Source organism: Ostrinia furnacalis, unplaced genomic scaffold, assembly GCF_004193835.3.
Source record: "Ostrinia furnacalis isolate ACB-3 unplaced genomic scaffold, ASM419383v2 OfSCF1803, whole genome shotgun sequence".
NCBI classification, from domain to species: domain Eukaryota; kingdom Metazoa; phylum Arthropoda; class Insecta; order Lepidoptera; family Crambidae; genus Ostrinia; species Ostrinia furnacalis.
Window position 1 is genome coordinate 159569 of NW_021132042.1, and position 144179 is coordinate 303747.

Consider the following 144179-nt stretch of genomic DNA (forward strand, 5'->3'; position numbering starts at 1 on the left):
CAGTCAGTCGTCAAATAGTTCGTGGCACCCATAGAGTCCAAAATTTGACAACACAATATTTTCAATAGGCTAGTTTCCTAAAAAAAAATTTTTAGTCCGTCAATTTTAATATAAAAAAATATTGGACACGTATATTTTTAATTGTCAATCAAACAAATAATTACAAAGTTATAAGTGCGTTGAAGTTCCGCGCGACGTCACAAAGTGCAGCACTTTTACGCACTCACTGACGTCCCGGCCTTTTCTGTAGAACTTTGGCACGCTTTATCCCTTTACATTTTCATTAGTTTTAAAAAGTGAAAAATAGGTGTCGAGTATTTTTTGATAAGCTAACTGACGGACTAATTAAAACTCTTGCTTTTTTACCCAGGAAAGATCCCTATTGTATCACAGACGCGTTGCAAACTTATTGGCTACTTTCGGTGTCGCGAACTATTTGACGCTAACTGTACAGACGTAGACGTGCTAAAGGCCTCTCAAACGAAACGTTTCTTTTTCGGACAAATAACGAAATTTATATTCCAGTAGAACTCGAACTTGCGATCGAATATGATCGAATATCTTATCTATATCGATCGTCGATCTAATCTACATTCTACATTTTTTACCATCGTTAGTTCGTTCGTTTCAGCCGAAAGGCGTCCACTGCTGGACAAAGGCCTCCCCCAAGGATTTCCACAAAGACCGGTCCTGCGCCGCTTGCATCCAGGTACCTCCCGCGACCTTCACCAGATCATCGGTCCATCCGGTCGGTCCGGTCGGTCCGGTTTTTACCATAAAGTTTTAATGTTTCGCTGTTGGTTAGCGCGACGTCAGGTAACGCTCTAGTACGCGTTCTGTTTGGAGAAGCATTTATATCGATAGATCGATGTTCTTTATCATATTCGCATCGCCTGTCCCTTGTCCCAGAGCCGGAACGTCCCGATCGATCCCGGGACAGGCCCTTATCGCGGCGCGTACCGTCTGCTCTGCAGTCGGTATAAATCATTGCGGTGTGTAAACAAACTCCGTTCAATTAACATCGTATTGCATTTGAGGCTCATTAATTAAAGATAAGTTATTGAATAAGGAACGAGTGAGACACTTGAATAATTTGGTAAACGGGCTGGAAGACGTAGCGTGGGCAGGCCTCCTACTAGGTCGACCGACGATCTGATAAAGGTCGCGGGAAGAGCCTGGATGCGGGCAGCGCTGGACCGTGCATTGTGGAAAACCTTGAAGGAGGCCTTTGTCCAGCAGTGGACGTCATTTGGCTGAAACGAACGAAACGTTGATGATTGGGATTGTAACTTGATACTTGAACTTGTTTTAATACTTAAGACAGTGTTGCTTTACAGTCCATCTTAATCTAGAGTCTAAGGCCCAAAGCCCTAAGGGTTAATAGATCTAAGGCCCCCTTATGAATAAAAAGTTATACGCTTGTTAAACATTGCTTAAATTTAAAGTGACCTTTTTAAACATCACTTTAAAACACTGTTCATCGAGCAAGTAATTAATATTATTAGTATGTAAAGGGGTTACTGAATAAATATACCTACTATAGGCACGTTCCATTGAAGTTATAAGTCTTGGTATCAAATCAGTTGTTTGAAAATTCCCCAATTGTTAAGTAAGAAAATTAAATAAATATCCAACAAAGTGAAATTGTTAACTGTCCTGAAAAAAATAACCCGTACAAGCCCACTATATTGTAAGTCAATCTTCCGTAAAGCTAAAATACCCTGAAAGTATCTTTGCCTTTACCCCAAAACCTAAATCGTTCTTACGTTAAAAGGTTGCTATACCACCCACTTTAGGAGTAGGTTAAACCGTTTGGAAAAAACGAATATGTCTCAGCAATGAATCTTGGTTGAGTGCTCTCATGTCTAAATTACCCTTATATTTACTTTGGGAGATATTAAAATTAAGGTACATTCATATTGCATGTCAGGTTTTTTCGCGCTCTACAATATTGCAAGCGTATGTAAATATACCTTTATAATAGCCTCAAGCAAGAACACCTCAAATAAGAAAGAATTTTATGAAGACTTTAAGAGACTTATGTGTATTATAATTCAAGATGTCTGCGATTTTATTAGTATTCCAAGTTCGATACGAAACGATACTCAAATCTTGATTAAGCTCAAGCATATTCAATTGATTGGTTGAATTCCAATTTAATGCCAATCACAGGCTTGAGGAATTTACATTTGAGTGACATATAGTATTAGCGCAAGAATGTAGATTGGAATACACGCGTAGTAGGTTTTCTAACTTATCATGTATGCAAATTTAACTATGTTTCGTGAACCGATGTCAACAGCTGCTAGTCTTTCTTGCGTCATGTTTAGTTATACTCAGAGGCAACAAGGTGAACCGACGATCTCATAAAGGTAGTAGGAAGGCGCTAGATGCAGGCCGCTACCAACCGGGCGATGTGGAAGTCATTGGGGTAGCCTATGTTCAGCAGTGGACGTCCTGTGGCTGAAATGATGATAATGAAGTGATGTCACTGCTGTCAGACACTACGACCCGTAACATGGCAGGCATGTTAAATTGTGCCGATTAACATGACATAATTATCATTAGACAGATTAATTACCTAAGGTGTCATATTGCCTTCCAAACACTATAATAGCTATGTCTCCTGAATTCAAATTGAACATAGGACTTTCCGATCAGGAAATTCATTCCATAATCTCATCATTGATCACAAATCGCTAGCTATGATGTCACAACTGTATGAACTTGATTTCATAATGATTTTTGTGTAAAAAATCTCCAGCAAATTAAATTGAGATCTTCATTTACTCGTCCCTGAAAATACTTGGACGGTGTAAATGTTTGAAACGTGATATGTTTAGCATGTTTATTTTCACCGTTTTCAGAAGCAATCGCTTTTAAATTTGGTTCTGACATTTAATATTTTGTTTCGCAGAATCGACCCGAGTCTTAAGATACGGCGGTTTTAGATTTCTAAATTATTTAGAATCAGTAATTTATTATACCTACATATTTCTTCCATCGTGTGGGTAGTAGAATAACCGGGGGATTATAGTTTAAGGCTAAGTTGCACCATTGTTAGCGACGTCAAGAATAGTCAGAATTAATGTTAGCAACATCATGTCAAGTAGTTGAAATTAAGTAATTAATCTGTTTCGTAGTTAAGAAAATGAACATGAAATTTTCGCCAAAAAGGCAATACCGTAGCGAAAACCATCAGGCTCTCTCGCTTACTCACTCGGTAGGCCTCTTTCTTGCATTGTCTGATCTCTCACTTCCACAAAATAGCTTCTCTTTCACACTTTTCTGGAAAATCTAGAATGTTCAGGAAAAAATAGAGAAGAAACGAGACGGAAATATCGGACCTCTCGCTTCGAACATTCTAGAACGTGAGATAGCAATATGTTTTGTCCTTGTCTTGCACGGATGGTCCGTTGCGCGAGGCAATACCGTAAAGAGAGCCGTTTTAGGTTTTTTGTCAATAACTTAGCCAATTTTGGGAATTTAAATTAAGTAATTAATCTGTTTCGTAGTTAAGAAAATGAACATGAAATTTTCGCCAAAAAGGCAATACCGTAGCGAAAACCATCAGGCTCTCTCGCTTACTCACTCGGTAGGCCTCTTTCTTGCATTGTCTGATCTCTCACTTCCACAAAATAGCTTCTCTTTCACACTTTTCTGGAAAATCTAGAATGTTCAGGAAAAAATAGAGAAGAAACGAGACGGAAATATCGGACCTCTCGCTTCGAACATTCTAGAACGTGAGATAGCAATATGTTTTGTCCTTGTCTTGCACGGATGGTCCGTTGCGCGAGGCAATACCGTAAAGAGAGCCGTTTTAGGTTTTTTGTCAATAACTTAGCCAATTTTGGGAATTTTGAGATGAAACTTTTTGTATAATGTAGATAATTTAATCACGCATCTGTAGAAAATAAGAAACCATTGTAAAACTACCTGCCAGTTGGAGAAAATTAGCAAAATCTGTGGATTTCCCGAAGACAGGGATAGCAATAGCGTGTGAAAGCGGGACGGAGATAGCCGCTCCCCATAAATACGGAATGAACCGCTCCAGCTGGCATGTATTGTTTTGTTCAGTTCAGAGAACAAGTGCTCCAAGCAACAAGTGATCTGAAGAAGCAAGAACTGAGAAAAGGAAGCGAATAATAAACGCGAGAAGTCTCAGCAAGTGAAATAGTGGTTTTATTCCTGCAAGTAGCACCTACTACGCCTGACATAGCAAGGGCAAGCTCTCAACGGCAGTCATCATCGTCCGGTCAGCGCTCTCGAACACACACAAACGCATACAGTCCACTGCAGTCCACCACAACCATCTTACTTTAACTTTAACAAATGTCAAAAATTTGTCAAACTCCATACAAAAAACACCGGTTATCGTCAAAGTTAAGTGATTCAAGCCAGCCTGAGACTTAATAAACTACCATAGGCCATTGACATTGTGATAACGGCACAGACCACGGCTGTATCACGCTCTTGGAAGTAAAATCATATTTCTTGATACATGCGATTATTCAAGTTCAGTTAAAAGATATAAGAGTAGGTACCTACTTAAATGAATAACGTTTTAATTTAATGCCTCAGTACGACTAGCAAAGTCTAGCAACTGTAACCGCAGCTAATTGTAATCTCATTCGTACGCTTACTAAGCAGTTTATGAGGGATTACTAATGTTTGGCCAAAAAACGTTTCCCAAATTATCACATCGCAAACAACGTTTCGCAAATTTTCATTTAGCAAATTCTCATTTGGCAAAACAACTTATTGCAAACTTTTAGTTCGCAAATGTCGTTTTTGGCATATTATTGTTTAGCAAATTATTGTTTGGCAAAGTATTTTTTGCCAAATGTTTCATTTGGCAAAAATATTTCACGATAAACTATTTACAAAATAATTTGATTGGTGCATAGAATGAAATACAAATTAGCTTGTGGCTATTATTTTGTTTAGTGGATAGTTAATATAAAATTTGTTCAAAATTAATTTTCTTATTTCATTCTTTTTATCGAAATTTCCAAATGATTCATTAACAATAGAGGTGATTCTAGCGCTCGGCGGCCGCTGCCGCGGCACGCTTCGCTCGCCTTCGCGCATTAAGGGTCACTGTTCTAACCTAACCTAACCTACATTTTTCTGCAATACCTACTTTTGCAACCATACTATTTTCTGCAATCTCTTTGTTTTACATAAAATTCTTGTGAAAACCATGATACATGATCATCAGCTATAGCCTTATGCTTTGATTTGTGGGTAACGGTGGGTAAGTAGGTATGTGAAGTGTCAATTTGACCAAACAAATTATTTGGGATATAATATTTGGCAAAATAAAACATTTGCTATATAAACATTTGCCAAGTAAAATTTTACCAAATGATAATTTGGCCAAATGAATTAGTTGCAAAAAGTACAGTTGCTAAAAGTTCATTTGGGAAATGAAACTTTGGCGATAAGTTGTTTGCGAAGTGAAATTTGGCGAAAAGTAATTTGGCCAAACGGAAGGATACCGTTTATGAGACACTAAATAAATTCTTTAGACACAAAATCTCACTTATCGTTTCGTGCAATTAAAGATAAATATGCGTATTGCATATAGCTGCAATCACACCTGAGGGCTTAGTGTAAGTTTACATCAAATGTCGTCACTAGCGAGCCCGTTAAAAATATATGAAGATTTTAGTTCTTGAAAGTTTCCGCCAGAGGCGCTGTACAATCCATCATACATTTAATGTCACTTTTTTACGCAGTCGACATCGAATGCGTTTGACGTAAACTCACACTACGCCCCCAGATGTTATGGGTAAGGTAAGGTGTAAGTAAAAAAAAAAAAGATTAATGCCCGTTTTCACCATCAATCTCTAATTTTTACGTGACACCTATGGTAATACATAACAAGATTTATGTTTTCTAGGGGTCACTTAAAAATTATGGATTGATGGTGAAAACGGCCATAAGTCCCGCTATCTTTTATGACCTACGGTCCCTAGACTAGGCAGTCGGGACTGACTCGCTCCAAGTTTCGTAATTAAAAATTTCGTGCTCCCCTCTCCTAATTGGTTTATGCATATCACGCTTTTTTCCTTATCTCCAGCGCGATTTTAAGGCTGTCCCTCGGTATTCGCTACGTGAATTATTTTAACTGTGTTGGGACTCTTGAAATGCTACATTAACTGTGGATTTATACGTAGGCCAAAGCGAGGTACTCTGGTTATTTCCCAGCGTGGAAATGATATTTAAAAAGGTTAGTTTCATAGGTATGTAAAGATTAACTTTAAAACATGGATTTGAATACAAAATGTAACTTGACCCGAAAAAGTCTCTTAATTTTTCGACATTTAATTTTGATATGCCGGTACTACATTTTTGTCAAGTCTCGTCCGAGAGCACTCCCCCAGCCTCGCCCGAATGTCTCGTGAGACAGCCCCATGTGTGAACAGGGGACCGAGAGCGCGCGAGCGACAGCGAGACACCCCGAGAAGTTCCTTACACTCTCGCACTCGGTCTGTTTCGTGTCTTTAACCACAACTCTCGACGAGGTGATTGCCGGAATTAGTTGTAAAAATTACTCACCTTTTCCAGCATGTAACAAGCTCTCCTCCCTGATGCTCCAAAGTCAAACCGCTCCAGTGCTCCAAATTTCCACTCACACACACACAACACACCAAAATCACAACACTAATGTCTTAAAAAAAACAATACTGTGCATAAAATAGTCTCGAATTATCACAATAAGATCGCATAATTTGTAAATCATGCGCGCGAACCCACGACCGACGCACAACTGAAGTTGTAGCGAGTGGGTGCAGATAAAAATATTTTTCTGACTACCCGCCTTAAGGCTAGGATTTACCGCCTCGATGCCGTGCATTCGTTACCTCAGCCCCCGCTCACCTCGCACTGACACTCGCGCTGACACTCGCGCTTCGCGATGACGCCACAGTGTAAAAACAAGCCGTAAGTTGGATTAAACCGTAACCTTCAAATAGTGAATAAATAAATAATAAAATTAAATATCCTTCGACATAATATTTTAACACTGCGCCTCTAGTCTCAAACTAAGCAAAGCTTGTACTATAGGATATGAACATATTACTTAAATAACATAACATAAATAAATACATTCATATTATGGTTAGAAAACACCCAGCCCGAAACAAACATTATTATAATGTTCATGCACACAAATGTTTGTCAATCAATAATGTCAAATAAAGATGATAATATTAAGTCAAACAAATACTTTTTACCGACAAAAATAGTAAGCAAATGATCACAAAAATGTAAACTTCATTTTAATATGAAATACTAATGTTCTTTTACGTATTGCTATTCTATTTAAGCAAATGACTCTAAATTAATCATTGTAAACCCAGAAATAGTAAACAATCCTCAAAACAACTTGCCTAGAGGTCCTCTTCTGCCCTTTTATAATTTTTAACTCAGATTCAAGCAGTAAACTTCTAAAATAATTATTTATGGTATCAATTAAATAACTGTATCGCCATCTAGTTATATAATTCAGCATCTTTAAAAAATTGTGAAACATCGGAATTGATGACTCGCCTTATATTCTTTCATCATCAAAAAGTACCTAATATTATCATCTAATTGTAAATTACGGCAACTATTTCCTCATAATTATTTGAAAATATAAGGCAAAAATGTTTAAGTTTTACAAAACTATGAAGAGCAGATATCTCGAAAACCATACAAGATATTATCGAAAAACTTGACTGAAAAAAGTAGTAAATGAAATGAGATTTCATTTTGTTGCAATAGTCATATCGCCAGGACGCATAGTTATTTATTTAGACAGTTTCTGAGATATAAGCGAAAAACCCAAAAATGGGACCTTCAAAGGCTGCGATCGAGAACTTTTGTCATTCACTTAAGTTACACGTGTTTTATAAGTTAGGCGATTTTTGTTTGTTAGGAAAAATGGATCAAAAAATCAAAATCAAAAATATTTATTCAGTTTAGACCACAAGTGGCACTTATGAACGTCAAAATATAGTAAATAATAAAAAAAAAGGTAGCCCCTATGGGGCACTTTACATGTCTCCTTACCTTTTGGGCCCTACCAGCACTTCGAGACAAACATATGGCAAGTGCTGAGAAGAAACGCCGGAACAAACTCCTTACGATCAAAGAATTTAAATCAAGTTTTACTTATAAAATGAAATGAAAAGTGTTTGAAATGTTAAAAATGGTCTTTGGTGAGTCTGCGGTGAGTGAATCAAGGGTTTACGAGTGGTAAAATCGTATCTAAGAAGACCATGAATGCATAGAAGATGACGAGCGCTCTGGACGCACCAGCATATCAACAACCGATGAAAATGTGAAAAAAACAGAAAGAAGTGGTTATGAAACACCGTCGAATCACAATTAGGGAAGATGCTGATGATGTTAGCATATCGTTTGACTCATGCTATGAATATTTTTTGGATTTTTGTCGGTATGAAAAATTAATTTGTTAGAAAATTGCTGAATTTTGAGCGAAAGTGGCGGCGAATTTTTGCTAAAACAAAACTGTAACAATGTTCCAATCTCCAAATTTACCGGAAATGGCTGTGTATGACTAGTTTCTATTTCCGTGAATAAAAATAACTTTAAAGGGTCATCGTTTTACAGACATAAGTGACATTAAACACGCGTCGCCGATCGATGTAAAGGCTATCTCAAAGATCGACTTTGAGAAGTATTTTGAGAATTGGAAGAAGCGCTAACACACGTGTATAATGTATAATAGGGACTATTTTAAAAGTTTAAATACTAATGTAGATCAATAAATAAATACTTTTCTGAAAAAACGAAAATTCCCGTTATTTTTTAACAGACTATGTATACATACATAGGGTTGCCAGGTCCAGAAACACAAAAGCCGGACTCTGTGCTTCATTTGGCCGGACATTTTACTTTAAAATTAGTGTCATAGCTCACGAAGTACTATCATCATCGGTTGCCCAGCGCTTGATATTATTCCGTAGCTCGGCTTTCTTTCGCATAAAAAGCCTAACAAAAGCCAGACAGGCTGGACAAGACAATATTTGGCCAGACAAGACCGTAAAAAGCCAAACATGTCCGGATAAAACCGGACACCTGGCAACCCGATACATATATGTATAAATGATCTCATATTAATCACATTTACCAAATCATAATTATTTCATAATAACCGGTAATTATTCATAATTTTTATCACATTTACCGTAACATATAAATCAGGAGGACAAGTCATAATAAATATTGTTCTTTATAATTTGACGCTTTCTTTGGAATAGTTAGGTGGCATTTAAAAGAAGGCGAATTAGTATATTAGAACTTTAGAAGCCTCTTAATATTCCCGTGGCTTAGTTTTAAAATCAAAGGTTGGATACCGTGGAAAAATAATAATAATAAACTTTATTTCTGTATAAAAACAGCCTAAAATATTATTATAAATTATCTGCGGCTTGACTCATAATTTCCCATAAATAAATTAATTTTAACTCATTGGTTTTATCTGATATTTGGAAAATGTACTATGTATCATGCATGATTGAAAATTCTTAGCTTTCTCCAGTAATACTGATATTATTATACTGTGACTCGCCACCCGCCAGACAGAGGCGATTTTGTCAAAAATATTGACAAATCGCGAACTGTCACAGGAATAAAACTGACACGCGTCCGTCCTCCGTAAGCGCCACCGCGCGACTGATTGAGATTGTTCAAGCCGTCATGGCCGATTTTTTCACATTTTTTCATCATAGTAACTAAATAAGACGCAATAACAAAATTTTGAAAAGTTGTCGACCTAGAAAATACAAAGTCCTATCTATTAGTATATATTTTAAGTGTAAAATGTTAAAAATGAATATATGAGAGTAAAACAAAAAAGCCGTCGACGTACTTCTTTGGAATTTTTTTTTATCGGACAAACTATGCAATATCGTGTTTTGGAAAAGTTGTCGCCCTAGTTAAAGACATTAACTTACTCCTACAATTTTTTGTTTGCTAAAATATCTTTTCATTTAGAAACTATCTGCAAACAAAATCGGTCAAATATCGACAATTTGGGAAATCATGGCCTTAAAAAAATGTTGGTGATTTACTTTACACATTCTAAAATTGAATTTGTATTGCGGCATAGATTTAGATGTCACATTAATGTAATTGAATTATTTTCCGCGTCAATAGATTTGGCAGATGTTTTTTACAAAAGATAAACATTTTCACTTTGTAATCAAAGGTAATGTAAAAAAAACGAAAACAGGTTGTGCAACCTATTCTTTTTTAAATTTTCTTTTTTTTTACTTGCGGGTTAACGTGAAATGAGACGGTGGAATGGAGAAACAATCGAATGATTTTCGTACATGTTATTTTTGTATCAAATGATATTAAAATACACGTCATCATAATTATTATAATGGGAATAATTGAAACGTAACACGTATTTTTGTAACGATTATTTCTGTGTTTAATTTAATGCGTTTATTAGCAGTGCNTGCCTATCGAATATAATTCCCCAGAAGCAGTCATATTCTGCAAACTATAAATCAAACATTTTACATCTCCATGTATGTACCTAAAAGAATAATAAGTGTGGATATGTACAAACTTTCATTAAAATTTTTGTTTTATCTTAATTATTTTGAATAATAAAATATACCTATGTATAAATGTATTTCGTATTTAAAATAATTATTAAGACTACCTCTAATTATCATTACTTTCAGAGGGGCACAGTAATAGAAATATGTAGTAAAGAAATTAAACAAATAAAACTGTAGTAATATTTTATCTTTAATCCATTTATTAGCTTCTACTAAAGCTTCCAATCCTTTTCCCAGTTCAGTCAGGGCTTCAGTCAGTGTCTCTTCTCTTTCCGCTTTGCGTTCCACACAATGTCTGCAAGTTCTGCTGTTCTACCACCCTCAGGAATCTCTCAGTAAATGTCGCATATTCCGATCGCTGTTGAGACGGCGGTTGGAGTAACAGTACGTGGAGGAGTTGTGGAATGTTATGCTGAAAAAGACAGTATGAAAAATAATGTATTAAGTTTTAATGGCATTTGTGACATACCTAAGTATATGCATGGCATAACATCCATACAAGATAAAGTTTTCTATATCCGAAACAATCTATATATAATAATTATACAGTGTGTCCGAGCATGTAGTGATCAAACTTTAAGGGCCAAATCTAGGGACAATTTTATCGATAAAAATACTTCAAATTTGGGGCTTGACCCATTTATCTCAAAATTACAAGGATTTAAGTTTTTAATTTTTAGTTTTCACCTCTTCCTTCAAAAACAAGTGAAAGCGTGGGTAGCTTAACATTAATAAGCAAATATTTTATATCATGCGATAGCCAATAAAATTATCTATTAGTAGAAGTAGAAAACAGACACAAGTTTCATACATTTTAAGGGAGTAAGAATGAATTTAATTAGAAAAAAACATGACTTTTTTCACTTCTTTTTCAGTTATTTTCCAACACAAGAAAAACCAGGTCGTTAAGGTATGTTTTATTTGCATTGTATTATTAGTATTTGAACTATTCTACAAAACGAATGTAAATTTATTAGTCTACGTATATTAGTTTTGACGTAAATGTTGAACAAAGATACCCCTTCCCAGCGGTTTCCATAGTAATCGGAATAAGTTGTGTGATTCTTTCAGGCAGTGCATTTTCGCATGTCGCGTGCGCTATGGAAACCGCTGGGAAGGGGTATCTTTGTTTAGCAATTATGTCAAAACTAATAGACGTAGACTAATAAATTTACATTCGTTTTGTAGAATAGCTCAAATACTAATAATACAATGCAAATAAAACATACCTTAACGACCTGGTTTTTCTTGTGTTGGAAAATAACTGAAAAAGAAGTGAAAAAAGTCATGTTTTTTTCTAATTAAATCCATTCTTACTCCCTTAAAATGTATGAAACTTGTATCTGTTTTCTACTTCTGATAATAGATAATTTTATTGGCTATTGCATGATATAAAATTTTTGCTTATTAGTGTTAAGCTACCCACGCTATCACTTGTTTTTGAAAGAAGAGGTGAAAACTTAAAATTCAAAACTTAAATCCTTGTAATTTTGCGAGAAATGGGTCAAGCCCCAAATTTGAAGTATTTTCATCGATAAAATTGTCCATAGATTACGCCCTTAAAGTTTGATCACTACATGCCCGGACACACTGTATATATGACTGGTCTTTACAATATAAAAAAAAATTAGAACAAAATCATGCATTACTCTTTTAATTTCGATTTCGGTGGGGTTAATGAATCCAAAGAGCACACTTAAAAAACCAACATTCGTTGCACATCTTGTGGTTTGCTTTTAAAGAATGTTAAGTGGGTCAACCATGTTGATAAGCGGATACTAACCTTGGCCTTTGTTCATTGTTTGTAATGTTAATAGTGTTTAGCGCACGGCTTGTTCCTCCTACTGAAGCTGCCAACCTCGTTATGTGGTATTTTTATTTTGTTTAATGGTTTCAATGGTGTGTATCTCAAGAAACCCTTTGCTAAGCCAGGGTTTCTTTTTTTTTACATAAATTCGAACAGTTTCAACTTGGACTGACGATGGGTGAGAGGATCGTGCCTCATTTGACTGAAACATTTTAAATTAATTAGATTATTACTTAAGTAACTTAAAAATATCGCATAAAACTTTCACAAACACAAATGTATACTTACTTTAAGATTTTCTCAATCTCAAACATCAATAACATCAAACGTAAACAATCAACCACAGATTAGAGNTAGGTGTACCAGAATCTCATGGCAAATGGGGAAAATAAACTTTGTTGAGTGCAATACTGGGGAAATTGGATTAAACGATCTTGAAACTGTTTCTGTATTTTTTTTTTACTAATATTAATGAACATGAAGTACGAATGCCTACCTATACATTTTAGGTATGTGTATGAAGAATATTGTTATACATCGGGTTTTTAACATAGAAACATGTCTTGAAAAATAAGTAAACCGTATATTACTGTAAATAATTTTATTATGTATCATACTTATAACTTTTCACTTCATTCAGAACTAGAACGATTCTAAGAACTCCACTTGCAATTCTTGTTCTTCAATAGATGATCAAGTTAAAGAGGTATTTATACAGGGTGGAATTTTGTAATGCCACCTGGAGGGAAAGTACTCTTAAGTTAATACTGTAGATAGAAAATTTTGCTGAAAGAAAATATTCCTTTATTTTTGAAAAAAAAAAAGAAAGGGAACTGCATTCAAAGATATTCGAATTTTTTTCGAAAATTCACTACTATACCATACAATTTTCTGTAACATTATTAAAATAATTTAAGATTTCATGGTTTTCGGTTCATTTGATTTATCAAGTTTGTTAGAGAGATTTCATCCTTATACTATTAACCCTAACGATCGATGTAATAAAAATACAGTATGTAATTTTTAACAGAATTTGTTGGTTCGATTCCCGGGCGTGGCAAGCAAATTTTTGGAAATGTTTGAATGCAGCTCTATTTTTTTTTCAAATAAAGGAATGTTTTCTTGAGAAAAAAATTCTATCTACAATATAAGAGTACTTTCCCTCCAGGTGGCATTACAAAATTCCATCCTGTATAATATAAATCGCTCTTTCAGCATTTCAATTACTCAAACTTGCTTATTGAAATCTTTTTCAATTTTCTTTACATAGTCATAACTTTTTCACTATTCCTCTGCACCAATGTATGAAATACACCTGCCCCCCTAGACAAAACGCACTTTTGATCGAATCGAAAATCGAATCCGTCAAAACTCCATACAAAAAAGGGGCTTTTCGACCACTTTTCGACTGGTTTGCGATTTTATTTTGCACTTTGTCTAGACCTACTGAAAACCCCATAAAGCAGCTATTAGGTAAGAATAATATTAGTTCAAAATAAACTGCTGTGTATACAGAATAATATAAAAATAAACAACCCTCTTTCTGACGCAGTTAGGTAATAAACTAAATGTATCAAAACATTTCACTCCAACTGACTGTCAACTCAACGACGCGCTTTAAAATCAAAGATTGACTTTGAATTATGCCATATTTTACCATACACATTGAAAACAATATGATTTGCTTGAGCTTTTTCGATTTTTTCACAAAAATAACAAATAGGCATGAAGAGATTACAAAATTTCTGCAGCGGCTGACAGATCTCTTGATTTACTTTGACAGGTGACAATAGAGCCATAGACAATGGCCATATGAAAAACACACTTTTCCAATATTTTTGTTTGCCATGAGATTCTGGTACACCTATACCTCTAATTATCATTACTTTCTGAGGGGCACAGTAATAGAAATATGTAGTAAAGAAATTAAACAAATAAAGCTGTAGTAATATTTTATCTTTAATCCATTTATTAGCTTCTGCTAAAGCTTCCAATCCTTTTCCCAGTTCAGTCAGGGCTTCAGTCAGTGTCTCTTCTCTTTCCGCTTTGCGTTCCACACAATGTCTGCAAGTTCTGCTGTTCTACCACCCTCAGGAATCTCTCAGTAAATGTCGCATATTCCGATCGCTGTTGAGACGGCGGTTGGAGTAACAGTACGTGGAGGAGTTGTGGAATGTTATGCTGAAAAAGACAGTATGAAAAATAATGTATTAAGTTTTAATGGCATTTGTGACATAAGTATGTGCATGGCATAACATCCATACAAGATAAAGTTTTCTATATCCGAAACAATCTATATATAATAATTATATATATGACTGAATCATGCATTACTCTTTTAATTTCGATTTCGGTGGGGTTAATGAATCCAACGAGCACACTTAAAAAACCAACATTCGTTGCACATCTTGTGGTTTGCTTTTAAAGAATGTTAAGTGGGTCAACCATGTTGATAAGCGGATACTAACCTTGGCCTTTGTTCATTGTTTGTAATGTTTATAGTGTTTAGCGCACGGCTTGTTCCTCCTACTGAAGCTGCCAACCTCGTTATGTGGTATTTTTATTCTGTTAAATGGCTTCAATGGTGTGTATCTCAAGAAACCCTTTGCTAAGCCAGGGTTTCTTTTTTTTTACATAAATTCGAACAGTTTCAACTTGGACTGACGATGGGTGAGAGGATCGTGCCTCATTTGACTGAAACATTTTAAATTAATTAGATTATTACTTAAGTAACTTAAAAATATCGTATAAAACTTTCACAAACACAAATGTATACTTACTTTAAGATTTTCTCAATCTCAAACATCATTAACATCAAACGTAAACAATCAACAAGTAAATTTGACATTTTGTTTCGTTCGTAACAGCACAGATTATGTAGGTATATGCTATGAATTAGAGATTTCTAGTTTTTAACGTAAAATCTGCCTTAATTTGTTCAGATTATGACATTTAAGTTAAAGAAATAAATAATGACTTCAAGTTTTGTGCCAAAATCCCAATATTTTAAATAAAAAACTTGAATCGAAAAACTCGACTAACATTTTTGTTGCGTGTGTCAATCCCTAGGCCGCCTCACTGTCCACTTCTCATCACTCGCGCTGAGAAATGTTTACAGAATGCCGAATCAAGGTCATTTTGTAACTTAAGTGAAGGGACTCTGGACATCGTTGGGTGAAGGGAGTTTTTGTTAGAATTTTATAGAATCGACATGAAGCTCAATATGAGTTAACAAGATGTTATTAAAACTGGACGGGCGTCCATTCGGCACACATAGTGTTTAGTTTCCAGTTGAATTTATTGTATGAACTTGATACATTACTATGTGTCGATACATTTCCCCCCTTACCTACTAATAAAAAGTTACACACTTCTTGAATACTGTTTTAAAATGTCATTTCCATACTAAACGTCACTTTATAACACTGTTCAACGAGTGTATAATTTTTATTATGGGTAACTTTATATTTTTAACTAGCGGCCGCCCGCGACTTCGTACTCATGGATCTCGTTTTACCCCCTTCATCTATCTAACGCGGTTTAGATTTTTTCATACAAATGTTTTTTCCCGCTAACTCCCGTTCCCGTGGGAATTTTGCAATATCCTGTTGTAACTAAGCTTTAAGTTTACTAAGGTACCTGCATGCCAAATTTCAAGCGTCTAACTTAAGCGGTTTAGATTTTTTATACAAAAGAATTTTCCCGCTAATTCCCGTTCCCGTGGGAATTCCTAAGTATCCTATAACCTGCCCAATAGTATGAAGAATAACTGTACCAAGTTTTGTTTAAATCCGTCGAGTAGATTTTGTTTCTTTAAGGAACATACAGACAGACAGACAGACAGACAAACAAAAGTTTTACTGATTGCATTTTTGGCATCAGTATCGATCACTAATCACCCCCTGATAATTATTTTGAAAATATATTTCATGTACAGAATTGACCTCTCTACAGATTTATTATAAGTATAGATAGATTAGAGCCATTGTCAATTTCACTTGGTCTTATTGGTTTACAAGATTGCCAACATCTATTGCTACAGACTATAAATGTAACTACGGCATATAGGGACCTGTTAAATGGTTTTTAGATTGGTTCAAGCCTTCGTATGTATTTGTCAGCCGAATTGCACTCGAGGGAAATTGATCCTTCGAAACCTCTACTTTCAAATTAGACTTCGAATTTAAGACTTAAATTTTCCCTCAGAACTAGCTTAGCTTTAGCTTCGTTGGGTTTTATTGGCGGTCAAATTGTAAAGACATTACGAATTTTTATAAGCTTTTGTGCAAAGCGAACTTTATGTATTTATGATAAGGTCTAACATCGATTGACAAAAATACAGTTTGTGGTGACTTGATGTGCTATTGTCTGAATGAAATTTTTAACAGTATTCTACCTTCTAATAAGTCTACCACTCATTGCCATAGAGATACATAGAATACTTACCCAAGGTCTCCGTAGCGTAGACGTTAGTGAAGTCTGCTGGCAACCGCAAGATCGTGGGTTCAACTCCCACCTGATTCTTCAACCACACCAAACACGTGCAGATTGGCATCGCCGGCGCGATCACCAATGACAGGTCGCGCGGACTGTCATGGGTCACACGACCTGTCATTGGCCTATGATCGTGCTGGCGATGGCGATCTGCACGCGTTGATGTGGTTGAAGCTTGAGGCAGTCTGTTCGCGCTGCTACATCAGCGCCACCAGCGACGCTAGCGCCCCCTATCATAATCAAGCATGCTCCATAGAAAGAGGTCTATGGAGCCGAGAGAATTTTGTCTATGCGACGACCGCCAACCGAAGCGTCGCTTCCATTTTTTACCGCCAACAAGAAAGGCTTTATTTTTGTAATGTACCTATAATATTGTTTAAACCTAAGTAAACTCCAATGTTCACCGAAGAATGGCTTCTTATTGAAAAGGCCCCTATTTCGAGAATCTACAAACTATAATCCTAAGCTCCAACACAGTCTATTAGTGTATGTAGCTCCATTATTTATTAAAATTTAAGTAAGAAAGACAAGTCTACAAGTTTAAGAAATGTCGAACGACGCAGTAAAGAGCAGGGTGATGTTTTTCCAACAAAACTCCTCCACAGATTGACGCGCAATTTTGTATCGAACACGTTCTTTGTAACAACTTGTGTGTGACATTTCAACTTTTACGAAAACAAGTCGATTTAAGTTAAATTGACAAAGTTAGAAATTATATAATTATGTTTCGAACATTTGGTAATATTTATAATCTTGATAATTGCATCTTAGAAACTTGAGATTCGAGGAAAATTTTTGGCTTTCATTTACATATCTTTTTAGTTCATTTCAATAGCAATTTAATGAGGCATCTTAGAGCTTAAAACGGTCTACCTGAAAACGGTGGAATTTTAAAGAGTACTTAGTGACTTTATTAGCAATTTGTGCACTAGAAATTACTCATAGTCAAGATGTACTACTAATTACAAGCAAAAAAGGATTTAATAAAGTAGATCTGTTATTTTTTTAAAACAAGACTCTCTCTTCGAGTCCATTAGAGACTGCAGCTCTATCAGAAGGGGAGTATAATTAAAACTGATTCATTTACGCAAAGCAAATAAAACGTGGATATCTTCACAGACAAAATCGTATCCTCTCGAACGTAAACAAGGCCAAATGAAAATAAATCAGCTCCCTTAACAATTTCCCTTTAAATTAAAGACAAAATAAGGAGCTTACTTTATCAATGTTTTTCTCTGAAGTCGCATCTCTTCATTTTGCTTGATTTATTTGAACGTTAAAAAAGATTCGGGGGAAGTGAAGTTCGAATTAATACGAGCCAAGACGAGCTAGGATAGTCATTTGTTTCTGTTTTTGTTTTTCATAGCTCATTAATTTGACAGGATTTATTTGCCAGCTTTGATTTTCGGACACTGATTTATAACGTTCCAATTATAATACGAAAGTTGCGTTCGGAGCGATAAATGGAATGGGCTGAGTGTGAAAGCATAAGTTAGGCAGGTACTCTCTCGTTCTTACCATTACAACTGTCTCTACGAATCAGAGGCGGCGTAAGGCGTAGGCGACGTGGGCCACCGCCTACGGCCTCGCGGTACAAGGGGCCTCGCGCATCAAAAATTTTGAAAAAATGTATACAAGGTGGAGATGACAATATCACAATACGAACATTGACTATTAAATATAAATTCTTGATAGCTAAACAATGTAGTTAAAAATAAAAATATATTTTTTTCCAAACAAATTCAGCCATAATCAGACACAAAATTAAGCAACAACACGGTTTTAAGTGACGAACATTATTCTTTGGCGCAATATTCCTTTAAAAATAATCACTGAATCAAGAAATCAGAAACTGTCAATGTATAGACCTTTGACCCTTTTTTTTATTATTTCATAAAATCCGTCTTCAGGTCGCCACAGAACAAGGCCTCGCGAAATCTGTCTTGCCCACATCAAATTTAGGTCTTGCCCCGCCTCTGCTACGAATTATAAAATAGATTGGGTAAACATGCTTTCGAATCAACGGTTACGTTTTACAGCTCTTATCTATTTTCAATCACAGTTTATTCAAGCCAGCATTTCGTTACAAGTAACCAAAATAACATAACATAATACCTAACCTAGTAAGTAATTTTTACCTAACCTAGTAAGTAATTTTTTCATGAACTTCAAATCGAGAATTCACGAGTAGGTAATTCTCGAATCATTTGATTTCCAAAATTGACTGAAAACCAGAAATGTAGCTATAGAAGCCAATTTAATGAAGCTGTCGACCGCTGGGTTAATGATCCGAATTCGATTTCGTTTTGGGGTTGTATTCCGAACGTGTTGAAATAAGAAAGAAGATAAATTAAGTATGGAGTTTGGCTATATCGTTGTACACTCAATAATTAAATAGCTGGCTCTTACGTAGTACCTATAAACGTAAAGAGTTTACGTATTTTTAGTATCCTTATTCTTTGACTTTTTAAAAATCGTATTTCACTTCCAGAAAATTCACCTTTTCCGTGATTTTCCAACATAATGATAAATCGACTTAAAAGGTAGGCATGTCTATAATTAGGTCGCAGAGTAGACCCCACATCGTGATGATTAGCGTAATCAATTTGTACCAATGGTTATTAGCCTACATCAAATAGGTTAATTTGGTACAATCCCAACTGAACTACGATTTAGTGACAACTTTGATGTATTGCTGTTAATGATTGGGGATAAATCATTCACCGATACCATTGCTAAATGCATAGGTAATCTATACTAATATTATAAATGCGAAAGTAACTCAGCAGACAAAATTCCACAGGGGCGAAGACGCGGGCGGAAAGCTAGTACCTACAAAATAAAAAAATCAATAAGTGATCGCCGCATGTCGTGGTTGTTACGATATAAATAACATATTATTATGAAAGACTGAATTAAGTAGATGCCAAACAGTGAAATAAGTTACAAATAGTGAAATTTTGCAAAGATAAAAACAAAAAGTTAAATACTATGAGAGCCTACACATGTCTTGAAATAATTTGCCCTACCTGGGCTCCGAGAAAAATTAGACAAGCGCTGAGAAGAAGCGCTGCAACAAACTCTGTCACTTTGCCTAAAAATTCCCCATAGATCCTCTGAAAAAGTCCCTCCCACTGAATTTTAAGCGGCTCTAAATCGATAAGCCTTGCCCCAACTTACCCCCAACAATATTTAAATATTCTCAAACATTAATACAGTTTGCGACAAGATCAAAAAACGTTTTTCAATTTCAACCAAAGTTTAGCTCAAAGGACGAATTTGAGTTTCGCGTAAACACTCTATCTTGAAAAATATTTGACTTCTGAGAAATGCTCATAACTTTGACTTTACATTTCTATTTCTGGGTCTCTTTCTCTTGGGTCAATCACATTAAGGCAGAACACGTGTTCACGTGAGGTTCGGGAGAAAGTTAAATTGGATTCTCTCGATGTGATGGCCGTGCGCGTGATTGTCGCGGAACATTAAGTAAATCGGGAAAAATCAGTTGCGAATTCTTCGTAAGTCCGTTTCCAAGACAATGCTAACAGCATTGATGTGTTTAGATATAGAAGGTAAGATAGCTAATTCCTCTGTGGTTAAAGATACCGGGTGAAGGTCGTGGGGAGGCGCGGCAATTTTTTTCAAATAAATAAAACGCTAAAAGACAAAACGTTAAAAATATCTGCTTAATTTTTTTTTGAAGCGCAGATGTTCCGGAAGATGCCCCAAAATGCTCTTTTATTTTGTTTAAATTGATAATTTCATTTTTCTTCTGTCCCGTTTCTAATTTTCGAGTAAAAGCGGTAATTGACTTCGCTTGTGAACAGCGATCGTTGACATCAAACGTTCCCCCATCGACACTGAAGAAGAAAAAATGTCGTCATTATTAAAAACGAAGAAGAAGACAAAGTGTGTTCTTTGGTAACTTTAAATCACAAATTGCGAAGGTATCTTCGTCAATTTGTACGTTTCTACGCCTTTATTTTGATGGGCATCGTTTTGCCTACTCACCTTGAACTGAAATAAGTGAATTTCAATGTATACCTAATCAAAATGCCAGAAAATGCTATCAGACAAACATTTTAAAACCCACAGTACAGGATGGGCCAAACGTTTTTGCAAATAACAACGCTTGATATCTAGAAGACGGTTCGTGGTAAGAACGCGTGAGTGATGGAAAACTGTGCATAATTTCATAAATTTTAGCCATTAAGGAGCGTTTCACGGGACAACAACATGTACTTCAATATAATATATTATTTGCTAGGAAAATATCTAATCTGCCTAAAGTTAGCTATTAAAAGTAGTTTTCGCGATTTCTTTTGTCAAGATCGCGTTTTCTTGACAGTCAACGTTTTTGCAAGGGGCGGAAATTAAAAGAGCATATTAAGGGACCACATTGTGTGGTCTCGGAATTGTGGCCCCACAGACTTCCTGGAAGTTGATGGCTCGGAGCGAAGTGACGTGACTTTGTTGATATATTTTTCTTAGTTAGTATTGCGCTCTTGAAGAAAATGCAACCGACATTGTTGCGTTGGAAACGTATTTAGTTAAATATTCTTTGTGAGCTATAAAAGTATAGTGCCGGCAGCAGTCCTAATGAAGAAGCTCGCACATTAGTTAATTACAAAGGAAATTGTGATAAAAGAGAATAGTTGAACAAGTTTTTAATGTAAGCAGTCTTTTTCAGTTTTATCTAAGGGTAAGGAGATATCATCCTTATCATCTTAGATTACATACAAAGTTCGGGTTCCACTTGAATAATGAAGACGGGTACATATAACTTTTACGCATCAAAACTAAGGCATGTTTCTGGGATTTAAGTGTTTGAAAAAAAATCATTAAAGTGGTGTTTTTTTTAGGGTTTCATAAAAGGAAAATGGAACCTTTTAAGCTCACTGTCAATTGAAAAGTTAAAGCTTGAAGAAGGCCACTCGCGTGAAACTGCTCAAGACCGAGGCCAATGATGACATCTTTTAACGGAGGCCAAGACACCCTGGATCACTGAGCCGTAGTGCTACGGCTCAACGAGAGAGCCAAGTGAATTACATAACCATCTTACTAATATTATAAATGCGAAACTTTGTATGGATGTCTGGATGTCAACATGTTTGTTACTCTTTCACGCAACTACTGAACGGATTTTGATGAAACTTTACAGTATTGTTTTTTATAACCCATAATAACATATAGGCTATAATTTATGACGATCTGTGACAAGATAAATTTCACGCGGGTGAAGCCGCGGGCAAAAGCCAGTACACAATAAATTAATCACAAGTAGATTGAAGTAGAAAGTAATTTAAAAACATATTAAGAAAGTACAGGTGATTTGTTTTCTAAGCGAAGTAAGTAGTAGGTAAGGATTAATGGAAGATGTGGAAGATGAATTTGGTTAATAGGATCAGTAGAAAGATTTAGGGAGACGGATGAAAATAAGGAACCCATAATACGCGACTTCGACTCACACTTAGCCAGTTTTTTATTTAAAAGTTCGGAAAGAAATAATAATTCTAATTCGAATATACCCACGGTTCCCAGAAGATACGCTCATTAGAGAAGGTAAAAAATGCGGGCTTTTGGGATTTCTTCTAAATAATTCTAAGAAATTATAAGACATTTAAGGCAATTTCCATTTGTTATAACTTTTGTCTGAAAAAAATATTCACATATTAATATTTTCTATTAAAAATCTGTCATTCTGCTGACCCACAATTTATTACGAGTACGTAGGTTGAAAACCGACAAGTAAAAGGTAGGTTCAAGCAGTTCAAGTCGCACTTGAGGAAATAGTTTTTCAAGTGAGGATTCTTGTGTGGTAACAAACAAAAAGAGTACAAACTGGAAAACCTGATTGAATGCTGGGGTGCACCATCTTACTTTAACTATTTCAAACGTTACAAATCTGTCAATCTCTTACGCCCGTATTCACAAACGATGCTTGCTTAAGTGATCACAGACAGAGTTGAATTACAGCTCTGTGATTGGTTCGTGTGTCATCTTGTGCGTCCACGCGCACTGTGAGACCTCATAGTAATGTTTGCGAATACGGGCATTACAGTTAAAGTTAGGTGATACAACTCAGCCTTTATTAGCAAGTTAATTTCTAACGCGGTTTCGATAACATTCATTCTCAAATACTTTCCATAGTAAACGTTGTGTTAATAAGCACTGCGTTTAGTGTTGTTATAAGAGTAGCAGCACTAAAAGACGTTCTCTTTACTGGATTTACTTAAACCTAAGCCTCGCAAGCGACCACAGACACTTTTATCGACGAGGGAAGCGAAGTGCTCTCAACAACTATTGCATGGCGCGAACTCGCTCGATGCAACTAAAAGAGTTTCCGTGAAAGCATTTAACTTTTTAAACACATTGCTGGAGTTTGAATTGGTGTCTTGTATATATATTGGACTTATTCTAGTAACGTTGGATAGTGTGGCAATTTTAAATTAACTCGAGAGTATAATTAGAAATACAAATAATATAGGTATACACTAGAATTTTCAATTGAATTTTGATTGATATTAACAAAGTTGTAGGTAAAAACTATGTAGAGTCAGCATTAAATAGTTCGTGACACCTAAAGTAGCCAAAAAGGTCGCAACACTTTTTGGCTACTTTGGGTGTCACGAATTATTTGACGCTGACTGTACCTATGTATAAAACGGTCGAATTTGTTAGCTTTTTTTGACACTGATTCACAAGAAGAAAGAAAATTAATTGGGGATAAAATAAGGAGAACAAAGTCAGAATATATTTAAACAGTATTTCATAATATCTGAGGTAATTATGCGCAATTAAAATTAAATAATAACAAAAATCAATGAAATAGGTATTTTAGTTAACTTGTTTAATGAGATAGTAAACATCATTATTTCATACTGTCATACAATCGTCATGCTGACCAACCAACGTCTTAGCCTACATTATTATTATTATTGCAACTTATGGTAACCTGACTTGAAGCAATAATCTTATATACATACAAATCCGTAATTTACAATAAATATCTTAGTCTAATATTTAATGTCAACAATTTTATTTACAATAGAACAACCAAGGTTTTATTAAACCTTCTAGTAACGAAGCCTTTAGAGCCAATATTTAAAATTCAAGAACTGAATGAATCCATGATAAAATGCTTTGCAATTTTGTTTAAAAATATTTTGAAATAACTTGTTGAAAAATGGAAATGTATTTTCTCACAAATTGATTACCTACAAACTTTTATAAAGTCTGAACTGCAGATTATTTATTTTACTTCAGCTTAATAACCTGAAATTATATAATACATATATTTCAAGTCTCATTACTAATATTTTACTCTTAACTTATCAGTTACGTAGACTTCCCGTAACTTCAAAATAATGTATGACTCAAATCAACAACTTATCATAGCGCTTTACAACAGTTTAAAGTTTAACCGAACGCAAACTATGCGGTGCAGCGATGATTTATCTTTGCAACTAAAAACTTGTGTGTTTTGAGGGAGACATTCCAGCCGCCGCCGAAAGTTTGCGGCAAAAACTTTTACCGCGAATGGTTTTAGAGTATAGGAATAGCGCGTTCGCGTAAAGCATTTGATTTAAAATCCTCAAAATAATGATCGTAAATCTTAAACTTTTAACTAGAACTTGGACTGTATAAATGTTCAGAATGAAATTATTAACTGCGTGGGCGGATGTCAATTAGGCACAGTCAGGGTCAAATATTTCGTGACACCCAAGATGGCCAAACAGTTGACAACTCTACCTTATTCTAATGGATAATTTGACACAATTCTCCAATCTTCTTAAAAACTTAATTAATTTTAAATAACTTGTAAATTACGATTTTTGGTCGCATTGTAATTGAAAAAAGTAGTTTATTTGAGTTCACAAAATAGTGACTTCACTTGCTTGTAGTGCCATACAAAATCTATGGGAGAGATTCGTTTTGACAGTTTTAAAAAGTACATCAATTGATTGGTGGTGTCAACATGTCTATTGCAATGTAACAATGACGTGTTGCGGACTTTTTGGCAACTCTGTCACGAATTATTTTACTCTAACTGTACCTATTATAACTTCAAATCTCGTTAACAAAATGGCCACGTAATGACATCGTTTTGCTATCTCATTAGCGTTTGTTTCTCGACTGTAACCTTCGATTTCACAGTACATCTGCTCTTCTCGCTTGTAATAGACTGAATGAGTTGTTGTTACTTATCAACAACTTGGTGAACAATGTCTTAGTTCAGCACAGTCTGCCTAATTGTACTCACGTAGAAGTCTCTAAAACAAAAGAGCTTTTGTCTTTTGTATTAAGCTTTGTGAGTACCATTTATGAGTTAATAATAATAGTTATTTCAACTGAATTCGCTTGCAAAACCTCTGAAACAAGATGACATAGTTTAATAAATAAAAATGCAATAACAGTGTAACATGTTAAATAAAACATTACTCAAATACAATGAATAGTCTCAAAGGGAGTTTGATTGTTTTTTTTTTGTGAATTCTGTACGAATTGTAAATTGTATCAATTGTACTGGTAAATGGTTTTTGAGTGCAGTTATTTTATTGGTAGCGGTGGTTGAATTGGTTCCATCATATTTTGAACTTTATTGAAATGAAAAAAGCTTCAAAATGATATAGAATAGTATTCGTACTGTAAAATAATATTTTCGGTGCTCTTTTATTCCGAAAAACAATTGTAACAGTTATTTGCCGCGTTTTGAAACAAACTGACAAATAGCACCTTTAAATTTTATCATAAAAGTTTTACTACATACAATCAATTATCGTGTTCAGCATGAAAAACAAGACAAGCTTGTGCGTAAAAATAAATACAAAAATTAAAAAACAAATAATACTTTCAGTAAAAGCTCACCGTCAGTCAAAGTTAAAGTCCGGTTTTTGTTTAATTTTCACCAAACTGTAACTTTCAGCTGTTCAATCATTAACACATACACAATTACTAGTAACGTTGGATACAATCCTTTTGCATTTTAATTGCATCAACCACCGTGAAGCCGTAAAAACTAATTACAAATAACATTATAAATAAAGCTAGCATATTTACATTATTATTGTTACGTCATATTAATCGTAATTTATATTTATTATTTACAAAAATATAATCACTAGTTGTCTTTCATCGTGGCTGGAATGTACATCTAGTTAAAATATTTACACACACTACGGTCTACCCATAGTGTTACATACATTCACTTTGGCATAATTCCTTGGATAAAACAACTAGAATTTTAAATTATTTAAAACAATCACACAACAGCACATATAAATATAAATTTAAAACATTTATATCGTTTCATGATGTTCACTTTAAAGCTTCAATCCTTAAGATCCAAGAAAAATACTTCATGATAAGCCTTTGAGGTAATTTTAAACTATAATAATTCATTAAAACAATGCTTAAAATTACTTACTGATTAGTTGATGTTTCAAGAACCTTCCGAAAAATTTCAAGCTATGGACATTTTGTGCCGCATTTAATACAATTCAGATTCAAAAATGTGTTTAAGTTACATCTAGGTTATGATTCGAATTCAGTATTAAAATCTTACTATATTTCAGAAATTTTTAAAACTTAAATATTTCTATGGATACAATCTGTTTACACTTCTCTAACTTATTTTAAAGCACGAATTTTTAATGTAAAGGTAAACTCGTCTACGGCAGTGCATCCTTAAGATTTAACTCAAACAATTTCATCTTAACTCTCGCCAGCTATTTAAAAATGAAAACAAAGACTTGGTCTCTTTATAACATTTTTAATAAAATCTTAATACCATAAAACTTCAGAGCTTTTAATAAAAACATAAGTTGATACTGTGTTTTTATTTACAACGTATTAATGAAATTCTTAAGCGTGCAAACTGCTCCACTTTAGTAACTGTCTATCGAGCTATGGAGAAAATGTCTTCCAGCAAATATTCCCCATTTCCGAAGGAAATCATAAAAGTTTAGCACTTACTACAATTTATACGAAGGAAGTTAGATTTGATATGCATTTTCGTAACTATGAAACTTTTACTTCGATTTTACATATACTCCATTAAACTATGAATCACAGTAAAGACTAGCATTTATATTATACAAAACTATCTATCAGATTTGAAATCTGACACGCGTGATGTTTTTTGCGCGGTTCGGATAGAACTTTTTAAATCGGAAGACACTATCGCGCTGCAAAATACATTACCCGTGCGAGCAAAGGGACGAAATCTAACAAGAATGTAAGTACAGTCTTTGAAATTATATTAAACAGTGACTTCTTCTGTAAAGCGGCTCTTATCGTCTAGGTTAATGACTATCGCGTGAGTCCTCGCGTGGCCGGAGCGCACTCCCCGCACGGTCTCAGCACTGCCCGGGCTCGTCTTCAGTTCACTAGTTTTCTCACTTTTATTATTAAAACCGTTATGGCTGGCCACCTCGGGCGGCCGTATATCACTACAGTTCGGTTCACCCGATATTTTGAACACACCGTTTTGTTTATCGTCTTTGGTTTCTTCGTTTAACTCCGCGCGTTTTTTAGGGGAATCGGTTGTGACGTCTGTTTGGCTTTGCTCTGTGTTGCTGGCTTCGACGCTTTTGGTGGGGCTGAAGGTTTTGTGCCTGTAGGCTGGGGGGGCTTCGAAGGGCATGTCTCGGCCGCTGCTGCTTGATTCTTCTGCTGGGGTCACAGTGCACATGAGACGGTCTGCCACTGCACTGAAGACTGTGTTAAGTTTTAAGGGAGCGGAGTGGTCTGATGTAGGAGGCTTACGGTCGTGGATAGCGGCGGCGTCTTGCATGGCCGTGATTCTTTTGGCCACCGCCACGCCGGTGCCACACCGTTCTCGAAGCTTCTCTAGCTGGTTGCAGATTTTTCTGAACTCCTCCTATTATAGAAAATAAGTGTTAGTAAATACCAGACTAACTACTGAAGGAGCTACGAGTATCTAATGTAAGAAAATATCGTCATCGTAAGTACAGCCAAGTTTAAAAACTTTCAGGGTTATTTTTTAATGTTGTTACGAGTATGGATCATGAATGCTATGCTTACAAGTTACCTGAAAAGGTATACTAAAACTTTTGCAGATGCCATTTAAAACTGTTCCAAGCAAACTTAAGCTCCGTTTACTACCTCCTTTTTACTGCTTGACATTACGGGGAAACCATTTCAGCAAATGTTCAGTTTGCAACAAGGCAAACATAAACGTGAGAATTTTTAATATTGCAATTTCTGACGAAAGCGCTCAATAATGCTTTAAGAGAAAACATTACTGTAGAAACTTTTCTTTTACAAACTTAATATTGCATAGTAAATTTTAGTTTTTATAATAGTGAAGAACCGAAGTTTAATCCATAGAATTTCTGAGCTTCTTTCTAAGCAATCTTTGGAGAAAAAACAAATAGTTGAACTGCTCGAGAAAATGCAGTGCCGTTAAAATGTGCTTCAGGTTAACACTTCGAAATTCTTTAACGGTGGAGAACTAGATCGTGGCAATCTCTTCAGCAAATAGTTGTGGTTATAGCCTTACTGTGGAAGTGTTATAATAGAACTGCTTGTGGCGAACTTTAGTCAGCAATATTTAATAAAAACTTAAACTAAACTTGGCAAATCTTTAAGTTTTCTTTTTTCTTGGCATTGGAAAAAGTCTCTTATTACTCACTAAGCGGTATTTGACTATAATGACATTTAGCTGGCGGCTACGACGTAGTTCATCCATCATTTTAGGGACCTCCCTTTACTATTTCCTCCTTTTCACTATTTGACATTAAGGGGGAAGAATTTATCTAATGTAATTTTGCTTGGACAAAAGCTTTTGTTTTCTTTGTTCTAATAAGTACCAAAGGTATCCTCATGAGATGTACCTAGGTAGTAATTCATGGATCTAAAATGTTATCTAGTGCTTCAATAATACATAATACATGTTGTAATGTAACAATGTTGGTAGACCTAATAAATAAATAAAATAAAAATAAATAATCATAATCATGTCCTAGGGAAGTTATTGCGAGGGATAACATTATATTGTTACAATTAATACGGGTTGTAACACAATATTTATTAAGCTTCAAATGAAACACGGAGACTCAGTAAAGCAATTAAATTGAAATACCCATCCGATTTAATTAAGAATTATTTATCTAGGGTTTTGTATAAATCAAAATCAAATCGTTCCATATAGATTACATTCATATCATTGTTGACTTATCCTCTTTAGCTAATTGGGATATCTTTGTAAAAGATTAACTGTACAATATTGAGTTACCTCCAGTTCCCTTTCAGTCATGTTGTCGCAAAACCGGGTGCTCCGGTTGGTCGTCATGGTGTAGGTAGATTCAGCCGGTCGGGACCGGAATTTTCCGGTTTTCTCCCGGTCGTCCTTGCCGTGGCCTTTGTAGACCATGTACGCCTGTAGAAAATGTTATAGAATTAGATAGAGGTAGATAAATAGATATATAGATACGGGACTATTCCCACCTCTCGTTCCCACTGCCGCAAGTCCTGTGTAGCCAGGATCTACAGCTTGACCAATATAAACCTAACCAGTTAAGGTCAAGTTTGTCCCGGGGAAACAGCAGACGCGCAACGAAATTAATCAGAAGAATAGAAAGATATACCTATGTACACTTTATTGAACATCCAACACACTTAAAAGAAATCTAAATATTACATAAAACATTTACACCTACTCACACCTACTCGTATATAATTGTTTATGAAAAGAACCAACCAAATAACTAGAGAGAATATTGTTCGAAGTTGGCAGTTTTTACTAGGATACTGTGCTATAACCTCTTAAATTGTCCCCTCAAATATGATAAATTATTCTGAGGTGACTTTGGTTTATTTTAAAACGAAAATATTTTTATCAAAATCGTATTCGTATCAGAAATTTAATTTGAACTTTAAATTAGATTTCGATACCTACGGCAGCACAGATGTAACTTATGAAAACTTTTTATGAAACACAAAATGTCTCAGAATTTATCACAAATAATTATGTACCTACTATAGGTATGTTTTATTAAAATAATAACGAGTATAACTAAAATTGTTAAATACATTCTGCTAAGCACTCAAATTTTTATTGTACATTAATTTTATTTTGATGCTAAAATTGTAATCATTATACCTACTCGTAATATTGAGGTTCTTAATATTGAGTCAATCTCAAGTATGTAATTGTGCTACTAACAAGCTGTAAGCTATACTTTTTAAATATGGATCATATTTAAGACATTTTAAGAGTCATTCTCGAAATACAAAGTCTCGAAAATAAGAAACGAATAAAAAATCTTTTAGCCTTTATGTTTCGTTTCTGAGGAAAGATTAATAATATCAATTTGGAGTAGGTCTGAAATTCTGAATTCGTCGTTTAATTTTCTCAACCAGGCCATTTAAACCTTTAATAATTTGGTATTGATACCATTTGGTTGAGCTTTTATTCGTTTTAGAATTCTTTATTGCTTGTAAATGGAGTAAACTGGAAATACATCAAAGGCTTTGCCACTTAAACTTAATAATAGATTCTGACTAGTTATTCATTGACAGCAACTTGTGAAAGGAGACCTGATCGAATGCTCTCTTACGACTGATTTATTCGATATTTTGCAGGAAATTGCATGCACTGGAAAACTTGAATATATTAGTTACCACTTATACCATTTATTGTTCCACTAGCGATCCGCCCCAGCTTTACACGGGTGCTAAGTATGCGTATAAACCTTACTCTTGAATCACTCTATCTATTAAAAAAACATCGCATCAAAATCCGTTGCGTTAGTTTTAAAGATACATAGGGACCGACAGACAGGAGGCGACGTTGTTTTATACAGTGTGAGTCACGTTAAAGTGCACATATGAAAATAGATGAAACTAGACCTATTTTTATCGACAAAAAAGAGGTCAAAAAATGTTTGAGATTTTTTTTAAATTTTTTATAGAATTTTTTTTCTTCCAATTACTTATTGTAAAGAAAACGTAATAACTTTTAAACTAAGCGGTATATCCTGATAAAATAAAAACAGTAATAATGCTAAATAACAGGAAATACTAAAAAAATACATAAAATACACAAAAAAAGACCAACAAATAATAAAAAAATGATACTTTTTGAAAAAAATCTGCTTAAAAATTCGTGTTTTTTTGGTTATTTGATAAATTTCTCCAAAAAATGCTCCTATAACCGGTGGTTTTTATTACTTTGTATTATTCTCTATCGTATAACCTTCGTAAAACCAAAAATCGCATGTCTCTATCCCTATCACAACGTTTGCAATGATCGTTTGAACTAAGCCCCACCGGGCGCGCCATTCAACGCTTCGTTAACAACAAAACTGAAAAAATCTCTAGATTTGTAATTTTGATAAAGACAAGTTGGATTTCAAATAAAAACAAAAGATTTCGAAGTAAAATAAGCATTTTAGTTAAAATTAAAATTGTCTCTACCTGTAGCGGAGAATAATGTTGTGGCAGGCCTTTGTTCAAACGATCATAGCAAATGTTGTGATAGGGATAGAGACATGCGATTTTTGGTTTTACGAAGGTAATACGATAGAGAATAATACAAAGTAATAAAAACGACCGGTTATAGGGGCATTTTTTGGAGAAAGGATGATGGGCACAAATGTATGGAAAGTGGTACCCGCTCCAATAGCCATAACCAATATATATTTTAAAAGGCCTTTAGATATAGGAAAATGTCTGCTATGGGGCCAGTTCTAATTCACGTTTTGAAAGCAGTAATTCCACTAAGTATTATAATGAAAGTATAACACAATCATCCATGTATACGAGTATGTATTATGACTACAATCTATTAATATAACTAAAAGAAGCATTGAAAAGGAAAGGATTATACCTACGATGAACTACCCAAGCTATTAGCCCTTTATTCGCTTTCATCATCATCATCATGATCATTTTAGCCATAGGACGTCCAGTTGAACATAGGCCTCCCCCAATGATTTCCACAATGGCCGGTTGGTGGCGGCCTGCATCCAGCGCCTTTCCGCTACCTTTATGAGGTCGTCGGTCCATCTTGTGGGTGGACTAATTGGGTCTTGTGGGTTTATTCGCTTTAGCAACTCATAATAAAACCCTTAAGAAGTAATAAAACTTTAACCCCTTTATTAATAAAAGTTACACCCTAGTTGAACTCTGGCTTAAATTGTCATTTGGTATGGAAATGTCATTTTAATCCAAGGTTCTTCCTATGTGTAACTTTTTATTAATAAGGGGGTAGTACTTCTTTAAATAAAAATATTTATTTAACAATTATCCTCATCAATAATTATAGAGTAGAGGAAGGATGCTGGAGCAGTAAACCCTTCCTGCCTCGCATAACCTAAGTACCATACGATGGACACGTATGATACTTCTTCTTCTTCTTCCTCGGTCCCTCACTGATGAGGATCGCGACCACAGATAGTGTTCCTCCACAGACTGCGGTCATAAGCTGTGTGGACCGCACGATGCAAACTCCCGCCCACCGTCTTCCTCACCGCGTCCGACCATCTCGTCGGTGCCCTGCCCCGAGCGCGTCCCTCTTCATACTGTATGATACTTAGGTTACACAAAAAGTATCTTTATCTTCGTACACAACCAGATCTGAGGCTGGTGGTCATAGTAAAAGTTGTTCATCTTGGTGAGACCTTTCAAACGATACTAGACACATATCTATTGGAGCCGGGTACCATTTTGCCCATTGTCCTTTAATAACCAAAAAAACACGAATTTAAAAGCAGATTTTTTTCAAAAACTATCTTTTTTTATTATTTATTGGCCTTTTTTGTGTATTTTATGTATTTTTTTAGTATCGCCTGTTATTTAGCATTATTACAATTTTTATTTTATACCGCTTAGTTTAAAAGTTATTACGTTTTCTTTACAATAAGTAATTGGAAGAAAAAAAATTCTATAAAAAATTTAAAAAAAATCTCAAACATTTTTTGACCTCTTTTTTGTCGATAAAAATAGGTCTAGTTTCATCTATTTTCATATGTGCACTTTAACGTGACTCACACTGTATTATGCAGTGATTATGACAGTCACCAATATAAAACCTATTGAGCTTATCACACTGAAACCTATATAACCTTCAGTTATTACACAAAAAAGTAACATGTGAGCTGAAAGTTTTACTTCCTCATAATCAAAGTTGAGTTATTAAAATGGCAAATAATTTGTAGTTAAGATGAATAACTTCAAAAAACTAATATACCTAATATCCTCTATGATACCAAAGAGATAGAGCCTACTTAGTCACAAAATTATGGTCGATGGTCTTTCCAAGCACAATTATTTTTGTGGAGCATAATTTCACAAAAAGTTGTTCCTCAACGAAAATAAACATTTGTCATTCACAACCCAAGCACAGAAACCCAAAATACAACTACGCATACAGACCACAAACCCGTATTCGGGAATCCAGCAAATAATTTATGCATCGTTGTAAGTGAATCTTCCGTGACGCAAAGCACTCAACCTTTTAGCCGCGTTTTTTGCATTTCTCGACCGAGCCGAGTCTCCACTCTACAACTGTACGAGTGAAACGTTTAGCCAGATGCCTTTTTGTGGCCTAAAAAGTCGCATTTATATACGGTTTCACGGAACTTTGTCACGTTCTTCCAATTTATAAAGTATTTTTGTAATGTTTTTTGGCTCCCACACCAGCGTTATAGACACGTTTCTGAATATTTTATTATAATGCTTGCGCTACTTAGTTTCACAACTAATGTATTTAAAAAGTATTAAGTAACCTTTTCCATCTTCTATATCTATAACAGGAAAAGGTCACTGATTGACTGACTCACTGACTCATCACGAAATCGAAACTACAAGTGCTATGAGTTTCAAAATTTGCATGGGGGTTTCTTTTAGAACGTAGGTGCTTACCAAGACGGGATTTTGCAAAATTAAACCCCTAAGGGGGTAAAACAGGATCCACGAGTACGAAGTCGCGGGCGGCCGCTAGTAAAATATAAGTGCTTAAAACTACCATCAAGTCGTACGCCTTATTCATCATGGTTATAAAAATATTCGCGTAATTTGCTTTCTGTACCAACTTGAAACTATAGCTCAAATGGATTGTCCAGCCATTAAACCTAGGGCAAGAGCACCAGAAATTCCAGAGCAGTGTTGATTACTTTACATTCCACATTGTTCTGAAACCTAATTCAAACCAAACTCCAGAACTAATTGGAACTAAACTTCATACCGGTTATCTTGTCGGTTCTGTTGTCACCTATATTACACTTTGAACTTAACATAACTAGGACTGTAAGGACTTCTGTATTACGGAACTTACGAGTATGTTTATATGTATTAATCTTCGTATTTACTTATATGGTTTGTATAGCCACATTTTTTCTGCATACAGGGTGTCCTAAATTAGCACGTCACACTGATACGGTAGGTAGCTTCGAACAAGCCTATAATTATGTCCGTAGATTATCTTATTTTAGTTATTTATGTCCATAAAAACGTTTGATGAGTTTTGAAATAATGATACAAGTATTATTTATTTTTAAAAATGGATTTAATAGACTTGTTCGATGCGCCTTAGGCTCATATTTTATAGAGGGGTACTTAGACTGTAAAGTATTTTTATTTTAAATAAGAATCCGGGTTATTAATGCAATTATAAGCCCTAGCAACCGTAAAACTGGTTCACGAAGACTATAAACCGGCTAAGATATTAGGGGCGTAAAAATCTTAAAGTCTTTATTGGGGGCTCTCTCAAATAGCAGCGTTAAATTTAGTTTTGTAGATCCTTCTTTACTAGCTTCTTTTATGTGCATTGATCACCAAGTTGCCTCATTTTTCAGTTGGAGAGATAGCAATGGTTGATAATTTTTCAATACTATGTTTGTCGCCATTTTTTTAAGACTTTCTTTAAAGTACAACCGATTTTTCTCATTAAACTTTGTTGCAAAATCTAAAATAAACAATAATAAATGCACTCAGAAAGCATTATTTAGTTTAGATACTGGCCATAAAGTTAATATACATAGCGGAATAGAGCAACAAAGGACTGAGCGAGCGAGATGTCACTAGCAGCAACACTGTGAGATAAAAAGAGATGTGTGATGTGACGTAACAAAACCGTTTTTTTTGCAACTATTTGACTGTTCGTTAGCACTCATTGGCACGCTGAAAGTTTGAGCTCAGAGAGTTTTTAGTGAGAAATGTGAAATAATTCTGACAACTGACACAAAACAATCCAGTGAATATCCTAAAATCGGTTTAGTTTGACAGCTCGCGTGGTTGTCGCTCTATTCCAAAGGAATATTAACTTTAAGATACTGGCGCTATTTTGTGTAAGTCCTGATTGAAAGTTAAAACATTCGTTTTTAATGTAAGATCTATCAAACTTGACCCTAAACGTAAACATAACGATTTAACTTCTCAGTTTCTCTACGATCTGATAAAACCTGCCGGCTAGTCGCTAAAAAAACCTTTCTTCTTAAATTTATCAAACCACGAAATACCTCGCTTCATTGATAACAAAACCCGTGGAAGCTGTATATTTATTCTATCCCCTTTCATTTATAAGGAAAAAAAGAGACCTCCATTAATAACGATTTCATGGTCTGTGCCTCAAAAACTTCGGTTCCCCGTTCCCCTTTTTCATTCATTTGTAACACTTCCTATGACAGATAAAGTAACACTAAAAGGTCTTTTGCATAAAGCTTTGGATTTGTATCTCCATTTATCCTTACAAACAACCCACGAAATTTTAAACCTTACTACATTGAGTTAAAAACATTGACATAACTTCTGAGCATTTCGGTTTGGGGACAGAAAAATTGAAACGCCTCCCTTTTCCTTATTGTAAAATAATGAATGTGGGTGTTGGTTTAGTTTTTTTTCTGAGGGCTTTTACTTTCAATCGTCTGTGAAATTGTACCGAAGTGGGTTTCAGTAACAAAGTTTGTCAAAATTGTGCTATCCAAAAATAGTAAAAATTACGGTACCATGCAAGAGGGCAAGCTTGCAGAAGATTGCAGAGGGAAACCTATATTAGGAGGAGTATAATAATGCCCGTTTTCACCATCAATCCCTAGTTTTTAAGTCACCCCTATGAAAACAAAATTCCTATTATTGTGTTACCAGCATTATACATAGGGGTCATTTAAAAAGTTTGTAACTTCTTCACATAAGAATTCCAACTTAAACAGTATCGCCCGTATTTACAAACATTACTAATGAGGTCTCAAAGTAAGCTTGGACTCTCGGTGCTCTCAATCACAGAGCTCTATTCAACGCTGTGCGTTCGGTTTGCTCCTTCACATAAGCCAGTATCGTTGATAAATACGGGCAGTATACACCATCTTGGGAGAGGGTTGTTTGTCTTACCACCTCGCTTCGACACCCTTACCGTGCCTACCTTACTGCCGAAGATAAAGCAGAGCAGAAGCGTGACCGTCAGCTGAGTATGGCAGAAGAATATGATGTACAGGAGATCCGGGTTCGCAGGGGACTGGAGGAACAACCTGTGGAGAGAAACCAGTGTTAAAGATAGTTTAAACATTATGGACCTTGATTCAAGGCAATAAAGTTGGAAAAATGTGGCAACTTTAGAAGCTTAGATGCAGCACATGTCCTGCCTGGTGGTCGAATGCGAAATAGTTACTATACTTCGCATGGAAAGTGTCAAATGCCGAGCAACGCGGACGAAAGCTTCTGGCAATCTACCGTATATGGATTTTTGAGGGTACCGCCAGGTTTAGGCTCTATCCTTCTGGCAGGGCACCTGACCTATAACGCTAACGGTGTGTATGTAATTGTATGTATTTTTCTGACGTATTTTTAGATAAGTAACAGTCATCAGTTTCTGATGCTCATTGCTCTATAGTGTAGTACATACATACCTAAAATTATATTCTCTGAAAAGGTACATTGATCTGGTCAACGTCATCAGAAAAGCCGCAAAAAAGTATACAAATTTTGAGTGACAGAACAAACATTTGCGATGCGGCTACGGCGCGGCTAAAAAATTTGATCTCGAAGCGTCGACGGTAACAAATGGTTCCCGTAATATTTATGGGCATTGACAATTTGATTTATTTTATGTAGAGCAAATACAGATTTAAAATGGGAAATAAAAATGGAAGGATATACTGGTGATATTTGACTTTGCTTCACGAATGTAGGTGCCGTATTGTTTGCTTAAATTCAAGGTAGCAAGTGCTTATAAAAGTTAGTCTGTTAAATCAGAAGGGAAAATACATACCACTTTGGGTATTAGTATTACTTCATCAAGCCGAAGACTAGGGTTTTATTTGACTGACTCTTAGAGACAATCTGACTGCCGACTGACCGAGTGGTATTTCGTTTCGTATCAGCCAAATTATGTCGTCCACTGCTGGATAAAGGCCTCCCCCAAAGATTTCCACAACAACCGACCGGTCCTCCGCTCCCCGTACATCCCGCGATCTTCACCAGATCATCGGTCCACCTAGTGGAGGCTTGCCCAAATTGCCCATACTAGCTCTTCTGGCCTGAGGTTGCCACTTGAGAACTGTTCCAACTGCCCCAACGGCCATCAGCTCTACAAGCTTTGTGCCGCTAGGCACTGCTATACTGCCACTTGAGTTTAGTAATTCTGCGGGCTAAGTAGATCCATTTGGTTTTCTTTCGCGCATACTTAATGGGTGACTGCGTGGTATGTTCGTTCATTGCTAAGCACTGCCGGATCATTGTCATCATAATTATTGTTGTTATTAAAATGATATGTCCATTTGATCTAAACCGCTATCGCAGGTTAAATGGATGGTTATTAATGAACATCAGACTAATGAAGCAAATTAGCGTGAATCAAAGCAATTTAGTGGACACTAATTTGGCAACTAACAAGCCTTTGGTATCATTATAATACTATCGTAATTAAATTATGAACTGATTGAGCTATTACTGGCAATTATGCTCTATGATATTTTCGATATGGTATGATATTGACCGGTAGCGATGGACATACCTAACACATTGTTATGAAATAATAATATTAAAGAATTTCATAACTTGTCGTCAAAACTGCATCAAAATATAAAGTAAGCTGTACTGAATTTGGTGCTAGTATCATAGGCAATATTTTCATTTAAATTAGTTTTCTTCTACAAATTGGTTTCGTTAGTTACAAATTAATATTGTGTGACATTACTTAAATAACTAACCCAACTTCAGCCTTTTAGTTCAGGAGGCTCATTATTTAAGTCTTGAAGTTATTCAACTTGAGGAATTTAAATAAGTTTTTAGTATCATAAGCAAACTCTTTTCTGACGACGAAGTTGCGCTGTTTAAATGCTCCAGGAATTTTAAAATTAAGGCACTGCGCCAACCTAAACTTTTGTCGCACGCGAGGCGGACTAAAAGAGCTTTTTCGGAAATTATTTTCATATGTTTGTTTAAACATAATATATTGTTCCCGGAGCTGGTCTCACAAGTTGAAGAGTGCTCTCGTGTTTTTGGTACTAAAATACTTTGGTGTGCTCGAAAAGTAAATTCATAGTTCATAGCTACATAAATACCTACAAGGAATTTATCTTTTCTTACATTTTATCCGGGTTTTGTTACCTGTATCATATCAATAAAAAATGTGCATAACAAGCAGCCTGTGACTATAGTATTGTAAATTTAGAATGCCTGATTTTTACAGATTAAGCCGTAAAAAAAGTTCTTAAGCAAATAAAACAATGCCGCCATCGGCACTAAACAAAAAGCTGGTACAAACCTTTTAAAAAAGTATTGATTTGAAAAATAAGTTGTTAAATACCTATACTACCATTATAAGTTCCATTTACCGTGTGGCCCCAGCTTTATGATGAAGAATTTTAAAACAAAGCGTTTTCACAGTATAAAGTCTTGCCAAAGTATGCGCCTCGCGCGACATAGTTCAGGGAACTATGCTGCCTTTTGCAGGTAGCCCGGGGATGGTAATTCCTGTAGTATGACGTCTAATGAGAATGAGCCTTAAAATTATAAAGCCGTACCAGCGCGTGGAGTGGCAGAATTTAAAGAGGTTTTGTAGTATAAACCTAATGTACCTAATACAAATTTGGATATCGCAAGGTACATGATAAGTAATTCGTCGGCCGTTTGGTGTAGGTAGTGCTTGGAAACATGCTACTATTCCGGAGGTAGCGGGTTCGATTCCCGCACAGTACAAACATTTGTGTGCATGAACATATTTGTTTGTATTGGACTGGGTGTTTTCTATGTATAATATGTATGTATTTACAAAAAAAAAAGTATTTAAGTATGTTTATATCCGCTGTCTAGTACCCATAGTACAAGCTTTGCTTAGTTTAGGACTAGAAGCGCAGTGTAAAATGTCCAAGGATATTTATTTTTATTACTTAATTCAGGAAGCGATCGTAAAAGTATATTTTGATAATGTCCAAAAGGAAAGTATTAGTGAATACTCCCGGGAAATAGAGTATCCAAGGATACAAAGTTTTTCCTGATTGCCCAAGAAAAACTATCAATTTTTTGCCGTCTCAAATGTATCGTACCCTACGATTACTTTTCGATAACTAATCAGCTGGTGCTGTAATAGACAAAGACGTAGTCAGTGTTTTGTTAATCATCATCATCATCTCAGCCATAGGACGTCCACTGCCGAACATATCCCTCCCCCAATGCTTTCCATGTTACCCGGTTGGTAGCGGCTTGCGTCCAGCGCTTTCCTGCTACCTTTATGATGTCGTCAGTCCACCTTGTGGGTGGGCTGCGTTTTCCGGTACGCGGCCTCCACTCCGTTTTGTTAATTACAGGAAATAATTATAAATAATTGAATACCTAACTGATTACGCAACAAAATTATTTGTGTTATCAATAATAATTTAAGATTGTTGCTCGGTAAATGATTAGTAAACTAGACTAGAATACTAACTTACCACAAATTATTATTTGGACCGGCTGCATGTGTTGCATTAGTTACCGGCTATCCGGGTTTACCGAATTTAACAACGGGTTAACTTGTTTGAATATATTGCAGTTGGTGACAGTATAGAACTGGTGTAACCATGTTGTAATTTGGTAGTGTTTAGTATCAGGTTAGGGTAACAAAATCTCTAGCTTCCTTGGTACAGGGCTCTTTCAAATAAGACGTATGCCGAACGTCAGTTCTAAGATTGCCAACAAACTGCACTGAAATAAAAATGACAATTTATTCATTTATTGCACATAAATAAGTACATCGTACCTATATTGTTAGGTGATATGTAAACATACAAATTATCCAAAGTTAGAGCCTTTTCAAATTAAGCGTTTTGAACAGGACGTCAGTTTTGCATTTACAAACACAGACAGGCAATAGCTTATTAAATCTATTTTTAATAGTTTATTGCCCGTTTTCACCATCAATCCCAACTTTTTAAGCGACCCCTATGGTAAAACATAACAGGAATGTTGTTAAATTTGCATAGGGGTCACTTAAAAAATTATGGATTGATAGTGAAAACGGGCATAAGTCAGCTTGAGGCTTCAGCGGCGATGCAACTACGTTCGCGTTGCTGCAATTTGCGGTTGCCCTAATTGCAGGGCAATAACGTAGGCTAGGGAGAACAGGCACACCACATAGTGTGACATAGTTTTCACCTTAAAATGTGACAACGTCCCTACGTACGAAATAGTTATTCTATACAAAATATCTATAAACCTAATGTAGAGACAGTACGTTTCTATAAAACAGAGCTTGAGTATAGGAATATTAGAATAAACAATAGGTATACATAATATCATGGGTTTAGAAACCTCATTCTGCCCGGTCGACAAAGGTAAATCACTTTGGTAAGTCAAAGTCTAGGATCTTTACCGACTCTCGGGAGCAGGCAGAATAACTACTGACCCCATGGTGTCGCTATACTACCCACAGCTTGCTATAAAACTAACCTATTACTACCTGTATGTTTCAAATCACACGATGAAAGCAGACTGGCCTGGCTGTTCCCTGCAAGCCTGTGGCTGCATGTTTCAACCATTGTTTCGCGGCTGGCGTACTAAATCACAAACTTGGGGAAGTTTAGTGGCCTGCAAGATTTATGCCCGCCACCAGATATGGTACAATTGAAATATTTCACTATAGAAGTGTGGACGAGTGGAAGGACTTGATGATTTATATCGAACGGAGTAAATAAGTTATTGTTTTGGTACCCTCGATATATTTTCACTTGTTCGGAAACACATTTTGTATTGTTTTACTGCAGAACTGTTGATTATAGTATGTTTTGAAAATGTGTGTTACAAGTTTGGTACTGTTGAGAAATATCAAAAATCTTAGTTTAATTGTATGTATTAGATAGAGACGAACTATTATTTATTATACAAAAAACGCGATGACTTTCATTGATGATGATGATGATGATGATGATGTTGACTTTCATTATCAGTATAGTCATCAAAATATATTTTATGTTCTAAATAACTTTGTGAACTTTATTGGATATTTCCCAAAATATACATGGTAAGTTAATTTTGAACAAAGTCTTGACTAGAAATCATACCTCAGACTCAATATTCGGCCTACGCAGAATAGTTGCGTTCAATAATTCTAACCAGAATAGAATTTCGGACCTTTCGGACGAACTAATCAAACTTTTAACACCGCCCTCATAAGGCTTGACGTGCTGGGGACGTGATACTCGTAAATAATTTACGTTAAATCAATGAATAATAAATGAACGAAAGAGGCAGACACTAAATAAATAAACAACTACCTTTTCCTGCGACTTAGACTTACCCTGTACTTTTCGGGAACACATTTCCGGGTATACACCTTGACAATACGAGTAATTAAACATTGTTAAAATAAAATATTATTAAACAAGTACCTAATTAAAGTTATTTCACATGTCTTATATCATGTGGATTGCTATTATTAACTCCACAATCGGGAATTTGACACCACTAACCGATAATTTCAAAACATAAACTATTTAACAGCACTTCAATCTAGCTCTAAATATAGAGTTGGTTTTCATTTAGCTATCTAATTTCATAATGTTGTATTACATAATAAATTTACTGTGAGCCTAGATAATAATATACTTCAGAGCCTTTCAAGTCAAAGTCAAAGTCAAAGTCAAAGTCAAAGTCAAAATTTCTTTATTTGTTTGGACTAATAAATAGTTCTTACAAATCGTCATTTTGCTCTTAAGGAGCCTCTACATGTCTCATAATCTTTTTACCCTACCAGCGCTTCGAGACCAACATTTGGCAAGTGCTGAGAAGAAGCGCCGCAACAAACTCAGCAAGCATCAATCTTCTCATATTCAACTTTAAATTAGGAATAAACTTCATCATGACCCGACACCTGTATTATGATCAAACAAACCGACGCTGTCAAATGAAAGCAATTTCAGCCTTGGTTTCGTAAATTTCGTTTATCGCTCGCATTTCAATGGTTTCATAATACCAGCCGGTCGGGCCCTCTTCATTTTGTTTGTAACGTCAAAACAAAGTCCGGGCATAATTATATCAATCTCCAGGCAATCTCTAATCCGGGTTATCCTATTAGGCAAATTGAAATTGGGCCCGCGGTTTGTAGCATTTTCGAATTTTCTGGAACCTCAAGGTTTTTACAAACTTTGATGGAGAGATAGTTCGGTTGTAAATGAAGAGGGTCGTGTATTTTTAAGGGCTCAGAATTAGGGATGTTTTGATGGGTATATGATACGTTTGGGCCAAGAGATAGTAGATTTAAATGCTGGGTGGGTAAAGACCGGCTGACCGTAAAATTTAATTCCCCACAAATTTTCTCGTGGAAAATTTTAAAGTGAAACGCAATAATGAACGATATTGAATCGTCTCAAGTTCTATTTTACATTTCTGTTAATTAATAAAATTGTTCTTTGAGCGGGGCAGTAAAATGTGTATTTTAACAATGAATACTAGAAGAATCGAGTATTTGCGGAATTTCCCTGTATGAGTAGACGACTTCTTGAAAAAAGCTCCAGTGATGGTGTGTAGGTGGCAAAAGGAGGTTTTCCTTTTGCCCATATCTTATTTAAAATCAAAATGACACTGGTCACACTGATATTCTTGGCGTCACTACGTCCTAATTACCCATTTTAAAGCATTTATTGGATCCAATTTGGCTCCATTTCTCTAGTTTGTAGACAACAATATTTTCTTTTACATCTTGAATAAGATGTTAGGCTACTTTTGCAAAACGTGAAATCTTTACTTAGAGTGAGAGCGGAAAATATTAAAAGGGATATATTTGCTTAGCAGCCTAACGATCTAATATTATAAATTGTTTATTTCTGTTTTTCTGAGAATCGTTTTCAGGAAATAAGGGAGAGTCCGCTAATTTGGACCAGTTTTTTTCAATCCCATTTTACTCATAGTTTTCTTTTGTTATTGCTAATGTCCATGGTATATAATAAAAGATACGTTATTCAACTTACTATTTCATAAGTATTAATTAACATGATTGTTGTATATTTAGCACAAATCAACAAAGTACGAGTTCAGAGCTTCGGTCCAATTTAGCCAACCGGTTCGATAATTTGTACCACAGGGTTACTAAATTGGATTTCAATAAATTTCAAGCCTATAAAAAAACTATGGCAAAATATTATACGATACATTCTTAACAAATTAGGAAACGAAAAGGAACAGTAGTTAATAACATAGACAATCGATATTGTTTTACACGTTATCACGATTTTGAGTACAAGTTTTGTAATTCCAATTATCGTAACGCACACTTGTACCTAATCTACTTTGCCAGTCTTTTGCTTTCATTTATTGTTAGTCAAACATAACTACGCTATTAAAACTTCAAAATATGATTTACTAAAAAAAAATTCAAAATCCTTTGGTACAGTTCCATACAACTTGATGTGGTACAATTTAGCCGACTAGGTGATAGTGCTTTTAAAAAATCGGTAAAAAATATAGCTTATAAATACCGAAAAATGTTTCAAATAATTGTAATCCACACTAATTTACGCTTCTAAATAATATATTAGAAACACCCTGTGATTAAATTTAACAAAATTACAAACTAAACATGTATTGTCAAAAGTTACTTGAAAACAATGAAAAAATACTTTTCAAAATAAAACACACGTGTTTGTTGTCACGGCAAAAACCACATGGCCGATATTAATTGATTTTAGTTGTGTATCGCTGAGTGTTGCAATTACAGACATTCAATAAATACTTTACGAAATATGAGGGTGGTACAATTTACCCGGCGGTACAATATACCGAACTCTCCCCTAATAATTTATTATTATTTTTTAGAAATACAGTACTACTACGCTTTTTTATCCTGTCAATTAAGAATAGGGTTAGGTAGTCTGATTGTGCGAGATAATATGTTTAGTTCAATTTCAGCTAACTATGACCAATTTGTATGAGTATAGATTTAAGGCACCACTTTAGGCGCTACGTTAACTATTTGTGTTTCAAACCAATCTATTAACTTAACTCTTATAGATAGTAATAGTTAACATCAGGTTCAGTAAATAAGAAAATACAACCCGGTCGAGTTAAGCGCGCACCTAGCAGCCGTGACGTCACATCGACGCTTTGATACGGACGGGGCGAACGCGAGGAGGTGTGCAAGTGGGAAAGTCAAAAGTCAAAGTCAAAATTTCTTTATTTGTTTGGACTAATAAATAGTTCTTACAAATCGTCATTTTGCTCTTAAGGAGCCTCTACATGTCTCATAATCTTTTTACCCTACCAGCGCTTCGAGACCAACATTTGGCAAGTGCTGAGAAGAAGCGCCGCAACAAACTCAGTCACCACTGTCTGCCGGTTAATATAAATAAATAGAAATAGTAGTAGTAGGTACATTCGATTCAGGAGCAGTTCACTGAATTTACCATGCATTCTTGTATGGTGTATCTTATAAGAATGGGTATACAAGATTGCGTGGTATATTAAACAAGGTAGTGACGTGCTAATATCTAGACTTACATATTAAGATACTAGTAGAAATGACTCGCATACATAAATTTGAATAACTTGGATTGACCAGTCCCCGAAAGCAGCGCCTGTTCACAGACATGACGAGTGAACCAGCCATCGCTTCACTCGACCATATTAGAGGGAATGTAACGACCCGCCTCACGGGAGGGAGAGTCGCATTCCAGCGAGGTGCGCAGTTGGCTCAATTGGGTTGTCATATACGCACTTGTCGGCCATTTGGTGTAGTGGTTCGAAACGGACTACTATGCCGAGAGGTCCCGGGTTCGATGTTGATGTTGGTTCGAGGTTCCCGGTCGATGATGTCCCGGGTATGATTCACTTTGGCTCTAATAAACTATTTCATAGTGAACAATATGGTTTTACCAAGGGTCGTTCCACCACCGATGCCGGGGTTGCACTACTTAAACATATCTTCGAGGCTTGGGAGAATTCTCAAAATGCACTAGGGGTCTTCTGTGATCTCTCAAAAGCTTTTGACTGCGTAGAACATCAAACGCTAATTCGCAAACTGCACTATCCTAGCGTGTGACGGAAATTCGTCTAAGGTGTCGGTATAAACTGCTGTATCTTTTGATCGCGTTAACTTAGAAGTTTGATGCTTTATGCCAAATTTCAAGATTCTGAGTTTACGGGAAGTATCCTGTAGGTTTTGATTCCTTTGCGAGTGTCGAAAATTTGTAGAAAATATCGACATAATCGGCTGTATCTTTTGATTGGCTGGGCTTAGAAGTTTGATATTTTCACAGCTTAAAGGGACAATAGACCTGAGTATTTTATGTGAATTTCAGCTTGATACGTTCACGCGTTCTTGAGATAAAAGGTCTTGACAGACGGACGGACGGACAACAAAGTGATCCTATAAGGGTTCCGTTTTTTCCTTTTGAGGTACGGAACCCTAAAAAGTATATAAGCAGTTAGATATCATGTTGATAGATGGCGTTTCATGGCAAGAATATTTACGAATATCAAAACAGTAGTTTGTCCAGCGCTGTAGATTTAACCAACCAACGACGATAGATGGCGCTATATAGACGTTTAATTTATTTATTGACATTTATTTGTCACATATCGTCATAATTATAGCCTATTGTTAATCTGGATTATAAACAATAATACTGTAAAGTTTCAACAAAATTCGTTCAGTAAGTAGTTTTTGCGTGAAAGAGTAACAAACATCCAGACATCATGATATCCAGACATCCAAGCTTTCGCCTTTAAAATAATAGTAGGATTATGTACTTACATAGATATATTGAGGAAGACAGAGAGTAGGAACTCGTTGTAAATGGCCATGGAGATGAACCGGCTCTCGTTGAACTCGGAAGGCGCTTTCCTCACCATGATGCAGAGCCGGATGCCCCACATTAGGAATATCACCTCCACTGTTAAAAGAAAGATTATACGTGAATGTATTGCATAATTAAAACCTAAGTTTACTCTCGCGACAACGTTTTCTACGTTTGTCTTATATTATGTCCAAAAAGTAAGTCATGTATTAATGTCATACACATTATTTTGCATCTTCATTCGCGGTCAATATTACCGTCTATGTAGGTATGGGTGTAATAGCTGAATGGTGATCAACTTTAGAAATCATAATCACTTCTGTAGCTGGACAAAAAATAGGCGCAGACCATCGATTTTTCGTCGGCCGATAGTTTAGTCGGGCAGTTGATCAGTATGGGCATGTATGGAAGTGCGCACATTACACCGATTTGATTTGGCCGATTCTTCATACAATTTAAAATCGGGCACAACTATCGTCCAACTAAAAATCGGTGGTCTGCGCCTAGTCAAATAGTCAATGGTCTGCGCATTGAAAGCTCAAAATAAGCACAGCTATTATTAATATTTATGTGGAGAGTGAGACCTATTCTATAGGTATTCCAAAATGACTCCATTTTTACATTATAATGAAAGAAATACCTGTTTAATTATCTACATTAGTTTATATTAGTTTTAAAAGAATATACTTTACACGATCTCATGATGGCCGTCTCTAAGTCTAACGACTGGAGCCAGTTCAGAACTCTCTAAAGAGTTTATTAGAATAAATTAATTTGATTAGCAATTTTGTTCTACTTGTTCCGTCATTACGGCAGAAGTTCCAAATAAACTTGCCTTGATTTCCAAGATCGTCAATCATCAAGATAAATACTTTTGACAATTAAATTTATTTGGCAAAAATCCCGCTTTTGGCGAATTTCTTAATTCCAAATCGTTCTTTGATTCATCATTAATTGTTACTGCGAGACTGTCTTTGTAATTTGTGGAATTTGACTTACGTTCCCCTAATTACTTCGTTTTCGGATTTGCTTGGCCGACATAAAGGTTACCTACCGCAGATTACCGAGTTAATATTTGAATTGTAAAAGATTTCAGATTTTATAAATACTCTGCCGTGATTCGATCGAATTGCGGAGCACATTATTTAGACAGTTGCAAGCCATTGTTTAAAGATCTTAACATATTGCCACTTCCATGCTTATACATCTTTGAGATGACAATGTTTGTCAAGAGATATACCCATTTATTTGAGACAAATAAAACTTATGGCTATAGAGGTAGGAAGGCAGACAACTTATCAATCCCACCTCAAAGATTGACACTGTATTCTAAAAACTGTTATTGTATGGCTATACGAATATTTAATAAATTACCAAACAATGTAAAAATGTTAACTTTTACCAAATTTAAAAGTGCAGTTTTTGACTTTCTGTAAATAAAATTAAAATGTATTAAACAGTGAATGACTTTTTAAATGATAGAATGATGTGACATCGGTAATGTAACTTAATTTGACATCTACAATAATTTAAATTTCTTTGACATTTGCAATTCAAATTTTGTTCCCTGACATGTATTTATTGTATTGTTACTTGTTACTGTCATGGTATATGAAAAACAACTATGAGTAAAATAAGTCTTTTGAGTTATAAAAATATGTAAAATCTAAGACTAAATGTAGCAATAATAATTTATTAACATAACTTTAAGAACAAGAACTTTTGCACGTCGCATGCGACAGAATATGCTGGAATTAACTAAATTAACACCAATCTGTAACCATGTTCTTGCAAATAATATTATTATGTTTGTACGCTTTGGAGCTCACGGGTCAAAAGTGGCCCGGTCCTTTATAAGGCTTGCGTGGGGATACAGATCCAATTATTATTATTATTTTCATTTTTGTCTTTTGGACTCTCGGAACTTGTTCCGGTGTTGAAAAAGAAGACCTCACGGGTTGTTAACCAAGTGATGGTCCTCTTGTAGGAATTATTATTATTATTATTAGAACTTAAGGTCATAGCAGACTTATGAACTCAGAAAGGGATCAAGTCCGTCAACAAGGAGGCGATACGTTTCCGTTACGGTGCGGATAAGTGTGCGATGCAGTATGGAGTTTCATACAAAGAATGCTGACCGCGTCGAGTTGATATGGTTACGATCCCTCTCTGGGTTGATAATTACTGTGCTACGTCCTTAAATTGCCATCTGCGGCTCTAGGATTGAATCGAGACTATATTGATGACAAGGATGCGTGGTCAGTTCAGTCTGCACATATTTGATGTACTTAAATTTGACTATTCTTACCGTTAGATAATTCCTGGCAATAAGTGGTGACTGAGTTTGTTCCGCTGGTAGGGCCCAAAAAATAAGGAGACATGTAAAGTGCCCCATAAGGGCTAACTTTTCTTTTTTTATTATTTTCTATTGACGTTCATAAGTGCCACTTGTGGTCTAAACTGAATAAATATTTTTGATTTTTGATTTTTTTTTTAATCCCTAAAAGTGTCATGCACTAAACACTCGTGCGACTATTATTATTATTGGTTTTTGGGCCTTTATTTGCGCCAGCTCGACCAGGTTTGATCTATTGTGGCAGCCCTTGTGTTTAGAGTTCACTGCTTAGTCCCGTTGAGTCTATAAATTTCCAGATTCTTTGGAGCGTGATATCTGCTATCTCATCCGGGTGCATGATGTGTCTCCCGAGATGGATACTTCTTTTGCTCATAAGCGGGCCGCATGACCAGACAACATGCATGGCCGTTTCTTCTTCTGTATGGCAGAATCTGCACAGAGATTCATCGGTCATGTTTCACACGTGCGATGGTGGATATAGTAAATTTACGTTTAGCTGTGTTTATTACTTAAAATGTGTTTCTATTTATCTATTCTACATTAGCTAGTTGCCTTAGTCTATGCCTGGTACCTAAATATCAGCTGTATTGTTTAATTAAATAGTAAATACGTTTAACAAGTCTCACATTTACCAAGAAGTAGACTCCTGTAAATATTCCCCGAAGCATGTAAGCTGATAAACGGGGATAAACAAAAGTTTTAATGAACTGTAGCTAGAACATAAGCACACCAAACACTAAGCACTGCCGCACACTAGTTGGTGCTAAAAGTTGTTGGTGCTTAGGCTGGGTTGCACCATCTTACTTTAACTTTTACAAACGTCAAAAATATGTCAAACTCCATACAAAATACGCCGGTTATCGTTATAGTTACCGTCAAAGTTAGGTGGCGCAACACAGCCTTAGTATTTTTTGTTTGTGAACGGAATCAAAAAGATGGAGATGCAGCCTGCAAGTATGAGACGAAATTAATTGTCATATAGATTACGCGCCGTGATTAAATCTTACCTTATTGATAATGATTTTAGACAATAAATCGTATAAAATCGACAAAATGGCTATATAAAAGCTTATCGCGGCACGCATCCTAGGCTAGGTTTTTAAATAGTTAAGTTCAAGTCAAAAGCGCAAAGATAAATGAAAAGTCACAATAGCAAATCGTCCAATCGTGATAATATTTAAAAATAAAAAAATGTTTCTTTTTAAGTATGACGTTTGAATAATTTAATATTTTATTTTATAATCTAGTTACCAGTTTCAATCGCCTTTTAAAAACGAGTTCTACGAATTATAATATTAATTTGTTATCTTCGTGAAGACCAAGACCTAAATTATTGCAATACGTGGAATCCCAGGAACTTTGAACAAGAGTATGATAAGTTGAAACATGTTCTCAGGCAAAATAAAACAGACTACATTTTAAAATGATGAAAGTTTCTGTTAATTTAATAATTAACTCACCACTATCAAACTCAAACACAATCCAAAGTGATTGATCGACAAACAATTCGGATCATCATATCTGGCCTGCCTCCCAAACTCGTCTGGCCACGGTGGAAAGTATAGGCAAAGTTCCACATTTTCCACTCCATATAAAAACACTGGTTATGATTATAGTTACGGTTAAAGTAAGGTGATGCAAGTCAGCCTTAAGGACGTAGCACATTTACCAACCCGGAAAGGGATCGTCCATACTGCATCGCACACTTATCCGCACCGAAACGTAAAACCAGAGTAAATACAAATAAGTAGGTCATCTTCATAGAAACGCACCGAGCGCGGTTTGTATGTGAGCGCGCCAATACGTATGCGCAACACCCCGCTAATCCACCCTAAATTTTGTCAGTGTGTGCGTGCGCGCCGCATACGTATTGGCGCGCTCACATACAAACCGAGCTCGGTGCGTTTCTATGAAGATGACCTACTCATTTGTATTTACTCTGGTAAACCGCCTCGCCTCGCGATGACATCTCGCGAAAGGCGATACGGTGTTGACAATATAAGCTTTAATGACGTCGTGATGATGTTGTGATGTTGATGTCTTGAGTAGCCAAGTTTACGACATGGCAAAAGTTTCACGTAGTATCAGTGGCCTGGCTTTTGTACTTTCACTATCCCAGCTGGCGGGATCGTACTCGCTAAACACTATTTAAACAATGCAAATATAATTATACGCTCATTAGCATCCGACTCACTTGTCCCGGTCCAATTAGCCAAATGAACTGTTATTTCTTCGCTAGGTGCTAATACAGCTGTGAAAAAGTTAAAAAGATGTGCGAGAAAAATAAAATATATTCTTAAAAGCTGCTCTGTGTTGTGTAAGCGCGAATTTGCTTGCTAATTGCTCTGTTTATGTTGCTTTAGTTTTTTATTTAAATTCTTTCTTAGAAGTTACTCCGCATGGTTCGTTTCCTTCACATCTTTGCTGGTAAATATTAAATATGAAGTCAACTTTGTTGAAAATCTGGTCTGAATAAGGAACGAACTCCTTGAAACAACATTATGTTATAACATGTAACTAAAGGAATGTAATGGGTCTATAAAATAACTTATCCTATGGGAACCTTTTCGACTTCTACGTGGACGAAGTTGTGGGCAAAAGCTAGTGGGACTATAAAAGTAATTAGTTTCGTAATGGAATTATGGAAGTCTATAAACACATTACCACTTAAAGCCACTACCAACTATGTCGCTTAAAATACAGAGCAGCGAGGCTCAACAAATATTCTTATTATTATGGCACAAAGACCGGTCCTGCACCGCCCGCGTCCAGTCCAGGCACCTCCCGCGACCTTCAACAGATCGTCGGTCCACCTAGTGGGAGGCCTGTCAACACTACGTCTTCCGGCACGTGGTCGCCACTCGAGAATTTTTCTGCCCCAGCCAGCCAGCTCTTCAAGCTATATGCCCCGCCCACTGCCACTTGATTTTAGCGATTCTGCGGGATATGTCAGTTTAATGCTGTTTTGTTCTGAAATTAAATACTTACAATGTGTAGCCAGGATCTACAGATTGACTGCCAATAAAAACCCAACCAGTGAAGGTCAAGTTTGTCCCGGTGGCAAGTTTAACTGTCATTGGACCCGCAAAGAAATAATCAGAAGAACAGGAGGAGTTTGAAGTTAAAGTTCGTCTCCTTCGACTTTTCCTCCAGTGCAAAGAGGATAATACGGCGGAATACTTACATGTAGTGAAAGAGTGGTCCCACCAATCAGTGTTGCACAGATACGCCTTAAGATCATCCTTCGTCCTGCCCACTATGACTGCCGGCGGCGCCACCAGCGTCCGTATCGCCAGAAGCACGCACGCCACGCCGACTATGACGCCGATCCGCCGGAGAAGGTACATGTCAGATATCTTGACAGCTTTGGCTGAACGCACTTGGAAGATCACTGATATCCTGGGAAAGAAATTGGAGTTAAAGGATTTTCATTCAGAACAAAGCAGGTATTCAAAAAAATACCTGGTGTTAAGTGAGATGCAGCTTTTGATGATACATGCCTGCCCTGTAAGTGCCTATTTACTTTCGCCTTGAAGAGGCCCAGATTTAATGGGCCTTATTACAAAAAAGTTAAACCCGGGACGAACTCTGGTTTAAAATGACATTTCCATACGAAATTTCAATTTCAACCAGGTTCAAACTGAGTCTAACTTTTTGTAATAAGGGGGAACATGTTTTGATTTAGGTGCCACGGTGATGCTAAAGGTGCCATAGTGTGGCAAGGGTGAAAAGTTTTATTGCGCATTTTTTGCAAGTATGCTTTACTGGCAAATCTTTGTAACCTGCTCTTAAGAGTGTAATAAGTACCTATAACTGCTTATAAATTAATGGACAACACGCATAAGTTGTAATATTAAGTTAAATTATGACTTAATTTAAAGTTTAGATCACACACATTACACTAGTTTTTATTTCACCTCAATCCGTCCAGTATTACCGAAGATAGAGCCTCGAGAAGTTTACGGACCTTTTAAAATTTTCAAAAAATTCCAATATTCGCGCGTGACGTCACAACATGATTTTGCAGCCCCCGCACGTTAACCCATTTACCACTTTTTGTCTTTTTCCAACTAAAATAAAATTTTACCTAACTGGCAACTGATGTTAGTTGTCATCGTTCAATCACATTTCAAACTAGGCGCTAAAAAAGTAACCATTATTATGCCACATTTATGCACCTAAAAAAAATATAAATTTTTTGGAAAAATAACCAAGTTTGTGTCTCTGCTCAAGAACAAGTAAATAGTCCAGTTATTTGTTAATTTTACTTGGAAAGTTTTCCGGAATTTTCGAAAATTGCTGAATAAATAGATTTTGAGGTATTTTTTGGGTGAGAGGCATAAGAACTAATGCCGTTTTATATCAAAAATTCATACTTAGAGGTACCTACTCAACCAGGTACAAAGTATTTCCTTGTATGTTAGTCTGCCACTCTTTAGTATCTCCCGATTTCCCCGCTTCGGCTCCCCTACTAACCATTCTAACCATTGTACACAGATAATATCTTACATGCAGCTTTTCATGTTACTACGTCACATTTTCAAAATCCGCGCGGAAAATCGCTCCTAGCGGAAGAGCGCACTTTGAGCTTGAATATTTCAGTCATTTTTAAAGATATCAAAAAAGTAAAAATATAGTATTCATTCTAATTTTTTGTAGTTTTTTTTGGCATCTTCAACAAAAATTGTGCGCCATGTCCATTACTTGGAACCTGATCGAAGAATTAAGGCGTGCGACGCATAATGATAAAAGTGATTTAGACAAACAAGTATTTTATAAGTGAATTGTTTGAACATAGTGGTTTGAATGTACCTAGAACTGCCTTCCTCGAAAAAGGCTGATGTCTCTTACTGATGAAACTGCTTTTAACGTCTGGTAAATAAAAATGAGGGTCTTATTTCTAAAGGGTATCTATTCTATTTTTATTTTTCATTATCCTTTTATGGATCATTCTTATCTAAAGCACCTATCTATTCCTAGCAACCCACTCAAAATATTAATAAAACATCAAATATAACCGCACAATCTATCCATTTGATGTCAAACTCGTGCGTCTCAAATACGGCGATCAAAGAAAATATTTTGTTTACCCTTACAGGAAAACAGGCATGTTTTGACAAGACGTGCCCACGATTTTGCTTGGGTAGTTGTTGTCATAATATTTGGATTACGTAGCATAGAATAGACCCCCTCCACTTGTCCGGGATTCCTCACCCCGCCATTAATTCTCATAGCTGAATGCTAAGTGCTAGGAAATTATTTAATGTTTCTCCGAATGAGAATAATGATGTTCCTCTATTGGAAGTCTTACGATGCATCCAGCTAAGAATGTTACCATTCTTATGTAGTAAATTGTGTAATATTATAAGAACTTAATTAATCTCATGTAGTCTGATGTGCAGATGACTGTACCTACCTACATTACTTCCTTTAAAATGCTTTTTAATTTTGCTGATGTTACTGACCATGGAAATACGGAACTATTCCTACCTCTCGTTCCCACCGCTGCAACTCCTGTGTAGTCAGGATCTACAGCTTGACCGCCATTAAAAACCCAACCAGTGAAGGTACGTAAGTTTGTCCCGGGGGACAGTAAAATTGTCATTGGACCCGCAAAAAAATTAATCAGAAGAACATAGGAGGATTTTGAAGTTAAGATTTTGTATACTAAAACTTTGGAGTGGGTCTGTAATATGCATGCTTACGATTACGATAAAATTACTTAATGTGACTAGAATTTGAAAACTAGAGAAACAGATTAGACACTTGAATGCGTGGGGTTTCATTGTTGTTGTCCGATTCAGTGTTGGTACTCTCTTGTTTGCCGCAGATCGTTTACAGTTGGTTCTGTAAGGTATCATGAAGTTCCATGTGGCCTTTGCGTTTTGTTGACACTTTCGCATTGTATCTGTAGGGTACGTACATTGCATGTTCATTTTATTAAACTAGGATAACGGTGTTGACTGTCCAATTAGTCTGTATATTTATTGAACTATCTTAAGAAAAAATATGTATTGTTCAGTTGTTTGTTTTCCTAAATAAATTAAAAAAAAAAAAAAAAAAAAAGATTCGACTTCTTTGACTATGAAAATGTCAATTTTGGCGACAATAATTACCACATTTTCACAGGAGTTACAGTAGTAATAATAATTGGGAATAAACCAAAAATACTGTTTACAAACTTCTGCCTTACCTCCAAGTCTTCAGCATCAAAGCACCATACGTCAGACAGAACCCGACCTCCCTCAACCAGACTCTGGCGGTGCAGGTCAGGACCGTCGGTCGTCCGTACATCACGAGGGTTGTGCAGTAGATTAACAAAGCCCCCAGCACTATGACCCTGAGTAGTGCGGGGCTGGCTGCTCGAACCACCTGGAAGATAGCCTTTGTTACAAACTGCTGCTGTCAAACCTATGTCGTCTGTTGAACATAGGCCTCCCCCAATGCTTTCCATGTCGCTCGGTTGGTAGCGGCCTGCGTACAGCGCTTTTCTGCTATTTTTATGATGTCGTCGGTCCACCTTGTGGGTGGACGTCCCACGCTGCGTTTTCCGGTACGCGGCCTCCACTCCAGAACCTTGCTGCCCCATCGGCCGTCAGTTCTGCACAAAACCTATGTAAGGTTTACTTATTTTATCACAGCTGCTTATTAGTGAGTTTACGTAGGTATCTGTGATGCAACCGCAAAAGGGTCAAATAGAAAGGTCATACGATGAATTCGTATTTTATTAGAAAAACATCGTGTAAAACCACTATTATCAGAGTGTATTTGTTTGGTTAGAACATTACAGCCCACGATTTAACACACTATAAATTTATACAATTTGCTAGACAACTATGATAACTAGTTAGTTCAGACAAAAGAAACAAGTTCTTTGTTACAACCCACACTATCAGAGGTAGATTACCTTTTCGAATTTCATGTACTAAATAAAATGAAAGTGAGAGTTATAAGAAATAAAATTAAATAGTCATTAAGTAGACTGAGCTAAATATGAAAGGAAGAAAAATAAACTAAATAAACATTGATTAATGAAACGTTTATTACTTTCTTGTTATTCAAGGTTGCACTATCTTAAAAATAGAAAAACAACGTTAATTGAACTTTGAATTAACCAGCTAGTTAATTTTCAGCGTTTAAGCTGTCAGAACATAGCTGCTAAAAAGAAACTAAATCAAAAGTATTTTGGCACGAACATTCTCGAGCAAGGGCACACAAAGATGTGGGACTAATTTCTTTTTGAGCGCACGCCGCAGACAGGCGAAGAGAACCGCAATGAGCTCGGAGTCTTTCAAATGAATTGAAGCAAATTAGTTTTTGGAATGCCTCGCAACGAAAAATAGCCCCTAATGAGTTGCCAAAAAGACGAACAAATACTTGTAAAGTAATACATTTTTTAAGTCTGAATTTCGCGAAGCTCTAAGCGGCAAATAAAATTTAAGCTGCTAATTAAATTTTAGCCGCAAGGCACTAAATTAAATTTTGGATTGCTAGTGAAAGAAATAGCGACCTTTTCGGCGAATCAAAAGTTCAGTTTTTTAAGGTACGAGTATAATATTTAATGTCGCCACAGCTAATTTTCAAAAAACGGACCACATTTCACGGATTCCTCAATACGTAATTATAAATGCCTTAAAAAAGATGACGTGCATCGTGACACGCTGCGGCATCGTATTGTGCTTTTTTTCTAACCCTTAAGGCATTTTAACCATAATTTATTTGTCAACTTACCCGTACATGCCCATACTTGATGGTGAAGTAGACAATAAAGGCAGGCACGATATGACCAGGCAAGCCAGCGCGAATATGGTCGACCGCACCCAGTTGAGCGCGGCTACGCAGGGAGAGCCATCCACGCACACCTCGCATCCTAGCTTGTGTCTTAGATCTTAAGTCCTTTAGGCTAGGCTTATTACAATGTCAACTTACCCGCACATGCCCATACTTGATGGTGAAGTAGACAATAAAAGGCAGGCACGATATGACCAGGCAGGCCAGTGCGAATATGGTCGACCGGACCACCCAGTTTAGCGCGGCTACACAAGGAGAGCCGTCCAGGCACGCTTCGCAGCCTTCCGCGCATGGTAGGCACTCGAAGGCGTCGGTAACCGAGTAGAGACTACGTTGGTGCTGGAATAAAGATCAAGATATAAAAACTTGTCGATAATTTAACAAACACAGAGTGATGCAAACACTTTTTTAACTTTTTATAAACTTTTTGGAGCTAATTTAGAATATAAAGATGTCTACGAGTAAAATGTAATTTTGTCTGTTATTCAATAAAAATTGTAAATTATACGAAGCATGTAAGTACGAGTAACTATGAGATCCAGAGAACGGGTTTAAATAAAGTTAAAAAATACAATATTACATATTTCGTATTAATGAAAATTTGGGATAATAAACAATGAACAATCGAGTTTGAAATAAACAAGATTTCCCACATTTCACTTGTTTATCTTAAGTGCGTTTGAGACAGCATTATTTTTCTAAGGCTGAGTTGCACCACCTAACTTTGGCCGTAACTTTAACGATAACCGGTGTTTTTTGTATGGAGTTTGACAGATTTCTGACGTTTGTCAAGGATAAAGTAAGATGGTGCAACCCAGCCTTAGATTGATACTGTTTTTCAATGCATTGTCTTCGTCACTTAAAAATTCGTTGATTGGCTGGGATATACCATCTAACTTTAACTTTAACAAAAGTCTGTCAAACTCCATACAAAAAACACCGGTTATAGGTATAGTCACGGTTAAAATATGGTGGTGCAACTCAATCTAAATGTACAAAAACAGCACTATAATAGCTGCAAAGATTTTCACTAAATGAAGTTATATTAATTACTTTCCTAAATAATCGACTGTAATTATTAAGAAACTTACCAATAAATGTTTCTCATACTCTTCTTCAATGTCGCTGCCGTTGTAATATCTGTTGTCAGCCGTCGTGTTGGGGAAGTAGAAACCCCTCTTGCACAGGCACCGGTAGGAACCCCGACGGAACCCCAGGCCCGGCACGGGGACACACTGAAAAGAAATACAATGTGAGACCAAGAACGATACCCTTCAAGTATCCGCGAATCGAGACACAATAGAAATCATTATTTGACATTAAGCCTAAGAGTAGGCGCACACCGTTGATTTTTCGTCGGCCGATAGTTTAGTCGGGCAGTTGATCAGTATGGGCACGTATGGGAGTGCGCACACTACGCCGATTCGATTTTGCCGATTCTTCATACAATTTAAAATCGGGCCCAACTATCGGCCAACTAAAAATCAACGGTGTGCGCCTACTCTTAGTTTGCTAATTTGTATGAAGAATCGGCCGATACCAAATCGGTGTAATGTGCGCACTTTCATAAATCTTCATACTCATTAACAGCCCGACTTCACTATCGGCCAACTAAGAGTAGGCGCACTCCGTTGATTTTTAGTTGGCCGATAGATGTGCCCGATTTTAAATTGTATGAATGAAGAATCGGCCAAATCGAATCGGCGTAGTGTGCGCACTCCCATACATGCCCATACTGATCAACTGCCCGACTAAACTATCGGCCGACGAAAAATCAACGGTGTGCGCCTACTCTAAAAGTCGGTGGTCTGCTAGGCTTTATTGTTACCGCGGTCTCATGCGACCGCAAGCACCCGCAAGGTTTGATGGGTTTAAATATTCTGATTTGCACTTCACAAAAAAAAATTTTGTTGCTGCATTTCGACTCAAATCCGGTATTTTGAAAATCATTATGCTACATCTATGTATAACCATAATACGACGAATTTAATTTCATTATCAACAATTCACATTTTAATCGGCTAAACAGTAATAGAAAATAAAATATAAAACAAAACTACCAAACGTGACGCCATTTTCCCGCCAAGAAAATGTATTGATTTTTATTTTATCCCGAGGAGCATTACGGTGATTTGAATTTGGAACGTCAAAACTACTAAAAAAGAAAGTAGTTTTTTTCTTTTCTGCGTCGAAAAAGGCAAAGGCATGATTACACATACAGCCAGTTATTGTATTAAGCATAATGTAACGTGATTTTTTGGAACGTCAATTCTGTATGAGATGCGACTTTGTTTATAGAAAGGAAAAAACTAAATGCTTACGGAAGCATTCATTGGTTCATTATTAGGAGGAAAAATAATTTGCTAGGAAAATTTTGAAGACATTAAATCCTCATAAATTTTCTTTCGCATCATGTTTTCAGACGGGACTCGGCCTTATCAGTAATCTTTTGTTTTTGTTGGCAGTCATTAATCCTGCGCCGCTGTCAATTAACGGTTGCTTATCAGCAGCTGTCAGCGGGAGTCGAATCTGAGATAATAACCGCTGGGAGGAAAAATGTAGCAGCGGAGTTTGTTTACTCTAATGAAATATAGGGGTTCCTTTAACGAAATTTTGATTTTAGCATTTATTTCTCAGATGTTTGTTTTCACGGTAGTGAGAGTTAAATACATAGATTAATAAAGCCTAGATAAGTAGATAGTAAGCGTACAAAAAGTGAGGCAACTTTTAGTGGACCATCCTGTCCACTTGAAACTTAATTGTTTTAATTATGTCTTTTTAAATAATTTTTAAATAACAAATAATAACATGTAGCGTCAGCGTATACTGAATTTGTTTATTAGACAAAACACAGTAGGTCGCGCGTCACGACTGACGCACATCTTATTAGTATAATAAGCAGTTAATAATTAATAAACTACGCTCTTGAAATTTCAATCGGTGATAACCGCTTGTGGAAGGCCGATTGAAATGTGCAATCACGGAGAATCACGTCGGGGTCACCAATTTGGCTCCTGAGCAGGGAGACGACAAATGAAACAGCTGGATGCGTGTGCGATAATCAAGAGCGTAGTTTATTAATTATTAACTGCTTATACAGTGTGAGTCACGTTAAAGTGTACATATGAAAATAGATGAAATTAGACCTATTTTTATCGACAAAAAAGAGGTCAAAATTTTTTTGAGATTTTTTTTTAATTTTTTATAGAATTTTTTTTCTTCCGATTACTTATTGTAAAGAAAACGTAATAACTTTTAAACTAAGCGGTATATCCTGATAAAATAAAAACAGTAATAATGCTAAATAACAGGCGATACTAAAAAATACATAAAATACACAAAAAATGCCAACAAATAATAAAAAAATGATACCTTTTGAAAAAAATCTGCTCAAAAATTCGTGTTTTTTTGGTTATTTGATAAATTTCTCCAAAAAATGCCCCTATAACAGGTGGTTTTTATTACTTTGTATTATTTTCTATCGTATTACCTTCGTAAAACCAAAAATCGCATGTCTCTACCCCTATCACAACGTTTGCAATGATCGTTTGAACTAAGCCTCTCCGGGCGCGCCATTCAACGCTTCGTTAAGAACGAAACTGAAAATGGCTCTAGATTTGTAATTTTGATAAAGACAAGTTAGATTTCAAATAAAAACAAAAGATTTCGAAGTAAAATAAGCATTTTAGTTAAAATTAAAATTGTCTCTACCTGTAGCGGAAAATAATGTTGTGGCCGGCCTTTGTTCAAACGATCACAGCAAATGTTGTGATAGAGATAGAGACATGCGAATTTTGGTTTTACAAAGATAATACGATAGAGAATAATACAAAGTAATAAAAACCACCTGTTATAGGGGCATTTTTTGGAGTAATTTATCAAATAACCAAAAAAACACGAATTTTAAGCAGATTTTTTTCAAAAAATATCATTTTTTATTATTTGTTGACATTTTTTGTGTATTTTATGTATTTTTTTAGTATCGCCTGTTATTTAGCATTATTACTGCTTTATTTTATCAAGATATACCGCTTAGTTTAAAAGTTATTACGTTTTCTTTACAATAAGTAATTGGAAGAAAAAAAATTCTATAAAAAAATAAAAAAAAATCTCAAAAAAAATTTGACCTCTTTTTTGTCGATAAAAATAGGTCTAGTTTCATCTATTTTCATATGTACACTTTAACGTGACTCACACTGTATACTAATAAGATGTGCGTCAGTCGTGACGCGCGACCTACTGTGTTTTGTCTAATAAACAAATGCAGTATACGCTGACGCTACAAACATTTTATTAAATGTGGATAAAAATCTCATATTTTCGAAAAAAAAATGTCATAATTTAAACATTTTCAACAACGTCTTGATAGTAAATTACAATATTTTTGCCTCATTTTTGACAAAGCGTTTGTAAAAGACTATGCATACCTACATCTGGGTTTTATTTTAAGGTTAAACATTAAATACTCGTAAGTATCACTAGGAAATAGCTTTATGAACTAAGCAAAAAACGATCAAACCCGTAATATTCAAAAACCAATTTAAATCTACGCATAAGATAATTATATGCGTAGATTTATATTTAAGTAGGTAGGTTAGGTACACTAAATAAAGGGCCCATGAAATTTTTATTTATAAGGGCTAAGCCAAAGGTTGTAACATCAATCATTATTATAATCAACATTATTGGTTTCCGCATGACTCCGATCCGTCAATGTAATTTATACCGTGCTGGGGACCCGTGAAATGAAGGATAAAATTTGAAATGCCCACTTATCGGCCGCGTATTAATAATATACCGTTTCTTTCTGCCCAATAAGTTGTATCAAGTGATCCAGAAATTAAACATTTCGGCTTTATTGGTTCTTATTTTACCTGTTCTTTACAAAAAGTTTATAATAATATTTTGTGAAGTGGGTGTTCAGAGATTATTGGTACAAGTTTGCCACAAATTATACAAAATCTGTTAACAAAAACATATATTTATTTATTTTTGCATACACAAAAAAGCGGTACAAATGGTGAACTTAATGTGGCATTCTCTACCAGCTGACCTTGGGTGAAACAGAGAACTTGAGTTAGATTGGCAACTAAGATGCAGCTAATTGGTCAAAAGATGCTATTTATAAAATGAGTCTATCAGTCTTCTTCTTCTATCGTATACAAAGCTTTCAGGTTGTTACAAAACTCGTGTCGCGGTATCTTACTTAATTAATTTAATACTCTGTAACTTTTTCTAACGCCCGTATTCACAAACATTACTATTAGGTCTCACAGTGCGCGTGGACGCACAGGGTGACACACGAACCAATCACAGAGCTCTATTCAACGCCGTGCGTTCGATTTCCTGCTTCACTTAAGCAAGCATTGTTTGTGAATAAGGGATGTAAGAGACCAGGATAGCAAACCTGAGTCAAGTTAAGTGGAACAATTTTCCCACCATTCATAACCGGATTGATTTATTCAAATCAACTCATTACTTACTCTTTACTGCCTGTCCAAATATTTACTCGAATTTAACATTTACAACAAGCAAAACCTCGGACAGACAGACAGACATATCGAAACTATAAGGGTTCCTTTCCTTGTCAGGACTACGGAACCCTACAAATGACTACAGTACAATCTGCAAACGATGTAGAATACTATCGACAATCGATATCCCCTCAACACTGTTTTTAATGTCTTTAGTTCTTCCACAGTTTTAGAGCTCAATAAATAGTTTATAACCGGATAATACCAGTTTATACTGGTTTCTTTGTACATTTTCGGGATTTTCCCTCGTGAAACGGATTATGTAAGGTATTACAGAAGCTTGGTACGTGGAAGCTTATGGAAGATTGGGGAAGATGAATTGTTATTCTTAAGGTGGTTTTTTGTCCACATTTTCTTATACATACAGCGACATACTTAGTTTGCCTTTTTATATAACAAGGCGGTAAATACCTGTACCGCAATCTGATGTTTACTGAGATGAAAAAAAAAGAAAGAAAAAAGAAAATGAAATATTTTATTCAGCGACACAAAACAGCATCAAAAATATTTAACAAAAGTAAAGAGAGTAGGTAATGTGCGTGTCACCGAAACGGTATCCACTCAGCATCATGTCGAGGTGTCGTAAGGGACACCACGACGCTGGTCTTCCGTGGATACTCGGAGGGCAAGAGGCACTGCTATAACACAGCAATACTACTCCGGTTGCAGTACAAGTAACACAGTTATCACTAAAGAACACACCGATTTCATTACTGGTAGGCGAAGAATACAACACTGTTACTTAATGAACAAAGACTAGGTAGGTACAGTCGACAGCACATGCTGTTTGGAATGGTTCATATCTGCCCTGTAAGTGCTTATTCACTCTCGAGGTTTAAAGATTAAATTGGTTGATGTCTGATGAATATATGATGATAATCTCATTATACTGCCGATGAGCAACTTGAAGCCTAGCTAATGCCTACTTATCAACGTAATCAAATATGGAGGGTGGCGAAAATTTATGTACATACTATGTCTGATTAAAATCACGTAAATTAATAACGTAGTCAATATAACCTAACTTAAAAACAATTTTGGTTCGGTATTTTGTAAAAAAAAACTTCTCTTCTATATTGCTACGTTTAATCAGTTTAATTCAGCTTAATAAATATTTGAATTCCTCTGATTTTCCAAATAAGAAAATAATAGATTTTCGGACGCTTTAATACAAGGAAAAATTTTATAAAAAAAAATAAAACCGACTCCAAAAAACCTACACTAAAACGTAGAAAAATAATTACTAATTACCTACTTATTTATTAGGACGAATTATTAATATTTATGTAGGTAGGATCATGATTGATACTTCTGGAGTCGGTGCCAAGATTATGAAACATGTAAAGTTTGCCTGCACCGACTCCAAAAGTATCAATCATGGTATACCTACATAAATATTAATAATTCGTCCTAATAAATAAGTAGGTAATTAGTAATTATTTTTCTACGTTTTAGTGTAGGTTTTTTGGAGTCGGTTTTATTTTTTTTTATAAAATTTTACTTATTTCTTGCTTTTTAGTTAACTAATTATTACCTTGATGTTACCACTGAAGGTAGGCAGTACACTGAGACCAAAAAAAATTGGTTCATAATCGGCGGAGATATTGCGTATAAAAAAGTTCATCCCCAATTTTCCACCCTTGGGGGTGAAATATTTTCTTCAAATTCGCATGAAACCACCCTTTTGATAATCCCTATTCAACAAAAAAATAATCGTTCAAATTGGTTTATAATCGGCGGAGATATTGCGTATAAAAAAGTTCATCCCCAATTTTCCACCCTTGGGAGTTGTTTTTTTTATTATTAAATTTAAATGGGACCCTTGAGGTATTACCTATACGCCGAAAAAAGATTTGTTCAAATCGGTTCATAATTGGCGGAGTTATCGCGTAACAAACTCCAACCTCAACTCCTCCTTTTTTGAAATCGGTTGAAAAAAGTAAATGTTTTGTAGCTTATGTTAAGCCATTCAACATACGTCTCTTCCTCAATTTAACCCGCAGATAAGCATGGATTTTAACAATTTTTTTTGCTCAATATCAATCAAATCACAGTAAAGGTTCGGCCAAACCAACGCGTGCAGCCTGCGTGGGCGATAGGGACTGATTTCTACTGATATAATTAAACGAATTAATATCTACTATCTCCTCTTAACCACCATCAATTTATCATTCAATTATTTACTTCAATTCCATGTTTATCCAACAATCGGCCGGCCCGTTAACAGGCCACCGATAGCGGCACAATGACGACTCATCAAGATTATTCTAAACGTTCATTGTTATTATAAATTACTCGTGCTTAAATAGAAGATAATTAATATTATTGACAGTGAGACAAAGCTGTTTATAGCAGGCAGGTGGTCTGATAAATGAATTGAGCAATACTTATTGGTTGTCAATTGTTTTGACAAAAAGCTAAAAAGCTATAGGTATAGGTCTTTAGTAAGTGCTTAAGACCTACTTTTACGCCCGTATTCACAAACATTACTATGAGGTCTCACAGTGCGTGTGGACGCACAGGTTGATACATGAACCAATCACAGAGCTCTATTCAACGCTGTGCATTCGATTTGCTACTTCACTTAAGCAAACATTGTTTGTGAATACGGGCGTTAACCACAAATAATACTATTTTTGAATGTCATTGCTCTATCTTGCATTTTGCGTTTACGAAGACACACAAACTGACTGACTACAAAAACCTGATATTAGCCTATTTTGTTTTATTCGATAACAGGCAGATTAATTAACCACAGTTAAAGTCTCAATCTGAGGTTGGTACTAAAACTTGTCTAGTTATCATAAGTCTCCACTCTTGCCTCCTAAAAATCCGGGTCATTGACAAAAAAAAGCTATTTTTACAAGCTTTTATTTACTTTTTTTACTTAATAACGTTGTTTCTAAGCTAATTCATAATCATTAATGAGCTACCCGGAATCAAAGGCGTGACCGGCATAATTACTATAGCGATCAGTCACACTGCTGCACAATGGGGGCAGGATATGTTTTGCCACCATGCCGGCGCCAAATTGGCGCGAACTAGTTTTCTTCTGTATTTTTTGTCTTTATCATAATAATATCAATTGAATCCCTTAGCATGAAAAACTCGGTGACATGACTTATGACTTGGCCTCCTTGGCCTCTGCCTCCTTGCGGAAAAAAAAGGTAGAACGAGCCAAGATAGCGCCATCTGGTGATGATGTTTTGCTACCGTCCGTTGGCTACCAAATAGGATGAGAATATTTATTTAATTTTGGATTAAAGTACAATGTAACATTAACTTAAGTGAACGAAAAAAATAAAATAAGAAGAAACCGCAAGGCTGCCAAAATTCTACTACTTTTTATGTAATGTCTACATGTCTTTTTATGTAATGTAAAGGACGTTATTAGTTATTTACAAACCACTAATTATGATCAGAATACCTAGGTGATGACGCTGGTTTTAATTTATTTGTTTGTTAAACTGGATAACAAAATAGAGCCCTTATTGATTAAGGTACATTTACAAAAATATTTACAAAATTATTATTTTACCAAACAGAACAAAGGTTTTTTTATAGAAAACCATTCGCTACATTGAAACCAGAACAACTTTATAGCTCGCATTTGACGACGAGCATTTACCCCAAACCAATACATTCAAGCAAACTACCAATTCTTCTTAAGAGCGTTGTCACATTTTTCATGCAGAAATCGAGAATTTGGCAGATTTCGAAATGATTTTAGTCATATAATTTATTGTTATAGCTTCTTTTGACTTATATCATCGTAATTATCATACGTTTTTACGGAATGTCTATTGACAAAATCTCGTTCAAATTGGATTTTTGCCTACGAAAACAGCGAATTTCGAAAGCCCGATTTCCAGGTAACTCGCGAAGGCACAACTTTGAACTAATATTACAACAAATTTATTTCTAAGTAAGAAGATAGAATGTATTCATTAGAATAAGCATACCCTGAAGAAGAAAGTGTATTGAGAAAATTTTGATGTTTAATTCATTAAAATGCATTTTTATCATGTCTAAGATAGTCAAAATTCGAGAAAATTACTGCAAGAAAACAGGTCACATCTCATAATCTAAAAGTCATTTGGCAACATAAACTACTTTATACTTAAGAAGAAACATAGTACTATTATTGTGTGAAAAAGAAAAAATATCTATCTTCAATCTTCAAATGAAAAATTAATTTGAAAATACTATAAAATCGGGTGCATCAAATGGCATAAATCAGTCGTGCTTTGGCACTCGTAGACGCCGGGTCTATGTCAGTTGACTGCCCACTGACGTATATGCGTCACGCGTGATTTTTTCGTAAATTGTAGTATGATTGAGTACTTTTGATCCGCAAGTATTTTTAATTTATTTGTTTAGGTAAATCGGACTTGTAATTTCTTTCTTTTCAAACTTTTTATTATTTTACTTACAGAATATGGGTAGAATAGATAAAAGATATTATTATGGTATCTGTTTGGTCAGGAAAAAATAAATGACTAATAAAAATTTTAACAGGGTGTCAAAACATTAGTCTATGCTATTGTGTTTCTACCAACATAAAATATACTCTTCCTTACTAATAAAAGTTGAATAGCGTCTGTATGGTCACACAACGCTTCGTCATGTTTTTCCGAAAGTTCAATTACTGACGACTGAATGAAAGAAATTGGTGCGTAACTATTCATCTGATATTAAACGTTTAGTAATAAAGGGGTAGGTCAGGTAAATGGCAAATCCACCAGCGGTCGCTCGATGACACTTAGACAAATAGTTTTATAAAACGTCAACTAAGTTGGATAGTAGGGAATTTAGTGCAATGATTTGTATGGAGACCCCTCCACTTTGGTATAGAAGGCTCATTTTTGCACCAGTTGTTCTTTGGGTGCTCCTGAGTAGATTTCCGTCGGTAGACATCGGGAGCCCCCCCTGTGGTAGCAGGGGGAGGGGGGGCAAGTTTCCTTCTGCCGCGCTTCACTTTAAGGCCCATATCTTCAAAACTATGGGTATTAGGGCAAGTGTGGTGTCATTTTCGGATAATTAAAGAATGGCGAATTCATTTCTAGAACAAACTTTTTACCTTTTCATACAAAAAAATAGAAATATTGAGTAAAATTCACAAAAACCAAAAAGTATTTTTTTAAATAAACGTCGTTTACTTTTAAACCATTGGAGATAATGTAATAAAAAAAATATGTCCTGAAAGCTACATTTATCAGGATTATAAATATATGCCATTGTATGGTACTTTTTTCGAAAAAAGTAGGTGAAAAAAAATTTTTCTTCAGGACAAAGCGGGCGAATTTTGATGCGCGTCGGAATTTTTTTTTTATTTTATCCAAGAATTCATACTATTTGGTTCATAAGCAAGTAAAGATTATTATTTTAGAATTTATTTAGAGTTTCTGGCACATCATGCTACCATTATTTGTATTTTTTCTTCAATTAATTTTGAACTCTATGTGTAAGTCATAAGGTTGAAAATAGTTTAAATACATTTTATTATTGAAAATATCATAAGAAGAAAGCACTAAATAAAGAACTTGAATTTGTCTAAACGTCTAATGATTATTATTAGTATTTTAATTAACATTTTTATTTCTACATACTATTGACCAGTGATTTAACGGAAAGGTAAGTGTGAGGAAAGTGAGGATTGATATTATCATAGTACGGGAGATTATTTTTAGCACAAAGGCTACGGCTGTGACCATTATAGTTGTGTTATCAGACATCACCAGCTTCTGCACTACTTCTTGCACTAACATCTCACCTTTTCCAGGCAAGCTTCGGCAGCTACGGGTAATTGATCCATGTAGGCTCCATGTTGCTATCGATTCTGGTCCACCCCCAACAGTCAGGTAAAGGGAAGCCTGAGTCGGTTGCTTGCAACTGACCCTAATATACGCGAACCCCTTGAACCAACTAAATTTTAAATAACTTAAAAAAATCATAAGGACATAATTACTGCCCTTGATATACTAATACAAAACTGCCTAGGTTGGTGGGCACTTACAGAACTCGTTCATAGTCAAGCATGTAGTAATAGTACAAGTACCTCCGTACTTGATCTAAAACAATACCAGTGGACTGAAAAAAACAGTGGATTGAGCTAATAAGTGGATAGATATTGAACAAGGGACAACTAGAAAAGAGGACCAAAATCCCAACAGAACAGCCTAATCTTTTTATTTATTTATTATTTTTTATTTATTATTTATTATTGAGCAATATCATATTTGATGCAAATAGCGTCCTACTGACTGATCTGTTTTACTGACAGCTCCAAGCCAAGATAGCCTGGCCTTGGGAACGGGACCGGGAGTCTACTGTAAACACTACGAACACAGNATCCTTCTGTACCTGTACTATTACTTATTCTGTGCCCGCACTCACCGGTTCCTAAGCCACCCGGGTATTGCTTGAGAATTGCTTGCTAGTGTGAAAACGGTTTAAAATACGAATTTACAAGGAATTTCAAATTCCCATTCGACTCCCTGTTTTATCGTTACTTTGAAGATAAACAGACCTTTCTTTAATGTACAGACGGCACATCAAAGTAAACACGGGGTCTTATGTAGTTGAGTTAAAGGCGAGTTTGCAATAAAAACGGGTAGTCTATGTACTGTCATGTGTACGTTAAATATAGCCTGACCAGGAACATAAAAACCCTGGCACAGAGGCGCTTCAATTGCATTTGATAGTGCAACACTGAGTACAGTCGTACATGTGTTAAATTAATAGGCTAAATTTATGTATCAGGATTCAGGATTACGGGCTAATTTGATATTTTCATAAATTAACGAAAAATATTATTAAAGATAACCTGGTTTAAATAAATTAAATGAAACCATCAATCGAGCTAGTAGGATTTATTTTATTATTCATCAATAATTAAGTACGTCGTTATTTATTTATTAGGACAATATACCATGATTAATATTTTTGGAGTCGGTGCTGGTAAATTTAAAACCATTTCTTGAGCTTGGCACTAAGATATGACCGACTGACAGCATATTTTCTAATTTTGGTGCTTTAATATAAATTTTGGTGTTCTCTTAATTTTGGTGTAAGGAAAATCTAAAAAACTACTGGACAAAATTTAATGTCTTAATCATTTTAGAAACAGTATAAGTTTCCAATAAATTTGATCTATAATTAAATAATAAAAATACACAAATAACAATTTCCACCAAAATTAGGCAAAAATATGCACTTGTTGAAATTCACCCTTATACACAATTAGGTAGGGTTCTATCAATTTATCCTCGCAAACTGCTCTTAGCTAGGTTGCTAATATTTTAGATCCTATCGCATTCGTTTGAAAAAGAGGCTGGCAATAGTGACTGAGTTTCTTGCGCTACTTCTTCTCAGCACTGGCCCATTTATTGTCCCGAAGCAGTGGCAGGGTTAAAGTTATAATGAGACGTGTGCAATTGCTTTTTAAGCCTACTTGCAAAATAAATTAATTTGAATTTGAAGTATCCCACGTTCTGTAATATTATAAGAAAGATTAGACAATATTCATAACTTTGTATATTTTAAAGACTGTAAAGCCTTGAAAAAGAGGCTGAAAATAGTGACTAAGTTTCTTGCGCTACTTCTTCTCAGCACTGGCCCATTTATTGTCCCGAAGCAGTGGTAGGGTTAATACTTAGACATATAAAAGCCAAATTGCAAAATTAATTAATTAGAATGAGAGTTTTGAAGCATCTCACGTTCTTTTTAATAAAGAAATCTATCATCATCATCATCATTTCAGTCATAGGACGTCCACTGCTGAACATAGGCCTCCCCCAATTATTTCCACAATGGCCGCTAGCTGGCAGCCTGCATCCAGCGCCTTCCCGCTACCTTTATGGGGTCGTCGGTCCACCTTGTGGGTGGACGTCCCATGGATATACGATGGAAATCTATACAAGTCTACATGGCTTTATTTTAGGTATTAATACTAGTATAATACTAATACTAGTTTCCACCGATACTAAATACTGTAGCTTTAAACTCTACAAACAAAACTAGCAATGTAAATACCCTTTGCTTAGTCAACCTGTAATAACTAGCTTTGGAATGAATAACACAGGAACAATAGGACCAAACACAGGTCTCCTAGGAAATGTTTAATACAAAGACCAGTCTAAACGGTGTACTTTAGCCATACTGTTATTTTAGAATAGTCTACACTAACTTTATGAAAATGAACGGAAGGCTCATTCTCTCTTAATTTTAGACAATTACTTTATAATTTTTTTTCTTACTGTCAATTTCGACTTATTCATAACATGCCATTTATAGTGAACTAGCTTTTGCCCGCGGCTTCACCCGCGTGAAATTTAGTTTGTTACAGATCGTCATAATTTATAGCCTATATGTTATTCTGGGTTATAAACAATAATACTGTAAAGTTTCATCAAAATCCGTTCAGTAGTTTTTGTGTGAAAGAGTAACAAACATCCAGACATCCATACAAACTTTCGCATTTATAATATTAGTAGGATTTACTCACTGAATTATCACTATTGAATAATTATAAATATTCAGTTTTATGAGCATTGTTGTGTTCCAGTAGTTAAAAGTAAGATAGCCAGTTCCTTTGTGGTAGAGAATTCCGAGTGAAGCTCGCTTCCGCCTTCAGCGTGATCATCATTTTCCATCAGGTAAGTTAAGTTGCATGCCAAGAGCTTCCTGATTGTGCATTTAAAAACATATAATTCCAAAGTACTTATCGGTTTTAGAACCTGCTGTATAAAATTACACTGTTCCCAGGATGTAGGGTGACGAGAAAGGTGCCTAACTTAATTTGTAACACAATGTTCTGACAAGCTGAGTAACGTGTATTCTATAGTTACGATTTAACAAATCGTNTTTGTTTTGCTTCTGTACCTACTTTAAACACGATACGACCTACAAATTTTCAAGAAGAAAGCGTATAACACCTTAAAGGCCGCCAACGCACCTGTAACGCCCCTGGGACTACGGGTGTCTTTGGGTGACGGTAATCATTTACCATCAGGTGATCCGTCTGTTCGTTTGCCTCCTGTCCCATAAAAAAAAGGTCGTGTTGACAAAGGCCTCCCCTAAGGATTTTCACAAAGACTGGTCCTGCGCCGCTCGCATCCAGGCACCTCCCGCGACCTTCACCAGATCGTCGGTCCACCTAGTGGGAGGCCTGCCCACGCTACGTCTTCCGGCTCGTGGTCGCCACTCAACACTTGGGTGTCCTTGAGCCTTCTTATGAGGCCCATAGTAAGCGACCACGTCTCAGATCCGTATACCATCACTGGCAACACACGCTGGTCAAACTTGAGAAAAATAGAGGTACAGGTAAGTAATGCATTTTTTACGTAAGAAGCAACATTTTAATAACAAAATACTTTCCGTGGTTGACCTTTGGATTCGCTTCGCTCGGGTTATGAATTTGGAATTTCTCATAGGGTTGTCAAAAGATTTTTTATTATCAGTTGTAACATTTAGGGTTGAGATGCCTCGTGCTTGTCTATTGTAGCTTGAGTCAATGGATCTAAAATTTTTAAAGAGTTTTTATTACTATTTCAATTAAAAACTACTTTCATCCTAAAAAAAGGTTTCATTACAACAGTAGGACTGTTTTATTAGATCTTTGCGTAAATATTGCTTTTTCAAATAATACAATGGCGGATTCTTCAAGAACTGTAATTCCTGGAATAAAACCTTTGAGCTTTGACACCAGGGAAAGGTGTAGTGTAGCCTTCCAATGAAAGCCTAAAGGGCTAGGTGACTACAAGTTAACAAGCTCGCAACTATTACTTTTATAGAAGAAAGTGTTTTCCCTGTCATTTACTCATGTTACTTTTATTATTTAGATGCTTTGTAGGTATTAATTATAGATTTTGTCACAAATTCAAATATTTATTTGCACAATTTGGTTAAGTAAAGGTATTTACTGGGTGCTACATATTATCTAACCAATAATATGAAAGCACGAAAAAAACATTCATCAATTTGGAAAAGCCAATAAATAAAATAATTTGAATAAGCACAGCAAGCATAGAAGGTAATAATAATGCATAGTAGGTAATGTAATTAATAGAAGCTGAAAAAGGTGACAAGAGCCCGTTTTCACCATCAATCCCTAATTTTTAATTGAAAAAAAATTTCGTGTTCCCTATGGTAACTATGGGTCACTTAAAATTTTGGGATTGATGGTGAAAACGGGCATGAGTTTCTTCTACCACATCTTCTCAGCACCATCCCATATTTTGTCCCGAAGTAGGGCAAGCATATTTGGGACGTGAATAAGTGCACTGAAATGGGCCTATTAACCCATTTAGCCCTACCGTACCCTATGTGGTACGGTATCTTTCTGAAAATATTTCGAAGTACCAAACTGTTATTAATTTGTAAAAATGATTGTGACAGTAAGCTTAAAGTGATTATTTTACATAAAAATATTTAAAAATATGTTTTAACAAGTGGTTTCGGAAATATTTATGAAATTCCTCGACAGAAAACAAAAAAAATATTTACAATGTATTTAAGAAGGTATAATTTCTTATTATTCATGGTAAATTATGTTATTTATCAATTTTATTTAAAAAATAGAGTACAATAGATATCATGACTACAAAAAAAATATTATTGAGATTATTTTTATACGGTTTATTCCAGTCTAAAATAGGTGTACCGTATAAGGTACAGTAGGTCTATGCATGAGCAAATCGTGCGAAAAAATATAATTAAATTTAATTATTTTTATTTGTTTGAGGCAATTGATGCTTCACTTTATTGCCACAAATCATGAAAAATTTGATAATTTCAGCAAACATAAAGCAATTTTGGTATTTTTCTACTGTTGTCTTGTCAGATGACCGCTAATGATGATCAGACTGACGAAGATTTAGGCGATAAAGATAGTGTCAATGTAAATAATAACCCTCAGAGTTTTCTTCGATGGATTTGCTAAATTTCCATCGTCGTGTTGCTAAATGCGATTATGGATAGCACTAAACGTAACAAATCAGAAGAAGCCAGGTCTTCTTCAGCTATCCTCACTAACTTCGGAGAAGGTAGGAAAAAAGAACCAAATGTGGTTAGTATCACAGAAAACGTCTTACAAGATATGCCATGTGTGATACTAGTGATTATATGATTTTATTTTTATTTTATATCATACAAAAATAAACAAAAATCTTCTTTGAACAACAACTATGTTTTGCTTGCTTATAGACCTACTGTACCCTATATGGTACGGGCTCCCCACGGCCCCCTATTTATGGATTATTTTTTTAAATATTTTTTTCATGATTTTTAGGCTTCCCTTTGTAAGTTTTTGCTGAAAAATCAATTTTTATTTACAAAAATAATTATCGGTCTAAATAAAACTAAAAAAAATTCATTAGGATAAACCATAATTTAATTGTGTGTTTTGGTTGCAAAAAAAAATCCATATAACAAAAATAACAAACTCCGACAATCACAGCATAATTCACTCGTGTGCATCAGATTGCTAAGGCCCCCCGAGCAATAACGACCGAGATTATCGTTACGACTAGTCGTTTACTAAATTGTTCCGACAAATAGATGACATTCGCGTTTACGTCTCGTGACGATGATTTGACTGAGCGCTCGGAAGATGTACTCGGTGCGTTAAGTAGATTGCTGTACTTAAGCGCGGTAAAATATTCAATTTGTAAAAACAGCAAGCAATTTTGAATTCGAGATTAAATACTAAATCCTGTAGCGGTAGAGTCGATTAAGCCTAGGCGCAGACCATCGATTTTTCGTCGGCCGATAGTTTAGTCGGGCAGTTGATTAGTATGGGCATGTATGGAAGTGCGCACATTACACCGATTTTTCATATGATTTAAAATCGGGCACAACTATCGGCCAACTAAAAATCGGTGATCTGCGCCTAGTCTAAAGGGCTCTTTCTCAAGAGACATTTCGTTTTTTGCTGAAACTGTGTGCTTACCATGAGTTTACGTTAGGTGTGCTCGCTAGCAAGTACGCCAAAAAATCTATGAAGATTTAATTTCTTGAAAGTAGCCGCTAGCGCTGCACAATATGTCATACATTTATTGTCATTTTTTTACGCAGTCGCTAGCGAACACACCTAACGTAAACTCATGGTAAGGACACTGTTTTTGTAGGATCAAGAAAAATCGATTTTCGAATTTGGGATTCGAATTTCAAACACACACAGAGTCCAGTTTGCGGGATCCTGCATTACTGGATCCCACATAAGTGAATTGCCGTGGGAAAGGGTCCTTATATTTAATCGAGTAAGTGATAATAATATAGGGTGTATATTATAAAATTATATCGACACCTTCAGGTTCAATTGTCGTATAAACCATTTTGGCCAAATTGAGTTATACGAGTATATACCATTTTAATCAGAATTTTTTTCTCTATCGAGCTGTATATTCGATATATTGAAATTCGCTAAAAAAATGTTTATACGCCCCAAAAAACTATAGCCTAAAAGACAAATAAATACCTTATAAACGATGTAAAAACCGAATGCTTGTATTTGGTATTTTTGCTAAGATGTATCAACCATACTTTTTTTTTAAGCCAGGATGTAAAACTCTCTCGTAATTGAAAATGGTTTTTACGCCCAAAGGCATATGGCCAGATATTTGGATCCAACGTCGTAAGTCCACGTATTCAATATGGTAATTATCTGTTTCATATTCATTTGTTTATTGCATCAAATATGTATGTATGGACAGTACGTAAGTTTTTCTTAATTAAAAAGTTAAATAAAGTTGATTGTTTCTACTTTTAAAGATAATAACTAGATAGGTAGGTATATAAGGTTGCTTTCCAGGTCCAGTACATTCATTAATTGATCTCGACTAAATGTGATGAATTCAAGACTTTTTAAACAAATAAAACAAGCCATAGTGTGCTCATGAAGGCAATTTATACCCTTTTGATATGCTCTGTAATAATTTATTACTTTACAAGTACTATTAGGGATGATGACTAGGTAATGAAATCGAAATTCTATTTAGTCCGTCAGACAGATAATTAGAAAATATTACTCATATTTTTTTTCCATAATCGAATAATTACAGTGTTATATTGAGTTGAAATGTCGCGTGACGTCACTTTTGAGTAAAAATTCTACTCTAGCGTGACGTATCGCGCCATTTCAACTCGATGTAGCACTGTTATTATTTAATTATGAAAGAAAATAAAAATATGAGTCTAATATTTTCTAATTATCTGTCCGACGGACAAATAATTGAAATTTTGTCATCTAGCCTTTACTTTTAGCTGTAATTTAAATTTGGGTTTCTTGTAAAGATATAAATTCCTTAGAGAAATTCTCAAAAAATTACAAATCCTTATCCTGAGCATACTGGGGCTCTTCTCTTTATGCAAAATTTATCATAACCAAACGAATTCAATATGCGTCAGCAGAGAACCAGGAAAGCTGTCTTAATGTTTTGCTGTAATTGTATTTTTTGTTCAAAATTTATGGTGATTACTTTAGTTTAAAATTATTAGTTTTGCCATAATTTTCCTGCAAAATTGTAAAAAAAACCAACAAACTTGTTATTTTTCGTATGCAAGCAAATTTATTATTTCTACCTCAACCAAATATAGTTTTTACACTGTTAAATATCTTTGTGCAAATTCTCTAAACAACAAAAGCCTGGAAATAGTAAACAATACATTATTAACATGTATAGTTTTAATAATACATTTGAATAAATCACTTTATCAATGGGTATATAAACCAAAAAAATTACATCTAATGGTCTTTAAGCCATCAATTTCAGTCTCGTGTTTACTAAAAAATCAAATACGACGTAAAGAGTTATTTTTAGGTCCAATTTAATTGGTCGTATAAACCACCGAGTGCCTTTTTTAAGGACGTAACTCCAAGCTAACTTTAAAACTACTGAAGATACCCATTTTTTAAATATCTAGACTTTTTCATCGCAAGAATTGAAAAATGTTTTCTCTTGGTCATTTTTTTATAACTTCTCAAATAAAAAAGTTACGATTTTTTTATTTAAAAAAAAAAACGTTTTTTGGCTCTCCTGAAAAGTAGGGTTTTGGTTTATACGACAATTGAACCTGAAGGTATCGATATGCTTCAGGGGACATAAAGTTTGACGGAATACACGTAAAGTATGATCAGTCGTCCCGTGAATAGCACCCGAGGGAACTGGCGAAAGATCTAGCACTTAAGTAGTACCTACTTGGTGGCTGTTAAGTGCCATTAATAATAATAATAATAATAAATCATTTATTTGCCAGAATACGGTTACAAATGGTTTTAAAAAGAGAAGTTTCCAACATATTCTATCGTACATACGATGTGCAAATATTACAAAAAATACGGTTATGTTTTTAATATTAAAAAGTAGTATCATTATTAATTGAATGTCATGCAAATGTCAGTGTTCATTTACCAAGAACTTACACGTAACTATAATTCACATTGCACAGTTCAAGTTTGCAGTATTAGTAGGTTATGCATATCCTTTGCAAAAAGGGATAGAGAGAAAACATAATATAGAAAACAAAACATTATCTCGCAAGTTTTAATGTGTTCTTTAAACTCTTCAAATAGATAGTTAACATATTAATTACACACACAAAATCACTTAACCTAAAGAGCTAAGTCTGAAATATGTCAAAGTCTCATATAAAACCAAAATACACCAACCATTATCTACACTGTTTTAAATATGTTAATTATTTAGGTAGTAATTAACGTGTTTTGTCACAAATACCGCTAAAGTCTTTTAAAAGCCTTGAGCCTGCATCTAATTTGCAATGATAAAGTATTCCGCTTTCGGTGGGCCTTTTAAAATTAATTTACTGAATTAAGCGTGGAGATGACTGTACCGAATTATAATTAAGGTCATCTCCAGTTCCGGAGTAATGTAATGATTCTTTTTCCTTCGATAATACATTTTTGATTGAGGCAAAAAGTGAAGATCTTATGATTGGTAGATCGGCCTCGAAAAGTTTTGAGGTATCGACTCTACCTATCTTTCTGTTATCTTTTACGCAGATAAGCGTACCATCCCTATATTGTTGACATTCCACCAGCTCGCTTTTTTTTATCACCAGGACCTCACGAGTAGTCGCAGTAACTGGATCGCGCTGCGCGAGTTCGCGCACTCCTGGCACACAATCAGGCGAAGTTATGAGAAGAAGTGATGACATTTATCAACGATAGCAGCCCGACGCGAAGTACCGTATTTGTGGTGTCAAGCCCCAGAAGGGGGAGAATTGACTATGAGAAGGGACATGGATCAGATAAATTTGTAGGGAGTCAAGCAAAGCGCCCGGGGAAAAGAGCCCAGAGCAAGTACCCGCGCGCTCTCCCGAGATTCGGTTCGTACGCCGTGAGGCAGGAAGAACCATGGGTGGTGGTGGGTTATTCCACCAGCTCGCACTAAGCGTTTCGACGACTCTTTTATAATGCGAACAGCTAGGGACTGGAATTCGTTGCCTGCTGCTGTCTTTCCCGAAGACTATAATCCGGGCCATTTCAAGGCGAGAGTGAAAGGCACATACAGGGCAGATATGTACCATCCTAGACTGCATCCCACTTAACATCAGGTGCGATTGTGGTCAAATACCTGCCTTGTTATGCATAAAAAAATAGACCACCAAATTTCTTCAACCTGATAAAGGTAGCGGGAAGGCGCTGGATGCAGGCCGCTACCAACCGTGCGATGTGGAAGTCATTGGGGGAGGCCTATGTTCAGCAGTGGACGTCCTGTGGCTGAAATGATGATGATGATGATGAAATTTCTTCAAACCTTTATACAATTTATGAAGGGCAAGTGTGTAAGTCACTTTTTTAATATACCTATATTCCACACACATAAATAAAACCAAATTCTATCATGATCACCGATCGTAAAGAACAAAGTTCAAACGTTTATTTAGTATGAACAAGATAGAGCAAAAGTTGATTTAAATATAGATGAGCGTATTGTATTAAGTTTCATGAATATTGTATTCGTATGAGATATACTTAATTTTAAATACACCAAACAACAAAATGATTTTTTGATTTGAATTTGAGTAGATGTGACTGCATTGACAAATAGTTTGACTAATTTAATTTGCTAAGTAATCAATTACTTTGAATCATAATATGGGGTGGTTGACTTCTAGCATATCTTGAATGCCATATCAAAATGCGTACGTAATTAGAATCTAAACAATTGAGTAAGCAAACTTATTAAATCAATATACATTGTACATTGACAATAGCACGAGTGGAGAATTCGTCGATGCTGCCTAAACTACTTTTTATTTTATTTATTTATTCATAAATTGCAATTTAATAAATAGTTACCTTAAGAAACTTAAAACTAGTCTAAGATACTTATGTACTATGTACACCCGGTTGGGTACAGCAATCCACTCTAATACAATATAAAATATTATAAAATATTATAAGTACCTACTTTCAAACTTATATTAAACAGTACTTACTATTTTATTATACAATGATATAATAATGTGGATTGATACTTTCGGGGTTATAATACTGTTTCACTGATACATGGTAGAGATTCATACAAATAATACCATCTAAGCCTGCACAAAAGATCGCAATGGCGCGAGGTGAGGTGTGCTCCTATATGTATAAGATAAGCCTGCTGAAAATCGGCGCCTTTTTCAGTTAGATCTACATATTATTATATTCGAGATCTACATATTATCTGTCAGGTAACTAGGTTCGTAACAAATTATATCAGCAGGTGAGGAACAAGATATAAACCTTTTTACAGACAAAAAGTAGACAACAAAATTGATATGGAATATTACTCTTTATTGAGTCATAAATCAATTATCTGCATCCATGTTATTGTATTGTTGTGTCTCGTAGGTAAGTTATTAGGTATAGGTTACGTCATACCGACTATTAAAGTTCATTAAAATTATCTTTAGAACCCTATCAGGTGTAAGTAAAGTTCTTATTTCTTTACAGACACTGATAGCTGGAAAATCCCCGATATTATTTACTCACCATTTTAAACGTAACGTTTTTATGTGCATTTTCAGTTAAAATCGAAGTGCAAATTAGTCTCTACATAAAGAGACATATAATGGCGTTATAAAAGTAGACTTTGTACTACCTAAAATAGAAGACTCATATAATGAGATTTCCACTTTAGTCATTCAGTAAGAAGTTTTAAGTACCTAAAATTGGTCACATATTAGACGTAATGTGTACCAAGAAATTTGTAATTGATTTACCATTTAGGGAGTAACAAAAAACTGTTGTTATTGTATACTTTTATCCTTATTGTGAACATTTTTTTACATGAGACTAAGGTTACTTTGTCTATATTTACGGTACCGTAATACCTACTCTATCTTCGAAGCTATCTTCTTAGATCGGCATTCATATCATCATCATCATCATTTCAGCCATAGGACGTCACGTCCCAATGATTTACATCTTGATCGGTTGGTAGTGGCCTGCGTGCAGCGCCTTCTTGCTACCTTTATGATGTCGTCGGTCCACCTTGTGGGTGAACGTCCTACGCTGCGTTTTGCAGTACGCGGCCTCCAATCAAGATCTTTGCTGCTCCATCGGCTGTCAATCGGCCGGCGTTCATATCATCTATATATATAAAAGAAAGTCGTGTTAGTTACTTCGCTTATAACTCAAGAACGGCTGAACCGATTTAGCTGAAAATTGTCAGGGAGGTAGTTTAGAGCCAGGAGAAGGACATAGGATACTTTTTATCCCGTTNCGTTCTGTATGATATTGGGGCGTCTGTGCCACAGGGATCTGTGCTCGGTCCTGTGCTATATTCTATATACACAGCGGACCTACCATGCAATACAGATGTAGTAACAGCGACATATGCAGATGACACCGCATGTCTTGCAAGTCATAAAGATCCGGCTTTGGCATCAGAAAAACTACAAAATCACCTGTATGAAATTGACGAATGGCTGGAAAAGTGGAGAATAAAGCCAAATGTTACTAAATCTCTACAAATAACGTTCACACTCCGCAAAGGAGACTGCCCAGCTGTAACGTTACGGGGGCAACAACTGCCTACAGAAAATTGTGTAAGATACCTGGGACTCCATCTAGACCGGAGGTTAACCTGGGCAACCCATATAAAAACAAAGAGAAAAGAAGCAGATTTACAATTTAAGAAGTTCTACTGGCTGATTGGGAGACAATCATCCCTCAGTTTAAACAACAAAATGCTGGTCTANGTCTGCTTATTTATTGCCATTAAGGCGAAACAAAGTTCGCCGGGTCAGCTAGTTAGTTATATTGTAAAGTACTGAATCAAATCATAATATCTAAGAGTCGTCTCAATTTCTACTTGAGAATTCTCTTATTTTTATTTCTTTACCCCTTTGATCATCCCAAGTTTAAGTTCTTCACTTGTTTCCTTCAATAAGACAGCTGTATTAGTACACGACAAACAGCCAAGTGGGTATTAATTTTAACTTGGGCCTGTTTGGGTTGTTTTGTGCCCCAGAGGTCAAAGTTTATAATTGTAATACTGAAATGTTAATCAGAAACTCTGAGCCAATCCCCAAGTTTGATAAGCAAATATGCATTAGTATTGTCGGATGGTGCGTGAGCGGGAGTGTCTATGGACGCAGCGAGTCAACAACATAGCTTGGTACCATAGAGATCTGAGATGCCAACTAATGCGCCGAGTTCGAAACCCAGTGTCGCATTTGAAATTCACACACACAAAGTAATCAAAATAAAAACAATACGTCGCGAACAGTGTATATCATGCACACATCGCATTTAGAGCTACTATTCGTTCGCATACCATGGCACGTATCTTCCCTATAAGTGCCTATTCACTTTCGCCTTGAAAAGGCCCGGATTATAATGTTCTGGAAAGACAGACAGCATATTAACATGCACATTTTTAATATAGGTCTTTTAATTTGGTGTTGGGGGCGTTGGGGCTTTTGGCAAGATGCCGTATTAAAGGCACTTAAATCGTGCCTAAACAACATTCAACAATCAATTATGTTAAGTACGTGCTAAACAGTAGATGCGATTATGCGACTTTATCTTAACTGGCCAGCGATAAAGAACTACTGATTCGTAGCTTACTGTAGTGGAAACACTACTTTGCAGCAAAAACTTAATTAAACAAAAACATATCAGGTGAGATGATTCCTCGTTGTGGATAAAAAAAAATGAAGAGTCATTTCTTTTTTATGACGTAAAATAAGCCAGGGATTTATTTACATTACCCTTTCACTGTGCAAAAACGAGACACAATAGCAAAACAATTGACCGCACCGTGACCCACATGCAGTTCACTGCTCTGTCAATGTAAATCTTCAGGGCAACCTCGCTCCGTCATAGTTCGCATTTTAAGTAGAGTGCAAAAGCAATAAAATAAGTATCATTTTGGCCTCATAATTATTATTATAGGTATAGCATCTGTAAATGTGTGCTTACCAGGTTTCTTCTTTGTTACTTTCGCTCAATTTCAATAAATGAGCTGTTTCCTCTAGCATAATTTTTATTTTACCATGCCACCTTGCTAAAGCTGCAGGATTGTATACTCCCTAAGTGAAATTATTACCAAGAACATTACTTCACTACATAAAAATATGATTAACTAAGAGCTTCTTGAAGAGTGATTTGTCATTTCAAGGTTACCGCTTGGTGCTCGCTTCAAGGGTAGACCCACCCTAAGGACTTGTATTAAAGCCTGCTTACAGACTTGACGATCTTAGTTTGTTTTTACTTTGTGATTTAGACAATGTAAAGTAATAATCCTCTCTAAAACTAGTAGTTAGTTTACATTCTCAATTTTAGTTTCATTTTGTCATTATAATAGTCGTAGAACTAATTTCAGCACTAGACTCAAACTTTACAAGCTTTATTGCTAGAATTTCAATCGAGTTTTGAACTACGTTTAATGTACGTAATGTATATGAGTCATGCTAATGTTTATGTCAACGTGAAATTGCGAACTCTGTCAGTTTATAATATAACGCGTTAGATTGTAAATCACAGTGGGTTAGGTTAGGTTAGATTGTAATTTAACTACGTCAGATTATAATCTGACGAAATTCACAATTTTACGGTGACATTTATATCGTATTCTAGCTGATTTCTTAATTCAATTTACAGTATCAAAATAGTATCAAGACGTGTGTTATATTAGCACATTTTATTTTTGTAAGCAGCCTCAGAAAATATTAATAGAATTTTCCACAGAAATCAGCTAATGCGTATGCGTAATTTATTGCATCATTTTAACTTAAATATACGCTTGCGGCTCTACCTGTGTTATGATTGTGTTGTGAACCTTATTAAGAATATCCTCGTTCTAAACGAGCCCTTTAAATTGTGATAAAAAAATCTGCTATCCTCAGGCAAAGGTGCAACGAAATAAATTAGTTCTCAGATTGAATTGGTAAATATGACGTCATAAGTTGTTATTGCTATAAAAAGTAGAATTGCTTGCGTTAGCCTAATTCATAATCAAATAATAGATCAACAACAAAAGTAAAATGGTAATTCCGAAGAAACGAAACGTCCGCGCGATTTAAATTTGTACAACGCCATCTATTTGCAACTAATCGAAACCAAGGCACCCAGTACTCGAGTCTACAATATCAGCTGGCCACTTGCCCAATAAACCAGCGTACTCCAGTTTCCAACTGGAATTTGCATAAAGTAGCATTCCAGTCGCACGGGATTATCCAAACTCTGCTGGCCACCAGGATATGTAAATCATGGACAGGTAGCGCAACTTTGGAAAATTATCAACTTATTCGTTTTCCATTACTAATACAAGAGTAACTTTTGCTCGTGGATTCACATGAGAATTTTCGTGCCGTACATTTTGCCTAACAGCTAATATGGTTTGATGGTTCGCGTACCAGCTGAGGTTGTGGTTTTAGTCCCATGAGGGGTTAATTAAATTCAACTTCGAAATGTTCGAAATCTGCCCATAATTTATTAATATTTATAATCCCTCAGAATGTACAGTTAGGTACCTACGAGTAAATAGTGAGGAAAAGGTAATGAGTAAAAGGAATATCAAACTAACTGAAAACTCTGCCATACCATAAGCATTAAGTTAATAAAATTAGTTGCATAAAACAAACATCGAAACATTTCGGCTTTATTTATTTATTTATTTATTTACACTTTTGCACATACAACTGTACAGTGGCGGACTTAATGCCAGGTGGCATTATCTGCCAGTCAACCACAGGTCAAGTAGAGAGACTAAGGCGGTGCAATAAATATGATGTTTAATTAATATACTTACATAGCATTAGATAAAATAAATAACATAAGAATACATATTAATATAATAGACATACACCTACATACATAAACATAATAATAATATTGGCGTACCTACACAAAACACATGTCGGAGATAAGAAAAAAGTTTTAGTCTTTAAAATAATTGCGCAGAGCCTTTTTAATTTATGCACTCCTATTGTAAGTTTTTTTTTAGCGAGCTTGATTTGAATTCTTACTCGGTAGAATCTGACTCAACATCGTCTTAACAATAAGGAAAAGATTCGTAAAAATTAGGACTGCCGATCCCTCTTCATGCCGGGCAAGCAAGCACAATTTATTTTTACTTGAAGAGAACAAAATCATAGATACTTTCGCTTACCTACCTACCTATAAGAAGAAGAAACCAACTACAAAGCCCTGCTTATCCTTGTATGCGTTCCAGAAATCAAGCAATCTATAAGCATTCCACATTGGCTTGTCTTAAGCAAGTTTGCTTATTTTAGACTGCATTTCACATCTTGAGAGACAAACTTAAATAAAGCAAAAACATAAGCATTTATAACAATGATACCACGATGAACAATCCCTGCTTAACGAAAGCCGAACAAAAGATTGCGATCTAAGAACGATTTTTAGATTCAGTAATCTAGAAAACTAGAATGAACCTAACTGAATGTCAGAAGTTTGAAGACTATTCATGGAAAATAAATTAAAAAGGTTCTGTATCTGCTTCTACGTGTTTTCTTCTCCTTCCAGCTCTATATTATTGGACGTAGGTAAGTACTGGAATTTCCTGTGAACTTCAGTATAGTTAAATGCCTAACTAGGCGTATCATAATATCAAACTACGTGATTCATACTTGCATTGCAATGCGTTTGGTTTAGTGCGAGGTTTACGTGTCCTGTGTGTCATCTTAGCACTACGTGATGCGCAATCGCATGATATTATTTTTCATAGGAGTCTGAGTTGTCAGCTACTTTAATTTGGAATTTAAAAGCTATGAAAACAGATAGACTTTTAAATACGGGACTATTTCCATCTCTCGTTCCCATCGCTGCAACTCCTGTGTAGCCACGATCCACAGCTTCACAGCCAATAAAAACCCAACCAGTAAAGGTCAACTTTGTCCCGGGGAACAGTTCAACTGTAGACCCGCAAAGAAATTAGAGGAACAACCAATTCAAATGGTACAATTTTTTTTATCACAGAATATAGTCTTCCAGACACCCCAGGGAGAGGAACATTTATTTGAAATAATTAAACCATTATGGTGAATTGGTGAAGAATACAAAAACCCAATGCTTAATCATAATATTTAATAATATTTTTAGCTAAGGGTTTATGATCATAAATACCTATAAACAAAACAACAAGTATGCAATATTAAAACATGGCATGGCATCTGTTTTTAAATGTTATTTTTATGTAATGACGTAAGGTATTTGAAAACTTCAACATTCCTTTTATTAGTGTGGTGCAGTGTTGAAAAACGATTCTGCAGGCTTACTTTACAAAACTAATTACAAACCATGACAATTAGTCGGATAGGTAACTCTACCAACGAAAAAGGATTATTCCACATTGTTCATCTGGGTGAAGAAAGTGGTATTTTTAGTGACCTCATTTCACCTGCAAAGTCAGCAACAAACTGATGGCGGCTTGCGGCCTTCAATGCCTTCAATGTCTTCAAAAACGGGACTGTTGAATGTACATAAATCAAGCAATGTAGTGTTGTTCTCAGATAGGCTAGGAGTTGGTTATGGCCCCATATTAAAAAAAAAATTAGATTGTAAAATAATAAATAACTGTATGCCAGACGCATCTTATTGTCAATTAATGAATGGCATAAAAAATAGTAAACAATTACACAGTAATTCTATTTTTTTTAATTATAATGTTAGGAAACATACAGAATATAAATAGGAAAAATATTCTACATAATTTTTCCATGCTGCCCAGCCTTAATGATANTCTACACTAATATTATAAAGAGGAAAACTTTGTTTGTTTGTTTGGTTGTAATTAATAGGCTCAAAAACTACAGGACTGTTTTTAAAAATTATCTCACCATTCGAAAGCTACATTATCCGCGAGTAACATAGGCTAAATTTTATTTTGGAAAAAAATAGTGTTCAGAGGTCCACGCGCGCGAAGCCGCGGGCGGAAAGCTAGTTAATAATAAATTCTTATTGACAGGCAGCTCTTTACACCTGCCTCAAAGTATAAAATTAAAAGTTGCTACATTGTTAGCTTATAATATTAACTGTGTTATTAACACAAAACAAGTAAATTCAACTTTTGATATTATTAGTAGAAATACTAATATTTCTGTGACAACCTCTGATTTAAACTGAGAGGGACGACAACAGACAGGTCTATTAAAGGATTTAATATTGTTCATCAAAAAGACAATGCCGGAAATTGGCGTCTTTTTTTTTTCGCGCGGCCATCGACTANTAATTAAAGTATAATGATGTCTAATTGAAATATAATCATTTATTTCAATTTTGTTTCAGTTTGAAAATATGCTGACGATAATTATTATTATTCTGTATAATGATTTATTTTCTTTTTTTTAATTCTGTTTTGAAACACAAAATAAGCATCGCAATTTTTTTCGATCAGCGTAAATTAAAATCGAGTTAACATTCCCGTAGGCAGTTATGTTAGAATTGGCAGCGCTTCGCATCTGTATTCTGAGCGCACTTTGGTATCGGGCAAGAAGCGCGGGCGCGCGGCGGGAGGCGCGTTGTCTCGCTCTAATGCTCAAGGTCGTTCGGCCATGTAATCGCCTTAAGCCGTTTACCGATGACTTGTACAGAATTAAAGCAATTAAATTGTTATATCGTATCGGTCATTACTAGAGCACAACAGCGACAAATTAATAAAAATAAAAATATCACGGATCTGACAAACCAGAACTCTACGATTTCAAGGCCTGATCAACCTAAAATTGTAGAAATTCTGAAAAAACCTTCTAATGGAATAGAACTTATTATTTGTTCAACAAAAAATGAGTTAGATTTGATGAATTTTAAAAATGATGATAGTATAATTAAAAGCCAATCAGGCAATTGTATTTATGTGACCTCTAAATGTTGTATTATTTACCTATTTTCTCGATCGTCATCTACTTTCAAAGTGCTGACGAGAGAATTAGTGTTATTATGTAAACTAGTGTTATTCTTTGTAAGAAAAAGATCCGAATAAATTCTGTTAAATGTAAATTTGATGACTGGGCTACAACTGGCATTCACAAGAGTAGAAATAAAATGTATGAATTATATAGTCTTAAAGCCGATACGCAAGATCTGAGTGTTATAGAATATGTCAAAAATTACTCAAAAATATTTAAAAGGGTTTGTTTGGCTGCTAAATCAAATCATCTTCGAAACATGATTTTAAATTCTAATAATAAAGCTAAGGCTACGTGGAACATAATAAATAAACAAACATGTAAAAATAAATCGAAGGATAACACTTTTTCACTGAAAATCGGAAACGAAATTATAAATTCCGATACAGAAGTTGCAACCACATTTGAGACATTATTCTCCAATATTGCGTCTGAAACAACTAAAGAACTGAATTCATCACCAGTTCTTGCAGAGTCTCTTTTAAAATCTAATGTCACCGAGTGCCAGTGTCTGCTCCAGTTCAGGCATATATAGAGCAATTTACTAGAAAGAGTGATTTACACAAGTTCAATACAAGAAACAAAAATAAACTTGCCGTTCCAAATTTCAGACTGCACAAGATTGGTAATTCATTTATGGGGAAATGTATTAAACTTTTCAATAAATTACCACAAACTGTTGTAGAATTGCCCATTCATAAATTTAAAGCACATATCAAAAGCACCTTAATGAAAAAGGGCTACTATAAAGTTGATGATTATATAAAGGATAAAAATGTTTGGAATGTTTAACTACCTAGCTCGCATTAATACTTATGACTATAATTTGTATATTTTAAAGACTGTAAAACCTTGAAAAGGAGGCTGACAATAGTGACTGAGTTTCTTGCGCTGCTTCTTCTCTGCACTGGCCCATTTATTGTCCCGAAGCAGTGGTAGGGTTAATATTGGGACGTGTAAAAGCGCTTTTTTAAAGCCTATTTGCAAAAATAAATGAATTTTATGAATTTTTTAATTTTTATTTTTATGATATCGAGTTTTCTAAGATACTTTTTTTCTAAACCGAATAGTTTGCGTGACAGACGCTTCCAAAGTGGAAAAAAGTTGGTCCCCCCCCTCTAACTTCTAAAATAAGAAAATGAAAAATCTAAAAAAACCTATGATGTACATTACTATAAAAACTACCAACGAAAATTGTTTTGAAAGAGATCTAGTGAGTAGTTTTTTTAATACCTCGTAAATCGTAAACCGCTTATTACCGCGTAATCTTTCATACTAATAACTTCAATAAAAAATAATAATTTTAATTTCATAAATCAATGGTACGAACCCTCAGTGCGCGAGTCCGACTCGCACTTGGCCTATTTTTTCATCATTTCTTTCATTCTAAAGTGTTGTTATGACTAGGTGTTAAAATTTGGTCGCATTATAATGGCGCATAAGTCAGAATACGAATAGGTAAATACAGGGTGTCCCGAAATAAGCACACTGGAAGTACGGAGTGAAGCGGAATTAACATTGGTAAATTATAAATTAATAAGAAATTACATCACGGTTCACGGTGCACTACACTGACACAAACTGTGTATGTGAAGCTTACAATGTGACTGTGTCATGACTATAGAAAAGAATGACAACAAGCTAATAAATAAACAATAGACGGTTGTGCCCTTGACAAAACAACAATATAGTTATACTAAGTAATGTTTACTTCTCTGATTGATTTATCGTATCTATAAAAGAACTAAGGGCATGGCAATAAAAACGAGTTCGCCCTACTACAGAAGACATTAACAAAATTGTAACCAACGAAATAACTTGGAAACAAGTTTCGTTGTAATTTTTTTTTACATTATATTGATGTTCTCCCCGATATCTAAAGATGTAATTATAATAATCCTTTGAATATCTGCAAAAGATTGATCGCTGTATTTTATTGGATTTTAGTCGTTACAAATTGGTGAATATTGTTGGTTTTGATTTTACACTAAAAATGGCATATAACTTGCTTGCTACATACCTACATATTTTATTTATTTATTTATTTCCACACATTTACACTATCTTTACAGTACCTATGTACTTATTTTTATACAATCAATAAATTGACTTTATTTTATCAAAATCGATAATAGAGATAATTTAATAATAATTATTCTGAACTATTTTAGTATTTTTTACCTAAAAGGTTTAGTCTATCGAACTCCATAATTTATGAATAAATGTCACTTATATTCTGTACAACATCCATTAAGTAACTTTCAAAATAGAGGGTAAATACTCGTAAGCAAAGGAAAATATAAATACTTTCGTATTATCGGATTCGGACCATTATCCCCAACATGTGTTACCGCTAATACCAGCATAACCCACATTTTAAATGGAGCTTGTAATGCGACAACAAAACTAATTATAGACACGTACAAAAACCGAAACCAATTTGATTTGCTTTCAGATAGGACCCAACTTCTTTTGGCCGTACAAAAGAAATAAATCCGTATTCCTTACGGATATTAGCGAGGCTTAATGAAATAATACGAACAAGTGAAATTACCTTCTCGTCGCCGACCCATTCTCGTGTTGACCGGTCTACATAACAATGTCGTGTTATGTCGTTAGTTGGAGCTAGAGTTGGCCCTTCATCTATGTAACGAGCGGAGCGTTTGCGAGAATCGTGAAGTGTGAACTCGTACTTGAGATTTAAGTCTAGGTTCTTTATTACGGTTACGATTTCAGATCAAAGTAAATTTTGGCAATTTAATTGAATAGCTTTTATGGATGACACCCGTATCTATGAAGTTGGTTTGCACAGGGATATGTAGGGTACAACAAGCAATTTTGAATATAATATTTTTTCGGGTGGTGTTATGGTTCAATATTTGACTCTTGCTTCAAAAATACATATTTCTAAAATCTTGTTTACATTTTTTTAGCATGATTTCTTTATTATATAACTTTTCCCAATTGTTAATTAAAAACATGATTTACACGCACCCCATCAAATATTTTTAATATTATTTAAATTTTCTGAGAAATTAGATCCGCTCATCGCTCTGTTCTTACCACTGCGCATACCCTAAAGATTGATTTTGATTCCTTTGATATTTCTCGTTTGTGGAAAATCCTCTGTTTACTTAGATTAGATGCTTAAATTTTCTTCTCATCATGGGTCATGGGCCATGATGAGAAAAAATATAAAATCCTCTAAAATACACTTAAGTTAATTTCTGCATCAAACAGTTAATATTTTAACAGTTAGACACATCCTAACAAACGGTAAGTAATTATTAAACGCTTACGTCTGATAAAAAAGACTGGCGATAAAAAGTGGTTTATGCTAAATTTTTAACTTTGACTGTATTATATTAGTCGCTTAAATCCTCAAATATAAAAAAAAACAAAAGCATAAAAATTAACTTTTTTTAACGTTTGCTCTAATGGAGCTTTTTTCTCATACTCTTTCTGCCCTGCCAGCGTTTTGAGACCATTTGGCAAGCTGAGAAGAAGCAGTATAACAGTCCAAATCTATTATTTTCTGGTAATATTATTCTTAACATACACCTTATATGTCTTCAAAGTTAGCGTAACAGGAAACTCCGCGAAACTCCCACAATATGCATGAGGTTTCATTTCTGACCGAAATTGTTATAGCAACAGCACATCAGACTAAAATATTAAAATAGAACTTATTACAACGGACATAACATGTTACAACGCTTAGCTTGAGTTTGTACGTCGAATACTACACCCAGCATCCGACTTCGACTTCTAACATAAACTCAATTTTATACAAATTTTTCGTTATCAGAACAGCGAAACACCACAATGTCAATATTTCAATTTGACGTGTTCATCTTTCACATAATATGTATTCACACACATTTACATTTTCGTGAATAATTAATTACATAAGAGGTTACAGTTAGTAAACAGTGATCCATAATTTATTTTTAATTTACTATTGAATTGGCTATTATCTGGTCATTCCCGTTCTCCTACTCATTGTTCTTATCTAGCAATAAACTTGTAAACTTCTCTCATTTCTTCTTCGATTCGATCGATGGTGGCACGTGTGGTCTCCAAAGTACGGAATAATTGATTTTTTCAGTTCATTCAGCAATCTCTACAATGTCCTCCTAACCCAATTGGGAATACACAAAGTGATTGTACATTAAGTGAGTTCCACTTGGGAATTCAACTCAGAACTACTTAGTAAAGTTCTCTAAACTGAACCACGGAAATGGTTTGATGTTTACTTGTCTTTTTTACCTTTGTAATTCCTGCCCTATTTGTGAATTCTCTAATACAGTATTTTTTACCTGACGGTATCTACTTATTTTTATTGACAAATAAATAGAAAACAAGCGGATTCTTGAACGAAATCTAACCCTAGAAGATTAGTGTAATACTTGCTAAGTAGACTTTACGTTACATACTTACCGTTCTGTCGTAGAAAACCCCGTTTATTTTGAAATATACAACAATATTCTATGCTTAACAAACATTTGCTGGTTATTTGTTTTGTCAGTTTATTTTTTATTTTTCATTAGCTAAGCAATAACATTCTGAATTATGTTAACAAAGGCCCGAAATAAGTCTTACCTACTCCGCTTCATAAAAAATAGTACACAAAGTCCGTTGTACTTTGATTTTTAAGAATATTGATTTGATTTCTATGAATAAGCTCTTAAAAGTATAATATTTTTTCCTGGTAAAGCTAACGAAAAAATGTTTAACACAGATACCTTTTGTTCAGCGACCGGAGAGTAAACTCCAAAAATAAAATTTCTGCAAATTACAAAAACCGAGATATACTTGTTTTGCTGAGCGATTCGGAGGATTTATTAAGTATTTTCTTTAAAAGCCTCGCTACGAAATCTCCGACCCGCATTTTTCGGTGTGGGTCGTATGTCGTCTGTAATATTGTGTGATATGTCATACATTCGTACCGGGTACTTTGTATGCTGTTTGAGTTGAGTATCGCAGCTTGGGTCTATCACGCTTATATGTTGTGCATTGTATTTGGATGCTGCAATATTCAAGATGTCTTTCGATTCGAATTTGTATACTCTTTCGAAGTTGAGGACTATTGTACCAATAGCATTCCTCTAGATACCGAAACTCTGAGTTGACTTTCAATATTTTTAAGATGGTATGTAGGTAATAATGATAGGTCCAGCTATTAGATATAAATTACCTATGTGTCTAAATTCTACTTTATGTTAAAGTTATTTAAATTCAATCTAAAATGATAACAATCTTTAGAGATTGTTCTATACAATATCTAGAATACCTTCAAACTAACATGGCAAATATACCAGCCGGAATTCAACGCGGCTACAGAAGGGTCGGACTATTTATAATATTTGAAAGGCTATGGAGCACGTCACATTGAAATATCACTTTCGTATCGACCATATTCTAAATATGAACCAGCAGGCTCATTCTAGTTTTGTAAAAAACTTTATTCCAGACCAGATAGGTTACGGTTAATGTGATAAATTGAAAATTATGAATAATCGCCGGTTATTATGAATAATTACCGCATGATTTGGTAAATGTGATTAATATGAGATCATTTATGTGTGTATAAACATTTATCACTTTGACCGTAACATATCCATTATTTTGTTAAATGCTTAGAGATGACGATGTATGTACGCTTGTCTCTTACAAAACTGAATATTATTAGGTATCCGGTAGGAAACTTTAAATAACAGCGACGATTCGTTACTGTGAAATATACCAACTGTTAGTACAAGATCTGCTGAAATATGGACTTTCTCAGAAAAAGTCAAATGCAACGCAAATCTAGCTTAGTAAAAGTCTAGTTACAGTTACTCTGAAGTTCAAACAAGAAATAATTCTGTTCCTTCTTGTTTTGTACCCCACAGGACCCCGCCGGAATCCCCTTTGATTTATCCCGTTATGTGACCAAATTTCTGGCCCACGCTTTGTGAACACCAAACTATGTTTACACTGAACTTACTCGTACCATGAAGTCGGTGAGCCGGCGACTCGTGAGTTTGTGTTGTATAAAATTTAAATAGAACTTTGAGCTGTAAACTTTGTCTTACAAAATGTTAGTTGAGTCTTTGACATGAGCTATTCGTGCTTTGACACGAAAATAATGCGGGGAAATGAAAATGATGAAGTTTTATGCAATGTCAATCATGTTGTTTGGAGATTTGGATTGATTTATGAATTTTATAGAAATCAACCCATGGACTGTATTGTCCTAGAGATGAAGATACCATTCAATAAGAGATGACCTCTTCAATGTAATAACTTTAAAGATTATACATCTATACTTATAATAAATCTGTAGAGAGGTCAATTCTGTACATGAAATATATTTTCAAAATAACTATCAGGGGGTGATTAGTGATCGATACTGATGCCAAAAATGCAATCAGTAAAATTTTTGTCTGTCTGTCTGTCTGTCTGTCTGTCTGTCTGTCTGTCTGTATGTTCCTTATAGAAACAAAAACTACTCGACGGATTTTAACGAAACTTGGTACAATTATTCTTCATACTCCTGGGCAGGTTATAGGATACTTAGGAATTCCCACGGGAACGGGAATTAGCGGGAAAATCCTTTTGTATGAAAAATCTAAACCGCTTAAGTTAGACGCTTGAAATTTGGCATGCAGGTACCTTAGTAAACTTAAAGCTTAGTTACAACAGGATATTGCAAAATTCCCACGGGAACGGGAGTTAGCAGGAAAAAACATTTGTATGAAAAAATCTAAACCGCGTAAGATAGACGCTTGAAATTTGGCATGCAGGTACCTTAGTAAACTTAAAGCTTAGTTACAACAGGATATTGCAAAATTCCCACGGGAACGGGAGTTAGCGGGAAAGAACATTTGTATGTAAAAATCTAAACCGCGTAAGATAGACTCTTGAAATTTGGCATGCAGGTATCTTAGTAAACTTAAAGCTTAGTTACAACAGGATATTGCAAAATTCCCACGGGAACGGGAGTTAGCGGGAAAGAACATTTGTATGTAAAAATCTAAACCGCGTAAGATAGACTCTTGAAATTTGGCATGCAGGTATCTTAGTAAACTTAAAGCTTAGTTACAACAGGATATTGCAAAATTCCCACGGGAACGGGAGTTAGCGGGAAAGAACATTTGTATGTAAAAATCTAAACCGCGTAAGATAGACTCTTGAAATTTGGCATGCAGGTATCTTAGTAAACTTAAAGCTTAGTTACAACAGGATATTGCAAAATTCCCACGGGAACGGGAGTTAGCGGGAAAGAACATTTGTATGTAAAAATCTAAACCGCGTAAGATAGACTCTTGAAATTTGGCATGCAGGTATCTTAGTAAACTTAAAGCTTAGTTACAACAGGATATTGCAAAATTCCCACGGGAACGGGAGTTAGCGGGAAAAAAAATTGTATGAAAAAATCTGAACCGCGTAAGATAGATGAAGGGGGGGTAAAACGAGATCCACGCGTACGAAGTCGCGGGCGGCCGCTAGTAATACATATAGTAACGTCGCAGAAATCAAATCAATGATGGATAATCTTTTCAAAATTTTTTCCTACAGTCAAATGATACTGTTCTCAATTATTTCTTGTCCTTCTCTAAGACAACACTCTACAATTTATGTATGTACCAGGTCGAAAGATCTAGATTTTCACTCTCTCTTTCATTTTCTCTACACTCTACATAATTCACAAATATTATAATAGTTTTTTTTAATAAAGCAGACCTACTTAAAAAGTTTAATTGGTTCACATCTCAAGTCAGTTCCAAATATTGAAATCGCTTTGATGAAAATTCCATCACTCCATTACGTCACAAAGAGGCTCATTGTTGTGTCTGGAATATTAACCTTCCAACAGAGCTACTAATTTGGTATTGATATGCTAAACAGCCCATGTAGACTTCTATATCCAATTTGTCAAATGGATTCTGAATTTTATTCCGTTTGCATTTAGTAATTGAAGTAAATGGCTGTTACTTAGTTAGACTTGTTTAAAATTTATTCCACGTTGAAATACTTCTTTAAAGATTTATAGGATTAGTTTCAATGTTTTTTAAGAATAGAAGTAATGAGATTTATTAGTATATGTATACTTCTCCTAAAATGAATTATTATTCTTTATTGAATCCTATCAATCATCATTACTAATGTAATGTTCTAAATAACGAAGACATTGAATTGTGTGAGTGATATAATATCACTTACTTTCGCAAATTGAAAAAAGGTTTTTCATATTCTGTTTTATCGTAGGTACACGTATACTCGTACGATTGCTTCCTTTTATAATAATGGCTAAGGGCCCAATCTTTTTCAATTGTTTTACTGTTATCTCGTTTGTGGACAGTCAATTGTTTAACCTCTTACCTACGGGAGGCACCTATAGTTGCCAAGTCAAAAGTCACTTCTCAATACGGGTGGCATCTATTGTTATTTTAGCAAAGCCAATACTAAATCACGGTTTACGACAAAAAAACAATAAAATTGCAAATTAAGTGTAAAATGCGCTTGTAATTATGAAACTACATTAGTTGCAAAATATAATATTTTAAGTTTCAATACCGCAAGCCTCATACTTTTTAAAATATCTTGATGTAAAGTGGAGCAAACAATTTTATAGGTTAAAATACCCCGTATTGAGAGGCGACTTTGGTTTCCAAGGGCCCCGTAGGTAAAGGGTTAAAACTGCAAGAGTATTGCGAATTCATGACCACTGTAAAACCGTGCCGTACCCACACAGAATCCGAAATTTAACCCAAAAATATTTTTGCACCGTTCCCGGTTCCTACCTCAGAGACACAGTACCAATTTTAGTAGCGCGTTGCCGGAACCGTACCTACGCTCCGTTCGGTTTTGGGTACGCTTCAAAATATTGTTTTCGCATAGAAATGTACATTTACTAAGAAATACTCGTATAATTGTAAAGTTGAAAGTCACTTCGTGGAACTGATTCTCGGTTAAAGCGTAAATTGGGGATATTTGTATTTTAAATACGTACCTAGTTTTAAAAAGATATCTTAAATGAGTTAATATTATGATATGCACCCTACATCCTGCAATTCTGAGTAGTATTTCGTTCTGAAGTGTGTACATAGGAATAACTTCCGATTATTTATAAAATAATTTCATTTTACACCATACTTATTGTTATTCAGCATATTGCTGGAGATGATCGATTTTCATGGTTGAAAAATAAAAATCGTTCTTCAAATTAAAAAAAAATAGAATTTCTATGGGTAGGAGAACCACTTAAGCTTCGACCACACCAACGCGTGCAGATAGCCATCGCCGGTGGGATCAAAGGCCAATGGCAGGTCGCGCGACCCATGACAGTTCACGCGACCTGTCATTTCAGTGTGGTTGAAGCTTTAATTCGGAATTAGATGACGCTGTTTAAAATATACGCTATGATTGATTGATTTATTTATTTGTCACCAGCATGCCTGGAGCCGTACGCCACGGAGACAGCAATGCGGGAGTGCCACGGAAAGAGGAGGTGTGTCCTCTCAGCAGACAGCAACATGTTCGGGAAGCCCTGCAGAGTCGGCAGCAGGACGTACCTGAAAGTCGTGTATACCTGTGGTAAGTACAATGCAATAGACATAAGCAAATGTTAAAAGCGTTAAACAACAGCCAGGTCAAAATACAATACATTCATGTAAAACTTGAAAAAAAAACAAAAAACGACGTCCTCAGATGGGAGAGGGCAGAGGATCATTAAGATGGAACATGAACAAAATTGCAAAGAAGGAAAAATCTATTAAAATAACTGCAAGGTGACTAGACCTATTCAAGATCTAGACCAATTTTTTCATAAGACTGAAAATTACTTTTCAAACTACGTGCCGGCTAAAAGTTAAAATAGAAACTTGTACACCAGTCGATAGTCAAGAATCCAGAAAATTCGTTTCTAAACTGCTTAATTCAAAACTTCTTCTATATCGCGTTAAAAGTTATTTGCTTTGAACTCCGTTCGAACTTAAAATCGTGTTATAAGAACTCTCCAAAGAAAAACTAAACGTTCCGCCATCTTGCCTTGTGTAGTCCGTTCCTTGTTTTTAAAACTTGTTTTTTGCCCACACTCGTAAAACAGTCGTAATTTTGTTTATTGGGTCGCTGATTCGCTAGAAGATAGAATATACCCCTCGACAATAAAACGGGGACTACACAAGTTTTACTTCATCCAAGGTCATGTGTTTTTATGGGGAAAATGATTTTATTAGATGGTAAGTTATGCGGGGTTATATTGACTAGAGATGATAAAGAGGAGTGGATATGGATTTATTGAATGTACCCTTGGAAACTGGGAATGAATTCGTTACATGGTTGTAGCGTGGCAACTTCTATAAGTTGTAAATTGTAATAGCATGGTAATTGGTAACTTCTATAAGTTGTAATGCTCTAACAGGAAAACTTGTTTGATTCTGAACGAAACTTGCTTGCATCTTTGTACAGTCGACAGCAGATCAGTTTTTTTTTTAATTATGGTATTTATAGCTTGACTGTACAATTTCAATCTGACCATGTAACCTAGTTAGGTACCATTTCTAAAATAAGCACACAAACCTAAAACATAAGTCTAGCTGGTAAGAATTTTATTCCATGTAAGTGGACTGCCGAATTTTACGCCTTGTGCTTTTATATCCTACACTTAAAAATAAAAATGCACATTCACGCCCATAATATCTTAACCCCCTTTATCTCTGGTCTAGACACACATTCTACTTACCGCTCCAAATATTTCATACTGTACGTACACCCGACACACCGTTCCGGGGCAACTCGTTGTCATTAATATTTATACCACCCGGCACCGGTCTCAAATCCGCATCCGATATTGCCCCAGCAAGATATTAAATGATTTGTAAGTAAATAACCCAATCCCGAATTTCATTATGACTTTTCAGCATTCCGCGTGATCCGAGTTTGAAACTGGGAGGCGAATGATAAATATTTCTGAACAGAGAAAATTCATGAAATTCACTATGGATACTGATCCTTTGAAGCAATTATTACGTCTATTTTGTTTGTAGATTTAAGCTTATGTAAAAAACAATTAAAACTTGATAAAAATAAAAACAAAACGAGATATTTTCGAAATGAGGATTGATTGTCGGATCTTGAGAGTAGGAAAGTACAGTTCTAAATACCGTGTGATAAGATAATTTTTAAAAGTTTTGTAATGACAAAGGATGCACTTTTTCAAAGCCTTATTTCTAAACCTAAAATCACAATCTTAATTCGGAAACCAATTTCCATCGATCATAATAACAAATGTTTCAAAATCATCACTTTCAGAAATGATTTTCATACAGAACAGGTAAAATCTTCCCCTGATTCGCACTTGACAGCGTTTTTATGTCCTCAAATGTAGGGGAAAGAGCGAGTTTTCATTACCATTTCCTATTGGTGATGTCCCCTGCCAATCAGTCAAAAAGTTTACCCCACTTTTTTCTTGTTTTTTATTATTTTGTTTTCGCTAAGTCGCTCGCCATCGCCTAATTTATTAGAGGCCGCTCGTTCAAAAATATTTTCCCCAAACTCAAATTCTTATGTTTGCGGTTCTGCTGTCGTAAAATTGTAAACAGTCTTTTGTTTCGTTTTCATTAAGCAACGGTTTGGATGGTATGTTTCTTAATCAAGACCGCGGGGTATTTTTGGCACGATTTTGATCGGTTTAGTTCTCGATAGAAATTCTAGCTCTTTTGCATTTTTCTTTAGCATAATCTTTATAACTTTTTTAATCAAGATGGATTCTTATTGATCAAGATGGATGTTTAATCAACTTCCAATGCATAGGATTTTGTCTATTAAGTAAGCAATTATCCCAATTTAAACTTTAATAAAATTCAACAAAAAGTATCTCAAAAGAGTTCTGAAAATAACCTTAAAAGAAGTCCCTCTACTTGTATCTGAATCAGAGATTTTACTTTTGATCTAAAGCCTGTCTCACATTCACAACTACAGTTTCAATTTAGTTAAAGGCATAGTCGGCTCTACTGTAACTATACACCGTCCGGGTCAAGCCATTTGTACCGATAATTTGGACCCAACATTACCTTTACTACAGTAAATAGGCAGGTCTGTAGATATTTTTCATAATCCTGGTATTTTAATGTGAGTACCTACACGATGAGAATATTATGACAAAAAACAAAATAGATGTGTAGTTTCTATTTTATGCTCGTCTAATAACTGTTTAATGTTAACAAAAGTAAAGCTGAAGCCTATTTTATTTTGAGAGCAGAAAATTGCTATTAACTACACAAAATATTTGAGTATACATTTATACATAACAATTGAAGGCAGGGACAAAAATATTGAAAGGTTTATTTAAAATATCAGATGAAAATCAATCACAATAGAAGCAACCTTGCAAGTTCTTTGGTTTCACTTAAATTTAAAGACTTTAAGTATTAAATGCTTGGCATTCGGGACTTTAACTTAAAGTATCTTTATCTCGTCTTAAGTCCTGTGGAATGTATATCAGCGGTAGAGCTTCTAGCCGACGTAGACAAATTAGATCAGCCACTTCATTGGTCATTATTTGCGAGTTGTAAAAGGCAGTAGTTATAATCAAACGCTTATGGGTAAGGTCATATTATTATCATAGCATTTCGAATTGTAAAGGTTTTAAAGGATCATATCGCCTGTTAGCATCCATCACCATAATTGCGCCCCTACAATGAAACCTGTAGTGATGTACCTACCGATATTGTTTAGTAACAGTTCCTTTATCTTGACTTACTTGACTTATGGTCCTATGTCCCCTAGATGATATCTTTATGGATGAATAATGTACCACCGATGGTCAGGTCGTGGTGCTGGCAAAACTCTATAAACCGTTCTCCGTTCTCATTACGTGCTCCAAGTCCCTGTGTACCCATATGACGCTCGCATAATTGCGCCCCTACAATGAAACCTGTAGTGATGTACCTACCGATATTGTTTAGTAACAGTTCCTTTATCACTCTACACAATTGTAAAAATCTAACATGGACATTTGAACAAATTCCCTTTTACCATTTTTTGGTGAATGGAGAAGTAAAGACCAGCGATGCTTTAAAAGGCGTACAAGACGCATTGGGAAAATCTCTGGACCCTTGGGTATCTTTTTTATTTAATTAAATTAAACCTGGCTCTTCTATTAAGGCTGTGGCTTGCCGACGAAGAAGTTTTAAAGTCGTCATGCCACTTGTGGTGCGTTATGTAATCACCTAGCTTGGATTCTGTAATACAGCCGACTTGTGTAAAATAGTACAATAGAAACTTTAAATGATTTTATTCTATTTCTTTTTTCTTAACTTAGCATATAATTTTTCTTGTGTACTTTTATGTAGTTTTACACTTGCATTTTACGTAGTTTAAGATGAGATTTTGCTACTAAAATGATAATTATATGAACTTGATGACCTAATTTTTTTGATAGGTCTTTACTTCTTGCGGTTTTTTACCTACCTACAACTTTATATAAGTGACAATTTATTGATTTTACTTACCCAACTTTATGCGTTAGTACATAAACAGAAGCCCTACCATTGAGAAGGCCAATACATAATAATTACCGAACAATATAGTCTGGAAATCGTAATATGAGTCAAATATCGCACGAATTGATACGACCTTGTTTTCAGACGGTTATTATTTCTTTGTCAATCAATTCGGTAATTTTATTCGAAGGTAGATATTTCGGTATAGCAAGCATCAAAACCTTTTTCACGAACAACTCAAAGAATTTAGTCATTCAGCTTTTTTGGCAGGAAAAAAACTATAAATAACTTGAAAAAAGTTTAAAGATGCGACTCTTAACGCTAAAAATTAAATAACTAGGAAAAACACTGTCTAATTCTGTTTATTATTCTGTAATATACAATGGTGATTACCACGGTGACCCACATACTTATTTGCCCGCAAAAGGATACTTGACAAAGTCCCCCTTTATACGATACTCTTCCAATAGGTACCTAACTCCGCAGTTTGTTGCAATCGTTTCATATTTTGACGCTCCAGAGGACCGGCTGAATCGGCACAATTGCGAATATTGGAAAACTCGCCATTTGCATTGTTATACAATAGAATTCCATTCGTGTTCGCAAATAAAATGTTTGATTTACCTCTAGATTTACATCTAGCGCTGTTGTAGCCAGTTTTGAAATTTATGTTAATTTTGTATTTGTCTATTTGAGTGTATTTAACCGCTTTGAACCGCTAGTTTAAAGGAGAATGGGTAATTTTGTATACCTAGTTCAAGTTAAAAATTCAAATATTTTATTCAGTACTAGACCCCTTCCAGGGCACATATACACGTCCCAAATAGGTATAGCTTCCCCTACCACCACTTTGGGACAACATATGGGCTGGTGCTGAGAAAAGTGGCGGAAGAAACTCAGTCACCTTTGTCAGCTTCTTTTTCAATAAAATACAGTAATTTGTAGTTTACATGACACGCAATAACTGCGAGACAATACGTTTGTATTCTGCAGTTTGGCGTGTTACTTTAAAACAAAAGTTCTCAGACTTATTTCAAACAAAGCCAACTGGCCAGTCTAGACAAGTTTATAGACGTATCAGATTAATTATCTACAGTAACAGTTTGTGCTGCAGAGGACAACGGGACTAATGATGTACTTGTGAGAACTTCACTTAGGTACCTAATGTATTTACACTAAACTCGTACAATACTGTACGTACGTACGGTACGCAGCTTAGAGAAACACAAGGTTACTACGGTCGATTTTCCATAACTTATTTAATAATTGCGAGTGAGTGAGAAAAGGTAACCAATTTTGGTGTAAGTATAAGGTAAAAAATTATTTCTTCAAAATCAGTTCAGTAGTTTTTACTTGAGGAATAAAAAAATATCAAATTTTACAAACATTCACGTTAATAATATTATTAAGACTTAGTTTAAACTAAATAGGCTGATGAGATTCTAAAATAATCATTCTAATTACTCAGGCCCTTAGTTAATTGCGTTTACTACGTATCTACCCTATAAAATATTTAACAAGCATTCAAAATTAAATTATAACAACCTCACAATTTACAACACTCCAAATTAAAAAATCTGCATTGCTTTATAATTAAAATCTTTAAAGTAGAGAATAAAAAGTTTCAAAAATTATTACGCAAGTTTCAATGGTATTTTTAATTAAATTAAAATTCTCCCTTCATGTTAGATGACATGACGAGCACTTTCCAATTGAAAGTGTAGAATTTAGGAAAACCTATACAGCGGGTCCTGACGAAAAAATTTCCAAGTTAAATTGGTTTTCAGTCCAGGCCCTTTGTGTGACCTGCGTATTGTGCCTGGACAAAGCATACATAGGAGTTTTTTTAACATGTCTGATGTTCCAAACGAAAACTCTGTCAAAGTGTGTCAAGAAAAGATAAAATAAAGACCGTATTCTCATAGAAGATGATATCAATCTACTCGAATTGCAACTACAATTACTACTAAGCTGTTGTAAAAACTTGTGTAGGATGAGTTGCCTTGCCCGTTTTACAAGGCATTACTGCATTATAGACTTTATTGTGCTTTACTCATTTCGGTCGAAAATTACTTACGTAATGATTTAATACTTATATTATTTCATCTGGGATTCTCTTATTTATCAAGGTGACATTGTTGAAACCAGACACAGTAGACACAAAGAGAAGATTTGAGTTTATTGCAGATTGCCTCTGGGCTTACAAAAACGAACCAAAAAGTCTGATTTCAAATCCAAATTTGCATATCAACAAAGAGATCGACGTTCATTTTATTGAAAGTCTCATAAAATATACAGATTGCGCTCTCAATCTAGAGTAAATCTATACAACAGATAACTTTATCAAAGAGCGAGTCACGTTTGGTTAAAACGAGCCCTTTGTCTAAAGCGTCTGCTCACTTGAAGTTATAAAAATACCCTCAACCAAGAGCACCCTAGATCTAAAATTAACATCCCTAAAGTGATCTCTTAATGAGCCGCAGTATTAAGTGTACTCGAAGGGGGTACCGTTGAAAAATAGCGTCTGTTGTTTGGTCGTTAAAGTGCTTTTTTGTTGCAGTTCCCCGCACGGTCCTGAAGGAGAGATACGAAAGTGCTCCAGAGGAGGACGAGGTCGCCCATGACGTGTCTGATATTGAACACGAAGATGTCGGTGAGTTTTTTCTGCTAAGTAAGGAAGTCTGGCGGCTAAGTGGTTTGGATCGGCCATGTTTTTTTGCTTGAGTTTTTAATGATCGCGCTAGAACCGTTAGGAATTGAATTTATATTTTTCAATGTAAAGCTGAGTTTTACATTTAAAAATATAAAACAACTCTTTCTTGTGAAAGATGAATCTTTACAGTTTCGGTGAACATAATGAAGACTATCCTAAATACCTAATAGTGAACACTGAAAAGTGTTGTATTTGAGTTTATGTCATTTATTTAATGACACCGGCAGATCTTGCGCCGTCTTAGCACATGTCATTTTTAATTAAAAAAAATTATATGTCGCTGTAAAGGAATGGTTTGTTAATTAATTCCTCACATTCGAAGTGATACTTTCAAAAGACTTATGTTGCCGTGTATTAAATAGCTGTTTCGAATAAATCACCAAAGTCGTGATTTCAGTTACCTTACCTAAACGATAGAAGACACCAAGTTTCTGATGAGCTAAAACAAGTTCTGTTAACGACCAAACTAACAACTATAGACAGCAATTTACTAAAAGTAACAAGTCAAATTTATGGAAGCTGCGATGTTTAAGGCGATTAGAGTCCTCAATGACCTTGGGCGTTTGACCTTCACGCCGCGAGCAACACCCGCGTACCCCGCACCAAAAACTCCGATTTCACACCGATCAAAAATACACGGGCATAGGTAGATACAGAATAGAAGCTCTTTCTTCATACATTACTGCCTATTATTTTAAACTTAAATTGATGAACCTTGATGTCGGTGTCATTTAACTCAGGCGTAAAGGTATTTAATAAAAATAACAAAATCCATGAACATTTTGTACGGGATAAAATTTTATTTTATTTTTCGTAAATTTTCTAATGCTTTTGTCGGTTCAGTCGTTCTCGAAATTTGAACAAACCCGACTTTATTACAAGCTTTTATTTAGCTTGCAATTTATGATGTATGTAGGTAATTACATAAATGTTTGTTCGGGAGGAATCTTGCAAGCTGAATTAGTTAGACCAACTTCCTGACGACAACTAGGCTAGATGACAAAATTTCAATTATTTGTCCGCCAGACAGATAATTAGAAAATATTAGTTATTATTTATTTTCTTTCATAATTAAATAATAACAGTGCTACATCGAGTTGAAATGGCGCGATACGCCACGCTTGAGTAGAATTTTTACTCAAATGTGACGTTTTTAAATTAACATAGCCGTTTTGGAGGAGTAGGGAATTTAAGTAAAAAATCGATGTCCCGTATTTATTTTTTTAATCCAAAACAAAGAGACGTAGCAAAAATTCAAACGTCACAAATGCAGTCCTTGAACTGTTGTATAACATATATTTTTTTCAACTATTTCTGTCCAGCAGTAAAAGAGGAGTAGGCTTTACAAAATGCCCATTTAGCGCGGATTGAGGACACTAATCGCCTTAAGAACAACGATTTCGTTCATTAGTTCGGGCTAAGGTAAATGTTTCTTGGTAAATAGTGTTTTTGTAGTTACTGGAACTACTAAACAAAACAACTAGTAATTTATAGGCAATGTAAGATATTTATCTATCTCCATTGCTAAATGAATTGCGTATAAATTTATGATATAGAGTGATTAGATAAGTTTATATTATATCTATATATATAAAAATGAAACCCGTTTCGCGTTGTCACGGCATCACGTGTGAACGGCTGAACCGATTTCGATAATTCTTTTTTTTAAATGTTTGTGGAAGTCCAAGGATGGTTCTTACGGAAAAAAATATTAAGAAAATCTCTACGCTAAGGCGGTACGAAGTTCGCCGGGTCAGCTAGTTTAATATAAAAATGGAGGAGTAACACTAAAAAAGTAAAAAACTGAAATTAGAGCAGTAAGCCTTCCCGTAAACGTTTACACATAGGTACCTAGTTCTTGCAAAATATTAAATTCGCCATCAAAACGAAAAGAAGACCCAGAACTTTTAATTTTGTAGAACAATTTTCACAAAATATTTCCTACAGGACTCGATTTTATTAAAAACACATGAAAATGTATAAATGTATAAGAGTAATTAGCATTGAAAATTAAGTCGAATAAACACGATAAAACGTTCCCCTGAGCAAATTACCGGGTCTACATCCGTACGCTAAAAATAGCTCGTTCCAAACAAGCTCCCGGCTAAGCAGAGACAGGATTTACTCCAATAACATCTTATAGAACGGAATCAAAATTATCTCGAAGACAGTTTATCATCCTGCAATACGTCTCGAGGAGCGAAATTTGCTTAATCCCATCTTAATTTGGCCCAAGCAATCTAGAAGGATTTGTTTCGGGCGTGTCAGGGAGTTCTTTGCTTTGTCAGTGTAAAAAGGGATTACGGGGACTCCCCCAAGTAAAAACAGTTCGTGACGAACCATCTCATTCGGATAGTTAAATTTTATACGTTTTTCAGTGGAATATTTGGTGCTCATTGCTGAAATGCAGTTCCGTTTTATGTCGGACTACTCGTTAGTTGCTGCAAAGTTTGTGGAGTAATATTTCTCTGTGGTTCTTCATGTAGACATATTAATTAAACTTAAGTATCTTTAGAAAAACTTATGAACGTGAAGTTGAAAAAAGCATCATATTTTTATGTTAAAATATAACCAGTGGGTCACAAAATTTTATGTTTAAAAACTGTAGGTACTTATCTCCGTGTGTTTGTAGCCGCAGCAAACTGTAATTTAAAATTGAAACTGCAAATGAGTAAACTCCATACAAATCTTAACCGCATTTGAACGAAATCCGCCTTATCATTACATTTTACTATGAAATACGTGAAATTATTAAGTGTAATACAGTGATATTTCCGTTCGATCATAAATTAGCCTTGAGCTTTCTACGAAACGTGCATGGAAACTAAGGATTCTGATCAACTCAACTGATCTAGTGGAAAACAAACACTTAGATACCTGGCACACATTCCTCGCATGCCTCTAACGCACACAACTAAGCTCACTCCGAGCTCGCCATTGCTTTGTCAACAAAGATCTCGTCCCACAAGCCATTCTGTACCTGAGCCTTGTTGAATAAAGCTGGGACAATGAATTAATCTTGTCCAGTGTTTAATTTGTACCTCCTTGTGGGTTGTTACAACTAATGTGAGGGCTCTGACGTCAGATTTTATGAGACGATTGTGTGACGAGGAAAATTCGGATGGTAGCTTAACATCAAGATCATCTCGAACTATGAATGAATTATTTCTAAGGATGGTAGGCTTAACATCAAGATCACCTCAAAAAATGAAACAATTACCTATTTCTTTTCAGGTAATCATGCTATACATGTCTAAGATGTTCTAATCAAGTTTTAACATACTTTTTAAACCAAGATTTTTCCCAATTTGATGTGGAAAAACGTAGAATCTCCGGATCGATATCTTTAACCTAAAGACAACTACAATAAAACTAAACTGACAAAATCCAGGCCGCTACCAACCGGTCATTAAGGAAATCATTGGGAGAGGCCTATGTTCAGCAGTGGACGTCATGTTGATGACCATGAAATAGTCCATTGACAACAATCAATAAAATTATCAGAGATTACTCAACTGTTGGGAATCGTTGAAAAATATACCGCCAATCTACTTTCACAGTATTATCTGAATCTTGTTTTATTTTCACGCAAGGTATCGGTGTGAACGCACCCTTATGCTTTGATTATAGTATCTTTGTATAGCGATGTGTATAGTTTTGTTTGTTTGAATAGCATCAATATTCCGGATTGTTCAGGCAATGGCCCCGAAACTAATAGGCCGATATCCCATTGTCTGTCTTTAGGTATACAATGATAATGTACACATTCATCTTTTATTTAAGAGTAATATGAGCCCTTGTTTGCAATGATACATAGCTTACTTACTTACTAGACTGAAGTAGGTACTGTCCAGAAAGAAGAAAGCTATACATTGAAAGTATTTTAATCCCGAGATAAGTATATTTGTGTTAGTTATTGCTAGAATTAAATATGTCAAACATAATATTTTTTTAATTACAGAAATAGAGTCAGTGGACATTTACGACGATGAACAAAAAATGGTTAAAAACAATTTGTGGAAACTTTCCATTACAATCGCTTGTTTTTAAGATATATTTTTATTAGTTATTATAAAAGTAAGTCAACTAAATCGCTGTTTGTACTTATAAGTAGAAGATTTAGGTGTTCACAAACTACCGCGATTCATTGTCTCAGTACCACTAATCAAGACAATTATGATTGTTCAAATTTGTACAAAGATCCAACGATTCCCAGACAAACCTGAGAGGATATATTCATGTATTTTGCGATTACTAGCGTTTAGAGACAAACACGGGTGAATCCTTCGTCCGTGTCCGTTCATATTTCGACTCCATTATGTACCTTTGTTTGAGGCAACGACCTCTGATCGCAAATCAGAACCTTTGTGATATTTTGAGAGTTCTTTTGAGAATTATTCATGCAAATATGATATTCATTCATTGTTTACGCTTCCGCAGTCGATTGATTAGAGGGTGGGCTTGTCTCGGATCAGAAGTTGTTGGCTCCATTCCCATAGAGAGAGGAAACTCATAGTGTTTTTATTCCTAGTTTATTTAAGATATGCTTACTGTAGAGGGCACCAGTGTGCTTATCATGAGTTTACGTTATGTGTGTTCGCTATCGAGTACGTCAAAAAAATCGATGAAGATTATTTTTATTGAAAGTAGCCGCCAGAGGCAGTCGCTAGCGAGCACACCTAACGTAAACTCATGGTACGCATATAGGTAGATCGATTTAACAATATCAGACGCTTTTATAAATTCTGACACCAGGAGTCCGACCTTAGATAAGATTACTTCAATCAATATAATAGAAGATATTTCACTCCGTGTGAAGAGAAACAAATTTCCAAAGAAAAATATTTCTTACATCTTTTTTATTGCCTTCTTTGTTAAATCAAATCAATAGGTAGATAAGTAATTCAAGTAACTCACAAATAAATGCCTACTTGTATAAGTTTTCAATAGATTGTGCTATTCATTCTCCCTAAAGGCTTAGTTTGCTACAAATGTAGGTACTTCGTTTCTGCTGACTGCCTTCAATTTAATTCTTAAACAAGTTCGTGTTTCGCTGTGGTTGTCAAAGACTTGCTATAATGTATACAGGTTTACAGAAGTCTCAATTATTGCTAAAATGCTGACTAGCTTTGGCCCACGGCTTCGCCCGCGTGAATCTTTATCACGTGCGTCCATGTTTCAAAAATCGGGATAAAAACTATCTCATCCTTTCCCGACAGTCAAAGTATCTCTTTTTTAAAATGTAACTTAGACTTAAGTTAATGGCTAAAAGTTTTTATTATCAAAATTAGATTTAGCTAGAACTTAATATTTTTTAAGTTAGGTGAGCCATTGTGGAAGGAACCTACTGTTTAATACCCCATATTGTACACCCTGTTCCGATATTATTAAAACTGAAAGAATCCGCAGACAATCAGAGCGTGCTTTTCTTTCAAGTGACACTTTTTAATTGAAAGTTTTGTTTCTCTCGCATTTTCCATTTATTTTCTTTTTAATATCATTGTAAAGACCTCTCTCAAAGACCAATTTGTTTCTTTACAAACCATTGAGTAACAGGAATTCTGGTTAAAAACAATTGACCCGAACTTGTACAAATTGGATATTGTAGGGCGTCCTGAAACAAATAAGTTGTCGAATTTTGGACTACAATTACAATACAATAAGAATACATTTAACCTGTAAACTTTTATGAAACAAAGCTATAGCTTAGAAGTAGAACCAATCTATTTAATGGATCAGAAATGAACCTTTTCAATGTGATTAATTTGTAGTCTTTTTCTTCGAATTCATTTTGCCTTGCACAAAATTATAATGACAGGCTTAAAATGAACAGTTGTAGGCGTTTAGACATAGTTTGATAGGTCAATCGACCATTGACCTTTCTTTAATCTTTATTATCTGAGAAGTTTTTCATAAAAAAAATAACGCTTCGATCATTAGATCACAGAGTATTTTACTACCACGCGTTAACTTTGGACGTTTCATCCTTTTATGGGTGAATTTTAAATCCTTTGTTAGCGGATGCCTCGTAATAACTATCATCATCATCATTATCATCATCTCAGCCATAGGACGTCCGCTGCTGAACATAGGCCTCCCCGAATGCTTTCCATGTTGCCCGGTTGGTAGCGGCCTGCATCCAGCGCCTTTCTACTACCTTTATGATGTCGTCGGTCTGCCTTGTAGGTGGACGTCCTCTAAGCACACGACGAAATCTTAGCACAATTCATTCAGTGGTTTGATCTGTATCAATATACCAGTCAGTAAAGGTTGCCTTTTTTATACCTAATAGTACGACTTGAGATTATATTAATGCCTTTTTTTCAGATGATTCCGGTGACCGGTGGTGGGTGGAGTCAGCAGTGCCTCCAGCCCCGGCGGTAGCAGCTGTGCCTCCTCAGAGACCTTCGATGTCCACCAGCATCAACGCCACAAGCATCATCAGAAACTCCCCTTCAGCATCACCACCAAGACACCACCTCTCGAAAGATGGTAACAATCTTTGACATGATGCACTTACACCCGTATTCACAAACGATGCTTGCTTAAGTGAAGCAGCAAATCGAACTCACAGCGTTGAATAGAGCTCTGTGATTGGTTCGTGTGTCACCCAGTGCGTCCACATTGTGAGACCTCATAGTAATGTTTGTGAATACGGGCGTTATTGTCCATTAAAATTCAATACATCTATCAATGACATTTAGCTTATAACGGTTGAAAAACTAATTCTAGGTTCGAAATCCATAGCGTGAATAAGTGAGGACTATAAAAAATTCAATTGAATTCATTGACGTCCGAGAAAAGTGGCTAATTAGCCAGCTATTTGATTGGTATATTTAATTATTTTAAAGTAAACGGGATCAAAGTTCTTCCAACAAGGGCGGATTAAAATTAGTCATACATTGTAACTGTAAATTCAACATGACCAAGCTCGGTTAATTGTCCTCCAATTAATGCTGAATTTAGCAAGAATTCTTGATTATTTTGAGATGAAAGGGTAGATTAACTAGAAGTTGAGCTGTGAATACAAATATGTAAACAGTCTGACTTTTTGTTTTAAAATAAAGGCTTAAACAAAGGCTGATGAACTTTATATTAATTACTGTACCATTTTCTAAGTCAATCTGTATTAAGTCTATCCGCTCCAATTTTAACTTTCCGTCCTTCATTCACTTCAAAGTCATTAGGCTTACAGATACCAAATGAGATACTCGAAATCTCCTTTACGAAGGCATCAAGAATACTTAGTAAAAATAAAGTCGAAGTATCTTTCGATAATCACTTTGGAGTACTCAGGCGTATTATTCTTTCAACTTATTTCCAGGGTATATTAAAAATAAAGACTTCTTCCGCAGAACCGTTCGACATGATGTATGTCTACATCATAGCAGCTGTTGCCGTCTCGCTCCTCCTCTGCAGTATGGTAGGTGTAGTCCGATGTCTGGTACACAGGAGAAGCACAGAACAGCCTAAAGGCCCTGACGTCTCAGCCACCACAGAAATCCCCAACGGATTCAACGACAGCATATCAGAAGTTGACAATGACATCAACATCACCAGCTTATCAGGTCCAGTCGACACAGTAGACTCAGGCCTCAAACCTGAGATGCAGTTCACAAACGTCGCTCTCAGTCCTAAGATCAACCGATACGTCGGCAGACCAGTCCCCAACACGTACCCACATGTCAGTACCAACATGTACGGACAGGTCGCCGAATACCCTATAGAAATGCCACTCCGAACCATGCCCCATGGGACGTTGGGACGTGGAGTTGCCGTCAAAACCCTACCTAGAGTGCAAGTGCAAAACGAAACCGACCCTAACACCCGGAGTTTATATCGATATTCGAACGCGCAGTACTACTTCGGGTGACAGCAAGACAATGCCCAGTGTTCGGACGTATCGAGGACTTACTGTTTCTAGTTCAGTCGTAGTGAAGTGTAAATAGACTAGACGTTTGTAATGTCCTACTTTTAATACGGAAACTGTGATATTAATTGAAACTTTCCTATTAACGGGCCGTTCGTGAAATATGGACACGGGAGGCGGTGCTACAGGCCGTGAATCAGTTACGTCTTGTCGTTAGTGAGGGGAAAACTCGAGTTTTCTTAATTAATTCCTTGACTTTAATCTTAATTTTGAGTTAAGAAGTCGCATTTTTAAAATAAGAGAATAGGGGAGAGGGGGGCATAGTGGAAGGGGTGGGCAAAGCGAAAAATTTGATTTTACCAACACTCTTTCATCCAACGGCACTCGTGCTTCACGTAAGCCAAGCACAGGGCCGACCAAGGTCATTGACCAAAATCAGTTCGGCTAGCGCCACCGAGCAGGCTACATGACTGCGCGATGTAGATCGAGTGAGTTTCTTACGAAATTCAAGGATTTTGGAGGCTGGATATTATTGTGAAAAGTGAGTAGTGATGGTATTTTTATTATTTAAATCTAATATCTGTTTATCATAGATTCCTTTGACATTTTGTAGATTAAACAAATTTTAATACTTTCTTAGTTATCAATTGAAAACTGTAATTATTATCAAAAAGGCAAAGTGGAAAAAATTACAAGGGGGCAAAGTGGAATGATTCCCACATAGAAATATTTAATTTGTTTTTTTCAGATGGTTCATTATTATTACAAAAGAAAAACGAACCAAGGCTTATGGACAGAAGATCAAATGAGAAGAGCGATGGAGGAAGCGAGTCTTAGTACGATTAGTTCGGTAGAAAAAAATATGGTATCCTATTTGGAACTCTTCATCGTCATTTGAAATCTGGTGATGCATCGAAGAAGATTGATAAGTTTCGTCCGGTATTTTTCAATAAAACTGAAGCAAAAAATATATGACCTTGCAGTAGTAAGGGACAAGGTTTTTTATGACCTAAAACAGTTCCTAATTACCAAATAAGTTGTATATGTTATTTCATTTAATTGACCTCATTAGCAAAATGCTCAAATAGAGTAGATAAACGCTTAATAAGTGCCTTTTTCACTTTGCCCAAAGTGCAATTCCACTTTACCCTTGTGATAAGGGCAAAGCGGAAAATTATAAACTATAAAAAAAAAGTTATTTTATGCCAAAATAGTTAATAATTCGTTAATTTTTTTTTTGAGTTATCTATAATACAATACTTGTAGTATCATTTTGACTAAAACTAGTCTTCATAACTTATCTGGTTCTTTTTATTTTTTCGATTGAAATTAAGTACTCCACTATGCCCCCCCTTCCCCTACCAATTCGAATACGGCTTATTATAAATGTGTGCAATTTCGTATGCGAATCGCAGTTCGAATACTTCAAAAACACATAATATTCAAGTCTTTTATGACTGACAAATGACATCTTTTTTTCGTTTAATTTCATCTGACAATTTGAGACTCATTTCAGTAATTCAGTGAACATAAAACTGTTTATCGATAATGGCATAAATACTCGAGTGCGTCCCAACACTACTTGTCGACCTTTGTCTAGAAGTTACACCTCTAATGACCGTAGTTAAAAAAGTTCTCCGGGAAGTTGAATCGGGGTATATTCTCCTTTTGTGAAGTAAAAACTGCGGGTAGTCGGAAGTTAGCGTTTCGACTCCAATTTTAAATGGTATTTTACGTTAACCTCTTCACTCTCGTTAGCTTTTCATTAAATATATTTCATTGTTGGTTTGTTATTAAATAACAGATTGTTAAATTATTTCAAAACCCTTTTGTGTAAGTAAAATTACGTAAGTTGACGTTATATTGTGTAAAATGAAAGTTACGTTACTTAAAATTAACGTTAGATTTTCTTAAATGATTTGAAAAGCGACTTCTTGTGTCCATGGTTTCAAAATACTATAAGAGTTGAGATGTTGTGAAAATAATTTATGATTGGTTAAAATTTAGTGTTATAGTTTTAACTAAGTTTAATAGTGGTTTTATGCAAACGTGTTGTATGAATAAAAAAGACGGCAATAAGTTTGTCTGAAACCAAAACAATTATTACTAAAGATGCCTAAATTTTAAATTGTTTGATAACGATAGCGAATTTAAATAGGTTTAAGTTGGTTTTTATAAAACTGTAAAATTCTGTTTATAAAGCATTTGTTTAGAATCATTTTACAAATATGACGGCATGTTTGAACATAATAATAAAATGTTTTCTAAATGACTGACTATATGCCTATCCAAATCACGTTAGTTGGTATTTTTAAGTATGAAAATAATCTGTGTACAGATAAATTTTTATGTGGTACATTGATTTAATAAAGTTAATGCACAAAATGTCTATGTATTTATTATTTTAGGCTCAATTTTCATCCGCCGAAGATTGTGACAAGTGAAAAGAGATATCTCTCTCTCTTTCATTAAATGAGTAAGGGTTGAATCTACAGCTCTAAGAGAAGCGCTAACCAATCGAGAATCCACTAAATCTAGAGGTACTACAAAGACTAAAGCTGTGTGCAATACCTTTACATTAGTCTAGCTGTTGAACCACTGCTGTACATAAGCTCTGAAAATTCCATCGAATCAAACAAAACTAAACGGAAATTATTTATAATTCCCATAAAATACACCACAGTGCATTTCCAGCGATTCCAACTGTTTTTTTTCTCTAAACAGAAGAGGCATTGGGCACCAGCAATCAAGTTATCAAACTATAGCGCTGCGCACATAAAACACGGACGCAATGCGACAGACGGTAATTTCGATTGTATTTTTTATAGTTGCGGCACATTTGGACGATTTTATGTGCTGAATGCGCTTGGAAGAAACAAAAGACTGCAAAAAAATATGGCAACATTTTTTGGAATATTTCCACTTTCACAACAACTTGACTTCAAACAAAAAAAAGCTTGTAAAGTCGATCTGAGTCTTCCAGTGACTTGGCCCACTTTTAGCTTGGTCTACGGGCCAAGTCGCTGGATTTAATTTTAAATAAGTATTTTTTCTTCCAGCAACTGGGGCAATGGGCCCACTCTAAGGCTGAGTTGCACCACCTAACTTTGACCGTAACTATAACGATAACGGGTATTTTAGTATTGGGAGTACGGGAGTTTGTCAGATTTTTGATAAAAATATTGAATCCAAGTCATTGGCAGACTCGATCAGACTACATAGTTCAAAATATTATTAAAGTTTTTTCTTCTTCTTTAGGGCTCTCATGAATTGCGTTCAGCCACGACAGAGTTACATATACAGGGTGGAAACGATAAGTGATCTCACTCGATTATTTCTAAACTATACAAGATTTCAAAAAACTGGTTACTGATCCTGAAAGTCCTTCACAAGCTCTATCCAACGGTACCAATAATAGGTTACAGAATTAACTGAATCTATCCGAAAATTCAATGTTTCCAGCTTCCACACATTTAATAAAACCACTTAATGAAAGCTGAAAACATCGAATTTTCGGATATATCCAGTTTATTTTGTAACTTATTATTGATACCGTTGGATAGAGCTCGTGAAGCACTTTCAGGTTCCGTAGCCAGTTTTTGGATATCTTGTATAGTTTTTAATATTATGTGGTTTTATTAAATGTGTGGAAGCTGGAAACATTGAATTTTCGGATAGATCCAATTTATTTTGTAACCTATTATTGGTACCGTTGGATAGAGCTCGTGAAGGACTTTCAGGATCAGTAACCAGTTTTTGGATATCTTGTATATGTAGTTTAGAAATAATCGAGTGAGATCACTTATCGTTTCCACCCTGTAGATGTACGGCGTACCGTCATTGGTACAATTGTTAAATAGAGATGAAAACCAGTTCTTATAATCCTATATCTGTCTTTTTAATTTCTTTCCAATAACTACGTCCTTTTCTTTGGATAAGTTAAGTTTGAGTTCATGACAATAACACTTGACGCCGAGGAGATTCGATCCTACAACAATACCTGGAATTCTAGGTCCGAACCATTTAGCTAAGCAATTTACACCTTTGTAGGTAAACACTGGAACTATTAGCTTGATTAATTCCGAGAATGTAGAATACGTATTATTCGAGATGCTGTGACGTCTCAATATACTGACGGAAGCGGAGCCACGGGTGAAGGTATGTATTCGCAAGTACACGAAATACTGTCGTATATGAAATATATGAAATACCAGGGATCTCGAATGCCGACAGCAGGTAGCTCGCATTTCACAGAATACATTAGGTATTTTCTTCTCAGCCCTATACAGGTTGTCCCAAAAATGTCCCTAGCAAAAGCCCTAGAGGTAGGTCACAGCCAAATCACTCCGATTTAGTATGTATTGTACCTAAGTGATTCTTTCCACATGTAATTTAAGATCGCCAATGCGCCAAGCATTCATCATCATCATCATTTCAGCCATAGGACGTCCACTGCTGAAAATAGGCCTCCCCCAATGACTTCCACATCGCATGGTTGGTAGCGGCCTGCATCCAGTGCCTTCCTGCTACCTTTATCAGATTGTCGGTCCACCTTGTGGGTGGACGTCCCACGCTGCGGTTTCCGGTACCTACGCGGCCTCCATTCCAGAACCTTGCTGCCCCATCGGCCGTCAGATTACCAAGCATTAGCATTAGTTTGTAGGTTACAAATGAAACTTTCATGTTAAAAAAAAGTTCTTATTATTTATTATCTCAGTAACTAAACTCTTGATTAGAAGAAACCTTCATGAGAAAACTAAAAAAAAAAGAAACAAGTTTTGAGACACCCTGTATGTTCATAATAATAAAAAGCGCAAAGAACACGAGATTCTAATAAACAGATATGGACGGAGATACGAAAAACCTTTCCGACCGAGTTCCGGCAGCTAATTATTCTCATTAATTATTGTCCGTATTAAGCATAGGAACACATACCATCCATCATAAGTCCGTACAGTTTCCCAAAATATAAGCAAGAGCTGATTTTGCTCGGAAAAATGACATATTTTCAACGTTCTGTAAAGTAACGGAAAATCCTAAACTTTGAAACCTTCTACTCAGAACTCGATTAAAACTTTAGCTCATAGTGGTACTACATACTTCTGATACTTCTTATGTGTTACTAAAAAGGATGTGTTGAACTGAGATTATTAATATTCAGTAGGTACATAGTGGTTTTGATGAGTAAACTTTTTTTTTATGTTGTTTATAACTTTTTGCTTAAAAGAGCACTGTGACAATGGTGAAAAGTTGGAAAATTGAAAGAAAAAATTAAAGGTGTTGGGCTCCTTCAGTAATCTGAATAGAAAAAAAAAATGTGTGTAATTAAGACACTGGCTGCTCACTTGGGATGTGAAGATCGTTGGTGTTCGCTCTCGAACTTTGCTCGCGTATGTTCTCCGATCGTTCTCCTTTACCGCATGCCATCTCCGTATCGTCTCATCTGAAGTTCGATGATCGATTTGTGGGTAAGTACTGTTTAATTTAACACCCAATAAATTCAATTACAAAGAGTAGGTAATCTTCTTTAATGACACAGGTAAACTTCGCAGTAGTAAACATTTTTTTTTTCAATTTTTTACAAATGCATTGCACGTGTATAGTCTAAAACACCACTCCCGCTTGGCCGTTTTTTGTTGTTTACATTTCATTAAGGCGCTCACACCGACAGAGTTCCGAATAACATGACAAAAGGGTGTTTCCATTTAAATATGTAGATGTGGGAAGACAGTGTACCTAACGAAGTTGAAAAAATTCATAAACTTTTTTTTTGTATATTTATTCGTGCCAGTGCGACACCGTTGCGTGTTAGGCGTTTTAATGATACCTACAATTTTTGCCCTTTTTGCGAATTTATGGGATATGGTGACATTACATTAAACCTTTTTTATGCAGAGAAGTGGTTTTGGCGGTTAATTAATAACACGCCTGACTTAAACAATTGGATATAATAAAATAAAAATTAATGTGTATATGGCACGGGCTGAAAGACAACACTGAAAGAATCTTGTGTGCTTCTTAGGTACTGCATCATATTATTCAGCATAAGATTCCCTTGTTACATGTTACAGGTGTAATGGCTCTGAAAGCAGGTATATTGATTTTTTTACATAAATAATTGCTTGCTGTAACAATTGATATAAATTTTAGTATACTTATTCAGTTAGTATACATGTATATTTTTCTGTAAATAAAAATATTTCTGTCGATAAATGAATTGAAATAAGAATAAATTTTTTACACAAATTACATTCAGACCAATATATGTAATTGTAAAACTTTAAATTGAAGTCGATAAATTGGCCAATTCGCTTGGAAATAATTCGATAACTTCCAGCCAATCACTTTGAACGTTCAACATTTTTGCGGTAGAGTCAAAACCGCATTCAATTGCGGTGTTCGTGGTTTTTCCAATCAATAAATTTATTACAATTTTAATACTTAAAACTAAACGATAATAAGTAAGTAACTAAAACATTTATAACAGTAACTGTAGCGTAAGGCATTTACTCCGGGCACTTTTAAGGAACGCCATCTTGTGTAGGTGCTGTTTCAGTCAAATGACGTCCACAGGTGGACAAATGTGTAGAATAGTAATAATACCAAGTTATGAAAGAATCAACATCACACCTCAAGAAAAAGTTCTTTAGAATTATTGCACATTTTATTTACCTAGTATTTTAGATTAAAATTCTTCGTAGTAGCAATTCAGAGGTGGAATTGTGTAAAGCAATCGTACGTTATGAACTGTCAAATGATAACGATTGCTTTACACAATTCCACCTCTGATTTAAATCAAGCACAAAACTCTCTAATTACAGAATAATTATGATCTTTGGTCCCTAGTTTTGTTGTAGTAATTCAGAAGTGAGTTTAGACTTTACGAAACCTACTTACTAGGAACACTTTATGTCTTTAGATATTATAACACGGGGACCATTTAATATTTACAACCAAAGCAAACATCACCTGCTTATCGAAAATGCAAAACCGACCACTTTGCGTCTACCCTCACGTTTTACGTCCGCATTATAGTTGCGGCCCTGCCCGTGGCATATTGCGGGCTGGCCCAGGTAGAAATTTAATGATTTTTATTGGGATTCCCTTCCTGAGGTGGGACACGAAAATTTACCTGGCTTTCAGGAAAATTCAGGATCTTGAACCCTATTTTAATGGGCGTAAGGATTCTGTATTTAGTTCTTTTGAAAGTAACCGTACAATCGCGCTATTCGACGTTTATTAGGTAACACATTGGAAGTTACGACTGCGGTCGGTTTCCCGTTTAATATCTGTTGACCGAAAACAGATTTCAATCAGGCTGCTATAAATACTACTTATGGGTGTGTAAATGGTTGTGTTTGTTTTGATAATGAGTAGATTTCTGTACGCAACGAAGTTTGTCTTTACACCTGTAAAATGATGCTGAAGTCCGCTTACAAATAATAAGTCAACTCGGTTTCAATCAAACTGCTGCTTCAATGCCGTATTTTAATGTTACAGTAAAAAATACAATGGCTTGAGTGTTTTTTTTATTGAAATTGAATTTTTAGATTAGAATAAACCACCTTCTCTATAAAGTTGTCTTAACATAAATTAGAATTGTAATTTCTTTGATCGTATCTTAAAGTGCCCATAACAGCTTTAAATTTAGACGTAGTAGCCAAAACAAATTAAACATCAGCGTAAATAAAAATTATCACATCAAATAATATATTTTAGGCCGTAATAGAATGACAAAATACTAAAAGTTTTCATGAATATTTCATACTTCCAGTTTAGTGAAAAATAAATGGTGTCCTCCAATTTTTGTCACGAAATCCTTATAAATATTAATAAAGTGAGAATCGCAAACTTTTTGTGTTGAAGGTGGGGAAATTGTGGAAAAACATTGTTTGTGAAAACTTTATTGATGTTTTTCAGGATTCATTGGCGTAAGCTTTCAAGGTCTCCGTAATAGGTATGTTTCGAGTCGCAAAATAAAATGAAAATTCTTGTTTCTAAGCCAAAATTAGTATGAGGTTTTAATCGTATTTTTATAGCTATGGTTCTGTGACGTGACTTACTCTTACTTAGGTAAATCAATCAAAAATACGTAACGTGTATGAGGGGAGGTCATCCTACAACAATACGTTCACTAAGGGCCCTCGCCCACGGCGACAGAATCGCTAATAACGCGCTTTGCAATGCACTAAAGAAGTGATGCCAACGCGCTACTAACGCGCTACAGCAGCGCGTCTGCATCGCTACAAAAAGTCGCCGTGGGCGAGGGCCTTTTAAGTCGTGATCTCTATTAGAGATCTCATTCACTATCTTTTATCGATTCTGAGACAGACAGATTTTGGGAAACGTCCATTATTTTGATGTTCTGCCGAATGACGTCATTTCGATTATCTCTAACGAAATCCTGAGCATCGAGCTTTCCATCTCGCTTGGTGACGTGTATGCCACTGAGCAATTAACTGAATTATGAACTCGGAGGCCATTTGAGAGTGTGGAAGTTCTAGCCTGTTGCAAAGTGCAGATTCTATTACGCGATCATATCTGACATTAGTTAGTAACACACGGTTGGGCGATTCGCTTAATTGTTCTAATTGGACATATCAAGTAATGGTACTGTACTATACTGTACTGAAGCTGTTTGTCTCTGGTTTCTGTATTAATTCAGAGAGAAATAATATGTATCTTGTAGGTTACTACATTATAAATAACTTGAAAAAATCTAACTGCTTAAGGCGGGAATCGAACCCACAATACTGTAATGAGAGTGAAAATTTTGTAAATATTTTTGCATTTCAAGGATATAATAATTTTAAAAAAAATCTGTATTAATGTAACCGGGAGATTTAATGATCTAGGATCTGTGATTCTGTGGATTTCCTACAAAAGAAAAATAGCGCCAGTTATAAAATAATTCATTTTTCATTAATTCAAACGTATAGCACAGTAACGCTTCAACGTACTTATTGTACGTAACAATAAGTCTAAGGCTGGGTTACACCAATCTAATTTGACTTTAACAAACGTCAAAAATCTGTCAAACTCCATACAAAATACACCGGTTATCGTTATAGTAACGGTCAAAGTTAGGTGGTGCAACTCAGCCTAAATGTTGTTTAAAGTTTCAAGCAGAAAACCAAAACCATTCCGGAATGCCTCGAGCGTTTTCGCATATGGGTAGTTCTTGAGATTCTTGCGCACTCCGCGCGTTCGGCGAGCCAATATTTTATTCATGATTCGGGAACTGACCTGCGCTCTGGGAGAAATATCGCTGGTCGCTGTTCTAAGTTCACTTATTCATCGTCAAATACTTTAAGGAATTGAAACTGTCGTGACTTAAACGCTTTGTGAAGTTTTCTTATCATATTGGAATTAAGGAAATAAGTAGGGAAAGGTATTGTCTTCATCTCGGAAACAATCTACCTTGGTATGTTCCTCGTTCAGATTCAAAATCTTGCTGGGGGCGAAATCATTTATACCTGGTTTGATAGGTAAATGTATCAAGATCAAGTTAACTGCGCACCTGGCAGCTGTGACGTCACATCGACGCTCTGTTACGGATGGGGCGAACGCGGGGAATTGTGCGGGAGAGTGTGAAGGAGAGTTGCATTCCAGCGAGATACGCAGTTAGCTCAATCGCGTTGTACTTAATCTGACAAACTGTGCTTAGTTTGTCAGATACTTCGAGTGCCATTTCATTTTGTTTACAAAGTCTTCCGCACTATAAAGGCACTTTATTGCTTAATTTACCCCAGAACAAAAGGTCTTAATTATTAGCCTTATACAAAGCAAAACTTAGTGCCAGAACAGTGATTTGAAGACGCCCACATAGCCAAGTTCTAAAGTTTCATTAGGAGTGAGTGAATCCATAATGAGGGTAGTCTAAACCAGGCCTGCCTTTAGGCTTAGTTGGAGCTAGTTGAGCTTCGAACTTAGCAATTAATGCGTGTAAGACAACATATTAATTTGGATTAAATAATGAAATTCAATGTGATTATTTCTAGTCGATCAGAGTTACAGACTTGAATTAATCGACTGTCTAGATCTTCAATAACTTCTATGTGTGTAACAAGACAAACTTGTAATATACAGGATGTAATTTTGTAATGCCACCTTCCCTCCAGGTGGCATTACAAAATTCCACCCTGTATATTTCTTAAGCTCTCAATTTAAACCAACGTACATTTTAACGTATAGTCTTCAAGTTTGCTCGTTACATTATCGAGTAATTATTATTGTCTAATTATTCAATTTAAATTATCTTTCAAAACCCGAACTCCGGTAATTCAGCCAGAGATTAAAAAAAACTCTCAAATTATAGTTGTATCAAAGCGCGGCCGTTACCTAAAATAACTTTACATCACTTTAACAAAAAATAAAAGGTAATGTCAATTACTCGCATTAACGCACCGAATTACTCATATAAAAACATAATTAAACAACTTCTTTCACTTTCATTTAATTAATGATTAAAATGTTTCTTATAGAGATCAAACAATCCAGTAAAAAACTTTAGTAGGTAAGTAATATTAAGGCCAAATTTTTTAACCATTGTAACTGCGGTAAAAGCAGATGAAATTTTACCGCGGTCATTTACAGGTGCCATGTTACAGTTTTTAATTTTCGGGCATTTCCCGGTCAGACCAGTTTGCCGCGAGCTATTATGCGAAGTGTCCAGTGTAAGGAGATACTTCTTCGGGAATAGTTGGCGATGTGCCTGCTTCTGAACTGTATGGGTAAAATGTTTTCTCGAAAAACGAACTGCTGAAAAAATAGTGATTTTCGCACTTTATGGTTTTGTTACGAGGGTTGTGAGTAAATTGTATGGAAATTTTAGAAAAGTCTTAAAACATTACAGAAAAATTTATGAAACTATGTTTTCGTTAAAATGGACTGCCGACTGGCTAAAATGGAAGTGGCTTTCACACTTCATGGTTTTGTTACGAGGGTTCTTTAATGTATGGATTTATTATTATTTATGGAGGTATTTTAGAAAGGTCTTAAAATATAACTGAAAAGTTTTTTAAAAAGATCCTATTGTTATTTGTTAGATGTATCTTTCGCCTGTCAACGTCTTCATCCTTTTACTACACAAATTGAATAAATATTTGTGGATTTGAGTAATAAATATAATAACTTAGAGCAAACATAATTTTATTTTTATTTCATCTTTTCGTTCGTTCGTTTGTTTCAGCCAAATGATGTCTACTGCTGGATAAAGGCCTCGCCCAAGGCTTTCCATAACGACTAGTCCCGCGCTGCCCGCATCCAGGTTCTTCCCGCGACCAGATCGTCGGTCTACCTAGTAGGAGGCCTGCCCACGCTAAAACTTTTCCGATATCAAGGAGTATTTCGCCCAATCTTAGCTATTAACCTTTTGTCTTCGTATGCCTAAACAAGTGGCGGTCATTAGCGCCTCTGCCATAATAATGGGACCCCTATAATAATGGCACCCTGCCAAATCCAGTCTTTACGCAAACTCGATAATTATCCCAAATATCCAACCGCATTTTTCTTCCTAATCGCGAAATGAAAGATAATAGTGTTTTCCTACATCGCCCAGAGATTTCGGTCTTTTACCTACAATATTACTGTTACCGGCAAACGCAGCGTGGGACGTCCACCCACAAGGTGGACCGACGATATCTTAAAGGTAGCAGGCAGGCGCTGCACGCAGGCCGCTACCAATCGATCAACACGGAAATCATTGGCGGAGGCCTATATGTTCAGCAGTCAGTGGACGTCCTATGGCTGAAATGATGATGATGATAATGTTACCGTTATTTTACTATTTACATTCGGTGATTACAAAAACACTATTTAATGTCAGGCTTGTCCTATGTCAAAATTGTCTTTTACCTACTCAAAATATTGTCTTAATTTTGTTATGATATGACATTAAAGAAATTGGTAGAGCCATTCTACTACTACTACGTCATGTGTATATGGATTTCATTTATATTCACTGGAAAAATGTTTACCGATTGTTTATTTAATCAACTTTACTATCTTATTTTTATTTTACTACAGTCAGTTAAAGTTGCAGGGCTATTGTTAATTTACCACAAACCCAATTCGTCATACTTTTGTAAGCTTAATTTACTTTTCGTCAGAAACGTAAACAAGTTCCCGTAAAACTTTTATGAATAATTGTACAAAATGTGACTAATTCAAACCCTTTCTGTTTTGAATGGACGTTGTGACGAATTAACGACAAAAACAGGCGCATAATATAAACAGTATACCTACAAGTAGCACTCCAGTGGTAAACTAACTAATGATTCCGAGCTTTGGCCCTATCCTATAAACGGTCAACCTTTGAAGGCTGATACAACCACACAAACCCGCTTAACCCTCCGTCTCAAACAAATTGCGGTAAGTATTCAGTTAAAGGGAACTAGCGGTTTTGTAGATATTCAGCTAAGCGTGGTGTAGGTCAGACATTAATCTAGGTAAATGGCAGGTAAACGAAGATGGTTGGTTTAAAGATTATTGACGGAGGACTATGTGAATATTGTGGTAAGTTGTGTATGTATGTGTTTTCATTAGAGGTAAAGACATTTAATGCTCTGTGAATGTTCTTGTGTTTACCCTTTCGCGAACCAAAATGTTGTTAATTTTACCTGTATTGTACCATTTGTTACCTTAGGACTGATTTTGAACAAAATTAATAGGTAGACTTGGCGCCCTTACATTTTCAGTTCCATAAATAAATGTCCGCTTAGTATCGTCCTACGTGAGTGTACACAATATATAATGTATATTTCCAACAATCAATTGCCTAAATCCAAACTATACAGCTGATGGCATATCAAACACTCACTCACTCACTCACTCAGCTCACTCGTGACACAAGCATATTTAGCTTAGTACGAGGGGCTAACGTGAGTATTAGTAATTTGTGTAATAACAAATTACTAATAATCTTTTTAAAAAAAAAATAATAATAAAAAATAAAAATAAACAAGGCCATAAATACAGCTTCATGTGATTACAATAGAGGCTATGTTTTATTGAATTCACTTAACCCATTATAGACTAGCGGTCCCATATGGTACCACTTTTTTGTGTGTTTTAATTTGGCTCTATACATTAACACGTGAAAAGATGCAGTGCTCTGATTGATGCAAATCGTAGCCAATAGATATGGTCTATGCTTATAGGAAAAAAAATTTACAGTTATTCTTATCAGTTGTGTGTAATTGATGATTGAAGTGAGCGCATCAAAATTTTCTCTTAAAAATTGACGCGCCATAAAAGTAAGTGATCATATTTTTTTTGTGTGATAGTGAAATACTGATTTTGTTACAATCTTGTATTCTCCATAAATGCTTTTATTGTGAAATGGTGTAAAATTACGTTGATAGGTAATAATAATGGGAAATATTGTATGTCAAAATTACTGGTACCGTACGGTACCGCTAGCCGCTTACCGTGTCTTTTTAATTACTTTATGATTTTTAGTTTTTACTGTATTTATTGGGAAGTATGTGATATATTTAATGGTATTTATGGTATACAGGAAGATAAAGTAAAATAGTTTCCTATACTTTACAAAACCATGGGTTTTTATTTATTTTAGATGTAACTTTCACAAACATTGGCAGTTTTGGAGGACGATGAAGGTCCCAAGACGAAGCAGAAATTTATAGGATGAACTCAAGATAATTGCAACTCTCGAACAATATCAGAGTATAGAAAATGTAACGTGGGGCTATGTGCAGCGTGCAATGCCAAGCTCCATTCCAAATTTTTGAATATTCAAAGATAAAAATGAATATTGCTGACCCAATTTACAGCTTTTTTACATTTAATATGACTCCTGTTATTTGCTTGTATATTAATACATATTATAATAATAATAAAATATATAATTTACCCAATTTTTATAAAGTCCATGATAAATTTATGTTTTAACCAACTGACACGGTAAGAGGCTAGCGGTACCATATGGTACCAGCATTTTTTTTCCAGATTACAGGTCGAATATTTTTTTTAATGCTTGTATAGCATTATGTAGACCATAATTATGAACACATTTCAAAAAAACAAAAATCTGACACTTTAAGAAAACTCAGTCTATAATGGGTTAAGAATGCCACTTTTCTCCAAATAAAGTAATACTAAAGTAAATTGAAACAATGATGACAAATAACAGAAACATAACTGACTAAAATGAAATACTTCTGTGTACCTACCATGAGTTTACGTTAGGTGTGCTCGCTAGCGAAAACGTCAAAAATCTCTATGGAGATTTTGTTCCTTGAAAGTAGCCGCTAGGGGCGCTGCACAATATGTCATACAATTAATGTAATTTTTTTACGCAGTCGCTAGCGAGCACACGTAACGTAAACTCATGGTAAGCACACTGAAGGTAGAGCAAGTAAGTACCCATAAAAGCGAGTGTCAAAACTTAAATTGAATTTACCTCCGTTTACAATTTTATGATTCTTACTTAGGTACCTACATGTTTTCTTATTCATCATCATCATCATTATCTCAGCCATAGGACGTCCACTGCTGAACATAGGCCTCTCCCAATGCTTTCCCCCAATGTTTTCTTATTAAGGCGATTAGAGTCCTCAATGACCTTGGGCGTTTGACCTTCACGCCGCGAGCAACACCCGCGTACCCCGCACCAAAAACTCCGATTTGACACCGATCAAAAATACACGGGCATAGGTAGATACAGAATAGAAGCTCTTTCTTCATACATTACTGCCTATTATTTTAAACTTAAATTGATGAACCTTGATGTCGGTGTCATTTAACTCAGGCGTANTAGCGCGGATTGAGGACACTAATCGCCTTAAGAGCGTTTACGCGAAGCGCGGCGTTTCAAGGGGCATCATTGGAAATGATTCGCGCGCGGCGTTTTTTAATAGTTTCCAAATGTTTATAGCAAAACAATAACAATGAATTATATATCTTTTCAAAGTAAATATTTTAAAGAAGATGTTATTTTATTATATTAAGCTATTTTTGTGTTGAATTAAAGAAGAATAATGGTGTTAAAAATCACTTTGATTTTTGGGTATTTCACGTTTTTTTCATTTGTGATTTCTTATTGTAAAATGCTTAAATCTAAAAAATTTCTCAGATAAACATTTGCCCAAGGATCTATGCTATAGGATATAAATATTTGTTAAATCGTTTTAACAGTATTTTTATAAAAAATTCAGCTTGTAAACTGACGCTAAAGTGGAAATTTACAAAACCTGTGTGGACTTATCTTGATAGAATTCTTAAATACTAAACTAATCGCAATATTTTCTCAATTAACTATTTAGACGACAAAATTGCCTAACTATTTATGCCTATAACATATTTGTACTATTACTGGTTAATGATTGTAACGAGTTGAAAAAGTAGTGTTTTTGCGCCAATCGGCGTAAACGCTCTTAATAATTATGAAAAGATAGGAATATTCATAGGAGGAAGAAGGAAGAAAATAATTTAATCATTTATTCCGAAATTCTTCTTCTTATCGTCTGTAGATAGACACTACTTCGAAAGTAACTTGGTTCCGATTTGAGGGCAAACGACTTCACAAAGATGACACATCCCACTAGATATTAAACCTTTATCCCTTCTATTAAAGTCCAATATCTTTGAACGAAGTATAGCGTTCTCGCGCAGCTAACTGTACAGTGGACAGCTTGATTACATATTTTTCTTGCAAAATAGACCCTATTGTAATTGCATAAGATGCTAAAATGTAGCTTGGTGTGCCATGTCCGTACAAACCCTGCAGCTACTTCCTAACTCTTCAAAGCTCAAAAATAACGAGGTAGAAATATTTTCCTGCAAAACAGTACTATTTGTTAGGGAAATCTTTTGGGGATCGTCAAGTAGGCACAAAATCTATATTAATATTATAAATGCGAAAGTAATTCTGTATGTCTGTTTGTCTGTCTGTCTGTCTCGCTTTCACGCCTAAACCACTGAACCGATTTTGATGAAATTTGGCATAGAGATAGTTTGAGTCCCGGGAAAGGACATAGGATAGTTTTTATCCCGGTTTTTGAAACAGGGACGTGCGCGATAAAGTTTTTCTGTGACAGACAAAATTCCATGCGGGCGAAGCAAGTAATAGTTTAACAAACTTTGTTTTATTAGCCAATGTGGTTTTGAATGCAATCATACAGAACAAACAAAAAGAATGTTAACAATTTAAACAGTGTGCAATACAGATTTTCAAACGTTAAAAGTGTGTAGGATCAGCGCTCCCATGATATTTACAGTTTTGTGATTTTATTTTAGCTTTAATTAATCCACTTCTATTATTTTTATTTTGTTTCATGCATTTGCTCAATGTTTATAATTAGCAAATGTTTTAAAAGGCCTGAAATTGGATCTGCTGTATGGATTTTATAACTACCTATTGGAGGAAAACAGATACACTCTAAAATATGAAAAATAAATTAGTAACAGAATGATCAGGAATTGTAATAAATTTTGTCATTTTCATTTTTCTGACAAGGGTTAAAAGATTAACAGCCAAACAGCACATTAATCTCGCAAAAGACCTACCTACTCTAAAATTACCCATCTACAATACTGTAGCAAAACAAACGACAACTGCTGTTTAGCATTGATGTATCTTAAGACACTTTTTTCTGTAAAGGGTTAGTAAAACAATTTATCTTGCTAAAGACCATTCATACTCTAAAATTACCCATCTTTACAATAATGTCAACTTGTAGAAAAACAAACGACGGCTCAGCCGTTAGCATTCCGCGCATATCGCGTGCCTCCCTGACGTGAAGTATCGATTCCGAGAAAATGAGTTTAAGATGTCCTTTTAAACAGAGTAAGCTGAAAATGTGAGTACACGGGCAGCAATTTGAAAGCATTGATGTATGGTATGGTTAACGAGATTCTGCATGCAGCTTCTGTCATTAATTTCAATAAATAGCCAATTTGATTTGACATAGCATTTTACTCAAGTCATTTTTGCATGAATTAATAGGCAAAATTTACCTACCTATCTTTCCGTTCAACCTTTCGCGTTTATGAAATTAAGTACATATGAGATGAAAACTTAGCTATCGTATCGTATGAAATTAATAATGGTGTTATTAGGGTAACGGATAAATAAGCAATTAGTTAACTGAACAGGAAAATCCCGTTTATAAAGTTAGTTACTACTTACGTTAACAAGGTTATACGTACCTAATTTAGATAATAACAGTATTTATATTTTACTGATGAAATTCGACCGCTATAACTTTTATTTATTAAGAAATTTTTGCGTCCTTATTTTTTTTAAAACTTGAAAAAATCCAACTGTAACTTTCTATAACAGCAGCATACATTCTGGAGAAAATCATAATGCTCTTTCATGTCACCTAACACGTGTGAAACCTTACCTTATTTATCAGGAAAAAGGTTTGAAACAAAAGAACAAAGTCAATCACAATCTTCACTGACACGTCACTCTCTTTGTCTTATTTCCTCACTGTCCTGCAGATTGTTATGGCGTTGGCTAAAGCAGCTATAAATGCCAAATTTTCTCGAAAACAAAAGAAATTGGGGTTCAACGTCCAGGGATTACGTGTTGAAGTTGGAAGCGCCTAAGGCACAAGTAAGGTGAAGGTGCAGAAACCCCACTGTCTAAAAAAATATCAACCTCAAAAATTAATTTTCATTAAGATAACATGAGCTTTACTTATTACAAAAAAGTTAAACGCGCATTGAACACTGATTTAAAATGTTTTATTGCTAACTGACAATTTTTAAAAAGCACTAGCAAAAAATATCATGTTTTAAAGCATCGATTTACATTAATCGACCAAAAATAAATATACGCGATTTTCAAAATGCCAAATATTTAAAATGCAGACATTCTTTACTTCACTGTGTTATCGGAAATGGTGGTCGTAATATAATTAATGTAAAATTAATAAATTTTCATTAAAATTCCTAAAGACCTCGCTTGTTGGTAGATAAACATGGCGCTTAAATATCGTATATTGCAAAAATAATTAGGGGAGAGTTCGGTATATTGTACCGCCGGGTAAATCGTACCACCCTCGTATTTCGTAAAGTATTTATTTAATGTCTGTAATTGCAACACTTAGCGATGCACAACTAAATTCAATTAATATCGGCAATATGTGGTTTTTGCTGTGACAACGAACACGTGTGTTTTATTTTGAAAAGTATTTTTTCATTGTTTTCAAGTAACTTTTGACAATGCATGTTTAGTTTGTAATAATGTTAAATTTAATCACAGGGTGTTTCTAATATATTATTTAGAAGCGTAAATTAGTGTGGAATACAATTATTTGAAACATTTTTCGGTATTTATAAGCTATATTTATTACCGATTTTTTAAAAGCACTATCACCTAGTTGGATAAATTGTACCACATCAAGTTGTATGGAACTTTACCAAAGGATTTTGAAATTTTTTTTAGTAAATCATATTTTAAAGTTATAATAGCGTAGTTATGTTTGACTAACAATAAATGAAAGCACAAGACTGACAAAGTAGATTAGGTACAAGTGTGCGTTACGATAATTGGAATTACAAAACTTTTACTCAAAATCGTGATAACGTGTAAAACAATATCGATTGTCTATGTTATTAACTACTGTTCCTTTTCGTTACCTAATTTGTTAAGAATGTATCGTATAATATTTTGCCATAGTTTTTTTATAGGCTTGAAATTTATTGAAATCCAATTTAGTAACCCTGTGGTACAAATTATCGAACCGGTTGGCTAAATTGGACCGAAGCTCTGAACTCGTATTTTGTTGATTTGTGCTAAATATAAGAATAAGAATAAATTTATTACTTAATAAAACTTAGCCTAGATACATTTGATTTCACTTACTTAAATTAAGGTTAGTGTGCGAAGGTAAAATTATTAATACCTAAACTAAGCAAAATTGTTTGCCTGTGTCTTAGGTATTTTATTAAAAGTAGGTTAGTGCATACTAAACATTATCACAATAACAGTGTGTAACTAAATATAAATACATTTCTATTCTTAATTACTAAGCATTATTTTTACCTTGATCTAAATTAAGTTAAAATCTGTAACAGGTTTTCAGTTTCGTCATAGGTTTTATTTTTTAGCCAATATTGTATGATTTTTTTGCATGCATATACAACAATAAGGTTGATTAATACCTATGAAATAGTAAGTTGAATAATTTCTCTTTAATTATATACCATGAACATTAGCAAAAACAAAAGAAAACTATGTGTAAAATGGGATTGAAAAAAACTGGTCCAAATTACCGGACTCTCCCTTACAAACAAGATTAAGTAGAACAATGGTGACTTGATGTTACAAAATTAAATGGTTAAGGTATGTACGTTAAAATATCGCTCCTATTATATTAGTTAAGCATCTTGAGTTCTGTGCAAGTTTCTACGTATGCTTATCGTGGTCTTACTGAACAATCTTCAATTATTTTGGGCGACAAGAGCTGTCAAAGACTAAATCGAAAATAATAAATCACCGGAGTCTTAGGAAACGCGAGATAAAATGCAAGTCAACATTCAGAACTGGCAGGAGACAGTTGCTACCGATTGGCTCTCTCCAGTTTTGAGAAATGTGCGAAAACAGAATTTGAAATCGAGTGCGGTTTGTAAAGTATACTCGTACTCTGGAAAATGCAGTGGAATATTAAAGGTATAACGCTTAACTGAGGTTGAGTTCTTGAGGTATGGGAGTGGTGATATTGACCTATTATTTTATTATTATTAAGACATGACAGACTGATCCTCTTCTTAATTCGTTATAATACAAAGAGAGCAAGAATGAAAAACCGTATTGCGTTTCGTTTGTTCGAAAGTGACATATTTATTTTTTGTTTGATAATTTCTTTTTAAATCCTGTCCTTGACACAGACTATACAAATCTGAAGTCTTGCTGACGTTTGACCGTCACAAAAACACCCTCCCTGTTTTATCTGTGTCTGTGTTCTAGTAAAAGGACATGAATATTTTTGATTCATGATTGATGATTTATTGATAATTACTTTGCTTATAAGTCTCTGAAACAAAGCCTGGGCTCTATTTTCGAAACGAATCTCTTATTAAGCAAGAAAATGTAGAACATGATTTTTCACTTTCTAACATCCACGGATTCACCGCTAAAATGTATACTTGAACCTACATATATGTATTTTAAGGTCAGTAAGAGCTCTCGTCTGGCAAGCTAAAGATCGCCGTTTACACACAAGTTTTCGATTTCAGAATCTAAGAGATTGAGGACATTTTAAAATTATTTTGGGCCTGATATTCAAAAAACCTGTCCATACAGATTCTTAAATAAATAGGTTTAAACTTCAGTGTCTTTCATGACATTTTTGAATGATCTAATATCCGTTAATAAACACTAATTGGACCTTTCATCAAGCCTACGCAAGGGCCTAACTATAATATTTACCGAAGTTTATGTAACATAAAACAATACATAATACTGTTATGTTTTGAAAGGATGATTGTACACATTATGTTTATTTCTGATTAGTTTTCTAAGTTCTAGCCTAGAAGCTTTCCCTTGGGGCTACCCGAGCGTGGCTTGACGGGTTAGCTACTAACTTCCTAACCACTTCCAAATTTTCGGCTATGTCTGTCACTGTCACTCATACCGATATCTTGATTTGAGTGAAAGAGATGCTTTATCTAAATCTTGTAGCCTCGCAGATTGGTGCTTGGTGTTCTAATACTAGAAGTCCTGATTAAACAAATGCTAGCATGTAGGATAGTCCCAGAGGTTGTAACTGAACATGAATAAAATGAAAAAGTTTTTTGGTTTGTTCACTCGATACGATACGATACGATAGTGCCGACCCAGCCAGGACGAGGCCTGTCCCGGTCAAACCGGTATACCAGGGGGCACGATTTTAAGGAAAGACACGCTCTGGGATGGGAGAGGACGGCCGACTAGCCGCTGCGTCTTTTAAACCGCAACCGGTCGACCACAACCAAGTAGATATGCATCCTGAGCCTGGTCTAGGAAAATAGGTAAAGACGGGTTATCGTTGATAGGACTGAGCGTTGATGCGATGAGATGGGCGGTCTGGCCTTTGATGAGATGACTTTGGCTGTTCTTGGTTCTTTGGTTCCAGTTTCTAGAAGTTCTTGCATTTAAATGAGTTTTTCAGGCGGGGTGTCGCTCTTCTGTCTTTGATGAAGACCCTTTATGCAAAATTGTTTGACCTTCTCAGTGCATTGGAGTCTCTTAAAACTGTACTACGCTTTGGTTACTATTTCAATTTTCCGATTCCGGTACCTGCTGATGTTCTGTTGATGGTATTTCTCTGCGCATTTGTAAATAAGGTAGTAATCCTGATTCTTATAGGCTCAAGCTTTTTTTGATGGTTCCAGGTAAGTAAGTACCTAGTCTAGTTTTTGAGTGGTGATTCACATCACTCGTTTCATCCGCTACTATGTATTCTCTTGTTCAAATATAATTATAAGATCTTGTCTGGCTGCTTTTGGATCAAGATTGAGATACATAGGTTCATTGATTTGGTGAGCTCTTTCTCAAAGTAGATATCATCCATCGCAAGGTATTTTGAAAGTGTATGCCTTAGTTTTTTAGCTGTGGAAAGGGACTTATAACTAGAGGGTTAGTGAATTAGTACGACTACGGTGTTAATTGGATTTTGTATTGTCAAAGCGTCAAATGTCTTTTGTTTTAAATATACCTACTTTCAGCAAAATGTTAGTGATGGCACCTTTTTTAAATGGGTTGTTCTTTTGAATGGTTTACGACATGCAGCTGTGACTATTAGTTTTTTTTTGTCAAGCAAAGGATCTCTGTTGTTTCAATTTTTTTGTATTTTGTGGCAAATGTGTTTAAAGTGTCCATCTACAAATGTTAGTGCAATATTGAAGTTAAGTTTTATTGCTTTTGGAAACTTTTTATGGCGACCAGATGTTAACCTTTCTTGGGTATGCGCTTTGAAATTTTGTACAATTGTCTTTTAATTTATAGAATGTGTTGGTGAAAGTTTGTAGGGATCTTTCTTTGTTATCAATATTATTTATACCTACTATAATGACTTGCAGGAAGTAGAATACATGTAGACATGTAGAGTACATGTAGAATCTGTATGTATCAAAAATGTTAATAAAAAAGTATAGTTTATGTTAGAGTTTATAGACCAATAGTTAGAGCTTTTCGTTTGACAAACTATACGATTTATGTTACATATTTTTAAATGAAAATACTAGATCATAATTATGCGTTCGCTTTGGTGCTTTTTGGCGAAATAATTGACACCAAATATTTATAAGGAAAGAAAGATAAGGAAAGATCTCACCGGGTTTCGTCGAGCTTAGGCGCTGTGCTGGTCACTGTGTACTCGATGCGTTTTTCTCACCTACAGTTTTTCTCATTCAAAAAATTGACCTATAACCACTATTTTTTACACAGTTGACTATGTTAATAGATAATCGCGACTATGATTTCGGGTAATTCTCACTGTATTTTTATTACACTATTTGGTTCCTAAGGAGGGAGAATTGAATTGGAGACTTCCTAAGGGAGATTGAGGAGCTGTCTCTACGACGTGGAATGTCCATGATATAGTGGTAGCTGTAGCTGCCGGTAGATTTATATATGTTTCCATTATATTGGCCTTAATGCTAAAGTCTTTCTCCATAATTTTCTGTATCATCATCTAAAATCTTGAATGCAATGTAAAATCATACTGTCAGTTTATAAGTGAGGTATTTATTAAGGCTGGGTTGTATCATCTTACTTTAACTTTGAGAAACGTCGAAAATCTGACAAACTCCATACAAAAATACCGGTTATCGTTATAGTTTCGGTCAAAGTTAGGTGCACCTCAGCCTAGTATGTCTCTTAGCCGTAGTTGTAGATTATAAGACAAACAAGTTGACTTATGGTCGTTGAGATCAGTGTGACTTCAGCTATAAAAATGTCTTTGTACCCCGTTAGTCACATAAACAGTGATGCATGTAGTTTATACAAGCGCGTGCAAGCGGAATGCACCCCGGCGTCGAGTCGACATTTTCCGAATGTTAACGTTTACGTCTCTATTCCTCCAGTTTGATTCATGTAGAAAGACGTTTTTTTATTTGCGATTAGTGTTGTCCTATTTTAGAACATATAGAACTTTGTTCTGGTAATATTATTTATTTATTTAGTCTTAGAAGTTGACGTGGGTAGAATAGTTAAATATTTACTTAATTGTTGAGGTCTTTAATTGTTTTTGAATTTATCCTTGTTTGCTAAAAGGGGCAACAAATTACGTTGATAATATAGTGTACGTCTCTAAATAGAAAAAGAAATAATGGAAATAACAATTTGTATTACAGGATGTTTCCTGTCCTGTGAGCTATATTATTCTGAAGCTTGAAGGTGGCAAACAAGGTGTTATCATTCCACGAATATAAGTTTCCGCGAAAAAGGCGATAGTTGTTTTACGAATAAAGATTCACGAGAAACCAATCACTCTATTTTAACACTAGAATGTGAAAATCCCATTTTCTTCATGTACAATTTCCCTAGAAAATTACTCTAAAGATCTAACTTTTAAACCTATAAAATCACTGGTTAAATATATGCTAAAATAAAAATGCTTAATTCAAAACCTGCAATGCGTAACCATAACGGTTTTATAGTCATGAGCACGATACGAACATCTTCTCAGCATGCATTCAGCCATTTCCACAATTTATGTTTTAATTTACTGTTTATATCTTCAATTTGAGTTATTCAAGGATGGCATTATAATATTTCCAAGGAGCATTCTCCTGCAACCTCGGGCTGGTCTTAAAGCTTAGTTTTCTTTGCATATCGTCTCAAATGCGGAGAATTGAAATGCTTGAAAGTTTGTTTGGAAATGCCATCAATTTAGATTATAGTTCTTGCAACTCACAAAGGTGAGTGAGCTTTACCTGTGTGTGTACGTGTACATGCACATAACGATAGTGTAATGTCTATCAAAACTTTTGAAAAACGAACAATAGCGAGCCACCACACAAATGTAAAGTTCACTCGCCTTCGTGAATTGCAACAACTATGTAGGTGTAGTGATAATAACTATGATATAGTGTGGGTATATATTGGCAATAAAGATTATTCTATTCTATTCTATAAAATTCATTTGATTTTGTGACTTAACTTACCTAGTAGTACAAAACTGTATCGTTGCTACCATAATTTTGAGCTTTGTGATAGGTAACTTAAGGTTTTAATCCAATTCATTATATGTACTTGTCCCTAGCTATTACACTGTATGAACGAGGACAAAAAATATAGAAAAAACGTAGCAGCTTCGTTATAGAGGCCCCAGATTCTTCAAGTCACTAATAGAAGCAGAATATGTGAAGTTAATAGGGATAGAAACAGTTCATTAATAATATCTCGTAACTAATAACCGAACTGACATTATTAAGTTGAATACTCTTGATCATAAGGTAAGTACGAGGAATTGTAATTTTCCTACAATTAATATCTGAGATACAACGTAATTCGGCAAATAAATTCTATTCCCTTCTTGGAAATCGTGGTCTAAACTCTATGACTGAGTTGCACCATCTTACTTTAACTTTAACAAACGTCTAAAATCTGTCAAACTCCATACAAAAAACACCGTTTATTGTAAAAGTTATGGTTAAAATATATTGGTGCAACTCAGCCTAAACATTTTATTTACATTTAAGCTACTTAAATTATCTCAAAATTGTGAACGCAAAATCCATACATAGTATTTTTCTCAGTTCACTTAAAAAAGGTGCCGTCACTATCCTATATGAAAGTAAATATTCAAATTATGATCATCATTATCATTTCAGTCACTAGATGACCACTGCTGGACATATTACAGGCCTCCCCTAATGTATCCCACATTAGCCGGTTGGTAGTTGCCTACATCCAACTTTAGATACCCCTAAGAATAAAAAGTTACATTTTAAAAATTATATTTATTACGCACTATGAACCACTGTAGGTACAACACGTAAGAAGGCAACTTTTATTAGGTTTTTCTGTAGAGAAATACCTACTGTTTGATAGATGATTAAAACCATCAAAACTGTGGCAATATGATTAGTGTTTAGTATAGTGTCAAATTAAATACCTACTAAAAGTGTTGGACTTGTTAATTGATGAGTATTTGATCGACACAGGAATCAATTACTAAATTGATTAGTCAACTGAAACCCAATAAACTAACAATTTACTGGAATGTAGGCCATCCAATTTCCGTATTTGCGTAAAATGAAACGTGTGCATTAGGAAATAGGCATTTATTTGGATCGGTAAAATGAGAAGCGAGTAGGTAATCAGTTTTCATTTATAGCCTTTTTCGTAATGTATAGTTTTTATTTACGTTTTTGTTTTTTTGTTAGTCATTCATTTTGGAACTGGCCACTAATGTTGTGAAAATTTACTGTGAAAAACAGAATAATTAATAATAATTTCAACTGTATAAAACAAGTATGGAGCTCCTAACTGTACATTACCTATTATTCTGGAAATCATATCCATAACCATATGATTAGATACCTCTGAAATTGTTTTCAGTAAGTAGGTATCTTGATGTTGCATTTTTAATTATTTAATAAAAATAAGAATGTCTACTTAGTGTGAGTAGTTCAGCATGAATAGGACAAGCTCTCACGCTTCACCACTAATGCACTAATCAGACTAGAAGGTTAAGACGTGTACACAATGACACGTATTGATAATGGAATGTAGCACAACCGATTCTCAACTTTATATCGAAGACAATAAAGTCTAAAGTAGAGCATCAAATACAAACGCACTCCCAGACAGTGTTAGTTCTTACTCACGTACTGAATATATCCACAACACAAGCAAATCATACAAATGCAGTTTCGTAGCTAAGAAAACAGACTATCTAGACACCGCATAGACTGCAGGGCACCGCCCTGACTAAAAAATCCTGCAATGCAAAAGGGATACAACTTTATAAACTTGGAAATTGATTTTAAAAGAACATGTGTTGGTTTTATTGAAAGAAATAAAATACAAAGTTGAGAGAGTGTAGGCCAAATTTTGTCTCTTTCTAGTGCATTAGAGAGAGCTCTGCTCTCATTTTAATTGTATTTAAATGCTGATTCACATAACAAAGTGGATATGAAAGGGTCATAGTATATTTTTGTAATTTATTTAGGTAAAAAAAATATTTGGTAAAAGCGAGTATAAAATAAGTACCACTCACAGTCAATATAAGCGCAATATTAGGGACCACATTTTCATGAGATAAATATAGGGTTAAGTTTGATATGAAAATGATAAATAAAATATCAATGACATGAAAAAAAAACGCAAGACTTACGCCCGTATTTACAAACTTTACTATGAGGTCTAACAGTGCGCTTGGACGCAGAGGGTGACACATGAACCAATCACAGAGCTCTATCAACGCTGTGCGTTTGATTTGCTGCTTCACTTAAGCAAGAATCGTTTGTGAATACGGGCGTTAGCCAGCTCACGTAAAATCATTTATTTCAGTTGTCCTTTTGCATTTAGTTTATTTTAGTTCTCACTAAACTGGACTTTGGGATTCTTGTGGCACGATTCTAATGCTGCTTCTGTAAGCACTAGCGACCTAAATTACATTTAGTGCACCTGGTCTAATCCCTTGATTTACTGGCAATACGGGGACACAGGATAGATTTGTTTCTTTTATAAGAATACAGGGTGCGACGTGACCTACGCCCGTATTCACAAACATTACTATGAAGTCTCACAGTCGCGTGGACGCACAGGGTCACACACGAACCAATCACAGAGCCCTATTCAACGCTGTGCGTTCGATTTGCTTCACTTAAGCAAACATCGTTTGTGAATACAAGTGCTAAGCATCGAGTGTCCTAATATTTCTTTGAAAGGTATTGTTTTGCGGTAATAACTTTTTTCATTAATTTTGAAAGTTAACAGCTACGAGTAAAACCTTCTGCTCATAGATTTACCCGCATGGATTTCAACGACATTAATGCATAAACAGTTATTTAAAAAAAACCCCAAATAAGTTTATAAAGTACGTAATTATCGATGAAAAAAATATTTTGCTAAATGCCTATTAAACTCACTGACGCAAAATACATCACATTTATTTATAACTGTGGTCTTAGCTGACGTCGAACTTATTTCAACTATTTAAAGCGATTAATGAGTCATAAAATCGAGTAATGGTCAAATCGAATGAGCGGATAATCGATGCGTGAACGATCTATTTTTAGTCTGCAGGGACCAATTCTACTTTAGCGAGGTTAGAAAGACGAAAATGGGTATGATTTAAAAAAAAAGCACGTCATAAGAACAGCTTTTGTCATATTTTAAGGGAAAATCACGTTTTAAAATTAACAAATACAGTGTCGTCAATTTACGAGTAATGAACCGATGCGATTGTGAGAAGCAAAATAACCGAGCCTAAAACCTTTAAAAGGACATTTTTTTTATTTTTGGCAATACATAATTTATTTTCTCTACATACTCTAGCTCTACTACATACTCAAAATTTCTTTTTATAGATTATTTTTTAACAAATTCTTTATTTTTGGCATAGGTTTTTATCTTATTAAATCCATTCAGGTATAAAGTGTATCAGGTGATATTCCTAATGCAATTCTAACTTGATTGTGACGAATTAGCCTTATTGCACGTCAATATGCTGCTGACTGTACTCATAAAACACACTTCACCTCATTTTTCTCTATATTTGCGGTGTCGAGGGACGCGCCAGTTTTTCCGCATCGCCAAATCGGTCTATTGAGATTGTATTATAGAGTTATCCTCCCTTTGAAATTGTTTTGTTTTTGTTTATTTTGTTGCAAACTAGCTCTTATGACAACTACCCAAGACCCCAGTGTTTGTCTTGACGTGCCGTTGTCTGTAGGTGCTATTATTTGGTACGTGCCATTTATTTAGGTATCATAAAAATAATAAGTACAGTTTGAAGTTCAAAGATTTAAAAGCCCGTTTGTACTTAGTACGTGATGGATAAAAATAGTTTGAAAGATCTGTCTAGTCTGGAAATCTAATCTTTCTCAGAATTTGTGACATTTTTTCTTTATCTATTCGACTAGCGACTCTGTAAGTAATTAAAAGAACAAAATATTAGGTACCAAATTGGTCCTGTCTTATCATTTACAAATTTTAATGATAATTAATTATGCCAAAATTTTCTTATCCTACTAATATTATTATAAAGGTGAAAGTATGTGTGGATGTTTGTTACTCTTTCACGCAAAAACTACTGAACGGATTTTGTTGAAACTTTACAGTATTATTACTTGTAACCCAGATTAACATACAGGGTGGAAACGATAAGTGATCTCACTCGATTATTTCTAAACTATACAAGATATCCAAAAACTGCTTACTGATCCTAAAAGTACTTCATGAGCTCTATCCAACGGTACCAATAATAGGTTACATAATAAATTGGATCTATCTGAAAATTCAATGTTTCCAGCCTCCATACATTTAGTAAAACCTCATAATATTAAAAACTATACAAGATATCCAAAAACTGGTAACTGATCCTGAAAGTACTTCACGAGCTCTATCCAATGGTACCAATAAAAAGTTATAAAATAAACTGGATCTATTCGCAAATTCAATGTTTTCAGCTTCCATACATTTAATACTGCCACAATCATAGCACTCATGTCTTGATAATATTATAGCAAGTAAAGCCTAAAACCAATGTTTTCCGTGAATAATTTTAAATAAGAATGCTATTCACGAATTAATTTTAAGTGTTTATTATTTAAAATAAAAAAAATTAACACTTCTAATATTGTGTGGCTGGCATAGTGGCATACATTTAGTATGGAGGCTGAAAACATTGAATTTTCGGATAGATCCAGTTAATTCTGTAACCTATTACTGATATCGTTTGAAAGAGCTCGTAAAGCACTTTCAGAATCAGTAATCAGTTTTTCGATATCTTGTCTAATTTCGAAATAATCGAGTGAGATCACTTAACGTTTCCACCCTGTATAGGCTATAATAATTTATGCCAATCTGTGGCACTAAATTTCACGCGGGTGAAGCCGCGGGCAAAAGCTGGTAAGAAATAAGCAAGTTTCAAATGGTTAAACGGAGCTTCATAAAAATAATATAAGACTTAACCGATAAACATAAGAGTAGGTACAGACTTACAGTATACCTACATACTTTGTGAACGACTAGACCACCGTTTGTTTTCAGATAGACATAATACAGGGTGGCAACTCCTTGAGTTATCGTTCAAAGCTAAAATTTTGATTCCTTACATCAAGGTGTATCTAAATCACCCCCATGTATGTTCTACAATTTTGCTTAGTTTAGGAGATTAGGAGAACCTGTACACTAGGGTGGTCCTTATTTTTCGACTTTTGAATTATCCCCGGGGCACTTTCTCATTCGATTATATACCTACCTCTAAATATGAAATTAGCTTTTTTTGTTTTTTTTTTTAGTTAAGATTTAGAGGTCGCTACCAGCTGTCAAAATATTTGCAAAAGCTTTGAAAATCTTAAATCATGGTTTCATAAATATTTTATTTAAGTGTTTATATCACATTTTACGTGCAAATGAACATCGCATAGATAGAATAGACAATCGCTTCTTGTCCCCTTCTCCCCTCAACCCCTCTTCTATGCCGACCATGGTACCGACGCGTCGAGATACTAACAAGTAAACTCTTATATCTTAAAAATAATTGATTCAAATATGTACATTGTACATAATATCTTAGTTCATAGCAACAACAATAATTTTATAATATTTTTATTTGGCTTTGGCTTTAAAAATAAATGAATCTAACAAATACAGATTTTGTTTTTACTTAAAATTCAAACCTTGGGAGCGACCCCTAAATGTCTTTTAAAAATTAAAAAAAATAATAATGAAAGACTTTCATATGGTATATATTCAAATTACGTTTTTTTTCGTAGGAATAAGGACCACCCTACTGTACACCCTGTATTTTAGCGCCCTAAATTATTTCCAAGTAGTACAAGAACCTTATAAATATTCTTAGAAAATACATTTCAGCCCAATCTACTACTACGTGACGGATCTAAAAGCCAACATAGACCCAAATCCAGGTGTCAATATCCTATTAAAATAAGTCTGACCCTTTTTGGGTTCGTTCATAGAAAGAAATAAGAAATCCCGAACTTTTATCACAAACATTTTCCTATTTTATTACCAGACCTCTAGTTTTTAGGTTTGAATAATTAGTTGTATTTCTAATGGCTCAGTTACACTGTAGAACAGACGCGCGAACACGCACACTGCAATATGGGTGACGCACGGCAAAACTAACTGAAGTGCATGTTTACACTAATGTCTCAATCAATTTCTCGCATAGTGTAACTGCGCCATAGTCATTTTTCTATGACGTCAGCATCAGACCCAACTAGATATCGGAGCTAGTCAGAAGTTTGCCTGAAACCTTATAAATAGAAATATGAAATCGAACCCTTTCGCTCTCCGAGAGTCAAAGTTCAGGTTTTATCTTCTGCCTTGTGCCTAACAGCTGAAAATAAAATACCTACTCACAATATTTATTTATTTAAAGACTTTATTGCACACACATTAGAGTGATCTGTACAAAAATTCGAGCTTAATGCCAGATGGCGAAATACATTTTAATCATTCGGGAAATCTGACATGAAAATTCCCACTAAAAACTGAAATGCACTGTGAGCTAAGTGCTGATTTATGATTTTACTCTCAGAACACGTCTTTAAGATTCGTATCATTCATAATTATTTAGATATTATTATTATTATTTCATACATTTTAAGACTTTTTGTGTGATGAAAAAAAAGAAAATATCTACCACAGACCTCGATGTTTGAACTCTAAAATCAACCGTCGGATGTTTCAATGAAAATACGAGGAAACACGATCCTGACACTCGATCACCGATGTAAATAAAGAATTGCCCTCCTCCTACTCCAATCAATATTAGACTGTCACACGTAGAAAATAAAGCACGTGTTTGTAAACTCGCGTGTTACCTGTAAATGAATTGAACGTTCCCATTTGGCAAGTCACCGCCTCGGTGCTTCAGTTTGCGTTTGTACTACATGAAGTTACAATAGAGTGGAGGTTTCATGCTGTATCCCGAATGGAATATTGCTTAGGAAATCAGACTAAATTTTAGTTGGAAAATCGCTCCTATTACAACTATACATAATGTGCCATATCTATAGCTTGATTCTCCGTCGCCTGTACAGTCCAGTAAAACAGTAAAAATCTTTCAAAGAGAGATAAAACAAGCAATATCAATTCGGGTCGCGACCAAACGCCTCCTAACCGCTAGCTATAAAACTTACTAAACAGGATGTTAGATTTATCTTGTAATTAACAACAAGCTATTTTTTATTTTCACAATATTATGTTTTAGAATGTATTCTAAGGTCAATATTAGGTAATCGTTTTTAATAGGTTATAGTTGAACGTACGTATTTTATTTTGCATTGTTATTGCGTAAAAACGATAAAACTGTTGTTACAATATTCTACAATATTCTGGTTGCGACAAAGATGTAAACATTTACGCGAAAATACGGACTGCTGTACAAAAGTTTGCCAACCAATTTCTACATCCTGTATATTTTAAAATAAACTAAAGAAAGGCGTAAACAACGAAAACGATGTATTAACTCAAAATAAAAGCCCATATTCAGGATCTGATCGACCAATATTAAGGCAAATATCCAAATCCGCCGCGTCGTATACACGATTGAGCAATAAATATTAACTTTAATTATTTGGGATAATTTAAAGTTCACTAGCTCTATCTATCTGCTCGATTTGAAATTGTGCTAAAGTAATTAACTTACGATGCTTTAGTTTAAAAGATTTCTTTCAAAAAAATTACAACTGTATTTTTTTTTCAAAGAATTCGAGTAGGTATCAAAGAAATCAAAGTTTCCCAGTTAGGTACATTCCCAATTTGGAAAAAACTGTACCTACGGCCTTTTTTCTATGGGATATTGATTACTGTGGAGATATCTTCCGACAGCTGTCGCGTCAGCTAATATGAGGAAAAAATGTCGAATAATATTCTACGAATTGACTTACTCGTACTTTGCTGAAATGGTCTGCAATGTTGCGACGGTTGTCCTACTAAAGTTAATAAATATTCTGTAAATAAGGTATTGGATAGACAACACAAGTAAAACGGTCCGCCCCGGGTGCCAAGCATCAGGGGGTGACACAAGTCGCGCAGATTAGTACTCACTGGCGCATTTGCATGGCAAATCTGCGGTCTATGTCATGATACCATGATATGCGATTATCTTTCAATAAGCGTACCAGGGGGTGCCTTTGGACTTACCTATGACGGTGATCGCCCCGGGTGCCAACCCATGCTACGCCGCCACTGGTCAAATCAAACAGCTGCACTAGTGGACGGTTGAAATAATTGGTGTCACATGAAGCAGTGTAATGTATGAAAGGAATAATGTTTTAGGGGATAAACCTTATATTATTACTGAGTTTCTTCCGCCTCTTCTTCTTGGCACCAGCCTGTATGTTGTCCCGAGGTGATGGCAGGGCAAGCCAATTTGGACGTGCCTAATAAGGGCATACATAGTAATAAAATCAAATTTTTAATTTGATCAAAAGAAAGAAAAATCGAAGAAAGAAATACCAAATTCTTCTTTCTATACTTATTTCTTTCAAGAAAATATTTCAAACAGAGCAGCGGCCCAAGGCTAGTCTTAATTTTCCCCAGCATAGTTTCTTACGATCACTTTCGCCATTCAGTGTAGTGAAAATTAAATTACGTCCCAAATACAATTTTCCTTTGTACAAAGAGAAAGTTCGCAAAATATACGAGCTCCAGGAAGAATGTTGCGAACAGTTTGAGTACAGTCGGAAGGATTATTACGGAAATGAAAATTAGGTTAAGGTATACTCCTACTAGTCAATAATAAGACAGATATATAAATCGTTTTTTTGCAAACACTTAACTATTTACACACAATTTGTAAAAATAAGTTATGTATTTATTTAAACGAGCAATAAAAATGTCTAGTTTCTAATTACTGTCTAGTCTAGACAAATACCAAACAATCATTTTCATATGATTTACTGAATTTCTAAACAAGATTATGTATCCGACTGTACTTTGTTCTCCCGTCGGGGATGTTTGCTAAACAATAACTGGGAATTGCGTGCTTTACTAACGTACAATTTGCATGGAATGTAATCCTCACTAATATTGTATGGCTTTGTACACGACAAATCGAGATAATCTCATTAGCATCGTAGCTATAGAAGGTTTAAAGCGTGTGTTTAAAACAATTTTTAGTAGTCTGTTAATGCTGGTGACTGTACTTCTGTCATAATAAGACCTATAAAAGTCTCAAACATAAATTGAAATAGTTGTGAGCTAATTAAAAATTCATGATAATTTTTCATATTAATTTAATCGTTTTTTGCGCTTTGGGCGTTGACTCAGAGAAGTTCAATTTTTTTTTAAGATTATTAGTAATTTGTTATTACACAAATTACTAATACTCCCGTTAGCCCCTCGTACTAAGCTAAACATGCTTGTATCACGAGTGAGCTCACCACAATAGTCGAGCGGCGGCGGGGACTGAACCCGCGTTCCCCGGATCACGAGTCGGTCAGTCCGACCCGTTTCACCATTCGGCTATCGTGGCTGACTCAAACATTGGCGGAAGAATGGTGGGGCGCGTCTTCGTGGGTGAAACGATCTATACTGTGTTTAGTCTAATGCTATGTCGTATGTATCTATATAAATGCCAGCTACTGCGTTGGCAATAAGGAAAAGCATTGAAAAAAAAACCATTTTTTTATTATTATACTCTCTAGACGATCTTTTTTGTATCGATACAATACCGATTTGTTCAGGATTTTCTTTTCGCATTTCCTCAACTCTCTGCTTTTAATTACAAACTGCTCTCTACGTAACTTCGCAATTA

At 35.2% G+C, this 144179-nt stretch overlaps 2 protein-coding genes and 2 long non-coding RNA genes across 4 annotated transcripts; 1 reads left to right on the top strand and 3 right to left on the bottom strand.

Moving 5' to 3' along the window:
* Window positions 1-10675: 10675 nt before the first annotated feature.
* On the bottom strand, window positions 10676-15611 carry LOC114353769 (uncharacterized). Its single transcript, XR_003655951.1, has 4 exons — window positions 15177-15611; window positions 14865-15090; window positions 14267-14577; window positions 10676-10690 (listed from the first exon to the last, which is right to left on the bottom strand). It is a non-coding gene; the product is annotated as an uncharacterized LOC114353769 (long non-coding RNA).
* On the bottom strand, window positions 10762-12738 carry LOC114353770 (uncharacterized). The gene is made up of 3 exons (XR_003655952.1): window positions 12685-12738; window positions 12373-12598; window positions 10762-11001 (listed from the first exon to the last, which is right to left on the bottom strand). It is a non-coding gene; the product is annotated as an uncharacterized LOC114353770 (long non-coding RNA).
* An 11288-nt stretch (window positions 15612-26899) lies between the features above and the next one.
* On the bottom strand, window positions 26900-67614 carry LOC114353744 (probable G-protein coupled receptor CG31760). Its single transcript, XM_028305837.1, has 9 exons — window positions 67573-67614; window positions 57357-57500; window positions 56404-56604; window positions 54668-54846; window positions 51659-51873; window positions 46076-46214; window positions 36275-36380; window positions 29150-29293; window positions 26900-27772 (listed from the first exon to the last, which is right to left on the bottom strand). Exons 1-9 carry the CDS (start codon window positions 67612-67614, stop codon window positions 27152-27154), a joined length of 1791 nt encoding a protein of 596 aa, XP_028161638.1. The 3' UTR covers window positions 26900-27151.
* A 10768-nt stretch (window positions 67615-78382) lies between these two features.
* Window positions 78383-110556, top strand: LOC114353745 (uncharacterized). Its single transcript, XM_028305838.1, has 5 exons — window positions 78383-78392; window positions 95622-95765; window positions 102234-102326; window positions 108714-108878; window positions 109742-110556. The coding sequence occupies exons 1-5, from the start codon at window positions 78383-78385 to the stop codon at window positions 110257-110259; spliced, it is 930 nt and encodes a 309-aa protein (XP_028161639.1). The 3' UTR covers window positions 110260-110556.
* Window positions 110557-144179: the final 33623 nt, after the last annotated feature.

What these genes read in the sequence shown, in the direction of transcription:
- LOC114353744 (XM_028305837.1), bottom strand. Translation starts at nt 67,614, where the DNA reads ATGGATCAATTACCCGTAGCTGCCGAAGCTTGCCTGGAAAAG. An exon ending in GGACCACTCTTTCACTACAT is followed by an intron (nt 46,215 to 51,658) that starts GTAAGTATTCCG and finishes TTCTTTTAACAG; the next exon opens with TGGAGGTGATATTCCTAATG. An exon ending in GCTTTATCTTCGGCAGTAAG is followed by an intron (nt 29,294 to 36,274) that starts GTAGGCACGGTA and finishes CATTTTCTACAG; the next exon opens with GCGTACATGGTCTACAAAGG.
- LOC114353745 (XM_028305838.1), top strand. An exon ending in TATTGAACACGAAGATGTCG is followed by an intron (nt 102,327 to 108,713) that starts GTGAGTTTTTTC and finishes CCTTTTTTTCAG; the next exon opens with ATGATTCCGGTGACCGGTGG. An exon ending in ACACCACCTCTCGAAAGATG is followed by an intron (nt 108,879 to 109,741) that starts GTAACAATCTTT and finishes CTTCTTCCGCAG; the next exon opens with AACCGTTCGACATGATGTAT.